The 144,179-nt window shown below is 35.4% G+C and overlaps 1 protein-coding gene and 1 pseudogene across 6 annotated transcripts; one reads left to right on the top strand and one right to left on the bottom strand.

The window, feature by feature from the left end:
* Positions 1–10,857: 10,857 nt before the first annotated feature.
* On the top strand, positions 10,858–11,557 carry LOC119540553 (annotated as a pseudogene).
* Positions 11,558–32,925: 21,368 nt separating this feature from the next.
* HACE1 (HECT domain and ankyrin repeat containing E3 ubiquitin protein ligase 1) lies at positions 32,926–143,863 on the bottom strand. 6 transcript variants are annotated; one of them, XM_037843341.1, is made up of 24 exons: positions 143,557–143,863; positions 138,042–138,096; positions 136,864–136,953; positions 135,544–135,648; positions 131,008–131,083; positions 114,968–115,099; positions 98,047–98,129; positions 90,357–90,453; positions 89,742–89,843; positions 89,055–89,161; positions 83,935–84,094; positions 78,020–78,357; positions 77,512–77,580; positions 77,177–77,264; positions 71,039–71,150; positions 70,845–70,942; positions 70,576–70,663; positions 67,124–67,273; positions 66,435–66,631; positions 52,894–53,025; positions 46,771–46,869; positions 46,421–46,491; positions 35,016–35,129; positions 32,926–34,474 (listed from the first exon to the last, which is right to left on the bottom strand). In XM_037843341.1, the coding sequence occupies exons 1-24, from the start codon at positions 143,630–143,632 to the stop codon at positions 34,372–34,374; spliced, it is 2,742 nt and encodes a 913-aa protein (XP_037699269.1). In that variant the 5' UTR covers positions 143,633–143,863; the 3' UTR covers positions 32,926–34,371. The 6 variants fall into 6 exon arrangements, with proteins under 6 accessions (XP_037699269.1, XP_037699271.1, XP_037699270.1 ...); XM_037843342.1 differs by having other exon boundaries at positions 32,927–34,474; positions 83,944–84,094; positions 143,557–143,632; XM_037843343.1 differs by lacking the exon at positions 114,968–115,099 and having other exon boundaries at positions 143,557–143,632.
* Between the last annotated feature and the right edge of the window lie 316 nt (positions 143,864–144,179).

Genomic DNA, 144,179 nt, shown 5'->3' with positions numbered 1-144,179 from the left:
AAAAATTAGAAATAATGTCTGGAAAAAAAAAAGCTTTTCTCAGTACCAAAGACATAGAAGACCCTCAGTAAACAATAGCTGTTACTGTTATGACCTCCCCTCACCCAAAGAAAGTGGTATAATTGATTTCTTTAAAGTGTTAGTTTTATCCTTAACAAAGTTATGCATACATATATTTTTAAAGGGTCAAATAGGGCTGTCAGTCTTGTAATGAACAACAAACTGTTTCCGAATTGGTTGGATCCATTTACACTCAGAGCACCAGGGCTCTTTGATTTTACAAATGCTTGTTCTTCAATCTTGAGTAATTATTAGAAATTCTTCTTCGATGTACTTCCTGGTTGATTTCTTCAACTCTGTCTTCCTGCCCTTCCACTGAGTTTTCATTTCTTCTCTGATAATTTTAATTTTCAATATCTTGTATTGTTCTCTGAATGTTCCTTCTTCATAGTCACTATTTTTTTTTTGCCAGTGGCTATATCTCCTTTCAACTCCCTGACTATGTTAATGACTTCTTTTGTTCATATGTTCTTCTTCCTATTGCTTCCTTAGTGCCTATTCTCTCTAAGATGCTTTTTTATGTTGTTTTTATCCCTGTCTCCCAAATTAGACGCTCTCCTAAAATGTCTGAGGGTCCTTGGTTGTCAGCTCCTATTTAAAAGTATTGTACTAACAAGTTGATTGGAAGCTCCACATGCACGGCTAAGGCCTGTCAACTTTGTTCTTCAGTATAAGGTCATCTTCCTGTGCAGTTTCACTGGCAAACCCCCAATGCCAGGAGATGAAGTTCTCTTCTCTTGAGCCGATCAGATTTATCAGACAGTATTCTTTCAGTTTCTGCCATGCAGATGAACCCAGCAAAAGGGAAGGGTGGGCGGAGTCACAACTTTCAGTACTGAAACATTCACTCCAATCCCCTGTGTTCAGAATGGTCCTATAAAAATAAACCTCCAGTCTCCTGCCAAGCTGGGCAAGGGGCGGTCACCTAGCTGTGCACAGTGGGAGAGACGCTCTTAAGGTCTGCTTCTATGTTAATTAGGAAGACAGTTTATTTCTCTCATACAAAATAATCCAGAAATAGGCAGACAGTCTTGGGTAATCCCAGGATCCAAGTACATTTTATCTTGTTGCTTTATCTTCTCCTTGGAGCTTGTCTTCATCCACATGGTCAAAGCTAACTCATCACACAATAACCCCATTCCAGTCCATAGGAAGAGAGGAGAGAGAAACTGAAGGACAAGTAAATGCTTTTCTAAGAACCTGACCCATTACATCCCAGTTAGCGTGAATTTAGTCATGTCGCCATACCTCCCTGCAAGAAAGACTGAATCATGCAATTTCTAGCTGGGCACCATGTACTGCAGCTAAAACTGGGTGAGGAAGAAAGGAAGAAATGGAGATTCGATTTGGGGACAGTGGTTTTCTATGCCCCAGCTTCTCAGATTTTCAATCAGTCCCCCTGTTCTTGGCCCCACCTCCATTTCCCCCTTCTAGAAGAGTCTGTGCCACCAATTCCAAAGCTTTCTTCAGGTTTTACAGAATAAATCCATTTTCTTTTCTAACTTTCCCACCACTGGAGTAGGATTCAGGTTTCTCAAATCTGCTTTGCCATTTACAACTCATCCATCTGTACCCTAGCTTCCAGAATTTCATGGTGGTTGTCCTCTCCTGATTCCCTTTTCCTTGAAGGTTTATTCCTTGTTAAATAAAACCTTTTTCTCTTATTTTAGTGGGATTTGGGAAGAGAGTAGTGGTTAAATATGTGTGCTCAGTCAGCCAATTTTAAACAATTCTGATTTCACCAGTTCTGGTTTTTAATCAGGATTAAGGGTGATAAGCATCTACTTTATTTAGTCCTTTCATTGGATGTCTTCTATTTACTAATTCATTCATCCCACAAGTATATATTCATTCTCTGCTATGTGGCAATCGCTATGTTAGACACTGGAGAGACAAAAGCTTTATCAAGCTCACAGCCAAAAGGCAGAAAAAGATAATAAATAGAATTTCTTGATGTGAATATGTAACAAAAATTAAGAAACATGCAATAAAGAAAACAAACATTATGCTGCAACAGAAAATAAAGAAGTAAGAGAAATCCTCTCTGAGGTGGTAACATAAAAGATTTGAAGAATGAGAAGGAGTGAGCCACATAAAGACATGGAAGCTGCACAAAGAAAGCTGCTTTGTTTGAAGAACTTAAGACACTACTTGCTTCTTAACTTTACAACTTCTTACCCTCTGACCCCTAAATAGTCCCACAAAAGTTTTCTTGTTTTTCCTTCTCAACTACAGTACGCTAGTACAATGCTAGTATAATGCAAAGAACATCACACTTTGACTCAAAAGACATTGGTTCAAACCCCAGTTCTGCCACTTACTAAACTGTGTGACTTTGGCCAAATTATTCAACTTCTTGAAACTTGATCTCCCTCACTCAGAAAATGAAATATTATAAAAGACTTATAGTGAGAATCAAATGAGACAATTTGCATGGAAATGCCTGGTATTTAGTAGGTGTTCAAAAATTGTTCAATTGGTTGAAACTAAATCTGAATGTTGAACACATTGTTAGCTAACATTAAACTTGAATTCTCCTTCAAACTGACAAAAGACTCATGAATTAGTCACATTACAAGAAAAACATACTATCTGTGAATGTTGCAAACAAGTATCCTAGATAATAAAATCAGAATTGACTGGGTCAGATTCATGGCTTCCCTGGCTTAGAATTTCATCCAAATGCATGTTTTGGAAGGGACACTGCTTTAAGGTTAAGGATGTAACAAGCTTCAATACTCTACTCTCCTATAGCCTATCACAGAACTACAGGTAATGGAATTATTTAGTGTTTTTGAGTAATTCAGGGTTTTTTTGGCAGGGATGAATTCTTGGAAGCCATAAGCTCCATAAGTTTGGGTATGACATGAAGTACTTCATGTTTATTTTTCCATAACTTAATGTCTTGAGTATCAGGAAATGTCTCCATTGGTATTATTTAGAGTGAAGTGGTTCATCATCCACATTCTAGGCACCCAATACTCTATTAATGTGCTGGACGTACAAAGATGACCCGAATATTTGTGGTCTAAATATAATAAAATTCAGAGAAGTCTAAAGTCTTTTTTCAGTGATTCAGAGAGTTGTTTTAGATCTTACAACATCTCAGAGAAATTATTATGAACATCAATTACTATTCTAGAAGGACACACTTTTTAAGGAAAGACTGAATAAGAATCTATAAAACACAAAATATTGGTAGAAGGGGGTGTTGCTCTCTTCTCTTGCTCCCACAGCACTCTGTTCCATATGGTACTTGAGATTTGTGTTGTAGTAAGCCTCATCAGGAGAGACTGTCCTTCAGATTCTGAAATGTTCCATGGCCAGCTCTATGTCTTTTCCATTTTTGTATTCTCAGCACCTAAAATAAAGTAAGGCATGCAGTGTACACTTAAAGTGGAGAGATGGATGGATGGATGGATGGATGGATGGTTATCTCAGGCTTTCTCTTCCTATTTAATTCTCCTTCAAACTGACAAAAGTCATAAATAGTGATACTAAAGACACTCTAAATAGAACATTGAAGCTTAGCATTAGCATTGCATGTAACAATGCTACTATCTGTACAGCAATATGTGTGAATGTTAACAAAGGGTTAACATCAGCCCCGCTGAGGCAGGCAAGCCTGAGAATGACCTTGGTCTCCCACAGCACGGTTTCCTTGGAAACAGCAGAGTTAAGATAAACGGGAATAGTTGCCTCTCCCTCAGTAATGTGTGGAACAAAACTTGGGTTGGGATACAGACCTCAGGTTTTATGGGAACCCTATACAAGAGTGGTGGGAAAGGGGGCTGCGAGCTTTCGGTAACAAGATGGCCCTCACACACTATGCATGGCTCCCCCACCTTGGACTTGGTCTGGGTGAGGGGGCAAAAGAAGAGGCCACTTGGGTAGCCGCTGGGCCTCTGGATGAGTTGAAGATACTGCATCTCCTGCCTTGTTTCCTTCCAGCAGGTGAAGAAAGCGTAGCAATGAATTAAAGTCTATTTGTGTCCCCTGCATCTGATTTGCCAGTTCCAAACCATTACCGCAGCTGAGAGATTGCAGTAGGTAATCTTGATGCCTGGCTCCCCTACTCTCAAATGCCACCTTAAGCAGAGAAGAGGAAGTTGGAAAAGGAAAACAGAAGAGAAAAAAAATCAATTCTGTGATCCCCAAGGTGAAAAATTAACTAAATATTTTGGGATGCTGTGAACCTCAGGCAGGACCCAGGCCCGGCTCCCGAGAGGGTACCAAGCTCTGGCGCCTCCCCACAGGCACAGGCGCAGGCGCAGGCGCATTCGTCAGCCCGCCCGTTAGCTCGGTGGTCCTGTTGCAGCAAAATCGGGGTTACTCAGAATGGAGGGGATTAAAATTAATCCAAGTGGCAATGTCTGGAGTAGGCACCGCACAATTTAAACTCTATCACCAAAGAAAGGCCATTTGGGAAAGGAAGTGCAAAAGAGAAAAAGCAGGATGGGGGTAATTTCGTGATTAGGGAAATGTCAAAGGGCACATTCGCTGAAGGTCCCTTTGCATCAGTGAAACGAGAGAAGAAAGCTTATGGATGTGAATGGAAATTAAAAACCCTTTTAGGCTGTCCTTTCTGCTCAATTCTGATGGCTGGAAAATAATTTTAAATTCCTGAAAGCAACTCCTTCCCCTCTGAGTGAATGTTCAGCCTCTTTAAAATGCTTTAAGCATGAGTTTGGTATGTGCTTTTAAGCCAGGATAAGAGTTTTAACGAGGTCTAATATGCCCTTCAGGCTTATGTGCTTTTTCAGGCACCAAAATCAACAAACTAATTAACCCTGAAGAGACCACACGAGTGACATCAGACAAAACACCACCCAAAGCACCTGGCTCACAGCCTGCACTCCACACATCCACTAGGCTGACCATCTTCACTATGGTTCCTTCATTGTCATTCATTTTTAAAAATAAATTGCAACCCCACCAGGAGCAAGTCAAATTGACCCTAAATCTTTCTTGCTTCAATTATTCCATAATTTAGTTTAGTTCCAAAGAGAAATTCCCTACTGGTCATTTCTCTCTGTATATTTTTAAACATTTAAACAACCTCCAGTGGATCAATGCCAAGGAATATTGATAGTCATAGCTATATCAACCTAAATTTAAGGTAGATGTCTGTGAAATTATGTATCCTGCTCCAAGAAGATCCTAGATGCAATATATTTAAAATAGTCTATATATACCAATATTACTTAAATAAAATTGCTTATATGCCTATAGCATTTTACACATGCCTATAAATTTTGCATAAATCATCTCATTTGATAGTCTCAATAACCCTGTGATGTTGCCAGGCAGATATTATTATTACTAATCAACTCTCTTGGAAACAGAAATGGTTAAAATATGTCTACAAGAACAAAGAAAGGTATTAACTGGCCTTGAACAGCCCAAACATCCTGACTTCAAGCAAAATATTCTTCCTACTAGTTAATCAAAATTAATGCAAAATAATTTTTTCAGTTCACTTCTACAAAATTCAAAGTCAGCAAAAACAAATAAAAGTTATTAAATATATCTCTTTCCCTCAGTAACAAGGTAACTAAGAAATTCGTTAAGTTTCTAAACTTAAAATTCAAGCTTTTTAAAAACATGCAGCCATTACTGTGAAGTCATTGGGTGAGAAATTGGCTGTTTCTTTATTTTCCTAGGAGGAATTCATTACACAAATACCAAGTTAAAAAATTCATATAACCTAGGTGCAAGTTCAAAATCTTTAATTCCAGCAACAGAATACTTTAATTCACTGATAATCAAAACTCAAAATTTGGACCCACTTCCTCTAGAACACAATCTAACAGTTCACTAAGCTCCATATTTTGTTTCAGAACATTACCTAGTGGGCATTTCAACCCACTGAGGTAATCTTCTAGAAGATTCACACTTTTCTAGTTAGAAAAGAAAAGTAATGGCTTCTGTAAAGGATAGAAAAAATATTTATAATGGGATTTAGGAACAGGAGTTTTCCAATTAAAAGTACCACTTAAACATTTTACTTAAATCCAACCAAACTGGAGTGTCAGCGCAATTCTATTTGTTAATTTTGACATGATTTACTGAATATAATCCCCTTAAGTCAGAAGCTGACCTCCACAGTATTCAAGCTCCCTGTGGGATCAAAAGGAATAATAAGAAACATGTTACTACTGTAAAATAAGCAAGTCTGGTGTTGTGTGCTGGTTTGTTCCTATGTTGTCAAACAGACAAGCATGCAGCAAATACTCAGCAATAACCAAATAAATGTCCAGAGACCTTTTCCCAAGCGACAAGCAGACAACTCAGCAACTTCAAACAGATTTTTTTTCTTTTGGAGTCAATTCACTTGCTGTATAGGCTGATAAAGCAGTATTAATCTCCTGCTTTAAATCAAGTTTCTGTCACTGGGCTCCATTAATCTCCCCCCTGTTATCAAGTGTCTTCATGGCAGGAAATTATATTTCTAAATTGAATTTTGTTCTGTTTCGATGTAGTAAGAAATATTTTCCAGACTACTAATAGGATGCATAAAGACTGTGACTCTGACAATACTGTTAGATAAATAAAAGCTATAAATTAAAGCCACATTCATTCACTAGCCAGCATAATAGCAAAAAAGAAAGCATTGATTCCCTGGAAAGAGTAATCAAATAAAAGATTTTAAATTAAAAGTGAGGTAGCAGATGGTTAACTTTTTAATTTACCTTTTTATAGCAATTGCCCATAAAGGTAAAAAGAAAAAAAAAAAATCAATCCAAAGAGTCTCTTGGTGCTAATAAAACACATATTGATTCTTAGTGCATATGCTTACTCTACAAGATGCTCGAATTTGGTTCCACCACGGGTAATGGAAGCAGATACTGTTTATGGGCATTTCAGTGGAGACAAATTTACAGTAAAGAAATGTCTCTGGGCTCAATTTATTATGAAAGAACAAAAACTTATAACCACAAGCCACAAAGAGATTTCATTTTATGGGCAGAAATCCACTCTCAGTGAGGCCAGGACTATTCAGCCAAATGGCAGTTCCATCTCTGGAAGAGGCTTCAAAAGGACAGTCAGTCTCCTTTTTTGTTGGTGAACAATACAGTGATTTCAATAAAGTTTAGATTTTTTTTCATTGATAAAAATTGTTTTGAACTGCCTCCTTTAATACTGTGCTATGTTCTCTTTGACAGCAGAAATTTGGGGAATGTCTCCTCCAGGTGTTATTGAACACATGGTTCTAAGATGGTTTCTTTACCATATATGAAGAAACATTACATGAAAGAAGATTTTCATTATACACTAATGTAAGGAGCTTTCAGAATACACAATTAATGCTACCAATGTACTAAGATGCTTGAAGGATAATAAGTAGGACTTGACAAATGTACAAAGGAGTGGGGAGAAGTTTTCTAGACAGAAGAGGGATGAACGGACCATAGTGCTCCTTTCCCAGTCTAACATACAGATCTTGGCCTGAAGAGATAAAATATATTGTTCAAATCACTACATCCTCTTTAACTTCATATTCAGAATCTTTCAAACTTGGAATTACTGTGGTAGACTAAAACTACTGTTACTCATACTGTCTTTAACAATTTAAGTATTTTGAAACTCCATTAAACACTTAAAGGATATTTAAAATGGAAAAAGGAGTAATAATTTGAGGTCATAGATCTTAAAGTTTAAAAAAGTAAAACTAAGAATCTAATGGGTAATTATAAAATAATACTTTCAAAATAACCAACAAATATTAACTAGAGCTGGAAAGTTAACTGAAATGGAATAAGTTACTTTCAGAAGAAGAAGAAATGCAACATGTCCTTTGATTTAAATAAAAACAGGTGGTAAAGGGGAAGTCAGGATTTGGAAAACATACATCCTTCTCCTTTGCTCTTTGAGTAGATCTTACCTATATGCACAAGAAAGAAACTGCAGCTTCCCAAAGTAGAGGTCACAAGTCACATTCCTCAAGAGCCACCAACTGGGAATGCTAAGTTTGGAAAACTATGAAGCTTATTTTAGTATTATTTTTAATATAATTTTTACAGGAGAGTGAACCAAAAATACGCTCCTGGGAAGAATGGCAGAAGAAGAGAAGGATGTTTATTTTTCTTTATGCTGCAATTTGACAATGGGTTTTGCATAAACACCACCACCAGATGTCTAGCCTCTGGACTCATTCTTTATTAGAAAAACCAGCCATCTCATCAAGTGTGATGTATGTTTCAAGAATTTTTACTATGCTTAGTTTAATGCCTGAAGGTTTGGTGGAGTTCCACATGGAATTAATTTGTAATTCTAAAAGCCAATTCAGGACAGGCCCAGTTTTAAGCTGAATACAATCTGCCAAAATATTGTTTTACACATGAACTGTATGTGCTTGTGGTGAATTTTCAGAAGCATCTCATAGTCTCCTGCTGATCTATAACATGTATGTCACTATTGCTATTTATTAAGGGAGTTCACAACAGAAGTCACAAACAAGGATGTACAAGCATTTTTTCAGTAAGATTCTTACAGTGTTTTTATTGGAATTCTCCAGCATCAGTCACTCCCCCAGGCTGAATGTTCAAGATTTTCGTTTTCACCATTAACTGGTCCCTTTTCAGGAAGACTGCCTGGCTTAGCAAAACATGTTTATACACCCAGTTGTATTGGTTCAAAAGCTTCTGGTTCTAAAGGTCTATAGACAAAAGAGAGAAGTGTTAGGAGGTGACTTTACCTTTCCTTTTCCTCAGATCTGAAAAAGGCTGCTCTACCTGATGCCAGCATATTAGAATGTGGCCAGAGGCTTCATTCTTCCCCCATGAGAGAAACTTCCCTTAGAAAGGAAATCTTCAGTAAGAAAGGATTAAGAAACTAAGGACTATGCCAGACATCTGTAAGGAGCTCAAAATACTTTGGAGATCAAAATGCTCAACCAAGATCTTTTTGCAAACAGAGAAATCACATCCTGAGGTCAACCAAAGACAAAGACATCGTGAGGGTTATTCTATTTCCATCTCCAAAAATAATGGCATCCTTCTCAATTTTTAAAATGTAAGTATCTTTAGTCACTTCCAAGTATAGCTTTAAATACACTGAGAGCTTTGCTTTGAGTAAGAGTGCTGTTCTCTGTGAGCATATTTCCCAGTCCATTCTCCTTGAATGTCAAATTGTCCAGGATACTTCTCTATGACAGCCTCACTTTCAGAAGATACAAAATCTTAAAACTTGAACTGAATGGGAGAATGAATGCTTGACTTTAAAGTGTCTCCTCAATTTCTGCTGGGTGGAAGGGACAATTCCTACGGCAAACATAAAACGTCTTTGAAGATAAACATTATAAATGACTTGTTAATCAAGTGTAAAAGCATAGATAGAGAAGGAAGAAAGTTCACTGACATGGATTCTTAATACCCATCTGGTTCCAAATAGCCAATTTTTATATTAAAAGGCTGAAGCTAATAACTTCTCTTACTTATGACAGTCTTAAAATGTAGCAAGATCTCCAATCCCCTAGAATTCCTTCAACTAAATTCTTCAGCAACTCTTCAGCAGTATCTATCACCACTCCGCAGCATGCTGAGCACAAAGTAGGATAAAATAAACTAAGAGTAGGGCTCTGCCCTAAACAGAGTTCTAAGAGTTCTGAAGTAATTGCTATCATTTAAAAATCTGGATATTTCCCATAAATATCCAGATTTCTGGCTTTTTTTTCTAACTTGGAAGTTGCAGCAATACCGGACCTTCACTCCTAGCGGGCAACAACTGATCAGCACTGACTGGCTGCTGCTTAGTCACTGGGCCAGATGTTTTCCAAAGTCCTTCCAGGAATAAAATTCTGAATGTCTAAATGTGACTGTGGTGAACTTGTTAGTAAACATTGTATTCAAATAGTATTAATAAAGCAGAATTCCTAAATGTGAAGCTCAGAACACTTCTTAGATGTAAAGTGACTTTCTGAATTGTGATCAAGATGACAGGGCTGGAGTTGCTAGTGCTACATAAAATGGGGCAGACACGCCAAGAAACACACACAAACACTGAAAAGTGCTTCACCAGACCCTATGATTAGATTTTGGAATGTGAGAAAGACGTCGTGCCTTGAAGTACAGAGAAAAGAATGAGCAAAACTGAGGCGCATAAAGGAAAAGAAGAAGCAGTCCTTACAAGCTGGTCAGAGAGAAAAGGATAGTGGCACCTTAGGAGGAACAAGAAATAAGGATAAAATACCTTCAGGTATTTTTGTTGAATCCCTGTAGTTAAACAAGTCTACTCACAGAAGTCCTAAAGATAAAATACCATCGTAACTTTTAGGTAGATTGGCCAAGACAAAAAGAGAGAAGGCTCAAATTACCAAAATCAGAATTAAAGAGGGAACATTACTACTAATCTTACAGAAATAAAAAGGTTATAAAGGAATACTATGAACCATATGCCAATTAATTAGGTAACAGATGAAATGAATAAATTGCTAGAAAAACACAAACTACTGAAACTGATAAGAAAAAATAGAAAATCTGAGTAGATCTGTAACAAGTAAAGAGATTGAATTTGTAATTTTAGAACTTCCCACACACAAAAAAAAGCCCAGGACCAGAGGGCTTCACGAGTGAATTCCACCGAACATTTAAAGAAGAATTAATATTAATCCTCACAAAATCTTCCAAAAAATAGAAGATGGTGGAACACTTCCCAACTCAATCTATGAGACCAGTTTTGCCCAGTTACCGAAACAAGGCAGGGGGTGGCTAGGGGTGGGGGTGATTGGGGGCAGGTATTGCCTCTTGACTCACTGTCCCCTAGCACCACCCAGACATCATACCCGTTGCCAGCACCATGAAGATATGGTCTTCAAAGCATGTCATGACCACCCATGCGAAACTGTTACAGCAGCTGCAATGCAGAAATACCCAAACCTGATGAACCCAGATGTGGTTGAAGTTGATGTGTTGGATAGACATATAGATCCCTCTGGAAAGCTGCATAGCCATAGACTTCTCAACACAGAGTGGGGACTGTCTTCCTTTGTGAAATCTCTTATTGGTGCAGCAAGAACCAAAACATATATGTAGGAACATCTGGTAGTTGATCCTATAGAGAGAACAATGGAATGTAAATCTACTAATATTTCATTTACAAATATGATTACAGTAGATGAGAGACGTATATGAAAACCACATTCATACAGATGCAGAAAAAACTGTTCTGACTCAAGAAAGGAGTCAGCCTCAGTCAGCAGTTACCTGGAAGGACGGACTGCAAGTACAATTTCTTCAAACATTAATAAAGGCCAAGAAGCAATGGGATGGGTGAAACATAAATTAAATGCAAGATTGAAAAATGAGGCTTCAGCAAGAGAAGCATAAGGACACAAATGGCATGGCAGATCTGTAGACCAATGATAACGAAAATCAGTGTACAACTTAGGGTCACCCAGGTCTTTCGAAGCTGGCAATATATTGATTGTTACTTTTTTAAAAATACAACTATATTTCAGGTAGACTTTTTTGTAATAAGCGGGAGAGAGGGTATGTGACTTTTGATGGAAACAAAGAGATGCAGGGTTTCTAAGCAAAAGAGACTTTCTGAAATTTGTGTTATTTGAAATGATCATCTAATATTAAGGGCTCCAGTACTTATGTTAAAATTTTACAATTTTTGAAAAAGTACTTTGAAATTGGGGTTGGCATATTGAATTTCGTTAAGGTAGAATTTTTGAGCTTCCCATGCATTGAACTCTACCTGGCTTTGGACCAACCCCAGAACAAAGCAGAGCCACCTTTTTATATACACACGATTGCCCCACTGCATTAACCTTCAACAGCTTACACGAAGGAACTCACTTTAAAAGGAGAAATTATAACTTTTAAAAGCATGTTAATTTGTATTTAAAAACTCGCTCTGCTCTAAACCACCATTAAAAATCACAGTGTTTTGATCTGGTACATAAGTGATATTTTTGGAGTGAAAATCATCACTAAGGTAATACATGACTCCAACAAAAATACAATTTTATTTTATTAAAAGAGCACTGTACTGATTTGCCAAAGTTCTGTAACTTAGTAAAGGTTACCTTCCTTGGATTTGTACTTTGAAAAATCTTTATGATTTAGTATGGTGTATTATGGGCTGGTTATGTTAACTGAAAAAATAAAGTCATTACCTGAATTTTGCAGCACTCTGAACTTAAACAGAACAGCTGTTCACATCTTTTAGCATTTCACATTTGCCTAACTTATAAATTGCCATGTGTCAAAATCATGGTTCTATAATCGCTAAAGCATGATATGTCAGGTTATTTGAATACAATTTTTTTTAAAGTAATTGTGACCACAAAACATCTTTTTTATATGAAGAGCTGTACGTCAATTGAAATTACTCAAAAGATGTGTTGATCTGAAGCATAAATCCCAGGAACCTAATGTGTTTAATAATATGATACCATTTCAGGGCATGGGGGTGGTGGGGAAGATAAAGGAATAAAAGAAAAAAAAAATGGATTGACCTAACTAATCACTAAGCGAATTTCACTGCAGCTTTTGTTTATGGGAAATCCTTATTTGGGATGCCAGAGGGCAACTGCAATCTGAAAAACAATCCAGTTAATGTATTTTATTTTATATTCTGCAGCACTAAATAATATCTTTAACAATTATTTGTTGCATACAAAGCGTTTTTGTTAAAAAGGGATTAGCTCTTGCCTTTATGCTACAATGCTTTATGTACAAATGATAAAAGAGATCAGTTAATGTATGTACATAAACCACAGAAATAGTATATAAAACTATTTAAAAATTAGTGTTTTTTTCTAGTTAAAATATTATTTGGCTTAAGACTTTTTAGGACATTTGCAAAAGCACATTAAATCCAGTAAGGTTTCTGATTGTATTTCATAACCAGAGATGGGTTTTTTGCAAATGAAATAACATTTCTGCTCAACAATATTGCTAAATTTTGATATTTGGTAAGAATCAAAATTTTGTATAGTTCCTGTAAATTATACTTGTTCTGAGAAAAGTGTAATATCCTAATGATAAAATATTTATAAGCAAAAACAAACAAAACAAGGCAAAATATGACAAGAAAACTATTCAAAAGAAAACTTGTGAATATAAATGCAAAAATCGTAGCAAACTGAATACAGCAGCATATAAAAAGGATTATGCACTATGACCAGGATTTATCCCAGGAATGCAAGGTTGATTTTATATATGAAAATAATATAACACACTATATTACCAGGAAAAAGAACAACAACAAAAAAAAAACAAAAAACAACCACACACACAATCATTTTAATAGACACACAAAAAGCATTTGACAAAATCCAACAGTCCCTTCATGATAAAAATACTCAACAAATTAGGAATAGAAGGGAACTTCCTCAACCTGAAAAAGGGCATCTATGGAAAACCCACAGCTACCATAATATTTAACAGTGAATGACTGAATGCTTTCTCCCTAAGATGAAGAACAGGACAAGCATATCCGCTTTCACCATTTCTATTCAACATCATACAGGAGGTTCTAACCAGTGCAATTAGGCAAGAAAAGGAAATAAAAGATATCCAAATTGGAAAAGAAAAAGTTAAATCATCACTATTTGTAGATGTCATGATCTTGAATATAGAAAACCCTAACAAATCTACTGAAAAACCATTAGAACTAATAAACAAGTTCAGCAAATTTGTAGGATTCAAGATCAATATACAAAAATCCATTGTATTACTATATGCTAGCAATGAAGAATTCAAAAAGTTAATTAAGAAAAAAAATCCATTTAAAAATAACATCAAAAATGCTTAGGAATAAATTTAATTAAAAAAAAACAATATTTGTACACCGCAAACTACCGCAAACTACGAAACATTAAAGAAGTTCTAAATATGTGGAAAGACATCCCATGTTCAAGTATAAGAAGACATTTAAAGATGCCCAACATCATTAGCCATTAGGGAAATGCAAATCAAAACCACAAGAGATACTTCCCACCCACTAGGATGGCTATAATCTAAAAGACAGATAATAGCAAGTGTTGGTGAGAATGTGGAGAAATTGGAATCCTCATACATTTCTTTTGGGAATGTAAAACGGTGCAGCCATTTTGGGAAACAATTTGGCAGTTCCTCAAAAATATAAACATACCATTACCATATAACTCAGAAATTCCACTTCTAGATATATACCCAAGAGAAATGAAAACACATGTCCATGCAAAAACTTGGGCATGAATGTTCAGAGCACCATTATTCACAAGAGTCAAAAGTGGAAATAACAAATTTTCACCAACTGATGAATAAATAAATATGCTTTATCCATGTAATGGGCATATAGTTATTCAGCAATAAAAAGGGATTAAGTACTGACACATATTACAATATGGATAAGCTTTGAAAACATTATGCTAAGTAAAAGAAGCCAGTCAGAAAAAAATCACATATTGTATGATTCTGTTCATATGAAATGTCCAGAATAAGCAAATCTAAAGAGATAAAAGTAGATTAGTGGTTGCCTATGGCTGTTGGGGTGGGGGTGGGGGCGGCAGGGGCGGGCAGGGATGATAATGGTACAGTACATGGGTTTCTTTTGGGTTGATGAAAATTTTTCAAACTTAGATCATCATGATAGCCGCACAACTTATGAAATACTATTTGATGGCCACTGGAACAATGCTTTTTGTTGAGAGGATAATGTACACCAAATTCACAACAATTAAAACTCTGTATAGTCAATGCTTTCTGTAGCCTGGGTCCATGTAAGGACTGAACCCTGGAGAGACTTAACATACCCCTAGGGAAGAAGGAAGACCTCATCAAACCAGACTTCTCATCCCCAGTTTGAACATCCATATTCAAAGAGATCAAGGAGCCTAAATATAAAAGGAAGCTGTGATGGAAGTGAGGGTGTGTATGGGACATCCCTCTTTATCCTACTAGTTTCGAAACTCAATTTATTTGCTGATCAACCACAGATAGGTTGGATGTCAGCTTAATGTCATGTCAGCTTCCATTTTATCTACAGCTCATGCAGGCTAATTTCAGGTTATTAGACTTAAATTTCACTTAAATCAGATGTTTCATTCAAACGGGACTTAAGTTGTAACAAACTGCTGTTTCAGTCCCCTTGACGCTATTGTTTCTAGTCTCAAAATCCTGGGTCCATTCAGAAATGGGGAAGAGAGAAATGCCTATATCCCAAAATGCTTTTTATTGTTCAGCCCAGAAGACAAATCCTTTCTACTCCAGTTATACGGGTGGTCAATGTTGTGTGAACATGGAGCAGCATGGCACCTCAAACACTGTTACAGACTTAGCAGTACATTGGGCACAGATAAAATTACTATTAAGAGCAATGTACTCTTTCCTCCAGCACACATGCCTGAGGCCACTTTTGTTTGGCATTCATGCTCCCTTACGTTATTGCAAAACCATACCCCAGAGTCTTGCTAACTTAGTTTTCTCTTCACTATATTGGATATAATTTTCACGTCAAGTTGTTTCTATAGACTGGACAGAATTACGAGCTCAGCTTCTTCCAGCCAAAGTTTTTAAATTTGACTAGACAGCAGCAATTGCTTTTTAATCTAAGCAAACTGATCTGTCAAAGGCAATCAACTCAGGGAAGTTATTCCAGGAGGATCCTAATAATCCCGATGAATCACACTGCCCTCTGCAAAACTCAGCTGCTGAACTCTTGACACAGTGTGTCAAAAGTACTTAGAGGAATAAGTGCATACAGCTGAACTCTGTGTTGACACACAGACTCAGTCCTTTTGTGCATAAGTTAATGATCGCTGCGTTCAGTCTGATGCAGGAGCACACTGTTCCTTGGTGATGTTAATTCATGTTTAATGATGCTACATCAACAAGGCTTCATGTTGCAAAATGCACATTTATCAACAGTATGCTTGATTCTTGTAGATGTAAAGTTGTGTTTTTTTTAATCACTCATCTTTTTAAACAAGGGTTCTCAATCTCTTAATAATATATGTACCAGTTTAGGGCTTTACTGTTACCAAGGACTTTAAATACTTTATCTTGTTTGATTATCACAACAACACCGATAAGTCGGTAGAGATGGTAGTATCTTTTACATCATGAGTGAGTCATTAGTCAGTGACAGAACTGAGACTCAAACACAGATCTTACAGTTCCAGGTTTTTAGGGTTTCCCTTTGCCCTAAACTTTGCAATTGGAGTTCTTGTTTTAGAGTTAAGATTACTGGGGTGGGTGAGGCAGGTGGGGTAGGGTGGTGTAGCAGTGTGGAGAATCCTGTTCCTGAGAGGGGCAGCACTGCTGGGCTCCCCCTGCTCTCCTTGGAGAACCCTGTCAAATCTTAGATAAGGAAATGTGGAGAACAAACAGGGAGGCAAAATAATGAGAGGGGAATGGCGGGGACTGAAAATGCTCCCTAAAGGGTAGGCCAGGTGTCCTTTGAGAACGACCTGTTCTTATTGACAGTTGGAGGACAGTTTAAAGAGAAAGTAAAGCTTAAAAGAATAATAGCTAATATATACTGAGCCCTTAATATTTTCCACTGTTCTAAGTTCTGTATGTGTATTAATTCATTAAATTCTTATCACAACCCTATGAAGTAGGTACTGTTATTATTGATAAGACAAAGGGAGGCTAATTAACTTACCTCTGACACTGCAGCTAGTACATGGTAAAACCAAGATTCCAACCTAGGCAAACTGATTATCCAACTTGAGCTCTGATTATGGTGTGATGGTAATGATGAATTGGGGAAGGCTTCCTGGATTTATGAGGCATTTCATTAGTCTTCTTACTTAAAAGCAATGATGAATATTTCCATCTCAGGCAGTAGTGTTGCCTAGATACTCTGGCCCTCTCATTGAAAACATCCAAAACTGCTGCATAAAAATAAAGAAAATTACTTGTTAAATGTGTCAATAAGCTGGCAAAAAAGTAAGGAAAACTAAGATGCCAAAAATTACAGGAAAATATAAATCCAGAAAGGCAAGCTGAACAGTGAGTCAGTTTTCATTCTGATGCTATTCACTGATCTTTTATGACCTTGATCTTTGATTTTCTAGGGTCACAGGACATGAGGATACAAGTCCAAGTCTAGGGCCTAACCAAGATGGGAAGTCAAATAGGAAATCAAAATAAATAAAGCTGGGACCTACAGATCTCACTTTTCCACCTGGATTATAACAAGAAAAACCAATTTCTCATACCCTAGTGCTACTGGGGGTGGGGGGAGGGGGAACATCTCCTAAGAATTCATAATCACAAAATAGACCTTTATTTGAATTTTCAATCCAGATTCAAACTTCTAGGATTGTACCAGAAAAACTTCAGGCTAAGAATACGTTTAGCATGGATCTGAGTTGCTAGTGTACTCAGACACCTGGCAGAATCAAAAGCAAACCCAATCTAAAGGAACCTGCCTTAAAGTCAATTCTCAAGGAATTCCCATGAATGGACTCCCAAAGAATAAAAGCTCATAGCAAAATATCACAAAACACACAAAGAAACAAGGCAACACAAACATAGAGCCAGGAGAAACAATAGTCATAAGAATTAGTTCCCAAAAGGCACCAGATATTACAACTATACAATAGAGAACATGGTAGGTTGAATTATGCATCCTGACAAATACATGTTGTTATTATTAATTCATGTCCCTGTGGGTGTGGTCCCATTGTAAATAGGAACTCTTGAAGTTGTTATTTTTAGTTAACGTATGGCCCAACTGATTGAAAGTGGGTCTTAATCCAGATTACTGGAGGCCTTATAAAGAGAATCCAGAAGTCAGGGAAGGGAGAAAGGAGTGGACATCACTGTTCTGGTTTGCTAACGCTGCTGTTATGCAAAATACCAGAAATGGATTGGCTTTTAAAAAGGGGGTTTATTTGGTTACAAAGTAACAGTCTGAAGGCCTTGAAAATGCCCAAATGAAGGCATCAACATGAGTATACCTTTACCAAAGGAAGGCCAATGCATCCGGAAAACCTCTGTCAGCTGGGAAGGCATGTGGCTGGCATCTGTTGATACCAGGTTGTGTTCCAGCTCCACTCTCAGTTCCTGTGCATTCTTCAAAGTGTCTCTCTTGGCTGCAGCACCTCCTTCTGTCTGTGAACACTTTTACAGGACTCCAGTGATTCAACTAAAACCCACCCTGAATGGGTAGGGTAACACCTCCATGGAAATTACCCAATCAAAGTCTCGCCCACAGTTGACTGAGTCACATCTCCATTGAAACAATCAAAGGATTCCAACCTAATCAATACTAATATGTCTTCCCCCACAAGATTGCTTCAAAGAATATGGCATTTGGGGGGGACATAATACATCCAAACCATCACAATCACCATGTGATGAGAAGTGGATAAATAAGCTAAGGAACCCCAAGGATTGTCGGTAGCCAGGACCAGAAAGCTACTATCTCCAGGGAGAAAGGAAGCCTTGCAGATATTTTGATTTTGGACTTCTAGCCTCAAAATCACAAGCCAATAAATGTTTGATGTTTAAGGCAACCCACTGGGTAGTATTTGTCATAGCAGCCTTGCAAACTAAGACAGACTAACAGGTATATTCTTGTAGTGCTTTAGCTAAACTGTACCATTTATTTCTTACTCTCTGGTTATGAGTTTCTCTGACGTCAGTCAAGATGCCTTCCAGAAATCAACTAGGTCCTCATGCATGCACAATCTCAAAGTACAGGGAAGTTGCCAACCCTGGGGTGGTCTATGACCAATGGGGTACGGAGACAAATGGTGCCATCATTCATTACTTAGTTGGAGAGTGCTTAGAGACCAGCTCTTCAAAAGGTCCTGATGGACTTGAGCCTCAGCTGCTCACCATGAAGACCAAGCCATAAGGCACCCTTGTGTTGGCTTTCCCCTCCTTCCTTGTTTCACTTTCTCCAGTCCTGCATTCCTGTTCCCTGGGATCATGTCCCACAATAAACAAATTGCCTGAAATTCAAAATATGAATACAGAACAAAAGACTATAAAACATGACAAAGCATATTTGGAAAAAGAACCAAATAAAATTTCTAGAAATGAAAAAATAAAATAATTTTAATTTAAAACTCAAGGGGTAGTTACACAAAAGAATAAACATAGCATAAGAAAACAGAAGCTAATCAGGATATTTTGCATAATTCAGCAAAAAGACACAAACATATGGAAAACACAAAAAAGATGGCAGAGTGAAAACATACAAAACTCAAACTGGAATTCCTGAAGGACAGAATAGGTAGACTTTGGAGAGGCAATATTCAAAGAAATAAAGACTGAATTTTCCAGATTGAAAAAGTCAAATCTCCAGATTCAAGAAGTCCTAAATTGCAAAAGAGAAAAACACAGAAAAGCTAGACAACACAAAACATAAATGAAGATGTATGTTTAAATAAATAAAAGTATATGAATAATTATATAAATTTAAATGGAAAAATGAATTATTTAAAAATAAATAATATCAGATGGGATAAATACAAATAAAACCTACCTATACAGTATTAAAAATAAAAAAGCCAAAGACATAAGGATACCAAATGATTGAAATTAGAAGGAAGAAAAAAGATATCTAATAACCAAAATAAAGCTGATGTTGCTATATTATGCAGAAAAAACAGACTTTAAGGCAAAAGGCATTGGGACAAACAAAATAATGAAAAAAAGTTAAAGTCACCAGTCAGATATAACATTTCTGAGCTAAATTATAAATAATACACCTTTAAACAAAATAGGAGAAAATAAGTGCAAAACATACATTTGATAAAAAAATAGATATCCAATATATAGAGAGAAATCTTGTAATTCAAAAACAAGACAAAGAATCCAATTTTTAAAAGAGCAAATATTTCAACAGGTACTTCACAAAAGAAGATATACAAATGGCCAATAAACACAAAAAGATGCTCAACATTATTAATCATTAGAGAAAGACATATCAAATCTTCAGTGAGATAACACCACACACCCACTAGAAGAGGTAAAATTTAAAAGGCCAATTATAATGTTGATGACATGTGGAACAAAAGGAACTCTCATGCACTGCTGGTACAAACGTAAAATGGCAGAGCCACGCTGCCATTAATAAAATGGCAGTTTATTATTAAGTTAAAAAAAATATTAACCATGTGAGGCAGAAAATCTGCTCCCAGGAATCTACCCAGGAGAAATAAAAACATACAGTACACCCAGATACCTGTATTCAAGTGTTCATATCAAAGCAGTTATAGTCATAATAGCCAAAAAAAACCCTCAAAATTCCATCAGCAGATGAATGGACAAACAAATGATAGTACATCCATATAATGTAATACAACTCAGCAATAAAAAGTAATGAACAACTAAAACAGGCAACAACATGTATAAATAACAAAAGCAAGGTAGGGAATGGGGAGTTAACATTGTACAGCATATGTTCTTGGTGATGGAAAAGTTTTGGTAATGAATGGTGGTGATGGTAGCATAACATTGTGAATGTAATTAACACCACTGAAATATATATATATTTGAATGTAGTTAAAAGGGAAAATTTTAGGTTGTATATATGTAACTAGAAAAAAAATTTTTAAACCATAGGACTATACAACACAGTGAACCCTAATGTAAACTATGGACTACAGTTAACAGTATAATTATAATAATATTGTTTCATCAATTGTAACAAAGGAACCATATTAATGCATAGTGTTAATAGGGTAAACTGAGTATAAGCAAGGGGATATGGAAACCCTGCATTTTCTGCATGATTTTTCGGTAAAGCAACAACTTCTCTACTAAAAAAAAAAAAAATACATATATGCTAAAAAGAGGCAAGGGACAACATACTACACACTGTATGACAGTCTAGAAAAGGCAAAACTTTTGGAACAGAAATTAGATCAGTTGTTGCCAGGGGTTCAGGGTGGGAGGAGGGGATTAACTGCAAAAGGACACAGAAAACTTTTGGGGTGATGAAAATGTTTTATATTTTGATTGTAGTGTCAGTTACATGGCTGTGTACATTTATGAAAATGCATCAAACTATACTTTTAAAAGGTGAACTTTATGGTATACATACTACACCTTAAGATAAGAAAAAGAAAAACAGAAAACTCTCAGCTCAGTTCAAAGAACAATTTCACAGAAACACCTGGAAGTTCTGGAAGGGTACACACCTAATTATTAAACAGTGATTGGTTTTGAAGAATGGTATAATTACCATCTTGCACTGCTTAACAAGTTTCTCTTAAGAATGCCAAAGTTTCACTTACACCTTCAATTTTATTTTTTTTTTTTAATTGTCTAAAACACATTTACTTCAAGATTAATCAGTTCCAAAGTATAACATTTTATTAACAGCAGTGTGGCACATGCTGTTAATTAGTAATGTAACGAAAGTGACTACTCATGAGGATTACTTTCATTACTCTAAGTAGAAATCACTTCCCCTATTAATATTTGGATTCTTTAGTATATATAACATAATCACAGTACTGATACATTAAAAGAGAGCCTAGCATAGTGAGAACTTTGAAGCCAGACCCTTTGGGTTCAAATCTCAGTTCTGTCCCAACTGTGTGAAATGTGACAAACTGACATTCTCTCTGTGCCTCAGTCTCTCACCTGTAAAATAATAAGATCTTCCTCATGTTTACATTCGAAGATTGTAATAGGTTGAATAGTGATCTCCCCCCCAACCCCTAAAAAAGATACATCCCCATCCAAAAATGGGTCTTTGCAGATGTAATTAAGTTAAGGATCTCGAGATGAGATCATCCGGTGGGCCCTAAATCCAATGCCATGTGCTTAAAAGTGACAGGAGAGAATACAGAGAAAAAGATTATGTGAAGATGAAGGCAGAGATTGGAGTGATGCAGCCACAGGGAATGCCAACTGCCATCAGAGGCTGGAAGAGGCAGGGAAAGATTCTTCCCTAGAGCCTCCAGAGCGAGTGCCGCCCTAACAACACCCTAATTTTGGATTCCTGGCCTCCAGAACTGTGACAGAATAAATGTCTACTGTTTTAAGCCACCAAGTTTGTAGTAACTTGTTATGGCAACCTGTGCCGGTTTGAATGTATTGTGTCCCCCAAATGCCATTATCTTTGTAGCCCTGTGGGGCAGAAGTTTTGGTGCTGGTTAGATTTGCTTGGAATGTGCCCCACCCAGCTGTGGGTAATGATTTTGATAAGATGTTCCCATGGAGGCGTGGCCCCGCCCATTCAGGGTGGGCCTTGATCGGTGGAGCCATATAAATGAGCTGACTCAGAGAGAGGGAACTGACCGAGTGCAGCTGTGGGTGATGTTTTGAAGAGGAGCAAGCTTGCAAGAGAGGAACGTCCTGGGAGAAAGCCGTTTTGAGGCCGGAGCTTTGGAGCAGATGCCGGCTGCCTTCCCAGCTAGCAGAGGTTCTCCGGACGCCATTGGCCATCCTCCAATGAAGGTGCTCGGTTGCTGATGTGTTGCCTTGGACGCTTTGTGGCCTTAAGACTGTAACTGTGTAGTGAAATAAACCCCCGTTTTATAAAAGCCTATCCATCTCTGGTGTTTTGCGTTCTGCAGCATTAGCAAACTAGGACACAACCCAAGGGAACTAATACAAAGAATAAGTGTGTTAAAACACGTAAAGCACTTATAACAATACCTGACATGTAGGAAGTATTTGATAAATACAAGCTCTTTTCATTTGTTCATTTATTCAACAAATGCTATAATAACAAGTATTAAGGATAACGCATTGAACAAGACAAAGTTCTTACCATCATGGAACTTATGTACAAGTGAGAAAATAAGTGAACTAATAAGTAATTCCAAATTGTGCTCATGTTTAATGAAGAAAATAAAGATATTTGAAGCATTTGCAGAGGTAACTTTTGAGCTAGGATCTTAAGGGTGAAATCCAGCCAGCCAAGTGAACACCTGGGGAAAGAATTTAAGGCAGAGGCAACAAGTTCAGAAGTCCGCTTATGGTGACCTTGTACTTATGCTACAATATGTTCAATGGACAAAAATACAAGTCCCTGACCACCCACTTTAGCTTTATGATAACTAACCTCAAGTTGGTCTTCCTTGCTGCACAACACTTCTATTACATTTTCCAAATTCATTCACTCTTAAATATCCAACACCTGCTAGTCCATCTTCACTCTCAGCTGATGGTCTTGCTTTCAGTATCCTGAAAAAACAACATCAATCACAAGAGCACTTCCATTCTCTTTCATCTCCACTAGCACCAATCTAGTTTCTGTACCCATGTACTCTGTCTGCCTTGCTGTTACTATGTTACTGTGGTTTAATCTGTGCTAGAGCCCATTCCCTATCCTCTACCTCCTCAAGGACATCCCTCAAGTAACCATCCTTCTTGCTCTGGCATCAGAATTTTCTACTCAGTCATTACTATCATCATTAAAACATGCTGTAATACTGCCAATCTTTAAAAAAATAAAAAGCCACTCAATCTCATACCTCCCTCCAACCTCTGTTACATTTTTCAGCAATGGTTCTACATAATTTCTCAGCAACATTTGTTTACAATGTTGTCTCCACTTTATATCCTTCCTCTTCTCTCTCATTCTTAGTGTTTTTTTTTTTTTAATCAAAATGGCTTTAATTTTTCAAACTCCAAAAAATTCAGAATATTGGGGGGAAAGGAAATTTTAAGAAAATCACCTATAAGTCTGGCACTTAGAGATAACTAATGAAAATATTTTGGTGCTTTCAAAACTATCATCCATGCAAACATACCCGTATTTGTGAGCATTTTTTTTATATTAGAATCGGAATCATATCATATACGCTGTTTTGTAACCTGCTTTTTCACTAGATATATTCTGGATATTTTTTCACATCAAGAACTATACATCTACTCTATCATCTTTAATAGCTGCATATATTCCATTACATGGATTCATTAAAATTTACTTACTTGGTGAATTTTTACTTATTTGCACTAATAAAGAGAAACAGATTAAGTCACCTAACACTAGGGAAAAAACTATACTCAAATGGTCATTGAATCCAAATTCATAGAAAAAGTATATCTTAATGAAAGCAATTTGAATAGATTATTTGAAATGTATATGTTGTTGGTGCTAATTTGAATACAGCCAAGAACTAAGAAATGTATACAGTAAACTCTATGCTGAGGTCTAGATTTTATCAATGGCTCTTTAAATACTTTTCAATGTGAACACTGTATATGTGAGACCAGTACTACTAATTTATTGCTGGTTTCATGTCTGGATTTTTAACCTTCTCTTGCTACATTCAAAGGGATGCAAGTCCATTGTTGTACAACATGGCATAATCCAAATGTTACACCACATAACAGCTATGCCTGTACTACCCTGGAACAATTATTCCTTGAAGAACACAAGATATCATGAAATTCCATCACTTCATTTTATAAATGACAAAATTTTGACTTCTAGATCTGATTCTTAGAACAGTGCTCTTCTCTCTTTTAGTGGCTTGCAAAACAATGGTAGTGTTTAAAAAAATGTTGATGTCATGAAAGACAAGGAAAGGCTGAGGAACTATTCTAGATTTAAAAGAGGCTAAAGAGATGTGACAACTAAATGCAATGCCTGATCCTGGACTGGATCCTGAGGAGGAGAGTGGAAGACAAATGCCATAGAGGATATTATTGGAACAAATTTGACAACCATCCTGAGGTTATATAAGAAAATGTCTTTGTTCTTAGGAAATCTGTGCAAATTATAATGCACAATACAGAAGAATTCCTGTGGTGCCATATATTCTCCAAAACTTGCTATTATCAGACCTTAATTTTACATTTTCAACTGGGTATAAAATGTATCACTGTAGTCATAATTTGCCCACTCTCTTGAACTCATATCAGATTTTGTTTCAATCACTCCAACTAAACAGCTCTTATTAAGGTCACCAATAACCTCTACATTTCATTCAACCTGTCAGCATCATTTCACACAGTGCATCATCTCCTTTACAACATTTTCTTCACTTGGCTTTCTGGCCATTGCTGTCTCTTGGTTCTCTTTCAACCTCACTGGCCATTCATTACTCACCATTTTTATTAGTTTCTCTTCATGTGACTGACAGTGTCTCATGGCTCAGTCCTCAGACTCATTCCCTTGGTGATTTCACCCAGTCATGTGGCTTTAAATACTGTCTTTATTCCAACCACTACCAACCTCTTATCTACAGCCCAGATAACATACAGGCGCCAGATTCACATATACTGCTGCCCACTCTATATCTCTATTTGGATGTCTAATAAGCATATCAAATTTTACATGTCCAAAACCAACCTCCTGCTTTTCCCTCCCAAACCTTCTCTTCAACTAGCCTTCCCCATATCCACATATGGCAGCTCCATTCTTCCAGTTGTTCAGTCCATAAATCCTGGAAGCATCCTTGATTCTTCTCATACTACACATCAAATCCATCAACAAATCCAGTAGGCTCTATCTGCAAGGTTATTTCTCAACTATGATTTTTCATCTTTTCCCCACTGCCACTGATTCAAGTCACCCTTATTTCTTGCCTCATTTATTTCAACAGTCTAACTTGTCTCCATGTGCTTCTACACTCACTCCGCTATAGTCTATGTTCCCACAGTAGGCAGAGTGATCTTTTCAAAAATAGCTTCAGATCATGCCATTCTTCTGTTCAAATCCCTGCAGTGTTCTTCAATCCATTCAAAGTAAAAGCCAAAGTTCTTACAAGGCCCTGCTGATCTGACTTCATTACTACTCCTCCCCCTTGTCCAGTCAACTCTAGCCACAGTGGCTTCCTCTCTCCCCCACCACAGGGCTTTGGGACTCTGCTCAAATGTGACTTTATCAAATAACCCCCACATCTACAGACGGCACTCCCTAACTTTCTTACACAACTTTACTTCCCTCTACAGCATTTATCACTACCTGCCATTTATTTGCTTACTGTCTTTTCTTCCTCACACCCTTTTCCAGAATACAAACTCCAAAAAATCAAGGCTCTTATCTGCTTTCTTAACTGCTGTATCTCCTACATCTAGAACATTATCTGGCCAATAGAAGGTATCTTAGTTTGCTAGGGCTGCTGTAATAAAGTACCACAAATCAGCTGGCTTGAAACAACAGAAATTTACTGTCTACCAGTCTGGAGGATAGAAGACAGAAACCAAGGTATTGACAGGGTCATGCTTCCTCTGAAGTCTGTTGGGAAGAATCTGTTCTGTATCTTCTCCTGGCTCTGGCAGTGGCCTGCCAACCATCTGTGGTGTCTTCTGTCTCAGTCACATGGTAATCTACCCTCTCTATCTCTCTCCCCATCTGTGTCTTAATTTCCTCTTTTTATAAGGACACCAATCATTTTGGATTAAGACCCACCTTACCATTAATTAATGGCATCTTCAGAGAGACTATTTCCAAACAGGTACATTCATGAAACTGGTGGTTAGGACCTGAACACATCTTTTGGCAGGACACAATTCAGTCCATAATAGAAGGCATTCAATAAAGATTTGCTGAATGAACTAACCAGAGTTTCAGCAGGCGAGATTTTTAAAAAGCTAAAATTTAGTGTGCCCATTATGTGCCCAATATTTCCAGTGATGGGCAGAATAAAGGACCTCCAAAGATGGCCAGGTCCTAATCTGGAGAACCTGTTAGTATGTTATGCTACATGGCAAAGGGGAATTAAGGTTGCAGATGGAATTAAAGTTGCTAATCAACTGACCTTGAGAGCAAAATTATCCAGTGTAATCACAAGGGTCCGTAAATGTAGAAGACGGACTCAGAAGAGTCAGTGTTAAGAGTGACACAATATGACCAGCCATTGCTGGCTTTGAAGACAGAAGGGGGCTAAGAGTCAAAGAATGCAGGCAGCCTCTAGAAGCTGGAAAAGGCAATGAATAGATTTTTCCCCAGAGCTGTTAAGAAGGAACACAGCCCTGTCAAACCTTTGATTTTAGCTCAGTGAGACCCATTTCAAGACTTTTGGTCTACAGAAATTTAAGATAATTTTTTGTTTTAAGCCACTAATTTTGTAATGATTTGTTATAGCAGCAATGGGAAACTAAGACAATAGGTGATTCTCATCAATTTGCATCTCCATTGTAAAAGTTAAAGGACCCAAGGTCACAAACCTAATAACGGAAACTCTGGAATTCAAATCCAGGCAAACTGGCTCCTAAGTGTGTCCTCCTACTCATGATGCTCTATTGTCTTCTGTTGGACTACTGTAGTTCAAAGAACTGATGATGGCAACTTGGACAAAGGGCAACCGAAGTTGACTAAGTTAAAATATATTTAATAGGTAAATTCAACAAGAATTGTGATGTAGCTTAGATATAGACAATGAGAAAAGGAAAGAAAAGATGATTCTTAGCAACTGTAAATGGTGGTGCCCATTTGCACAGATAGGAGATTGGGAAGGGGTGACAGGTGGCAGAGGAAAGTGTCTTAGTTTGCTAAAACTGCCAAATAAAAATGGGTTGGCTTTTACAACGGATATTTATTAACTTACAACTTACAGTTTTGAGACCGTGAAAATGTCCAAATCAAGGCAACATTAAGATGATACCTGGACTCTGAAGACAGGCTGCCAGTGATCCTCAGCTCCTTTGCCACATGGTAAGACACATGGTGGGTCTGCTGGTCTCTCCCTCCTCTCCCAGGTTTCATTGCTTCCAGCTTCTGACTTCTGTTTTCTGTATCCTCTCAACTTCTCCCAGGGCTTTCTTCTGTGTTTTTCTCTCTCTTTTATCCTCCTATTAAGGACTCTACTAAGAGGATTGAGACCCACCCTTAATGAGGTGGGTCACATCTCAAGTTAAGATGCTACTCACCAAAAGATCCTACTTACAACGGGGCCACACCCACGGAAATGGATAAGCTTTAATAACATGCTTTTCTTGGGTACATACAGCTTCAAACCATCACAGACAGGAAAACAGAGCTCCTTTCTGGCCATATTTAAGGTCTGAAGGGCGATAAATATGCAAGTGAAAGTGTCATATAGGCCACTGCATATAGAATCCTAGGTTTGGATGACACTACCAATTTTATTTTCTCTATTCCTACATATTTATTTGGAAAAGAGAAAATACTGTATAAGTGAGCATAGGACAAATACCATTTAAATACTCCTCCCCACCCCTACAATGAGCTTCTTTCAAGTGTCAGATCCTGCCACTCTTGAGAAAAATGCAGACCCGTCTTAAAATGTGGTTGGTCAATATGGACAAGTAACAGTCTCCAAATGGTCTAAACCACCAGATCAGAATTCTCAAGGAATGACCAGAACCTAGAAGTGAGCAAGTATCTATTCACCAAGTAAAAAATTTGACTGTCATACATTACCCTTGTTTTACTGTAAACTTATTTCTTATCCTTTTCAGTTATTTGTTCAATCAACAGGGTGATCAATTTCTTAGTCTCCAAATTTAGAGAGTAATTTAATAATCCAGTAAGGTCTGATACGTGAAGCTGCCTTGGACATTCAGTTTATAGCAAAACCATCTTTCCCTGGCCAATACATTTCTTTGATGGGCATCCCTGGTTTTTATGCTTGATCGTATGATGCACTGCACAGTTTTAAAGCCTGTTTCAAATAAGCCTTCCAATTGCCTGAATGAATTTTATTTCCTTTGAGGGTAGGGACTGGGTCAGAGTCCCTAAACCAGTGTTGAGTACAGAGGAGGCACTCAATGGAATTTGTTGGATTGATTTGAAAAGTTTTCTCCACTAACTGTATATCCAGCGCTCACCTAGGACTATCTTCCCCCCATTTCAGTCACTAGACTCAATTCACTCACACAAATACACAGTAATAATCATTAGATTCTTTCTCAGTTTATGGTTTTAATGGTTTTGCAACATTAGATGCACGACATATTTCCAAGCACCAAGTATGCTTGAAATTGAACATTTTTATAAAGATAATAAAAGTTAATGACTACCCATGATCTATGATCCGACAACACATCTGTTCTTTTTCATTTTGAGATGATAAAATACCCACCCTAGCTTGTGACACAGTGGGAGAGAACAAACATAGTTCTATTAATCACTCTTAACTATCAGCTTATTAAGTTATAGTTTTTCAACAGGCTTGTTGTACATGGTTGTTAATAGGCTGCAGGTGTTTTTTCTAGAGTCTTTTTAATGCAGTTATGGCATAAAGGACAGCACAGTGTAACAGAAAACTTACTGGAGTAAGAATCAGAAAATCTAGGTTCTAAATTCTAGTTCAGTTAAAATGCAAGTTACTGATACTCTAGTCTCGATTTTCTCATCTGTAAACTGACAGGACTGATTATAAATTCAATAAATAAATCTGTGCCAACTTACACTACACCAGTAGATAGGTAACCATAACCCAGAATATAAGAATTTTAACAAATGGCAGGCACTCTTATGCACAATATAGACAACCCTTTTTAGGTTCTAATGAATTGGAATAGCTAGCAGTAAATACCTGAAACTATCAAACTACAACCCAGAACCCTTGAATCTTGATGACTGTATAAAAATGTAGCTTATGAGGGGTGACAATGTGATTGGGAAAGCCATATGGATCACACTCCCCTTTGTCCAGTGTATGGATGGATGAGTAGAAAAACGGGGGCAAAAAAAAAGGCACCCAGTGTTCTTTTTTACTTTGTTCTTTTTCACTTTAATTTCTATTCTTATTATTTGTGTGTGTGTGTGGTAATGAAAATGTTCAAAAATTAATTTTGGTGATGAACACACAACTATATAATGGTACTGTGAACAACTGAATGTACACTTTGTATGACTATATGGTATGTGAATATATCTCAATAAAATTGAATTTAAAAAAAAAAAAGGATTTTTACAAAGATGTCCTAAGAGAAATCTGCCCATGTTAAAATAGCTTAAACCAAACTGTAAAAGTGGGGATCTGTTATTATTGTTGCCTTTAAAAGTGAATTTTGGGGCCCAATAACTGTGGAGGTACAGTGGGACATGGGGGGGCATGTTTCACTCGAAAAAAAATTTTGACTATTGGTTCACATTGATAAGCTTTAAATTGAGGTGGAAATAACCAAAAGTTTAATACTGGCTAAATATCCACTGACAGAGACAGGTTATACACATTCTCCAATTGACCGGGGGGTACTCTCCCAAAGCTTGTAAATCTAATGGAAACCTAAGTAGAGGCCAGGTTTCCAACCTAGCCACAGGACCACAGTGACCAATTATGCAGCTGAGCTGTACAAGATCAACATTAAATGTTCAAGTTCTGGGTCCTGAGAATGGGGCTTGAGACACAGAAGAAACAAGATGAGTTTCCTCCCCCGCTCTTGGGAAAGCCCTGAAAGCAGCAATTATTAAAATAAATTACTTCTGTCACCTTCCCCTACTCCTTTCTAGCCCTTTGACTGGTAGAGCACACAGCCTGAAATGCTGCGGTAGCAATCCCACGCCACGCAGCCCACCTACCAAGGGACTCTGTGCTCAAACACCCCTCACTTGAGCCCTGGAGCAGGAATTCCGCAGCTGTGGAGCAACTGATGGACATTTCAACCAATAACCCAGAGAATGTTAACACTTCTCAAAGAGACTGCTTGTTACTTGTAAAGGCAAAATATTAGAAAGAACCTAAACGTTAAAAATTTTACAGGCATAGTTAAGTAAATAATGATGAGTTCATACAACAGAATATTACACCACCATTAAAAATGTTCACAAGCAAGTTTTAATGACATGGGGAATGCTTAAAATATAATGCTAAATAAATAAAGAAGACACTACATGCCATGTCCTGTATGATCTCAACCGTTAAATTTAAAAAAAAAAAACACAATGAGAAAGACCAAAAAGAAATACAATGTAATTGTTGGGTGCTTTTTACCCTGAGTTTTACACTAATTAATGCTTTCCAGATTTTCCTGTATCAAACAAGTACCACTTTTGTTATTTAAAAAAGAAAAATCAGGAAAAGTGTTAATTCAGATAAACCTCTGGTAGAATTTTATGGAGCTAAAAACTGTTAAATATAAGGTAATGTGGAAATAAAGCTTTATGGGTTAGGAAGAATTCCTTTCTTTGACTTTATTTGCAAACGAGTTTAATTAGGAGATTTGTTTTAAATAAGCCACATTATAAAATTATTAGTTTTGTGATTATGAAAATACTGCTTACCACTACTGCTATGTATAGATTCAGTGTTACAGATTCTGTAACACAAGTTAACTGATACTACTCTGGATTAAGAATGCAGGCGGTTTCTCTAATTATATAGAAATCATACTGAAAATCATGTTGAAAGTACACAGGCATGTGACTTAGAGAAACAATCAGGAAAAAAAAGTTTACATGTAAAAAACTTATCTTAGAACTCTCACCTAGATACAGTAATAAGTCACTTGTACATTTGCCCAGAAAGTTTTCTTGCACATAACCCCGTGTATTTTGTTTTTACATACCAATCATCGTTTGATACACCTCGATTACTTCACTTAACATACCTTGGACATCTTTAAATAGCATGTATAGATCTACCTCATTCTTTGTAAATACTCATGGAGTATTTACTTATATGGAGTAATATGGAGGTAACACAATTTATTTAATCAGCTCCCTACTGATAGCCATTTAAATTGTTTCCAGTTTTTTTCTATCACAAATGAAGTTTCAGGGAACATTCTAGTAGACATATTTTACGCACCATGTACAAGTATATCCATAAGATAAATTTCTAGAAATAGAACTAGAAATTGTTGGGTCAAAGAGAATGTGCACATTTAAAATAACTGAAACTATCAAATTTCCTTCCAATGTTTCTATTAGTTTTCACTCTGGGGGAACATTTCTGATCCACATAGATTCTGTAAAAGAGGATTTGCAAACTCCAATAATTCTGATGCCCAGGCAGGTAACATAAATTAGTGAAGCAGGCTGGGCTAAGAAAATGGTAAAGTGGAGAGCATATGCTCAGTGATCAAGGAAGCAACTTCTACTCAGTTCCAGCCTACTAAATAATGCCTTGTAGGAATATGCATCCAATGTTATCACATTGTCTGATTATTTTTTTCAAAAAAAGCCAAAAATCTGGACTTCTCCATGAAATCTGCAATTTTTCTTTTAATGTTGACAACTGATCAAAATTTTAGAATTGGCATAACAAAACATACATGTGAGTAGGAATCAGCTCTTGGGCCTCTAACTTGTAGCCTGTGCTACAAAGCTTTCATTTACCTCTTCACCCACAAAGACTGCACAGTAGTGTTGGGACTGCTTTCAACAGATTGTTTCAAAGCTGGATTTCCTTACATTATTTTGTTTTAGAATTAATTACAAAATGGATTTTATTAAGTATGTGGTCCCTATTCCCTCAAACTATTTGATTATATCAAACTTAATCTATGTGTGCCCCAGATATTTTTATTTCAATCAGTTGCCTACATGCAATACGCTCCCTTGCCTGATACTTTTATTCCTTTAGATTGCTATAATTCTCTGCTTTCTTCCTTATATGGAACTACCAATAGGCTTTAAGAGTTGACACATTTTCCTATTAGTGTAATCTTCTTTTACCCAAAGGGGAAGAAAATCTTTCCAATCATTTTTCTATACTACCTTGCATTCAACATACACATCTACTTACAGAACAAACTGTGGGAATGGGAATAAATTTAAAAAGACTCACTGCCTCTACTTTAAACATCATTTTTAATCCATATAAAATCTTCTTACAGTAACTTCATTTATTATAATTTTCAAAATAAAGACAATATAAAAGAATAAATCCTGAAATTGCCAAACCTACATTAAAACATTCATGGTTAAAATATGAGATATTTAGATGTTTTATTATCTCATCTATAAAAATATGTGCAAAAAAACCAATTTGAGAAAGTCACTGTATTTTACAATTATAAACATAACAGATGTTTGTAAACATTAAAATTAAGCAATGTAATATTAAAGAAGTCAGTTACCTATTTGAAAACTCAGAAGGCAATGACCTCTTTACAATTAAATTTCAAATAATCATTTTTAAAAAGTATAGCTTAATTTAATGCAAATAAAACATGAACTTTTATTTTAGAGCTAGCAGTATTTTTTTAAAGCATTCCTAATTTTTTATGTAACTGTTGAGATATTTTCATCTTAAAAAAAAAAAAGACAATAGCAAAAAACTATCAAAAACATGTATTAAGGAGGCTTTAGAACTTAGCAAAGCTTTCAATGTATGTGTATTTCTTTCTACTATCACTGACAAATATACTGGCTGTTTGAGAAAATCTGCATGTATGTAATTCAACCAGCAAGGAAGGAATTGGATGGTCTATCTTAGTGTCCAGAGAGCAAGGTTCTAAACTTTACAAATCACTGTTAAACATTTCTGCATGTATGAGTGCTCCAATTTCCCTTTAAAAGGTACACTGTAATTATTCAAAGGTATTTATTTAAAAGAAAACTGATTAGACTGCCCAAAGCTTCAAAACCCCAATGCTTTGTATTAGGCATGTATAACTTCAACTAAACATTCTAACTACAAAAAGCAAATTTAAGAAAATACAAAATTTATATTGAAATTGTAATCTGCACATCAAATTCCTTCTTCAAATGTGTCCTCAGAGCTCACAGATAAAGCAAAAGTAATGAAAAGAACTATGACAAAATATTAGATTTTAATTTTACCTTAAGTATAAATTAAAATAAGGCATAAAAAAAAAACTTTGGGACACTAATACATATATATATATATGAAAACTGACCATTAGAAGATGCAAATAATTCATACAATATAGTGTAAGCTTTAATATATTAATTAAATGTCATTTCATTGGCTGTTAGTCACAACAGTCTAAACTTTACACTATATATTAAAATATTAAAAAGCTAAAAAACATCATTGCAATATAGATACAATGTGGGAAAATACATATTTGTGGCTTTATACACAATCTAAATCAATCCATTCTATACAACAGCTTTCCAAAATATAAACAGTACTTTACATGCAGTAGAACATACTAGGGTGGATGTTCTCATATAGTTTCACATATAGGAAAGTAAAGAGAAAACACCCTTTTAATGAGACAGTTAAATAGCAGAGCTGGAATGCAGAATAAGATTTTGCCATAACACAATCTTGGATAAGATTAAGGGAATATGAAAAAGGAATTTCTACTACTTTCAATTATCATTTTTTAAAAACTGAAGTCTACTGTGATTTTATTTTTTCTAATTGCATCACACACTGAGAAAACATAAAAGGGAAAGGAAAGAGAGAGAAAAACACAGAAAACCTGATCCTTTATGAATTTTAAACATCAGCACTGCCTATGGGCTGCATTTTGGATTGCTTTTCTGTTGACAGTTTCCTAAATTACTTCTGCCACTCTGAATTGCACATCAGTAGTCAGATGAGTTTTCCAGACTTCATTATGCCATTGTGTAACCATAGCTGCCACAATGTAGTGCCACAAGAAGTCTGTCCTTGAGTATTTCTTTACTTGGGTATTCAGGTAACTTAAGCATGTTGATGCTTTAAAAGAAAAATATACCACCATTAGATAGGAAAGCTATGAATTTTCTGATTGTTTTGTCTCACAATGGAAACACTACTCAATAACATAAAACCACCCTCTCAAATTTGCATTCAAATTGTAAAACCCTGAAATTGTACTTAAAAAGAAAAAAAAGTTTCCTTTAGCATGCAAATGTAGTGGAAAAAATGTTACTTTCAGCTTAAAATAAATAATAGGACAATTTAGTTTGATGTGATGGTGTAATTCAGTGATACTTGTGACATACTTGTGACAGTATAACTTTAAGGATACTTAATCTATATTCAATAAAATTGTAGGTAGTTAGGGTTTCCCCAAACATTTTGCCTACCAAAAAAAGGGGGAGCAAGGAACAATGTAGCTTCTTATTTATCTTATTTATCTGTGATTCCAAAATTCCAAGTAGAGATCACAGCTGAGGTTTTCCTCTCAATGTGGCAAAACAGAAGTCAGACCGTTGTTCATTCACAATTAATAACAATAATTCTTAATGCATCTAAATAAACCACTTTAACATACCATGTGCTTGAAGTTGGTAGAAGATTTGGAGTATATGGCACAGCAGCAATTGTAAAGTTTTGTAATCCGCTTCCACCCATGATATTAGCAAACCCACCATGCGGGACCCTGGAACTAAGAGTTCATAGCTTAATAAATTGTAATCATAAAAGGAAACTCAATCTGTTAGATATATTTCATGTTCTACGCTAGGGTAAGAATCTATTCAATTCTGGGACAGTGACAGTATGCAAAACTCAGACACATTAATAAAAGCTGTAAAAGTTGTTTTGTGGCCAGTCAGCAAGCTTCTATTGAGACACCCCGTCATAGTTTCGTAAGTCATACTACGCTTTCAATTGGTCACAACACATACTTCTACTGTATTTATCACGCTTCATTTAAAAGTATTTGCTTTCGTGTTAAAAACACTACTAAACTGGGACCTACTAAACTGGGACCAATTTGAGGGCACAATGATGGTACATTTACATTTGTATCCCTGGGGTTAGTACAATGTCTGCAATCTAACAGACAACCATTAAACATTTCTGGAATGAATGTTTGATTGCTTAATTCAAGCAACACAGACTCTTACACATAATCCAAATGATTTCCCTGTTTGTGAAAAACTTCTAAGGTCAAGGATTTTTGTTTTGCTTTTCACAGTGGGAAAATCGGAAATTCTTTACATTTCTCTTTCTAGGTATTCAGAATATCAAATTTATTTTTTTTTAAATGCCACCTAACATAATGAGATCACAAGAAGACACAACACATAATCTTAGTCTTGGGTATATGGCTGTAGAGGATGCAATGCACCTTCAAAAGTTGGTTTATATTTGAAAAAAAATTAACATTTCAAATTAACGTTTATATTTATCATAATTAAACAAACTGACTCTGGAAAAACTTTGCTCCTTCTTAAATGAGATGCTGTAGTGCTTTCTGGATAAAAAACACTTAATGTATAGATGTTATTATCTATATTATTTTATAGTAAATATAATATTATTTAATGAGTATTAAATACATACCCAAAGACAGAAATCTTTTTAGTATTAAAAATGCTCTCTAAAATATAATTCTTGGTTCAAAGCACATTCAGGTCATTTAAAAAAATTGCTAAAAAGAGTAACAGGATTTTCTATTTGAAAGCAGAGATACATCCACAGGGGAAAAAATTTAACAATCCAAGGAAAAATGGAGCCTTAAAAACAGCAATAATGTGGCCACTACTTAATGCTTACTAATGAAATCCTCAGCTTATTTTAGTAATCCAAGTGAATACTGAAAAAGTATGCCTAAATCCTGCTAAAAAACACTAATACATAAGCAATTACTACTTAAAAGAGAATATCTAAAAAGACCTGAATACATCTGTTTGTAAACAGAAACAGAATTCAACATTAAAATATGTATATTAATCTGTATCTAAAAAATTAACAAAGGTAACAAACAATGAAAAGGGATTTAAAAAACACAGTCCAACCTGTTCCCAATTTCCTATGTAGAATTTAAAAATAAGTACACCACTTCAACAAGGCAAAATGAGAAAACAAGCCTTGATTCTGAATCTTATGCAAATTATAGCCCAGTATTTCAACATCAGGATGATCAGTCTAACACCTTTTTTCACATGACTAAATTTTGAAAAATAAGGTTAAGATATCAGAAGAGCCCTTAATTTTAATATCTAAATTCAAATTATTAAGTAAGCCAATATTCACCAATCATCCATAAAATCTTACTCCTCTTCTAAACTATGGACAAATAAGGCTGAGGTCCATCTTTGAATTATCACTTGATTTAATGCTATGATCATGACTCACCAGGTAAGCATGGATAAGAAAAATATACAAAATGGTCTTTGGTTAAATACCATAGCATTCTTGGATTATGCAGTACAAGACTACAGTTAATAAAAATGACATACTACTATTCTATATGCAAAGAAATCAAGTCTTACTTTCATTATTCTTAAAGGAATAATGAAACAAAAGAGTAAGGCATTTAAGATTTTCCTATAAACCAACAAAATATTAATGTCACCACCATAAAATGTACAAAAATTATTTTATGCTAACTCTGGGTTCTACAGTCGGAACTCATTTTTCAGTAAGGTTGGACTAAATTATAGTATGGGACAAAGAAAGATATTTCAGTATCTAAATATAAATGAATAGACGATCAGATATTTCTAAAAAGTATTAAAGTCACAAAATACATACTTTTGCTTTTAAATGACAAAAACTATACTATACTAATGACCTTAGAAGTGAGACTGGGGTTTAATGTGGAAGGAAAGTTAAGGTATAATGAAACTTGAGTCTTTCTTAGTTTGAACTCAAACCATATGACTGCATTTAGACTAAGTGCTGAAAGGTCGATTCTTCAGCCTGAAGGTAAAGCCTAGCTCTGTGATACTTCCCTTCAGATTCTACTCTTTACCTACATCCTTCACTTCAGTTCAAATGGATTCATGTTCCATACTTCATGACCAATTAAATAATAAACGGTGCAGTTCTTTTCAGCATTGCTACTAATGGCTATAATATTTACACAGGAGAGACACCAAACCAGATAGTTTTTATTCTACAAAACAAGCAATGTAATGGACATACTTAGTACCAGAAAACTTGAGCAATTGTTTTGTGAACCTTAAAGACTACAGCTGAATCACAGGGTGAAATATAATTCATTAAATGCTACGGTGGCATAAACCATTTAGAAAAACAAAGTCCAGGTGGCTTAAAAATTAGAATACAGACGAAGGGACCAAGATGGCAGCATAAGATGCTTCAGGGTGCAATGCCCTCACAGAATCATTGAACAACTAGCAACTAACAAAAATGAGCAAAGCCGTCTTCTTCAAAACTCCAGAAAACAGTTAACGGGTTATAATAACTGGGCAAGTGCAAAGTCAAGAAAATACACCTCTGAAAACAGTGGGAGAAGCTCCTGGCACCATTGCTGGTCCCTCTTCTACCCCCTCCCCAGCACAGTGTAGAGCCAGCCTGAGCTTCCATTGTGGGCCCCTAACCCTGTTGCAGAGGGAGAAGAGTAACCTCTATGTGCATACCTGAGTGCCTATATGCCAGTGCCAATCTATTCAGTGGCAGCTGGAAAGATGAATAAGGAAACTCCTTGCAGGCTTACCCTGCAGAGAGAAGCAGTTTGCATCAAAGAACTTCATCCTGAAACTAAAAAGACAACCTACAAATGGGAGAAAGTATCTGGAAACCACATAAGTGATAAGGTTTTAATATCCAGAATATAAAGAAATCCTACAACTCAACAACAAAAAGACAAACAACCCAATTAAGAAATGGACAAAAGACTTGAATGGACATTTCTCCAAAGAAGATATACAAAAGGCCAAAAAGCACATGAAATGATGTTCAACATTATAAGGCATTAAGGAAATGCAAACCAAAACCACAATGAGATACCATTTCACACCCACTAGAACAGCTACTAATTAAAAAAAAAACAAAACAGAAAATAACAAGTGTTGGAAAGGATGTGGAGAAACAGCAACACTCATACACTGCTGGTGGGAATGTACAATGGTGCAACTACTGTGAAAAACAATCTGGAGGTTCCTTGGAAAGATAAGTATAGAATTATCATATAGCCAGGCAATCCCACTAATAGGATATACCGAAAAGAATTATACAAAGGGATAAATAAATGTGGTATATACATACAATAACTATTATTCTTCCATAAAAAGGAATGAAGTCCTGATACATATGATAACACAGATGAACCAGGAAGACATCATGTTGAGTGAAATAACCCAGACACAAAAGGACAAATATTGTATGATCTCACTGATATGTACCTAGAATAAGCAAATTCAGAATAAAACTAGAATACAGGTTACCAGGGGTTGGGGTGCAGTAAGGAATGGGGAGTTAATGCTTTATTGGTACAGAATTTCCATTTGGGACAATGGAAATGTTTTGGTAATGGAGGGTGGTGATGGTAGCACAATATTGTGAATGAAATTACCACCACTTAATTACATATTTGAATGTGGTTAAAAGGGGAAATTTTAGATTGTATATATGTTACTAGAATAATAATTTTTAACAAACACAAAAAAATCATAAGACACAAAGTGAACCCTAATGTAAACTATGGACTATAATTAACAGTAAATTACAGTAATATTCTTTCATCAATTGTAACAAAAGTACCACACTAATGCAAAGAATTAATAATTGGGGGAGGGGGTAATATGAGAACTCTATTTTTATGCATGATTTTTCCATAACTGTACAATTTCTCTAACTAAAAAAATTCAGAAATTAGAATGTATAAACTGAAAATATAAAAAGTTAACTGAAAAATATGCAGATAAACATACATACAAAATCTTGGGAGTATGGAAAGATTTATGGAAACCATAAAGGAAAATATGGAATCAATTTGGCACAAAATAATTTAAAACACCTATGTTATAAACTTAATTCACTTTTAAATTTGTATATTTAACTTAATAAAGTTAAAAGGCAAATGATAAACTAGGAAAATATTTAGAGTTAATGCTAACTCATTTAAGTTCAGGAATACTTACAACTGAACTTTTAAAATGACTGTAGAATAATGTGCAAATAATAAAGATGCAATTCACACAAAAGAAAATTATATATCTATGAAAATAAAAATGATTATACCTTGCATTGACAGAAAAAGGAAAAGGGACATCTTATAACATACTAATGTGAATACTGATATTTTCTGTAGGGTAAATGAGTAATATGTATCAAGACTGTAAAAATTTGCATACTCCGGGGACCAGGGAAGTTCTGTACAACATCCAGGGAAGTGCAGTATGAAGAGACTGGGAAACCAAGGTCAGAGACTATGAGTAATTCTGTCAGTAAGTAGCTCCTAGCACCCATCCCCCACCCTCGAGGCAAGCAGCTGTGAGCAATCCGATCCTTGGGGGGGTGGGGCTGCTGCAGACTGACACGGCCACAGCAGTCCTCCACCCTAAGCACACAGGAGAACACAGCAAAGTACTGAGCCAGATATTGACCAGCAAAATTAGAAGGCGAGATCCCGCTGTTCCAGTCCATCTCAGTCAGACGCTGCCACGTGCTGTTGTTGTCACATCTGAGGCAGCCCTGGCAAACGGCCATCACACCCGCCCTTCCTAAGGTTGAGGAAAATAGGTAGCTGAAGAGTGCCATCTGCTGGACACCCTGGAAAGTGCAGCCCAAAGACACAGAAGACTCCCCCCCCCCCCAAAAAAAAAAAAAAAAAAAAGGCTCTTTGAAGTTTTTCCTAACTCTCTCCCAGGGCCCTCTGGATCTGGTCTGAGCTCCTTGCATGGAAACTTGGCCGTGCTTTGGCTGGGAAAAACTGACGAACCAACTGTCAAAGATAAGCCTTAATATAAACCCAATCAACAACAAAATGCTAGGCAAGGGAGAGAAACCAATCTTCAAAATAAACCCATCAAGATAATGAGATGACCAGATATCAGCAAAAAAATCACAAGCCATACTAAAACTGAGGAAGATGTGACCCAGTCAAAACAACAAATTAAAAAGTCTGAGGAGAAACATAATCTGGAACTAATCAAAGATGTTCAAACAAATCTCCTAAATCAATTCAAGGGGATAGCTAAAGAGTTAAAGGATATTAAGACAACACTGGGTGAGCATAAAGAAGAATTTGAAAGCATACAAAGAAAAATAACAGCTCTTATGGGAATGAAAGACACAATATATGAAATTATAAATATACTAATGTCACACAAGAACAGACATGAAGAAAGGATCAGCGAGCTGGAAGACAGAGCATCCAAATTTGAACAGAAAAAAGAACGGATGGAGAAGAGAATGGAAATATTTGAGCAGGGGCTCATAAAAATGATTGACAGTACAAAGCACACAAACATATGCTTCATCAGTGTTCCATAAGGAGAAGGGAAAAGGAACAGAAAGAATATTTGAGGAAATAATGGCCAAAAATGGCCCAAAAGACATAAATATGCATATCCAAGAAGCCCAACATACACTCCAAACAGAATAAATCTGAATAGACCCACTCCAAGACACATACTAATCAGACTGTCAAATGCCAAAGATAAAAAGAGAGTCCTGAAAACAGCAAGAGTAAAGTAATTCACCACATACAAGGGAATCAAAATAAGACTAAGTTCTGATTTCTCATCAGAAACCACCAAGGTGAGAAGGCAGTGGTACAACACATTTAAGATCCTAAAAGAGAAACTTGCAGCCAAGAATTCTTTATCTGGCAAAGCTATCCTTCAAAAATGAGGGAGACTTAAAAATACTCATAGATAAATAGAAGCTGAGGGAGTTTGTTAATAAGAGACCTGCCCTGCAAGAAATACTAAAGGGTGTTCAGCAGGCTGAAAAGAAAAGCCAAAAGATAAAATGGTTGAAGTAAGTACTGCATTTATAGCATAACACTGAATGTTAATTGATTAAACTCCCCAATCAAAAGGCATAGATTGGCAGAATAGATTAAAAAAAAAATACAATCCATCTATATGCTGCTTACAAGAGACTCATTTAGACCCAAAGATACAAATAGATTGAAAGTGAAAGGCTGGAAAAAGATTCCACATAAGCAGTAACCAAAAAGAAAAGCTGGGATAGCTATATTAATAGAAAACAAAATAGACTTTAAATTAAAAAATGTTTTTAAGAGACAAAGAAGGACACTATATGTTAATAAAAGGGACAATTCACCAGAAGAACAAACAATCGTAAATATCTATGCAGCTAGCCAAGATACCCTAAGTACATGAGGTAAACATTGGCAAAACTGAAGGGAGTAATAGATGTCTCTACAATAATAGTAGGAGACTCCAACACACCACTTTCATCAATAGAACATCTAAACAGAGAATCAATAAGGACACAGAGAACATAAATAATATGATAAATGAACTAGACCTAACAGACACATATAGAACACTGTACCCCCCCCAAAAAAAGAAAGTATATACATTCTTCTCAAGTGCTCATGGATCATTCTCCAGGATAGACCACATGCTGGCACATAAACCATGTCTTAGTAAATTTAAAAAGATGGAAATTATTCAAAGCACTTTATTTGATCATAATGGAATGAAGCTGGAAATCAGTAGCAGCTGGAGAACTAGAAAATTCACAAATATAAGGAAGTTAAACAAATGCTCTTAAACAATCAGTGGGTTAAAGAAGAAATTGCAAGGAATATCTCAGGACAAATGAAAATGAGACCAAAATATATCAAAACTTATTATACAGCAAAGGCAGTGCTCAGAGGGAAATTTATAGCCCTGAATACCTACATTAAACAGGAAGAGCGAGCTAAAATCAAAGACTGAAGTGAACACCTGTAGAAACCAGAGAAAGAACAGCAAACTAATCCCAAAGCAAGCAGGAAGGAGGAAAGAAATAACAAAGATTAGAGTGGAAATAAATGAAATTGATACAAACACACACACACCCACACACACCAAAAAAAACAAAAACAAAATAGAATCAGTAAAGCCAAAAGCTGGTTCTCTGAGATCAATAAAATTGACAAATCCCTAGTTAGACTGACAAAGACAAAAAGAGAGAAGATACAAATATATAAAATCAGAAATGAGAGAGTGGTCATTACCACTGACTCCACAGAAATAAAAAAGGTCATAAGAGAATACTATGAACTGTATGCCAAGAAATTAGACGGAATAGATGACATGGACAATTTCCTTGAAACACAAACAACCTACACTGACTCCAGAAGAAACAGAAGACCAACCAACCAATCACAAGTAAAGGGAATCAATCAGTCATCAAAAACCTCCCAACAAAGAAAGCCCAGGACCACGTGGCTTCACAGATGAATTCTAACAATCATTCCAAGAAGAATTAATACCAATCCTGCTCAAACTCTTGCAAAAAACTGAAGAGGAGGGAACGCTACCTAACTCATTCTATGAAGCCAACATCACTCTAATACCAAAGCCAGATAAAGACATTACAAGAAAAGAAAACCACAGACCGGTCTCTCTAATGAATATAGATGCAAAACTCCTTCAACAAAATACTTGCAAAATGAGTCCAACAGAACATGAAAAGAATTATACACCACGACCAAGTGGTATTATTCCAGGTAGGCAAGGGTTGTTCAACACAAGAAAATCAATTAATGTAATACACTACATCAATAAATTAAAGAGAAACCACATGATCACCTTGATTGATGCAGAAAAGGCATTTGACAAAATTCAACATCTTTTCTTGATGAAAACACTCAAAAGGATAGGAATAGAAGGGACCCTCTTCAATAAGATAAAGGCAATATATGAAAAACCCACAGCTAACATCATACTCAATGGGGAAAAGACCGAAAGCTTTCCCTCTAAGATCAGGAACAAGACAAAGATGCCCACTGTCACCACAGTTATTCAACATTGTCCTTATAGTTCTAGCTGGAGCAATTAGGCAAGAAAAAGAAATAAAAGGATCCATCCAAATCAGAAAGGAAGAACTATAACTTTTACTATTTGTAGATAACATGATCCTATATTTAGAAGGTCCCAAAAAGTCTACAACAAAGCTACCAGAACCAATAAATGAGTTCAGCAAAGTGGCAGGATACATCAACATGCAAAATCAGTAGGGTTTCTAAACATTAGTAATGAGGAGGAAATCAAGAAAAAATTCCATTTACAATAGCATCTAAAAGAATCAAATATCTAGGAATAAATTTAACCAAGGATGTATAGGACCTATATTCCAAAAACAATACAACATTGCTAAAAGAAATCAAAGAAGACCTAAATAAATAAAAGGACATTCCATGTTCATGCACTGGAACGCTAAATGTTGTTAAGGTGTCAAGTCTACCCAAATTTATCTACAGATTCAACACAATACCAATCAAAAGTCCAACAACCTCCTTTGCAGAGATGGAAAAGCCAATTATCAAACTTATTTGGAAGGGTAAGGGGCCTTGAATAGCCAAAACCATCTTTAAAAAGAAAAATTAAGTTAGAGGTCTCAAGCTTCCTGACTTTAAAGCAAATAACAAAACTACAGTGGTTCAAAACAGTATGGTACTGGCACATAGACAGATATACTGATCAATGGAATCAAATTCAGAGTTCAGAAATAGACCCTCAGATCTATGGTCAATGGATGTTTTACAAGACTCCCAAGTCCACTCAACTGGGCCAGAACAGTCTCTTCTATAAATGGCGCTGGGAGAACTGGATATCCATATCCAAAAGAATGAAAAAGGATGCCCATTTCACACCCTATACAAAAATCAACTTGAAATGGATCAAAGACCTCAGTATAAGAGGCAGCACCATAAAACTCCTAGAAGAAAATGTAGGGAAGCATCTTCAAGATCTACTGATAGGTGGTGGTTTCTTAGACCTTATACATAAAGCACAAAAAAGAAAGAAAAAAATAGATAAATGGCACCTCCTCAAAACTGAATACTTTTGTGCTTCAAAGGATATTGCCAAAAAGATGAAGACAGCCTACTTAATGGGAGAAAATATTTGGAAACCTCCTATCTGATAAGGGTTTGATATCCAGAATATACAAAGAAATCCTACAACTCAACAATAAAAAGAAAACAACCCAATTAAAAAAGGACAAACACATGAAAAGAAATTTTTCCAAAAAGGAAATAGAAATAGTTAAAAAAGCACATGAAAAGATGCTCAACTTCACTAGCTATTACAGAAATGCAAATCAAAACCACAATGAGATATAATTTCACACCTACCAGAAAGGCCTCTATTAAACAAACAGGAAACTTCAAGTGTTGGAGAGGATGTGGAAAAATAGGAATACTTATTCACCACTGGTGGGAATATAAAATGGTACAGCTGCTGTGAAAGATGGTTTAGCAGTTCCTCAGGAAGCTAAGCATAGAAATGCCACATGATTGGGTAATTCTGCTAGCAGGTATATACCCAGAAGAACTGAAAGCAAGGACACGAACAGACATGTGCACACTGCTGTCCACAGCAGCATTATTCACAATTGCCAAAATATGGAAACAACCCAAGTGTCCATCAATCAATGAATGGATCAACAAAACGTGGTATATACATACATTGGAATATTATTCAGGGATAACAGGGAATGAAGTCCTGAAGCATAAGTCGACATGGACGAACTTTGAGGACATTATGTTAAGTGAAATCAGTCAGACATAAAAGGACAAATATTGTATGATCTCACTAATATGAACTAATTATAATATGTAAACTCACAGTTAAAATCTAGAAGGTAGGTTACCAGGAGATAGAATGAGGCTAGAGAATGGGGAGCAGGCACTTAGTGTGGCAGAATTTTTAACTAGGTTGAATTTAAATGTCTGGAAATGGATAGAGGTGATGGTAGCACATTATGGTGAGTGTAATTAACAGCCCTGAATGATGTGTGTGATTGTGGTTGCAAGGGGAAGTTTAGGGTCACGTATGTCACCAGAAGAAAGCTAGACATGAAAACATGAGAATGCATAATACAGTGAGCCCTGTGGTGAACAATGATTGTGATTAATAGTACAGATATAAAAATGTTCTGCATGAACTACAACGAATGTACATCACTATTACAAGGAGATAATGATATGGGGAAAAATGTACCTAATAAAAAATTAAAATAAAAAATACAGAGGAAAAAACAGAAAATACACCAAATTTCTTATAGTGGTTATTGCTGGTAGGGGATTATTTTTCTTATTCCTGCTAATTTTCTGTGTTTCAACTTTCCTAGAACCATGTACATTTATAACAGAAAACAGAATTACATTTTCATAAACAGAAAGTAAACAGAGGAAGTTATCAAGAGTACCAGATATTTTTAACATCTTTCAAAACATAAGTTAAAAAAGGTTTCAATCACATAGTTTTCAAATACCTATTGTATTTAATGGATCCAAAAGTGAATTTTTTCAAGAAGTGTAATAGTACAAATTATTTTTTTAGGACATGAATCTTGAGACTATAAAGTAAAGTTTCATAAAAAGTGGAGAACAATTGCTGTGTATGGGTATATATGTGTATGCACATGCTATCTAAGGCAAAACGAATAACCTTACTATTAAGTCAAACCAGCAACATACAAATATTAAAAATTTAACTACCATTATTGTCTTACCTGAAGAATAAAAAGATTACCAACTCATAAAATAAATACATGTTTGCAGCACTAAGTGGAACTGTTCATTCTTTTATATATTGAATAAACAACTTTGAGCAGTACTATATGTTTTATCTTTAATATCTAAATAAATCTTTGTTTATTACCTAAAAGAGTAGAAATGGAGTAAGATACCAACAATTCACAATAATTCTTCATTTTGGTTGTTTATCCCTAAGCCATTAAGCAATGGGATACATTAAATTCTTTTCACATTATCATAAAAATACTTCTTACCTGCCAGTAACAAACTGCAAAAGAAGAACCCTCTCCTCTTGAGTAATGTCTTCCACAACTTCCCAGAACCACTAACAACAACAACAAAAAACTTAGCTCATAATTCAGAGCAATTGCAGACTTTTTTAATACCAGAGAAATACTCAATATTCATAAAGCATATTTTATTCTATGAAACTCATTTATCAAAAATGATTTCACACAAAGCTTTCATAAGCAATATTCCCATAGGAAAAATTTACGGAAATACTTTATTTTAATTAATGTAGGTTTTCATCCAATAGTGTTGGAAAGCTTACAAAATTAAATGGCGAGATTTAACTTCATTCTATGCTCTAGAGAGATTTTACCTGAATAACTGGATCTTCTCTTTCATAGCCACTTGTGTATTCTGTATTTTTTATCCAATCACTCACATCTATTTCTGGCATGCCAGAAAGCAGTAGCTCCTTTGGGGAAGAAGAAAAATATTTCATTAATCTTTGAGAAAAAAGTTACTAAATTTAAATAGTAAATTTGCCTTAATTAGAACTAATCCCAGGTAAAACTGATTTATTTTTGTGACAGTTTCTGCACGTCATCAATAAAAAGCACTCATAAGACAGTATCCTTAACACTAATGATCTCAAATATTATGAAACAGCTCCATATTGATGCAACATAATTAAAACATGAGAAGAGATACTAGTTTATGTGTAACAGTAGTTCATATGTCCAATAGTTTTAAGAACATTATCATCCTTGGTTTACTTTATGTTTATTTCATGATTCTTTGTAAATTTGTTAAATTCTGTAAGTAAAGAAGACAGTATTCTCAACATGAAATTGACAACAAAGACTTGAATAAATCCTGGGTTAAGCAAAGGAAAGAGCATCAGGAAGTCTTTATCACTAGGGAAAAAAAGAGGGACTATCATAAAATTAGTTACTATTATGAGAAAAAAAAAAAAAAGATTCAAGCCTTTTAGGAACTCCATTCCGGAATCATTTGGATCCTGTTAAGTCAACTCTGCCCAAGGTGAGGAAAACATGCTATTTTCGTAATGACTTTTGGTAGCCTTCTTTTTCCCAAGAAGACCCTAACGGAAACAAAAAACTCCATCAAATAACTAAAAATGAAATTAAGAGTGGCAAAAGTATTTACCATCATGTTTTCCAAGGAAACAAAGAATATAAAAAGGCTTGTTCACATCCCTGAATCAGTCCATATTTCAGTCTGATATGCTTAACGGTCAGTTGAGACAATGACTGCAACTGACTAAATGCTGACAACCCGGAATAACATGGACATAGACACAGAGTGGTCAAAATCGTGTCTCCTACAGTTCAGCAACTACTCATAACATATACTTATGAGTATAGAATAAGCTCTGGATTAATTTAAGGCAGTGTCCAAGAACCCCTGAGATCTTTTCAGGGCACCCACAAGGTTTCTCCCTTCTCTGACTTATCTGTGTGAGGTCGGATTTTCTCCATTTACTTAAAACAACACAACATACCTCAAGAGAAGCAGATATGAGAAACCACTTGCCTTCTACTAAGCTAAACAGTAAAGAGATTTGCAAAAATGTAAAATAATGCTACTCTTTACATTATTTTATTTTGTTAAATGTAGTTATTTTTCCTTTAAAAATTTTACTTATGTTAACATGCAATGGGCTGTTATTTTTATATGAATCACTAAAATGTTTTAAATTTATTTTAATTTCTAATAGAGTAAATATTGATTGATATAACACACATAAACAAAATCTCTTTTGTTGTAAGGGGTCCTAACCAGAAAGTTTGAGAACTGCTGGTACAATGCAGGTTATGGTCTCTCCCCTGCCACTAAAATACTTTTACTGAATTAAGGTGTTCTGGTTAGTCTCTATTTCCACTGTGCCCCAGGAGGTTGAGCTCTGTAGACCGGCTCCCTCCCTACTGACTTCAGCTTCGGTTTGGCCAATGGGAAACACAGACAGAGGCTGGAAGTGATGTTATTCTCTGCTTTCTCCCTCCTTCAGCAACAGCCATGTCTCCTCAACTATAGCTCCCTCCTTCATGTTCAGGCTCTTACTGCGCTCCCAACATTCCACTACCTGTCACTTAAGTTCTGTGGTGCAAAGGCTGCCCACTGCCACTAGTCTCCGGATGCCTCTGGATAATGCTGCCCAGATATCCATAACAGTCACTTTGCTGAAGTTACTTTATTTGAATCACCTGAGAATTCAGTTCCCTGGCAGGACCCTGATACAAATCTGCAAACAGGGAGTGGGGATGAATTTTATACATTTCCTACAATACATGAGTTTAATCTTTCCCCCTTCTAGGCTGAAGATAAGCTTCTAATAATATTAAGGAATCTCCCATTGTTAATAATTATGACTAAAAATGACTGAAACTATATTCTCTCAAAAAAACTGAAGCATTTCATGCACACCATATTACTTGTTAAGACTTTTTATTAAGAGCAAGAAAGATCTTTATCTCATTTAACACCTAGGCAAAAGAGTTATTAAAGTGACTGAAAACAAATAGATGAAATAGGACTTCCACAATAAAAAGTACATATAACGAAAAGGTTTTAGGCCCCAGTCAATAATTTAACTTAAAAATAAGACAAAATAATTGAAATAGTCTGCTGGAATTGTGTGTAGCATATATAACCTATACTAATGGTCAGAAACTGATATGTGCAAGTGGACGTAGTCATTAGCTTACCTAGTTCACATGGCTAAATACTGTAATATTCTGACACTATCATGGATAAATTCATAAGCAACATAATATGGAAGGACAGCCCCCTGACATTTGGTAGGAACCCTTCAACTGTAATTATATAAGTATTAATGACAACATTGTTGTTGGCAGTTCTGAACATGACAATCATTTACTGGCTTAGAACTGCCTCTGTCTACAATGGATAAATCCACTTCCAGTTTAGGACACTAGAGCTACTAGATATCATCTCATTAAAATTCTAGAATCTAACCTGTAGTCTTTAACTGAGGTGCATATCTAGCTTAGACATTTGCCCCAATTTTCCTGTTTAAGTTTTTTCTCCCAGCATAATCCTTTTATAGGAAAGAAACAAATAATAAAAAGTCACATAAAAAATTCTAAAATTAAAGTCTATATTCTTATCCCTGAGAGACTGTTTGTCAAGACTGATGAAGAGACTGGACTCTAGGGTAAGAGAACACAGATCATGGCCTGCGTCTAACATATACTCTACAACCTTGAGAATGTTTCACATCTTCTCTGGCCTAGTTTCCTAACCTGTAAAATGGGGATAATACCTACACCTAAGAGCTTTGTTGTGAAGATGTTAAAAATTAATACATATAAAGCACCTGGCAAATAATAAGTGCTTAATAGTTACTATTACTGCAAAATTCTGGACCTTGCTTACAATGTTACTCTTCCCAAACAAATAATCCCACTATTTGAACCAGTTCAATTTAGTAAGGCCAGAGTCCAAAATAAACTAGGAAACCTGACCTAACTTTTAATATAATAACCACAAAGGAAAACTTACCATTGACAGGTCTGAATGTGAAAGATAACAGAATACATATATATCGGAATATGGTTAAAAGGGGAAATGTTAGATCGTATATATGGTAACAGCATTTAAAAAAAAAAAAATCCATGGAACTGCACTACACAAACAGTGAACTCTAAGTTAAACCATGGATTACAGTTAATAGTACAATTACAAAAATGTGCTTTCTTCAATTGGAATAAATGTTCCACTTCAATGTACAACGTTAAATTGGTAATTGGGTGGTTATGGTAGTTTTAAGCTGTATGTATCCCAGAAAAACATGTCCTTAAATTTAATCCATTCCTGTGGGTGTGAACCCATTGTAAGTAGGACCTTTTGATGGAGTTACTTCAGTTAAGGTGTGACCCACCTCATTCAGGATACGTCTTAAACTTATTACTGGAGTCCTTCATAAACGGAATGAATACAGACAGAGAGAAAGCCACAGGAAGCAAGAGGCTGAAATGGATCCCAGAACAGAAGGAAGAGACAAGGAGATACTGCCATGTGCCTTGCCATGTGGCAGAGGAACCAAGAATCATCAGTAGCCAGTCTTCAGGAAGAAACCATTGCCATGATGATGCCTTGATTTGGACATTTTCACGGCCTCAGAACTGTAAGCTAATAAATTCACACTGTTTAAGCCAACCCATTTCATGGTATTTGCTTAGAACAGCTTAGGAGACTAAAGTAGTGGTATATGGGAATCCTATATTTTATGCCTGATTGTTCTGTAAACCCACAACTTCTCTAATAAAGGAAAAAAAAAAGATATGCTGAAGACCTAAAAAGAACAAAAGAAAAGAAAACATAGGAAAATATCTTCATGACCTTGTGGTAAGATGTGGCTTCTTAAACAGGACACAAAAAGCTCTATCCAGAAGAGAATACAAGTGATAAACTGAACTATGATAAAACTAAAAACATTCATTCACTAAAAGACAACACAGAGTTGAAGAAGATATTTGCAATACATATATCTGACAAAAGACTCATAACAATGATACATAAAGTATAGAAAATAATATATAAAATATACAAATTAGTACCAAAAAAAGAGAAAAAATAATAGAAAAATGGACAAGTAATTTGAACAGATACTATACAAAAGGAAATACCTAAAAGGCCAATAAACACATAAAAGGTGTTCAACTTCACTAGTTATCAGGGAAATGCAAATTGAAATCACAATGAAATAACACTACTGATCCACCAGAATGGCTAAAATGAAAAAGACGGAAAACCTGAAATGCTGATGAGGAGTGAACGCCCAGAACTGTCACACCTGCTGGTGAGAGTAAACTGACACACACTTGGCAAAACAACTGATAGGATCTACTAAAGCAGAACACATACACCCTATCTCCCAGCTGTTCCACTCCAAGGTATACAACCTATAGAATGCAAACATATGTTCTCCTAAAGACATGTCCTAGAATGTTTATCAGCGCTATCTAAAATAGCCCGAAAATGAAAATTACCCATCAAATGTTCACCATGAGTAGAAAAGACACAGACATAAAAAAGGACATTGACACAATGAAATACTATATAGCAACTAAAATGAACAAATTACAGTGGCATGCAACAATGTGTGATACAAACAAAAACGTGAGCTAAAGAAACCAAGTATATGCTCTGTGATTCAATTTACATGAAATTCATAACTAGGCAAACCTATTCCATGCTATTAGAAGTTAGGAGAGTGGTTACCCTTGAAAGCAGACAGTGATTATAACGGGACACAAGAGGGGCATCTGGAATACCACGTTTGCTCTATTTTCTGATATGGGTGCTGATTTCGTGAGTATGTTCAGTTTGTTACAATTCATCAAGCTATAAATATATGATATGTGCACCTTTCTGTATGTATATACACAAAAGTTTTTTAAAACGTATTACTATCAGTAGTTACATAAGCACAGCTCCATTTTTAATGACTGAAAAAAATAAATTTTAAAGCTCTGCCATAGACAAGTCTACACTGAACTAAGCCATTAAACTTAAAGCTAAAAACACAACCAAAAAGAAAAACCTCCAAAAAACTCAAAACAGACATTTAATGAAACTAAGTATAATGAGACTTCAAAATTAATTTGCAAATTTTGTTCACTACTACACGAAGATACGCTATGACTGATAAACTGAAAACACTGAAGTATATATAAAATTAAAGGTACATATCAGTATCCTTTTTCAAGGCATAAGGTAAAATTAATTTTATGTGACAGAATAAAAGCCAAAAGATATCTTTCCAATGATCGAGAAGCTATTACTTCAATTTATTATTTTTTAAATAAAAAAATAGTTATACCCTATTTAAAATACTGGTTTATTAAGAATTTAGACAACTCTGAAATTTATTACAAAATAATTTATTAAAAACAATAAAATGAAAGAAGGAAATGGAAAATGCAGACAAAAATCACAGAAAATTAGAAATCCCACTGATCATAGCAAAAGGAAGGCAAATTAAAGGAGCGAAACAAAACAAATGGAGAATCATAAATTTATATATAAAAAATAAATAGCTAGAAAAGTTAACACAACAAGAAAAACCCTCTTAATTGATGATGATTCTTTGTATAACTATAAGCAGTATCAGCAACCCTTACCTCATGTAGCCAAATTAAAAACTCAGAAATAATGTGAATATTGCCTATGGGAAGACTGTCCTTCAATGTCTCTCATGTTGGGGACATTAGAAATACATTTCATTTTTGTTTACCATCACCTCACCTCATTTTACATTAAGGAACTGCTTATCTGGTTATTACATTTAAGATAAGCAGAACCACAAATTTCCTAATACATCTGTAAACATGAACATTAAATAACAATGTCTTACTATACATTATTCTATTCATCATAGTAGTCCAAAATTATTTCTAAATTACAATGGAATTTTATATGTTGCAACAAAAGAACAGGTATTTTTCCTTACCAATTCATATTCATCAAAAAGTTGTATGAGGGAAGGTGGAATGAACATATGAAAGCCCTGTAAAAAAGCATTGATCTGAGGCTGAATGGCTCTTGTCATTCGAAGTTCAGTAACAAGCTGGACATACTCTGCCTATAAAGAAAAAAAATTGTGATGTCACACAATTCAGACAATGCTGATATAATTTCATTTCTCAGTTAAGAGGTAAAGGTTTACATCTCAGTAAACCAGGAAAATCCAAGGAATCCATCCATGATTTCTCTCACACTCTGTATCAGCGAGTGATATCAGATCTACCTTCAAAAAATTCTCTCAACCTGACCTTGCCGCTTCACCTCCACTTCCAGAACCCTGTTCTAAGCCAACCATCTCTCACCTGGATTATCGCAACACGGTGTCCCTGTTTTCCATTTTTTTACCTCACTACTGCTGCTTCCCCACAGCACAGCCAGAGTGGTTTTTCTTTTTAAATATAACTTAAATCACATAACTTTCCTGCTCAAAAACCCCACAATGGCTTCCCATGACACTGAGAGTAAAATCTAAACTCCTTGCCTAGTCACTTAGGCCCTAAATAATCTGCCTCTCTGACATCATTTCTTTTTACTCTCCCTTGCTCACTCACTCAACTTTCACTGGCCTTCTTGATACTCCCAAGCACAAGCTTGCTCAGGCTTCAGGGTCTTTATACTTCTGGTCTCTCTAACTGAAATGCCTCATAAGAATATAATTATACTGCAGGCAGTGGCCTTGTTCTGTCTACCATTTTTTATCCCGCTCCTAAAAAAATGGCTGCTACTTTAAGAGTATATAAAAAATATGATGAATGAAGCATACATTCATCAAACTCATTCAAATCATACTTAGAACGTGATGAAATGGCTCATTTAAGTATACCTGTTTCAATGCTGAGTTAATGTAAGCTATTTTCACACATTTTACTTTAAAACACATCATCATCATAGAAAATATTCTCTTAAAATTAGCTAGTAATTTAAAAAAAAATGTATTTGGCTCAGACCAGAACGAATTATCATATATATATATATAGAAATAACTTAGAAGCTGTTATTTATATATTTTTAAATTACTTCTGAGTGAAACTTCATGAGTTAAAAGCAAGTATACAGTTCTCAAATACCAAGAATGAATACTGTAAACAGAGGGGACAAAGTCAGTTCTAGTTCCCTTCCTTTATTCCTTCTTGGCACTAATCTGAAGCTGTGCTCCAAAACTAAAAACAAAACAAAAAACTAGGTACTAAGCCAGCAAGTTATGTATGACTACAGGCTATGAATTCTCTGTACTTTCCAGAGTTATCAAAGGGTCATAGTGGAATCCTCGCAGCTTACCACAAACCCTGTGTGGCTGCTTGTACAATGTGGCAAAGAGAAAGCTACCATCTCTGCTACCCAATCTACCTACCCCACCCTGAAATCCCACTCCCTATCACCCTAAGGTTTTGCTCCAGAATATAAGAACTAATGAAAAAAAAAATGAAAATAAGAACTAATGAGTTACTAGAGAGAGGAAGACAGAAATGTACACTAATTGTCAGAGTCCAACTCAAGAAATAATATAGATAACACTCTCAAGACTGATGATTCTGTACTGGATGTACTAAAACTTTTGTCTCACCTATTTACTAACTATATATCTACATATATAAAAATATATATCTGTATGTTTATGAGACCCTATTTTCCCTAAACAAGAATGGTTTTTTCCCTAAGAGGCTCTAGTTTTATAATTTTAAGGTACTATTTAAGAAGTATTTTTAAAGACCCTTACAAATTATGAAGCATGAAAATAAAAGATTTATGAATTGTTCAAGTTCATAACCTATTTTAATGTGCCATTGTATTCCATATCTACCAGAATTGTGCAATCCATTTTTATCAATCAGTTCCTACTATTTCTTCATATATTCTATTTTTAGAAATCAAAGTACACTAGTCTTTCCTCACACTTTCCTTTCTGTTCTATTATTACTCTCCACATTAATTTTAGTAATTCTGATACATTGCTATTGGGTGTCAATTTGTGAAAATCAGCTTGTTCAGTTCCCAATCTCCACACTAATTAAGCAATTTAAATAGGCAAGGCTCTTGGAAATTATTTTTCAGAAGAAAATAAAATCCTAGCCATTACAAACCTTCCTGAGTTGTTTAGTAAAATAGGAGTTTCCCAAATAAGTAAAAGACAACTACGTTCAAGCAGAAGAAAAAGTCAGAATCAAATTGCTTCTAAAATAGAATATACATTTCCTGCCTCCTTAAACAGCACATACTTAAACAGAATAATACAAAGTAACTTCTCCTTTTTTTTTTTTTTAAATAAGAAATTTTATTTTGAGATAAATTCAAACTTACAGGAACAGTTGCAAAAAAAAGTACAAACCCCATACACAGAACTCCAGCGTACCCCGACCCCCCTCCCCCGATACCCCAATCCACCACCTTTAACATCCTGCCACACCACCATTTCTTTTTCTTTCCCTCTCTCCCTCCCTCTCATCCGTCATCTATTGCTCTGTCTTCTGAACATACAAGAGGAAGCTGCACACATCCTTGAAAAAACAATGCAATTCACATATACATTTCCCATGAACAAGAACATTCTTTTATGCAATCCCATTAAACGCAGCTAAGAAGTTCAAGAAATTCAACCTTGATACAAAGCTTACATTCTATATTTCCTTTTTTTTTTTTTTATCCTCTTAAGCCCCATCTGTGTCCCTTTGAGCCTCCTCTCCTCCATCCTCAGATCCCATCCAGGATCATCCTTGGCATTTAACTGTCATCTACTTAGACTTTTTTTTTTTTTTTTTCCAATTGTGGAAACATATATACAGCCTAAATCTTCCCATTCCACCCCCTCCCTAGCATTCCATTCCATTCCTTTCTAGAAGTTTCCCTTCACCCCAAACAGAAACCCTACACTCATTTCTTAACTCCCCATTGCCCCTTCCCCCACTTCTTGGAACCCCTACTCTACTTTTCATCTCTATGGTCATATTCTCTGATGCTTTCTTTGTGTTTACCGTGGGGCTTAAATTTAACCTCTTAAATCTATAACAATCTTGTTTTTCTTTGATACCAAATTAACTTCAATATGACACATAAACTATGTTCCTATACTCCCTCATTCCCCCATTTTTATGTAGTTCTTGTCAAAAATTACATATTTTACATTGAGTCCAAAACCAAGATTTATCATTACAGTTTATGTATTTTAGATCCTGTAGGAAGTAAACAGTGGAGTTACAAATCAAAAATACAGTAGTACTGGTATTTATATTTACCATGTGATCTTTAGTGGTACCTTTTATTTCTTCATGTAGTTTCAGTCAATTGTTTACTGTCCCTTCCTTTCAGCCTGCTCAACTCCCTTCGGCATTTCTTACAGGACTTGTCTACTGGTGGTGAAGTCCCTCAGCTTTTTTCTCTGTCGGTAGGGCTCCCTTTAGTATCTGAAGTAGGGCAGGTCTTTTATTAGCAAAATCTCTCAGCATTTGTTTGTCTGTGAAAAATTTAAGCTCTCCCTCAAATTTGAAGGAGAGTTCTGCTGGATAAAGCATTCTTCATTGGAAATTCTTCTCTCTCTGAGTTTTAAATATGTCATGCCATTGCCTTCTCGCCTCCATGGTGGCCACTGAGTAGTCACTACTTAGTCTTATGTTGTTTCCTTTGTATGTGGTGAATTGCTTTTCTCTTTCTGCTTTCAGAACTTGCTCCTTCTCTTCAGTATTTGACAGTCTGATCAGAATATGTCTTGGAGTGGGTTTATTTGGATTTATTCTATTTGGAGTTCGCTGGGCATTTATGCATTGGGTATTTATATTGTGTAGGAGGTTTGGGAAATTTTCCCCAACAATTTCTGTGAGTACTCTTTGTAGACATTTACCCATCTCTTCCCCTTCTGGGACATCAATGAGTCTTCAATTTGGATGTTTTATTTTATCTATCGTATCCCTGAGATCCATTTCGATTTCGTTCGATTTTTTCCCCATTGTTTCTTCTGTTCTTTCATTTTCTGTTCTGTGTTCCTCGAGGAGGCTGAGTTGTTGTTCAACTTCCTCCACTTGTATCATGAGTACCCAGAGTCTTTTTAATTTGGCCAGCAGTTTCTTTTATTTCCGTAAGTTCTTCTATTTTTTTATTTACTCTTGCAATTTCTTCTTTATGTTCTTCTAGGGTCTTCTTTATGTCCTTTATATCCTGTGCCATGCTTTTCTTCATGTCCCTTATACCCTGAGCCACGCTCTTGCTGCCTGTCTGTAATTCTTTGATTAATTGTGCCAAGTACTGTGTGTCTTCTGATCTTTTGATTTGGGTATTTTGGTTTGGGTTCTCCATATTGTCTGGTTTTATCATATGCTTTAAGATTTTCTGTTGTTTTTGGCCTCTTGGCATTTGCTTTACTTGATCCCTAATTTGACAGAACTTCAGCTTGGTGGCATACACTTTCTCTAACTAACCAGCAGATGGCGTCTGTGAGTCACCTATTCCCCTCAAGTCAGTTCTCCCCCACTGTCTTTGTGGTGTGTGGGGGTTTGACTCTTGTGGGGTCCAATTGGTGCACCAAGTTTGGGTGTGTTGCTGGTGCTGTCCACCCTGAATGTGGGGCGTGTGTCTGGGTGGTTAGGCAGGCAGGGCAGCTTTAATAATCAAACCTCCCAGGTATTCCCAGAGATTTAAGGCTGTTCCAGGAGCCTAAGCCTTCATTTCAGTCTTTCCACCGATTGTCTCTGCCGCTGACCCACAAGTCCTTGGTATTTGCGTAGGGTCCCTGGGATTTGCGAGCGGTTCCCCTTCCCAGCTGTGGTTCTTCCAGGACCTCTGCTGAGGGAGGGCCACGCCACGTCACTAGTGCACACCGGCCCACCAGGGAAGCCCTGGGTCGTTGGGCTGTGCAGGGGCGCTCCCAGCCCGCTTCAAAGATGGTTGAATGGGACACGTTAACTTCTCCATTTTCACACAGCTCTGCCCTCCCAGCTCCGGGAGAATCAGCTGTGGGTGTATTAAAGGCCACTGTCCAAGGCAGATATTGTGGCTTGTGTGTAGTGCTGCGGGAAAGATTCCCTGTCACACTGGGTTTCTTGGCGTGGCTCTGGGCTGTGGGTCTGGCCCCAGGCAAGAGCGTCCCCCGCCTGCTGGGAAGATGGCTGTAAGGAATGCGGTTTGTTTTCTCCTTTTGGCTCCCTCTGCTCCTCTGGTCTCGAGACAATCAGCAGCAGGTGTGGGAAGGGGTATCCTCCACGCCAGACACCGAGGCATTAGCCCAGCCCACTCCCAGCCGTGCTTCACTGCGCAGCTCTCCCTGTTGTATCTGCAGCCACTCCCAGGCTTTTTTTTTTAAAGAACCAGTCCGTCTCCAAACGCCAGCCCACCATTTCCCCACACCACAGCGCAGCTGACTCACTCACTCATTTCAGAATGCAGGCTCCTGGTTTCACCAAATGCATGTTCCCTGTGGATTTAGCAGACCTTGTCCGGCTGGTGCATCGCTGGCAGTGGTGTTCTGGGTCACTTTCTGGTTTTTATCTAGTATTTTTCACAGAGGTGTTTTTTTGCCCTGTCTCACCTAGCTGCCATCTTAGGTTCTCCAGTAACCTTTTCTTAATGCTATAATTATTACTATGAATGTCCACTATTATTACGGGCTAAAGTTTCAATTGATCATATTTTGCAGAACTACACTGGCTGCATTTCCACTGCCTACAGAGATACTCAAGTGACTCATCCTCACCCTTTATGCCCTTATTAACCACATCAAATACGTTAAACACTTCAGGGAAACAGTGTAGACACTTAGATGACAATTAGTCCACGAAACACTAGCATACAGAGTTGCATAATTAAACATTAAATATAAACCAAATCTAAAATCTCACTCTCTCCAAAGGTATTTAAAAAGCTGTTCTAACTTTGGAGGATGGGCCTCTTTTATCCCCAACAGATGACATATCCTAAGAGAGGCATATCTGCTTTCACCTGAGTTTTGCTGTCAGTTCTTTGGGGGCATAAAATTATCCTAGGTGATATAGAATTAAAATGGAGAATTAATCATATAAAAGAACCTGAGTTAGTACTTGTACTGATGAAACAGTTATGTAATATACAGAAAGTTTTCAACCAAGAGAGCCTCAGCACAGAGACAAGAACACCACAAAGAGCATTAGTAAGTTTTCTCCAGCTCAACTTCTGGGTCTGATGACTGATAGAAGATAGGTAAGCAAAAAGAAACTGCAAAAGAAAACATAAAAACACTTTAATAAGACTCAACTTTCAAACACTATATTCCAGTTAAATTACATATCAAATTACAGCAATACTTATTTCAATAATCTCTTAATCTTCTGAACGTAAGGAATGGATAACTTAAGAAGTGGATAACTTCAATCCTCGGAGATCTTCCTTTAAATGTTAATCTCTTTTCAGGCTTTGAACCTAAACTATGTCTTCTTAGGGGGAGTAGGGAATATTGAAAACTGACCCATTTCATAGAGTTATTTTATTCTTGAAAATCTTTTTCCCTATTTTCTAAAATTTATCCACTAAGAACTCAAAAGAACACCATTCTTTTGTGGGAATAAGTAGATAAAAACAAAAGGAGAGGCACATTTTACAGTACAACTTATCTCAACAATGAATTCTTTACCAATAAACCCTTATTTTTAAGGTCACGAATTAGTTACAGGGATTGATAGTATGGTAAAAATTCTGTTACTTCAGTTTCCTTTGAACAAATTCAATCATTGAAAATAGTGAACCTTCATGTTACTATTTCACAGATTTAGTGATTTTTAAAGTGAATTTTTAAGATATACTAACAAAACGCAAGGAAAATTATGTTCTCCTTATTTACAGGAAGATATGCAGATAATTAAAATCTTACCTAAGACGCTTACATACTGTTGTTTATGGAGGCAGTATGCATGATTTGCAATGGGTGGAGGTGGCCTGAAGGTACATCAACTGAGGAACAGAATGGTGAATTCTGGTGTGTGCATATAATGGAATATTGAGCAACTGCAAGGAGGAGTGAAGCTGTGAGACAGGCAACCCAAAGAGGTGAATGGATTCTGTAGACAGCGTTTTGAGTGAACTACGCCAGAAACAAAGGCAAACACTATAATGCCTCACCAATATGGACTAACTACAATGTGTAAACCCAGAATTGAATCTTAGAGAACAGCCTATCAGGGGAACGATTATTGAAATGGTCCCTAGATTGTAAGCTCTCACAGCAGTCAAATCTATTCCTGAACTGTAATGGCTATCTCCAAACTCTTGAGATGCTGATCCCTTTGTGTATAATCTGATTGGTCTCTGGAACACTGGGTATCTGTGCAACACCCGAAACTCAGAGCTAGAGCTCAGCAGATATGAATGTCAGTATTAGTGCATACAGCAACTGTTAAAACAAGCTGAAAGAGTCCAGGCTTCAATTAGAGATATGAATGAAGCAGATTTAGTTAGGACAAGGCCAAAGGGTAAAGGACAATACTGACTGTGTTTTAAAACTTCAACTTCCATGTGAGACCAAGGGAAGAGCAGGATCTTATGTCTCCTAAACAATGTAACTGTTTAAGGACTGGTAGTTTGGTATACCAAGACCTCTATCTTGGCGCTTGCCTTAATAGAGCTCATTACTGCAAAGGACAGGCTAAACCTACTTATAATTGTGCCTAAGAGTCTCCCCAAGTACCTCTCTGTTGCTCAGATGTGGCTCTCTCCCTCCAGCTAACCCAACTCAGCAAGTGAACTCACTGCCCTCTCCTCTATGTGGGACCTGACTCTCAGGGGTGTAAATCTCCCTGGCAAAGCACAATATGACTCCCGAGGATGAATCTGTACCCTACATCATGGGATTGAGAGTATCTTCTTGACCAGAAGAGGGATGCAAAATCAAACAAAATAAAGTTTCAGTGGCTGAGAGATTTCAAATGGAATAGAAAGGTCACTCTGGTGGACATTCTTACGCACTATATACATAACCCTTTTCAGGTTTTAATGTACTGGAATAGCTGGAAGTAAATACCTGAAACTATCAAACTCCAACCCAGTAGCCTCGACTCTTGAAGATGATTGTATAACAATGTAGCTTACACGCAGTGACAGTGTGATTGTGAAAGCCTTGTGGATCACACTCCCTTTATCCAGTGTATGGATGGATGAATAGAAAAATGGGGACAAAAACTAAATGAACTTTGTATGACTGCATGGTATGTGAATGTATCTCAATAAAATTGAATTATTTACCAAAAAAAAAAAAAAAAACTAAATGAAAATAGGGTGGGATGGCAGGATGATTTGGGTGTTCTTTTTCACTTTTATTTTTTATTCTTATTTTTACTTTTTCTGGTATAAGGAAAATGTTAAAAAAAAAATAGAGTGGAGTGATGAATGCACAACTGTATTACGGTACTGTGAACAGTTGATTGTACACCATGGATGACTGTATGGTACATGAATATATCTGAATAAAACTGAATAGAAATAAATAAATGATTATAAAAATTTTTAAAAAATGAACTAAAAAAAAAAAACTTACCCAAGAATGCACATGTACACTCAATATGGCTTAGACTTGACCTGTTTCAAAAGTATTCATAGTAAAAATAACTCTCAGAGTATACTTTTCTGAAATTGCAAATAAGGAAACCACTTTAAAACAATAATCTATATATACAAGCCTAAATTTTGTGCTTGTGAGTCAAATATTTTTGTGCGAAACAAATTAAACTAGCAATAAACCAAAGGTATTAATCATACATAAATGAAAACATACGAAATTTGTGTATTCTACCTTGCTCACATTCACTGCCTTAGTAATGAGAGGCCTATCAGTTATGCAGTCATACAGATCTTGACGGTCTGAGGGTCCACCAACTACTAGCTTTGAGCTCCTAGGAAGTTATTTACCTTCTAAAAATATATAATATTGTCATTAAGAGCTCAAGCCTTGTAATGTATAGACTCCCAGGGTTCAAATCTCAGCTCCACCACCTATTAACCATGTGATTTTGGAAGAAGTTACTTAACTGCTCTATGCCTCAGTTTCACCTGTAGAAAGGAGTATCTACACCACACTGGGTCATTTAAGAATAAGTTAATACATGTAAAGCATCATGAAGAGTTCCTATCACATTATAAACACCTGTCAGATTTTTTAATGACTGTTTCCACATCTAATAAAGACAAATAACTATCTGTTATGTTAAATGAGAAATGAATAAAAAGCATATCTTGAATACATGAAACATAGCAACTGTTCAATAGGTGGCAAGCCAGTTTGAAACTGTTTGGACCCCAGAAGAGCCATGATCTTTTAATTCAATCTTTTTGGTTGGAACTCTGTTTCCATGGAGATGCGACTCACCCAACTGTGGGTGAGACCCTCGATTAAATTATTTCCATTGAGATGTGACCTCACCCATTCCAAGTGGGTCCTAATTAGATAACTGGAGTCTTTTAAGAGAGTTCACGAAAACAAGGAGGGCAGAGAAGCTGAAAGATAATCAATTTTAGAAGCACTGTATGTGTCGTATTTTGAGAATTACTGAAAGCTACAAATCTTTAATCATATTTAGGACAGAGACGGTGTTTTTAAAATAAAAAGTCTCAAATAAACAGATGAATTTTATTGCATCTTTAAAATATCTAATAGGTCTGGCATCACGTTACTTCAATAGGTGGACAACTCTTAGATCTTATTTATCAGCTTGATGAACTGTTTGTTTTTTTCAGAGACTTAGATATCATCTAAAATTTTTCTGATTCCTTGATTTTAACTGTTACAGCTTACTGAATCAAAACAGCTAAATTTGATACAAGTTCAATGGCATTTCCTACAAGAATTCACTCATCTTTCTGGGCTTGAGATAACCAACAAGCAATATCTGGCCTCATTCGAACCCTAAGAATATATTTTCACCCAAGAAATTTCAGATTTCAACAAGACCCACTCTCCTAAATAACAATATTGATAGGGAAGTGAGCAGAGACCTCATCTTGTAGCAAAACCCCTGATCATGTTCTGTACATGACTACAGATAGTGTGAATGGCAGCCAGTTCCTTCTACTTCCCAACCACTTGTCAAGCCAAATCATCATCTTTTTTTTTCCAAGGAGTCTGAGTTCTGCTTTCATGTGACTGAAGTCCCCTCCACAGGTTTCCCCTGGGCCCTCCACAATTACCATGAGCCCCTTCAGCTTGATGTCAACATTTTTGGAATGTTGACAAGTTTGGTTACTAAGAATGGTCTTCATTCCCACAGTAGATGCAGCAAAGAGCATCATTCTTCTCTCTAACATCTGTGATCATCCCCACAATCCTCAGAAATTTTTTCAAATTCCTAATTGTAGATGCAAAGTCTTTCAGGACTTGCCCTGTCTACCTCCCCCATCTCATCTTTTTCCACTCACTTACTTTGCAATATAAAGTAGGCTCCACAAATCCACTTGTGGTCCCCAAACCCATCACACTGTGTCGTTTTTCTGCTTTCCTATAAGCCTAGAACATTGTACTAACCTTCCTTACTCCAGCCTACTTAATGTTTCTCCTCTATAGTTCAACTTCTAGGCAAACTACCCCATTCCCTAATATCCCGTTCAATCTCACCCTCATTTTTTCCCTCCCAGCCTAGATGAAGTTTATGATTACCATTATGAAAAGTGATAACCCACCAAGTTTGCAACATGGGATGTATCAACATGGGCAAAAGAAAGACAACACTGGATATTAGCAGCCACATCTAGTTTCCTCTTTGCTTCTAAGATCTGAGCAAAAAAGAAATGGAGATCTAAGCAAAAAAAGCCACTTCTAACTCAAGATTTTAAGGTTCTATGATTTCAGCTTTAGGTCAAGAATAAAATAGTGAAAGGAGAAGATGAGATTCAAAATGATAAGAGAACTCAGCTCCTGATATTCAGCCATTTTCAAAAGTAAAACCATGGGTATTTTTCTAGGTTGTAAAACAAATCACTGACAGATAACAAAACTAAATTTAAAAGAGTACTACATTTCAAATATGAAACTAATATATATCCTTTTGCCTTCATTACTTGAATTTATTTAACGCACTGATTTTTAAACAAAGGTTATTTTTATCTATTTGGTTTCCTGCTACAATTACCAAAGCCTTCTAAGAAAATTTAGGAATAAATGACTCCCCCATGTGGAGATCAGCTTACACAGACACTCTCTTATTAATAAGCTTGGCAAGTTATTTAAACCTCAATATGGCTAACAAATTATAAAGTTGAACTCCAAAGATGACAATTATAATTTTAAAACTAATAAATTAAGTAAAAAGTTGATTTTAAACTAATGAACTAATGACAAATAATTTTAAAAATAACAATAAAGTCTTTAAGGAACAGGGTTTGAAAAATTTAAATTAACATTTTGTAAATTGAATGCTTGTAAAATTGAACAATTTTAAGGCAAGGTGATCATTTTAACATGTAAGCATATTCTAAAGATTTTTTAAATTTGTAAATGAATCAGGCAGGATGTTTACTGAATAAGCATTAAATGTTTAAACATCAACAATGTGATACATAATTATAGCAGACTCTTACTGGTAATATTGGAAAATGAAGAGGCTCAATTTATTGTAAAACATATCCGAAAAAGGAAAACCAGAATTATCCTGAATAAGATCCTGCATTAGCAAAGCTAATCACTGAAGAAAGATCAAGTTAGTGTAATCAGCCACGCAATTAGTTAATATGGTTAAATTAAAATGTCTTAAACTTAGAAACAAAAGTTTCAAGCTCTTTAATATTACAATAGTATTCCAGTCTCAGACTAGATTCATGATGAAGGGTACACCAGCAATGTAATTATATTTTTATTTACTATTTATTCAGTATACTACTTCTTTCTAGGTTCAACAAAAGGCACAAATGCAAAAGAACTAGGAAAAGTATTTTAAAACATCAAAACAAACAAACAAACAAAAATCAATGTGATAATGGTTGGGGAGCTACTAGGAGATGCAAGTATAAATATACTAAATATCATACAACTTTTAATGGGTCTTTCCACGTGGTCATATCAAATATATCTAAGAAGTGACAAATCCATTTTTGTTAAAAAAGAGAGTCCATGACTTCATTACCATTATTTAGAAGTAATTCTCCAGTGTAAAAAAAAAAAATAAATGCACTACAATTAGAAGATTTTTAAAGTATTTTCATTCACTGGCTAGCTCATATAGATTAAAAAAATCAATCCAAGCATTTATACAATTTTAATCTTCTATACCTAACATGATTCATATTAAAGTCATCTAAATTCTTCCTCAACATGGTTAATTTTGCATACAGTATGAAGAACATAAGACTTGAAACTAGGGGTCCCGAGTTTTGGCCTCAGCTTTGCCATTAATTCTTTAGAATTCAATTTGCCCTCATGTAAAGAGAGATGTTAGACTAAAAGAAATTGTAAATATAAATGTTTAAAAATCCAACTCCTGATTTTATATTCAACAACTAAATTTCATGTTTTTATGGTATCTAAATTTCAAAAAGTAAAATTATGTAGCTTAATACAGGTTTCCACCTTCCTTTTTATCTGTGAAACTAATAGCCTACCTTTATAGACTACAATTCAAAAATAACCAACTTACAAAATGCCAATACAATTCTCTATGGGAAGTATTATTATCACAATTTTACAGAATGGAAAATCATTGCCCAAAGACTTTAAAATGTGCCCAAGTCTTCGGCCCTTTTAAAATACATACACATTTTACTAAATCTATAATCTACAAAACAGTTTACTGAGCTATTTTTAAATAGTTGATTTTGAAGTTCCCTTGGAATTGTAATCTAACAGAAGAAAAGGAAAAAGATTTTAGTCTTGTTTAAACAAAAATTGCTACTGGTAAATGACAAAACTGGGCTTCATTTACAGATCTTCTGACTCCAAATCCCCTATTTATCAAAACATATAAGAAAACTGTATTATATATAAAATGATATTATGATTTTCAACAATGAAATTTTAAAATATGCCATGATTTTAAAATAATAATAAATACAAACAGGAAAGAAATAAATAACATTAAAGTTATAAAGTTTAAAAATAAAGTGAAGAGGTCTGACAGATTTACTAGATCACAAAAGCATTTACAAAGTGTAAACATGGTGATTTCTTCTTTTCTCTACTGGAACTTGTAATATCGTACTTTTTAAACATGAAATAGTGATTATTACAAACATGATCCTGATCTGAGCTTTTATTCCTAATCAAAATTTTTAAATGTCCAATTATGCAATGATGGCACTGGTGGAATTATGCTCTAGGCTGTTTCAGGAACCACCTCAGCATAGCTAGCACAATACTGAAATATCTACTTTAACTCAAAGTTTGAGAAATCAACCTTTTTTGATGTTTCAGTTAATACAAATGTTTTATCTGCCATAAAACTGTAATACTAAATCTTTTTCTAACGAGTGCCAGGAGACTTTAGAGTAATTAGCAAACTACCAAGGAATGGCTAAAATAAAAACTCGAATACTCACTTTGTTATTTTGTGTCACAAGAATACTTCCACCCCCAGGTTTCAAAGGCACCTCTTCCATTGCTCCAAATACATCAGTCTCAACAGAAAAAGTTAGTTCTAGACCCAGATCACTAATATCATTATCTAAAATCCACTGTAAATTTTTGGCATATTCTGGATCAATGGATGCTACATCTTGATAATTTACAGGAATACCTAAAAAAGCAAACATACAACAGTTATATTCTAAATGTTTTTGTTTTTCCTTATCCATTTAATGGTAAAACACTGCCCTCTACAGATAATCTGTAAAATTGAAAAATAGAATCCAATTCATGGCATGATTTAAACGGATGCTAACTCCCGAATCTGGAAGTCCATTAAATTAAATATATGTGTCTTCCACATTCTTACAATGCTATCTTTCTCTGAAACAGCTATTCATAAAATTATTATAAATTCCTCAAGTGGCAATTCTCTCAAGTTTATTCATATTAACAGATATTCACACTTAAAATGGAAAGGGAAAAAAACAACTTTCAGCAAAGGGTCTCCTTCAGGCCCAGAAATACCTTACATACACAGATGGTCTCCAAGCAAAATAAAAATTATCTCATCCAAAATGCTACCTCTTCACTACTTAGTTTTCCTGAAAACTGCAAGAAAAACACTTTAAGTAGATGTTAATAGAAACAATAACAGCCATACCAAGAATGTGCTTGTAGAATGATCTTGTGAAGTAAATATTGACCAGCTGCCTATGGTTCAAAGCCAATCCCAAGATCTGTCCAGCAAACCGAAAATAGTTCAAGTGATCAGGATTTACATAGGAATTGCTATTAGGTTGAAAAGTTGTACCTATTAAAATAAATACACAAAGTAATTCATTCTTAATAATCTACATGCAGGAGAGAGAGAATTTTAATGCAGATAAATTAATTCACATACAAGCTCAGCAAAGCTAAGACTACATTATGTATAAACTTCCACAGGAATGCTCTTTGTGGAATATGTGAACTGGCAGTGGAAATGGGAGTACAGAAGATAATCATTAATTCACATATATGCATCAAGGTAAAGTCTTTATGCAGAGGAAATTTTAGAATGCTTTTGACTGAAAATAGTTAGAAAATCTGTCAGAGAAAGCCTGGAAATAATATATAAAAGGATCATACAGACACACACACGTTATTCTAGGCAGTACAGCAGTAACTACTAGGCTGTGAATTAAGGCAGACATTGTTCATTCATGCCTAGTGCAGTTGGTATTCACTAGTTTTTGCTTATTAAGGAATAGAGAAATAAAAGAGAATAACTAAAAATTTTAAATGTACAACTGCTAGATAACAGACCTAGTCAAATAAATTGTTACCAGTTAATAATTATCAGAAAATCACCCAATTCCACAAGTCAATACATTCTTCCCCATAACAAATAATTATCACTGAGGTAAAATAAAAATGACAAGGGCAATAGATACCTACTGTCAAAATCTAATGCAATGGAAAAGACCAAATGCCAAGACCTCAACTTTAAATATAACTCTTCTTCCCTATTTTTCTATACAAATAACTGAGAATACAAATTCACTCATTTATTCAACAAATATTTATTGAGCTCATATTATATACTATTCTAGGCCCCTGGGCTACGAGAAAGAGTAACTGATAAATCTTTCTAATGAAATAGCATCAAAGAAAAAGAACGGAAAAATGGAAAAGCATTGGGAAGTGAAATATTTGGTCAATCAGTATACATACTTTGACAACAATCCACTTTATACTTTGTTGAACTTTGATTTATCACTGTTGGTACTGGATTAAATTGCCAAGATCAGTTTATTTATACGTAAGGTAAAAATTATGCAAGCTTATGGTTCAATGATTTAAATGGAACACATGAAGCTAGTCATTTACTTCTAAGTATCTTTTGAGAATCATTCCCGGTCATGAGGCAAGACTGGAAATTAAATGAGTCAAAGCAAGGTTTTGTGAGATGACAAAAGACGTCAAAGACAAAAATACCTACAATTTCAAAAATATAATATTCTGAGAATATTCACAAATATTTTTTCCTGTTAAAATAGTGAATGCTTGGGGTTACTGAAGAACAAAGCAAAAATTTTTGATTACTCTATTTTCCTCCCCTAGCTTTGTGTATAATTCCTTCTCTATCTAAATACTTTCTGAGAAATCTGGGTTACTAAAAGGCTAAGAATAAATTAAAAGAAAAAAAAACAAGGAAACAAAAAAATCTTCAGGAAAGGAAAACCCATTTTTAATTTGAAAACTAGTTAGAATATATGGTTTATGTTACATTTCAAGTTAAAAATCCTCCCAGCTATTTTCATGACTTCAGAAAAATCCTACTGCACAAGAAAATAACATTTTCATAGTAGAATAACAACATATAATATTTATTTCATGCTTTCTATGTGCCAGGAATGGAACTAAGCATTTGCATATATCAGCTAATAGAATTCTCCATATGCCATAAAATATAAGCTATCCCTATTTTCCAATGAGGAAACTGAGCCTCAAAAAGGTTGAGTTTATTGGCACAAGATCATAACAAAAATGTGGCAAAGCGAGGTTTCAAACCCACTGTAAAGATAAAAGCCAAACTTTTAACCACAATACTACACTGATTATCTGTATTATGAATCTTAATTTGATTACAAAACCATTTTTTAAAAAATTATTATAGATATTAGGTCTATCCAAGTGTTTTCCGTATTTAGAAATTTGTAATTTCTAAATATAATTCTCTTCATGTCTACTAAATATAAGAACAAGGAAATATTTCACCTAGATTTATCCCAAAGAGATCTATATGACTTAGAAAAAGGACCAAGCACAATCTTTATAGTCTATGTGCTTCAACATATGCTGTGCTACAAACTGGTACTATGAGAAAGTACCTCTACTAATGATTCCATATCAGTTTGTTTTTCAGCTATGAAACCAAATAGATGGACTCAGAATAAGGGACTATAAAGAAAAGAAATAAGCTTAAAATACAGTGTCCTAATACTAAATCTACCTTCAAAGATTAGGTCTTGTAATTAAACCTGGTGCCTCATGCAATTTGTTGCAAAATCATAAAGACACTAAATTCACCTCAGAACAAACAATCAAAGGTTACTACTGAGTTCAAGCACGCAATCCCAGATTCCAAAGTCATTTCAATAAACAAAGTGTGTCCGAGGAGCCCATCATACAGGTGATGTCCTCCAACTCCCGGCACCATCCTTCTTACTAAGTGATGATTTGCTACTGGTTTGGTTGAAAGCAATCAGAAGCTACAATTATTGAGTATTCTCCTTATAAAAGAATTTAAATGCTGGGGGAAAAAAAAGGATTTTGGGGGGGGGGGGGGACAGTGCAAAGCATTTAAAAACTGAAACACATTTTCACTTGGAATATAAATCTTCATTAAGTTAGCTCTCAAATATACCTTGCACAAACGAGGTGGCAATCATTTCTATTTAGTCTACAATATCATATCACCCTCCTGGTCACAAGCACCATCTCAAGAGAGTTATTGTATTATACCATTTTGAAGTTGCCAGATCTTAATCTTTTACATGAACTGAAAATAAAGTTACTACACATAAAGATTATTAGTTAAAACAACATTGTGATTTCGACTTTGGTTGTCATGACAAAATTTCAAATTTTAAGACTTGGAGACTCAAATAGGGTTAGCGAATTTTATTTTTTCCAAATAAAGACTTTCACTGTTTTAATTTTTTTTATCTTCTAGCACCATTATTTCACAAAAGAAAATTTTAACTAAAAAAAAGAGAGAGAGAAAGAGAGAGAGACTAAAAAACAACTCTTAAATTGAATAAATTCAGTCTTATTTTACAAAAGACTGATGAAAATTTCCCTAGGTCGGCACCAGTCTCTGCGACAAGTATTAGGGAACCAGCTGTTCAGAGGAAAGCATGCTAGACCGAGTCAGGTTCCACTCACGATTCTACCAATTACTAACTGTGAATATAGACAAAAACTCTAAATTTCAGTTTTTATTTCTACGTAACAGGAATACTCTGTGTAGTTCACTGGCTACTGTGGGATACAAAGGATAAAATGTATTAAAGTAGTTTGAAAAATGTGACATGTCACAGAAAAAGTCATCTAGACCATACAACTTACCGTCAGCTGACTGGGTAAACAATGCATAATCAGGATTGACTATCTCATTAGACAGAATATCAAACCACTCACGCACAACACCTTGACCCTGAGTTCAAGAAAATAAAATTAAGCATCAACAGAAATATATTATATGGGGAATTTTTGTGTAAATAATAATAAAATTAAACTCATTAAGTTTCTTCCGTATCAGTTAAATATTAAACTGTATTCAAGTATATCTCGACTTTTATACACAGTGATCTCTACATCACTTATTTTATACCTACCATGCCTTCTTCTCCATGGAATCGTACAGCAATCCCTTGCTTTAGCTTTGCACAATTTGCTTTTGACACAACTTCACAGCTACTCCTAAAAATAGAATCTAAATATGTAGCATTGATTAATTTTGCATATTAAAATTTGCAATAACAAACTACTTTGCACCTCACACATGTATCAGTTTCTTTGTTAAACATACCTCTGTGAACCAACAGGATATCGTTTTCATTCACTGGCCTGTGTACCATGTCTGTATCTGGTTGTCCTGAATGCAAATGTTCATAGAACCATTCACAGCGATCTTTAAATGGCTATCCCAAAAAATAACAGAAAAATATGTGAGCAATATTTCAGTTATATAATTATCAGATTCACTTAACCAGCATTCTACATGTCCTTTCTACAAATTATCATTCTTAGACTTTCATTTATAATAAACAATTACCAGATAATGTTCTAAAATTTCAACAACTATTCACAAAGAGGCAAATCTTCGCTGAAATACTTTGAATACCTACAGAATTTATTTTCTAAATTTTCTATGTTTTAACAGAAAAGTCTTGATAAATTAGGTTTAATCTAAGAACTTAATGATATACAATTGAACATATTTTCTCTCAATTTCTTTTTAAAGACAAGGTTTGTAAGAATGAACTTTCATTAGCAGAAAAAATTATCCTGCATGTTCCATTTACCTTTTCATCAAAATAGTCTTTTATACCTAAATTTATTCTTATTTCTCTTTTGGAATATATGCAGCAAGCAGAGAGGAATTTGTTACCCTATTTTTTTTTCCCTTCCTCCACCCTGAAAAATTGAAGAATAAGATCTTTTGAACACTGAAGAAAGTCTCTACCTTTTGTTTTATCTGTCAGGTTAGCAAACTGCAAGTGATTTGTAATTATTATTGAGTACCTAGTATGTGCTTGACACTGCTAAGAGCAGCTGAGGAGACTAACATTTTAAAAAATGTATAAAATATCAAATTCTAAAACAGTGAAGTGCAGAGTCTAGCTGAACTAAGAATTTAGAGACTGTGCAGATAAGTGGAGTGCAAAGGCTTTGTGGGGTCATGGTTTGAACTTAAAGCTGGGTAGGACTTGCTGAAGCAGGGAGGAAAGAGGGCATACCAAGCTTAGGGAAACATAGAAAACGGCACAGAAGGAGAAGTTGTGTCTCACTGCAAGATGCAGTGAAACAACTGTCTTAACAGTAGTCCTACCTCCACACATATTGAAGGAAATGAGTTTGTAAACATAAATTGAGGAAATAATCATGGATCCTGAAAATAAGAAGATACAGGGGCCATTGTGGATATCTGGTCAGAGGAATAACATGACAAATGCAGCAATTAAAGGGAGTCTAGCACCAGAATAAAGGAAAGAGGCAGCAGTAGCAGTAATAGCTATTGGATGATATGGGCCCTGGTCATGGCAGGAAAAAGAATGATAAAACAAATCTGACAGACACCACACCTTTGAATACAGATGAAATTTACTGTAGAACTTATTAATAGAAACAGCCTGGGGGGGGTCTATATATAACTCATCCTTCCCAAATAGCACTGGTAAAAGACAATGAAGAAGGTTTTGGGTACTCTGAATTTAAGGTTACTGTGGAACATACAAACATATTAGGGGCTTTGAAATACTGCAGTGTGCTAGAGCTATGACTGGAAACAGAGCCATGCACAAACGTGAAGCTGGAAAATTAAAGTTCCCTGTTCCAGAGATTAAAGATACAGGGAAATACACATCAACAATGGTGACGTTTATGAATACAGGTCAGGACTGCATACATGCTTAGCAAATTATATAAATAGCTAGAAAAACCAAAGGAGAAACATGGGCATACAATATACCACAAAAGCCAAGAATTTCAAAAGATAAAGATAATCAATACTATCCAATAACACAAAGAGTTATCTTTCAGGCATTTTTTAGGACACTATCAATTTCTTCATCTAAGCTGAACGAAATATTAGTTTTTCTTTAAAAGACATAAAGACTTTTTTTAATTCTTAATAAAAACACTATTGATTAAGATAAGTGGTGAGAGCTTAATGTGTGCTTTTAAATATCTGCTCTTTCAGTAAAAGAGCAAATGTTTCCTTTTAAAAAATTAAATGTGTAATTTTGGCTATCTTTCTAATAGTCTCCCACATTTTAAATAAAGTACTACTGTTATTTACTGCATATAAATATTTTGTTATGCATAAAAACAAGCTGAAATGTAAAGTTTTCAAAATTTTAATGCTGATTATTTCTAAGACTTTGCTAAAAGAAGGGAGAAAAAAAGCATTATGCAAAAGTAATGAATTTAAGTATGGGCTCTGAAGTCAGATAAACATGGGTTAAAATCCTGGCTCTGTCAGGAATGGGAAATTACAAAATTACTAATCCTCTCAGAACTTCAGCTTCCTCATCTGTAAAACAGGGATATGTATACCTACTTCAAGGGCTAATTGTGAGAATTAAATGAAATAATGAAAATAACATAATAATCATAATTCGAATCATAATCATAATAAAGCTAATGCTTATTAAACACTTATAAGCCGGGTACTCTTTTATGTACTTTACATGCATCATCACATGTAATTCTTGCCACACTATTAGCAAAAGGACACTTATCATCCCCCAGTTTAAAGAATAAAAAAGGGCAGCACCAAGAGGTTAAGTAACTTGTGGAACACTCAACACCCAAAAGGGCTCAATAAATGTGTTATTCTTATCACTTACAAGTATGTTAAAGGTATTCTGAATAGCTACTTAAAATAACAGTAAACTAACTTGCCAATACAAGATATTAAATATTAAACGATGCCCTTTACCTAGAAAATATGAACCAAGAAATAAAAGCAAATGGTAATTGTTTTAAGTAAAATAGCTGAAATGGAACATCAAAAAGTTGAAAATGCTACCTTCAAAAGCTAATACCTGCAAGATCAAAATATACACACACATACAACCAAAGGGCACATTTTTGTACATAAACTTTCTAAGTACCTGGGTTTCCATAAAAAAATTCACAAAACAGGACTGAATACAGATGTTCCTCTTAATAGCATTTGTATAGCAATATAAAATGTCTCTACCTTTAACTAGGGGTGACCTGAAAACCACCAACAGAACAAGAAATCAATTTCTTAGCAAAGGTAGTATTTTTTAAAACTTTTTTTAAATGCTCTCCAGGTTGCAAAAAATTTTGAAGTACAATACAGTAGAAAGTAACTTATTTCCCCCTGACATGAAAGTATGTTACCAACATGATGCCCCAACACCTCTAAATACTTAAGTGTGTATTTCCTACAGACAAGGGACTTCTATGTAACACATAACACCACCATCAAAATTAAGAAATTAACACTGATATATTGCTATATTTAATCCTTGGACCCCATTTCAAGTTTGTCAACTGTCCCAATAATACCTTTTATAGCAAAAGTTCTCGTGTCTCTTTCAGTCTCCTTCCCTCTGGTACAATTCTTCAGTGCTTTCTTAATTTTCACGACCTTGTTATTACTTTTAAAGATTGCAGATAAGTTATTTTATAGATTGCCCCTCAAATGGAGTTAGTCTGTTGTTTCCTCATGATAAGATCCATGTTATACTTTGGCAGGAATATCACAGAGGTGAGGCTGTGTTCTCAGTGTCTCATACCAAGTGACACACTGGTAGGTTAGCTTCAATCACTGCCAAGCTTCTCCAACATAAAGTTACTTTTTTTCTCTCTCTTTGTAATTACTAATATTCTGTGGGGAGATACTCTAAGACTGTTTCAATATCTCACCCCTCATCAAATTTTCCCACTCATGGATTCCTATTTATTCATAGTCTTTTGCCAACATTATTTATTTTGATGCTCAAATTGTTCCAGAATTGAACAGCCAGAGTCCATTGAAGCTGACTTCTGCATTCTTTTGCCATTAACTCATCATTCTTTGAACACTTCCTTACTTTCTGGCATAACAAGATATTCCAGGCTCATCTTGCATTTTCCCTGACCCAGCCCCGGAACCAGCCATTTCACGAAGGAACCTGGTTCCTTTTAATGGAGAACAGTATTTAGCCACCAAGAGCTGAGCACTAGGATCACTATATATATATATATATACGTTGAAAAATCTGTACGCTCACACTGATACCACCAATTCCAATCCAGCAACTCATAGTTTGTTCTCCTTGTAACTCCCTTCTCTGACCAGTGAGAAACCAGGCTCCCATTAACATTACAATACTCATTTACTTGATCAACCCCTCCACCTGAAACCAATCTCCATTCGTTGCCATGACCTCTTCACTGCATGGGCATCCTCCACCCACTCAGGCTCAGTCACATCATGCCAAGTGGCTGTCACCTCTGCATGGACATCCTTCTCACCCCGCTCCAGTTCACATACCCTACACTGTGGATCTTCTTCGACACATCCTCCTTCCTCATCTCACCCAAGCCCCCAAACCCCACTTGGGCCACCACATCCACATGTGACCACCCTCCTCATTCTGCTCAGGGCCACCAAGATGGGTACCAAACACAGATGCCTTTGGCCCCAACTAGTGGCTTTTTGACTGAATTGTTCAGCAAGGGAAAAGGGAAAAGGAAGCGGAAAGCAGAGATAGAATTAAAAATAGCAAACTACCCCTCTTTCAAAAACTACAAGCTTTTTTCACCTTTTATCTCCTTTGTCCTTGAATAATCATACGGTATAGGTTAAAAAAATGAATTTAGGAATGAAACTTGGGTTTAAATTCTGGTTCTCCCACTTAGTATCTGAATGACTTAAGTTACTTAACCCCTACACCTTCAGTAAGAGTACCCATCCCACACAACTGTTATGAAAATTAAATAATTCATGTAAAACAGATGTACAGAACCTGGCCTAAAGTTAGCAATCAATAAATTTATTAGTACTATCTTCTCTTATTACAATAATACAATTAATAAACAGGTTTCAAAGGATCTGTATATAGATGCTTCAGGGTACAAAAATCCCTCAATTTTTTTTGCAAACTCTTATTTTTATATTTATATTATTTATAAAAATTAGTTCTTAACCTTCTTTAACTTCTGAAACGGTCAATGTCCCTAAAAATATTGAAAACTACCTACGACATTTACTATCTTATGACTACTAAGCAAACTTTAACCTCTGGTCTATCTAAATTTCTGACAAATTATTTTCTTAAAACTTTACTGGGATCACACCATTCTTCTAAAGTCAAGTTATCAGTGGCTCCTGATAGCCTAGCAAACAAAGAAGATTCTTCAAACTGCCAGTCAAAGCTCAATACAATATGACTGCAAACTACCTTTCCAAAATTCTCTCTCACTCCTCACCTACACAAAACTTCTGCTTCACCACTGTAGTTTCATACACTTTTCCACCCACATGCCCTGGCCCATGGCTTGGCTATACATTCACCTTCCCTATTTACCCCCAACAAAATTTTGTACATTTTTCAAGGTCCACCTTAAAATCTACCTCCTCTTTGGAATTTTCCTTGAAGACAACAGCAAGAAGTGAGCACTTCCATCCTTAAACTCCAAAAGAACCAGCTAGTACTGTAATTACTATTTTATAGGTACATTTATTATAACCCCTGCTAGATTTAATTAAGATCTTCTTGGAGAAAGGAAACATGTGTCCTTTCTACAAAACAGCTACTATTTATTGAGCAGTAACTATATATCAGTCACTCTTTACAGTTTATTCTTCACAATAGCTCTATGAGGTTGGTGTCATTAATTCTATGTCATAGAAGAAGAAATCAAGTTTCAAGGATGCTAAGAAATGTGCCCAATGTCACAATGCTGACAAGTAGCAAAACAAGCTTTTCCATAGCATGTTTCATGAAACACAAGATACGCAGAATGAACAGGTACAACACTGGGAGGAGGGAGGTGAGGTTCCTGGGTCAAATATGTTTGGAAGAATAACAAAATTAAATCAGCATTTTTACCACCAAAGTGCATCTCAAAGCTTTTAATGTGCTGAAGGTGTGCTCCATAAATCTCACCAGGACATATGTTAGATTTTCCAAATGTATTTGGTGGTAAAATCCTTTTATCAAAGACTACCTGTTTTACAGAACTAGTGTTCCATGAAACTCATTTCAGGAAATGTGACAATGTGTTCTGCTCTTTGTACAGGCCTTTGCACATAGTAGGCACTCAATAAACATTTCTTAAAGAAAAAAATTTACTGCTCATACAAAAGTAACATGTAATCTCATTCCTTTTACAGAGGAGGTCTCAAGCATAATAATTACTCCACTAAAGTGTGCAAATTTTTAAAAATCAAATTTATTTTCATTAGATTACGAGAAATTTCTACCTGTGCTTTTATGATATGCATGAACCTTGACATCAACTCAGGGCACTCAAGGAGGAAGTGAAAGTGGTCAAATATAATTTTGGGATTTCTAAAAGAAAAAGATAATTTGTTTAAATATACATGAAGGATGAACAACATTAAGTGAGATGCAAGTTCAGAAATATAGATACTAAAACAGAGGAAAAACACTTATTAACCCACACCTACTATACTTATACTTCTTATTGAGCATGCTTTGAATAGTAACAAAAGTAACATTTTTTCCCTGTTGAGATGAAACTGTTCATGAAGAGAGGAAAGGCTACAAGGAAGTCCATGAATCTCAAAAGCTTTACCTGTTAACAAAGCATTTTAGAACTTCATCATGTTTGCAGACAAATTCAATGAAACGGGGTGAAGTCATTCTGTGGGGGATAAAATACAATCAGAATACCAAGACAAAAACTTGTGATAAAATAGAGCAAATGTGATAAATATGCATTAAATTGGAATTAGCATGCCCAGCCAATTTGTAAAATGAAACATGTAACTTTTCAACAGACGGTATAAACAAGTAACTTTTTTAAAATGCTGGAATTGTAAGCAGCTCTGCTCTATACATTTCAAGCACACAAGAGATTTTATACAAGGTGACATTCACCATTTTTACATGGTAATAACATATCATTTCCTTAAAAATTGAAATATTTTTAGGGAGGCCTCTGTATTTAGTATTAATATCCTAAAACAAGATAAGAATAGAACAAAAAATCAACAAATTTATTTATCATTACTGAAATAAAAATATCATAGCTTTTTTTTTCACATATCAAAGAAGAAAGTAATAAACAGAAACCTTCTCACCCTGGAGGCATCTGACAAGAACAGCACATGTAAAAAGCTTGAATGACAGCACTTAGCCGGTTGGCTGTCATAGAAATAACATCCTGACAATCTGCATTGGCTTCCTGTTTCCCTGCAAGAGCATCTGGTTTAGATTCCCCTGTGTCAGTAGATAGATTTTCACAGCTCCCAGGTCCGGGAGGTTCAAATGGAGGAATGGAAGTAGCATCTTGATGATCTTGGCCTTTTTGTTTCAGTAAAATAGAAGTGATATTCATTGAGTCCTTTTTGTTTTTCATCAATTCTGTAGCTATTAAAACCAGCCATTCATCTAACGAGTGCCAAAGCAATTCCAGAGGCTAAAAGAAAAAAAAAGGTTTTTTTTTGTTTTTTTTTTTTTGTTTTTTTAATAACATCATTACTTAACCTTCAGGATAAATAATCCACACAGCTAAACAAATATTTTCAAAGAACAAATTTACTTTAAGTATTTCTATTTTCTTAGTTAACATAACAGTAATGCCTAAAGGTAAGTAGCAAAAAATATATCAATGTCACAAGTGATGTAAATGACAGTTTATTTATAACAAGAATTAATTTGCATTTACTTAGTCCTTGAAATAAAAAGGGGAAATACTAAATCTAAGAAAAATGGAAGATTTATAAGCAACCTCACTTCTAATTTTCAAATATTTAGTTTTAAAGGTATATACTCCTTTTATATATGCAATCCCCCTAACCTTTATTACAGTAATATGGCTAATCCCAACAATTTTTAATTAGATTAAAAAAGTCTTTTCTCAATTAAAAAGTGAAAATTACCAAAGAGTTTAATAAACAGCTTAGTATGCTGTGCTATGTCCCTTACATGTAATTCCTAGAATTTTGACAATTTATGACAAGAAATTTTTAAATACAACATAATATATGTGTATATATCAACATGTACACATAATATACACATACACACACAACCCAACTCTAATAACTAGCAATTTTTAAAACAAGAAGTACAATTACCAAACTTCTATTAAAATATTGGCTAGAAAATTCTTAATTCCAAATGAATATTAACAATTTAAAAAAGAAAAAGGCAGGGGAGGGGGAAGTAAACTGCTTTACTCTCACACTATTTAAAATATTCCTTTTAAGAATAATAAAATGTCATCTACAAATTAACAGAAAATGAAACTGCTTTTTAAAATCTTAATTACAGATGCTACAATAGGGTCAAATACTATAGCAGATGATATATATCATCTCTATTAATTAGTAGTTTTTAAAACAAGAATAAATGTAAATGCAAAATTGCTATTAAAAGTTCTACTAGAACATTTTTAATTTCAAATAAAAATTAACAGTTTAAAAAAAGAGGAAGATTAAGCGATCCTTCATTTCAAAACTATTTCAAATATTCCTACTGAGAATGACAAACTATCTTTCTGCAAAGGAATGAAAAAGGAAATTTTACTTTTTGAATTTTATATGATCATAAAGTGCTACAAATGAGGCCATGAGCTTCAGAAAGACCCAGTCATAACAATGTTCCAACAAAATGAAACAATCTCATTTTTAAAGACCACTATGGAAAGATTTTATACAACCCACACTTTGGACTTTAGAAAATGTTTAAATAACCCATTCTGCCGAGAAATTTTTCCTTATTATCTAACAAATCTCTCTGCTGCATCTTCAGCCCATGTTTACTTTTTTCAGGTTTCTAGAACATTCTCTTTCTGAGAATCTTTCAGTTATTGAATTTTGCAAAAATTAAATCATTTCTAGGTCTTCATTTAAACATTAAACCAAGAAGGGGGAAAGCAAATCAAAAAACCCATCACCATCCACAAAAACCTAGGTCATTCATTTAACAAATATTTAACAAGTACATACTTGCTAGCAAGATAAGCACAGTATTTCCCTTTTTTAAGGACAATTAAATATACCCCTTCTGGGGTTAAAATGAACACTTCTCCTCCCCATAAAAGGGCTTTTGCTGTGATCAGCTTAGTAGCTGGATGATTCAGAGTCCCTGAGCTGATTAAATGAAGGGCAAGAAGCACCAGCTGCCATAAACACTGAAAAGATACCTTCACTGAAAATGTCTTAAAATCTAATTATTATCCAAGTTTGAGCCTATAGTTTCTTTTCATGAGCAAAACATTAAACCCACTGTAGAAGATAAAAATATACTTTCAATGTCAGCAAAACCATTTAGCTTTACACTAGAAAATGAACCTTCAAAATGGAATGAAGAGGTAGTAATGTAAAACTGCTTGAAATGAGAGGAGAAAGGAATAGTTGGCCTCTAAATAAGAAGAGAAAAAACCTAGAAAATCAATACATGAGATGGAAATGAATGAAGTCTAAGGCAGGAAATGATACTTGCTGATCTTGAAGAGAAGAGCACCCAGCCTGAATTTGTAACAATCGTATTTTCAAATACTGACAATGCGCAAAAAATTAAAGGCAAATTTTTGACTAATCCAGAAACGATACAGGAGGAATGAAAAAGTGGATCTGTGTAAAAATGACAGTGACAATAAGGATACTATAAAGCTTGAGTTTTCAATAAAGAAACAGAGCAAAGATTCTGATGAGACAAATAAAAAAATAAAAGCTGTAACCACCTTGGGCCTTTATTTTTCTCTTCTTCCCACCTTTTCTTTTTTCAATCATATATGCACTAAAACTAATCCCAACCTTGAGGTGTTTTTCCCTTGGGAATTATACTTTTTCGGAAAATTCATTACTCAACCATAAAAACAAATACTGTGGAAATAACTTTAATTTCTAACTATGATAACAGTCTACAGACAAAAAGAATTAAAATAAATTTTAAAAATAAAAAATAAGTCATTGCATGTCTGATACTTTTTATATTCATAAATAAATAATGACAAAATAAATTAGATATAATATGAAACACCATACATAGCAACTGTTAGCATATAGTGAGTCCATTATTACAGCAAAATTCAACAGGCTTCTTGGCCCTGTGAAAATACTGCTTCATTTCATATCACTAAGTAATACTTACCACTGAATTATATTCTACATATAGTAACAATGATATGAGAATCACACATGATTTACAAACCATGTTTAAATTCTACTTCAAAAGTATAATATAATCCCAAAACTTGTTGGGCAATTAAAAATAATTTCAAGATCTCTGTGCCAAAAGTGTGGTACAATTTGATAGGAAAGCATTACTAAGTTCATTACTAATATCTTGAAATCCTGTGTTAGTCTGATTATTCTCAACTTGATGCCACGAAGTAAAAAATAAGATCTTAAAGTTAAAAGAAGTTTCTCAATTTCTCATTACTTCCAAATTTTCCAAATTATAATTTTATGAAACTTAGTCACAGCTTACCAGTCACAAAAAAAAAAAAAAAAAAACACATCATCTGGGATTCAGGAAGCCAAAATTCTTGCCCCATGTTCACTCTGCGTGAATAACGAATTACCTTCTCTTTCACAAGCGCCAAAATTCTTAGGCACTACATAAAAGTCTCCTAACACTAAAAGAATGGTTAGGTATTAAGACTAACTTAAAGGACTTCTAAAATAAATCAGAAAATTAACAACAGGATGTTGAACAAGTTCGCCTACTAAAAACACATGGCCTATAAACCTGCTCATTCTTAATGGAAAACCCATTAGTTAATTCTAACAATAAAGTAACATGTTAGAGCACCCAGTTAATAAAACATAAAGTAGGTATTCACCGCTACCTTAGCCAAATGTGGTAAAGATTAAAATGGTATTTCCAGCCTAACATTACAACAACTCAGCAAAGGGCGAAGACGTTTATAACTTGAATCATCCTACAATGAAATGGGGGTCTTATATACACGGATGACAAAGTAGAGCCTCTATTTTTATCTTTACAAGTGGGAAGACAGATCATTTCACCATCCCCTGAAGATTCCTCATATAATTCATAAAATGAGAGGGAAAGAGACTCATATAAATCCCTTAAGAGTAACGTCGTTCATGTTTTTAAAAATTAACTGAATTTTGGAATAAAAATATTTTACCTAAATGGAAGGTAAAAATTTAAGAGCAAATAGTGGTCAGATACAAAAGGAATTGTCAACGAGGCAGAAAATAATAGAAGGAAAGAACATATATGTGAAACACACATATATATGTATCTCACAGATATATAATAATCAAAACACAAATTCTGGATTCCATAAAATAAAAGCTAAAACGGAAAAACTGTGATACACTTTTTTACCGTTATGTCTGCACTGACTACCAAGGCAGAAAAATAACATTTAAATTAAGCATTAAATGCTTATGCAGAAGCTACTTAGCACACACTTATTTTCTGATATCATTAACAAGTAGGTGACAGATTCAAATTTTAACAATAAATCCAGATAATAATGACCATAATCTATATCAAATTTGGATAATAGTGACCATAATCTACACCTGACTTGGTATCCTATTTGTCATTATAGATGAGTAGAAGAATTAGCAGAAAATCAAACCAAGGGTAGATTCAGTCAGTAACAAAGTGAGCCAAGTAAGGCACATCAAGAACAAATTTGTGATATGAATGTTGGAGCAGTAAAATTCACAAGTTTTCACTTACAGCATCAAAAAAAGCAATGGATGAATAATTTAGTTTCGAATTTTATGAAGACAGTAAATTTTCACTAAGCAGTGTTCAAGGAAGTACTGTGTGAAAATGCAAAATGTGAATTATAAGATGTATAACTTCCTTCTTCCAGGAGGTGGCACAATAGGGCAAAAAAAAAAAATGAAAAGAAAAATATACACACAGTGATTAATGAAAGAGAAAATGATCTAAAAAAGAGAAATGATTAAAGAAAGAGAAATGATTATAAAATGTCGAAAATGACAAACACTCATATATACCATTATAAAAGGCTATTTTTAATACTTTTAATTCCAGGTATTAAAGAAGCTTTCTACTATTGTCAAAATACAAAACCATTTATTTTTAAGTGTCTGCCAAAAATAGAGTAGTACATATCATAGATTATTAATTTAGCTTCAAATTTTAAAGAGAGTAGTAAAGCTGACACTTGTAACTAGTTTTCAAGGATATGGCACATGCAAACATTTTTATCACTTTTTGGACCGATAACCTATATTTAGACTCAGAAAACTATGTAAGGAAATACAGGTCTTCATCAACCCAAAAGCAAATTTTACACTATGAAAATCTCTTAAGAGAATTGCCTTTAAAAAAAAACATGAAAATAGTTAATAAATTACACATTTTTCCAAAATAAGTAATTTAAAAATATAGTATCACAAAAAAGTATCACCGATAGTAATTACAGCCATATTCATTCTGTTTACTGCCTTTAATTTTACATGGAATTCTTCTTCCAAGGATTTCACCCCAACAAGTGCTTATATATAGAAGAGAAAACTGAAGCAATACAAACATTTTAAGAAAATAGTTTAATGATTCTTCCTTGAAGTGATCCCAGGAACTAATGTTAAGTAAATCCAGTAAATGAAAGTATCTTACTCTAAGAACACATGCACAGACATACACACATATACACTCACACATGCAATAATAAAATCTAAAAAAAAAATGAATATTTCTTCTAATGAGAAATAATTTTTTTAAAAAGCATGAACAACGGTGGCTTGGCTTTACCACATAAAAAACCTGCAATCCAATAAAATTAGATTTGAACACTAAACATCTTTACCCTAATGGAATTAAAATTTATTTGTAAGAAAGATATAGAAAGCTCACCAATTAAGACTTGCTGTTCATTAAACAGAGATGAAAGGAGAAAGGTGTGCTCAATGTAAAAAGAGATATAGGTATGAACCAAACTTACGTCCTGTTCATAAGGTTTCTGATTAATGAATGCATGCTTTGTCAAATTCACCTCTTTTATGTCTATCTTCCTAACAACGTCACATACTTTTCTGACCTTGAACACCTGGCTTCTTGGCGTTTTATTCCCATTGTAGCCCATATCGATTCCATTACTGGGGGAGGATGGACCAATTCGAAACACGTGACAAAATATCCTCACAATCCTTAAAAGACTTTTCATTTGTGCATCATAATTGCTAGACAGGCTGATAATAAAGATTAAAAAAATAAAAATACAAACAGATTAGATGGAGTAAACCAGATTACATCTTAAAATACTTATTCTAAAACATTTTCATTCCATTGACCACCTGTCTCATAATATAACCAGAATAAAATTCCTTTCCTAACATAACAAGGGACAGAATAGTCTATTTATTAGAAAGTTACCATAGACACATTATTTGGATTTCATACAAATGAATTTCTAATTTTTATGCAACCAGAGAATAACCAATGATTAAAGTATAAAGTATGAAGAAAATCACCCCTTAGAATAATAGTTGGTTTCTTGAGATACCAACTTCAAGGTAATCCCCAACTTTCACTTCTAAAAGGGTATTTGTAAATTAAATTGTTTAGAACTGAGCACATTTTTAGAGAGCCAATGGTACAAATGTTCACTGTTCTTAAGCCAACCCACAACCCAACTGTTTCAACTAAGAGTCTGAACTTTTCACCATTCCACCTATAATCCCATTTCCCCTCCCTTCCTTACAATAGTATAACCAATTGTTGACATGCAAAAAATTTACAAACTCAATAATCTTAAATTATTGACTACCTGCATCAAGGTAAAAGGTTCTCTGTATAACATAAATGTAGGAAATACAATGCACCATGGAAAAAAAGATGACTCAAATTCAATTAACGCTAAATTATACTGACGAAAACATAAAATTTCTTTGCTAAATCAAAAGGTCTTCAGAACCCCCTCTGGAAAGTTCATTGTCATGAATATCAATCATTAATTTTCCACAGAGAAATTGTAGGAGTCATGCTAAAATTGTATGGAATCTAATGATTTACCTTAAAAATTTTTTTTGCTGTTGTTCTGGGGATAATTTTATTTTGATATCTCTAACACCAGTTACCTTGTATTACAACTGTTGTACAAAAGCAGAGTAAAGAGTTGCATAAACTTTTGGGCAATATGGCATGGTTATCTTTGTTTAAATTTAATTTATCAAAAGCTTACCCTATCTTTCCCTAAGTGAATTTTACCCAATTCATTAAAATCTCCCTATATGATATTTTTAGGTATCCTTTAACATTAAAAAATAAGGTTGAATAATGTGGGAAATATCAAATGCCTACTTCTAAATATTCCAGTTTGATGGATGGCAAGTAACAGGGCATTTTCTATCTTGGTAACATTTGAACCAACATTTCCTGACATTTTCACTTCAATATTCATGTTGTTTCCTCATTTTAAGAATTATTAAATTGTTTTAAAATAATAAATGAAAATCAGCTGTCATCTACCAGTGTGGGTAAAATATAATAGCTATTGTCATCTGTACCATATCTGACCAGTGCAGCTATAGCACATTAGGAAAACTTTTTCTTTAGGTAATTTTAAATCAAATGTATACAGACTCATTAATTTAGCATGCATTCATTTTTACCCATTCTTCATTACAAAGTCTATTTTGCTATCACATGACTGCTAATATAATACTAACAAAACAGAAATGAACTTTGGCTAGAACTATTTCCTTCTTCTAATTTTCTACAGCTCTTGGAAAAGTTAACTACAATGACTTTCAAATTCTTCTATGAGAAAGGTATTAATTTGAGTTTGCTCTACTAAATTACCACATATACAAATATCTGTTTTAAATATCTGATCTAAGGAACACTGCAAGAGATATATTATTCTAAGGTTTAAGTATTTTCTTAAATAATGGAATCTGAATATCACCATCATTTATTAATATAGTCTAATAATTTCATATTACTTTGCCCAGTTGAAATTTCTTCCAAGGTGAGTCAGTTGTCCAAAATGTTATTTTCTCACTTTCAAACCAATGATATATCTTTTTCTATTATGTAATAAGATCATGAAATCTAAACTTCACCACTTTCCTCCAGTCAATCATAAAATGATAAATTCTCCCCAAACTACCATGTCCCAATGTAAAAGTTTAACAGTTTCCTAATTCAAAGTCCTTTCAATGTACTTACCCTTCATTATATAAGAGTATACTCTTATTCTGTGTCTTACTTAGCATATATTTGTGATTTCTCTGTTCATCTGCATGTTGGTAACTAACTTTACCTTTCATCATAACTACACAGATAGCAAGATAACTCAATCATTTCAATGCCAACACATTACACATAAAAGATTTTAGCAAATGCTTATCATCTTTATCAAATATTCCTAGAATCAGGTGACAATCCATTTTTCCAAAAGTGTGCCAAATAACATCTCAATTGTCACTAATATATATCTGAATCAGTTATTTTCTTAATTAAAATTTCTATAAAATCAGTGGCCAAAACTACTTCACTTTGTGGGTTAAGAAATAGAAAATGATACACATAAATGAATAAAAGGCAAATGATCTGCAAAAATATCACTGAACGTAAACTGAAGGGGAGAATGATTTGTATTTCTACCTCATTACAATAAATTCTAACATGATACTAATAACCAATACTCACCGTCAATCCCCACAAAGAGGTATTTACTGACCAAAAATGGTCAAACTATTAACACATTCATAAAACACTTGAAGCCTAGTGCCGTAAGTGGTGAAACAGTATGATTTACAATAGTAGTTTGAAAACTTGTTTAGGCCATGGATCCCTTCTTCCTACTGTTTCTCCCATTGCACTCACCTCCCTGCCTATTTAAAGACCTAGATCTGAACCCAAGATCCACACTTTATACTTAGTAGGGATGTGAATCCTAGCTTTTCTATTTATCAGCTTAGCAAGTTATTTAACTTCATTTTTTTTAAATATGTAAAATGGAGGTAACAATAGCTAAAATCACAAGGTTACTATGAGGTTTAAATGAAATAATGTATTTGATTGTTCCTTAGCTTGGTACCTGTCTATGGTTGGCATTTAATAACTGTTAATGGTGAACTTAAAATAAAAACACAGATACATAAAAACATAAATGCTTTTTTATTACTGTGGAAGAGCAGATGATAAGACAAGATGTGAAAACAGAAATCAAGTAAGTTTTCACATTTTTTTTTAACTAGGGTCTAACGTAGGAAAACAGGTTAGTATTATGGGAGTAATAAAATAATAACCATCTCTACTATTTTTCATGTGCATAACAACAAGAACAACAACAATAATAATAATCTCTACTGTGTGATTCTGGTCTAAAGTATATGAAAGGAAGGAAGGCTAGAAAAAGGACCAACTTAAGGGATTTGGCAATGCAACTGATTTATGAAAGAGGAATGGTGTTAGGAGGAAGAACGTCCAGTTGCAACCTAAGAGGTGGAAGAAGACTGTGACCTATTTTAACACTGTCAACATAGGAAAAGAGTAGAAGTAACCAGTTAAAATAGAGTTACACAAACATACACTCACACTCACAACAACTACAAAGGGGAAAGCACAGAAATCTAGGGGTGGGTCAAATTTTTAAAGAAATAGTAACACATTAACCATCTTCAATGGCTGCTTATTCCTAAGAATGGTGATTGTGGTGATTAACATAAAAAAATTATAGCTGCAGGAAAATGCTATCATATAAATACAAGTAATAGAAATGCGCTAACTCTAGGACTTAGTGATAAGCCACTGAAGCCACAGAATCTTTTCGAAGGAATTAAGAACTGAACTGAGGTGGACAATTCCGGGAGAAAATTTTGTAAGGAATCTTAAAGGTATAATGAAAGTTAAACGGCAGCCTGTACCAGTTTTATAAATTAGTGATAAAGATTCCTGAATGACTTTCTTGATTTTTCTTCATGTCCATTTTACTTACATCTAGTCTAAGCAATAATTTTATAAAATTCTAGACACATATGCCCAAATACACTTAAGTAATGTCTCTATAAAAAAAATTAAGCTCTTTATTAAATAGTTGATTGCTCTAATACTTTTACACAAAACAAATGACAGTAAGTCAGCAAATTTTTATAACATCTTACCACTGACAAAAGGTACCCAACAAATGGATTGAAAATGCCTACTTGACCAAAAGGGGGAAAAAGAAAGGTAATAAGCTGAGGTTACAGTGGCTGAGAAATCCCATACAGAGTTGACAGTCTATCCTGGAGGTTTCTCTTATGCAAGCTCCAGCTAGACATCCGGAATGGCCACAGCATGCCATGCCCTTAGCAAAAGTAGTCCCCAAATACCTAGGTCCCTACCTGGGATTCTACAAAAGATTCACTCACTTAGTTTTATGTCTCAGAAACTTAAGACCACCAGAGCGTTCCTATGCCAGACAAGTCCTAAAACCCAGAGGCAACAGCCTCTTTAAGAACAACAACCAGATGCAGCCCCCTTCCCCATACTGTTGACACCCCCTTTCAATATGAATAAGTTAGGGTGCTCACTGCCTAGATACCCTTGAAGATAGAGAAAGAGATTGAGAGGAAGGAGTAGCAACAAACAAGATTTAACAAAGGTGTATGAATACTGAAACTTTATATAAACATATATATATATATTTTAGAAGCTGGGGTGTTAAGAATAGCTGGAAGGAGGTAAATGACATGGTGGAACTGTAACCTACAATATCCTTTGAAATTTGCTCCATAGGTAATCGTTGAATCATGCTTTGAAAGTCTTCACCTTTCTGTATAAACCCTATATATACTTCATAATCAGGAAAGAACTGAAACTGCGGAACTGTAACCCATAACAATTTTTGAAATTACCTATCTTACCTGCTTGTTGAGCTGTACATCTAAAGTTACCACCTTTCTGTATGTATGTTATATTTTGCAATAATGGAAATAGCTGAAGTTGTGGAACCGTGACCCATGACATTCTTTGAAGTTAGCTAACTACTTGTTAAATCGTACTTTGAAGTTATCACTGTTATGTATATATATCAAATGGATTTAAAAAAAAAAAAAAAAGGTACCCAACAGAATACACCCATTCCCAGAAAAACCTACAAGGAGATGAAGCCAACAGACACTAACAGATGCTATCATTCTTATATTTTGAAATACGTACCTAAGCAGTTTATGACCATTTGTTGTAGCAACTTCAGCAAGACTTGTTAGAATCTTTAAGTATTGGCTTTCACTTTGCTGAGACAAATGCTCCAGAACTTGCCGTAACTAAATTTTTGCAAATTAAAAAAAGGTCATTATAAGATAATCCATTAAATTCATCAAAAAATTAAGTAATTTTACTTTAATAAGTAACCTAAAGCCAATTAGCTTAAATCAAGTCTTCTATAGTTATTTTACCTTGCATAAATTCAAAAGCTAACACAGAGATAAGTCTTTGTTCCAAATCACCCAGTAAAAACCAATAAAATACATAAATAGAACAGAACTTACCAAGTGTATTTAATGGAAATTTAATTCCAAACATCTAAAATTTAAGAGAATTTTAAACCAGCTGTTATCAATCAGAGCAAGATATTCTTCCCCACATTTTTTCCTCTACCCATTGGGAATTTTCTAATTATTTTAAGAAGTGATCAAAGACGCCAGAGGAAAGAATATTCATAGGGCCAAATATTCACACAGTTTATTAACTATCATATAATTCAAACTTATCCTATAATGTAGATAACCAAATTCAAAATATTAAACATCTAACGATAAATAAAATTACTAAACACATTTATAAATTGTCGTATATGCTAAGCATGAATAAAGTTTGTTCATTCATAAGCTACCAGGACATTACCATGTTTTCTCGAAGATCTTCACTCTGTGTCATCTGAATAATCGTCTGGAAAAGCCTAGGGTGATACTGAATTAATACTTCACAAGTCTCTCCATACCCACCCTAAAAACAAGATTTAAAATTATCTAGGTTTAAAAACAAAGTTCCTTTTAAAGATCGTGTTCTTCACAGGCTAAAAATATTCACATCTAGCCTCTCATTTAAGAAAAAAGTGATTTTACCAGTCTCAGTTTCTATCATAAAGTTAGGAGATTAAAAATAAACCTCAAAAACATTCTTGTTAATAAAGGGGTGCTATATGGGAAAAAATACAATTAATGCAAATTAACGTCTAAGGTGAACAGTAACATTGTAATATTCTTTCACTGATCGTAACAAAAACTCTATACCAGGACTAAATGTCAGTAATAGAGAAATATAAGGAAGGGGTATGAAATTCTTTGCTTTTTTCTTTTCTGAAGAAATGGGAATGTTCTCGTATGGATTGTGATGGTGAATGCATAACTATGTGATTATACCAGGAGCCACTGATTGTACACTTAGGATGAGTTGCATGGTGTGTGGATAAAACTGTTAAAAAATAAATAAAAACTAAAAATAATTTTAAAAACATACCTGTACACATAAATCCAGAGGGGTTACTCCATTTTTATCTGGCAGATATTTGGCTCCTCGTAATAGAAGAATCTGTGCTGTGTCTCTCTGACCATGACTATACAGAGACAGAACCAAGTTAAAAACATAATCTTTTTAACTTAAAATCTTTCTCTATGAATTATAAACGGCTAAAAAGAATCAACAGAAGATTAACAGCAAAAAAATAAATCAAGAGAAAACAATCAATTATATCCTCAGAGCTACTGGGAAAAAAGTTTCCCAAATATTAGGTCATAATTTCATCATTAGACAAGAACAGCAAGACCTTTTTTTCCTTCCACTCACTTTGTGATCCCTTTCTCAACTCTAGCCTTTATCACACACATCCAAACCTCCAGAAGTCTTAGCCCAAAAGAAGCCCAATACTCAAAACAAGAGAAGATTTTAACTTTAATACTTTGTTTAAAAAAAAAAAAAGGAAGGAGAAATGATAAGTCTCAAAGTAAGAAAATTCTGTCTTCTGCTTGCTTGGTAAACATTTATGTTTGTTTTAAAATGTGATAATTTAGCTCCTTTATTGGTTCATCCATAAACCCAAGGAGTGGGCGGGCATAATCAACCAAAAATACTATCTCACTTCCAACCTTCACTTTATCAACATGCTTGAGCAACACCCACTCAATTTGGCTTCTGCTGGCAGCTATTCAGTCTGGTCTAGAAAGAACAATTCTCTTTTCCATCTGCCTCATTCTCTCTGGTTTTCTTTTTCCAGAAGAAGTGAAATTAGATAATGACTATCACTCTTTCAGCTACGCTAAGCTACTTTCAGGATAGCAACTACTAGACTTTAGGTTTGGTCATTCAATGAGCTAATATGACCCTAGATACAGGCAATAAAAAATAAATTCCTAACCCAGGGACCATGAAGTTTAAGGCTGATTTTAAGAAATACCCAAGAAGTCATATAGTCTGGAACACAATCTAATCCAAAAATTTTATTTTGTAGAAGAGAAAAACTACTAATCCAAGCAGAGGTGGAACCAGAACTCAGATCTCTGGGATTTTAGATCAAAATTCTTTCCACAACAGCATTACCAAAAAAGATATGTAATTAAACACAGAGGAAGGCTATACAAACTGTTCAGAAATTTATTTTAAAAAAATTCTCTTTCACAAAATGTCACAATCTGAAGTATGATTTATAATCAATTGAAATAAAACAATTTTAAAAATAGTACCCTACTATAAATCTGATGCCAAATTAATTATGTAGAAGACACCATAGGTACATCATTCTCTTGAGACTTCACAGCTATTTAATGTCCATGTGTCCATTCTTTCCAATAAAACTGTAAACTTCTTGAGAATAGACTTCTTCCAAAGCACCAAGCATGGTAAGTTTGCTCATAGCACGCATTCAATATATTTGTTGGATTCTGTTATAGGCTTTAACTTTAGATACCATTCATTTGAAAAATAAGTAAACAAAAAGGTGAAGAGACCTAAAATACAATTTATTTGAGACTCACTAGGTGACACACATTACGCTCAGTCCTTTGTCCAGAGAGTCTCACTTAATTTTGATATTGTTATAAAATAGGTATTCACGCAATTTTTCAGTTGAGAAATCCACAGCTGAAGAGGAAAATGAAGTACCTCAAGATCAACTATTAGAAGGGAAAGCAGTATTTGAAGACAGACTGGTCTGATTCCAAAATCCTTCTTCTATATTATGCTACACCACCAAGATGAATAAACACCGAGTTACCCCCCCAAAGAATAAGCTGTTTAGTACTCAACAGAGGTCTGACAGTAATCACTATGGCACAAGGCACAGGGGATAAGTGCTATGAGAACAATAAAATGGGAATCACACAGAACGAACAGATAAGATCACCATGTAAAAGTGGGACACTGCTCAATATACGTGGTTAAAACAAAAAAAAAAAAAACCCTTGAAATACTAATTTTGTGCTATTACAAGCAAAAAGGCAATTAGCATGAAGAAAAAGAAATGCCACTATAAATGACATTTTTAGAAAGCTGGCATAATTTCTAAAACTACATGAGAATTCTATTTATTATCAGGTGACATTTCATTTCAAAAAATAGATTAAAAGTAAGAAACCACAGCTATCTCACTTATTGGGTACAGAAATGGGGTAATGAAAAATTCTTGGCATTGGACTGTTTTTGATGGCAGCACAACATTGTGACTATAATACCAATGAAGTGTACACTTAAAAAATGGCTAAAATGGAAATTTTGTTTTATATTTATGTATCACAATTTTAAAAATAAATATAAATGAAAAGGAATAATAATTTTTAAAAAAAGAAAGAAACTACAGCTAATACACAAAATTCACATAACCCCATTAGGGATTCAAGTGCCTCCACTGTAATACTAAAATGGATTAGTATTACCCTATGCCAATTGCTCAGAGTTGCATAAAGATTTTTCAGTTCAAATAACTGCAAAATGGTTAATCTACTCAGTGAATAGATTAAGTTCTTTTTTTTAGATTGAAATAACACTCTCTTCAAGGACATGCCAATGCATTTTACAGAAACTAAGATGTTGCCAAAGATTTAACTCCTAAGGAACCTGTAGCGGTTCCTAAAGCACTAAGAACTGATTTCCCAAGCACTTTCAGTCTCTTAACTTAAGCCTCTTTCAGCCTTATGAATTTGAGAACTTGGCTGAAGTATATATACTACATATAATTGCAATATTTTTTTAGAACTGCTTATAAAGCAAAAATAACTTATTTTCTAAAGGTCTTTTCCTGTTCTAAAAGTGTATGATTTTGAGTCTAGGAGTTGTTTTATGTTGCTACTTTGATTCTCATTTTCTACTCCAAAGGAGCTACACCTCTATGTTCAGAGTATTACCCCTTTATGACTCTATTAGAGACCTCTAAAACTCCCACAAAAACTTGCTTTTCCTAATATTAAATAAAAGTCATCAGCAGATACAGAATATACTTGAAAATCATTATACATTCAAAACTTTACTTGAAGAACTCAGACAAGGGAATGGGGGGCATTAAAACTGAATGTAAAACCAATGTAATCATTTAAGGACCTAAAGTATTTGTAAAGAAGCCATATAAAAGACCTAAAAAACAGAGGTGCCTAAATATGGCAGGGGGCAAAAAAAAATCAATGTGTACCTGGATTTTACATGAAAGAAAGCTATTGAGTTATAATGTCTTGTGCACTTAAAACAGTGGATAATATCAAAAGATTTATCAGCAGACTAGGCAACAGCCCAAATGGATTCTATCAAACTATTCTAATCTTCTAGAAAAGAAGCAGTAAACAGAGGGACAAATGTAATTCACCAAGATTTTTGATGCTATCCAAGACAGCATATTAATGTGGAATTAGAAAATATGACCTGGACCAGAAAACAAAATCTGGGAGAGTTTCATTCCTTGTCAGTGGAACAGCTCCATTTCAAGAAACATATGTGACACTTCGCTCAACTTTTCACTGAACAAAGCAATCGGAATTTTAAAAACTGGTTCAAATATACTGTCATTTAGAAAGTTTGCCTTAGTGCCCCCCCCCATCAATATGTTTAGATAGCTAATAGTTTATTGAGCACTGTGGAGGTTTTGAAATATGCTGTATTTCTTTGATACTTTTTCCTTCAGAAGATAGAGCCTAGTTCCCTACCCCTTGAATGTAGGGCAGACTTTGTGCCTTGCTTTTAATACACAGAACGTTGTAGAAGTGATACTGTGTGGTTTCTGAGGCCAGTCATAAAGAAGATAGCTTTTACTTGGGTCTCTTTCTCTCTCTTTCTGGTCATTTGCTTTGGAAGAAGCCAGCCATCATTTCATGAGAACACTCCAGCAGTCCTGTGGAGAGAGGCCTCCCACCAAAAAACCACCATTAACTTGCCAGCCATGAGCCACTTGGAAATAAACCTTCAGATGACTGCAGCCCTTGCTGACATCTTGATCTCAGTCCTCATGAGAGACCCTGGATCAGGACAGCAGGCGTGGGTGTGGCATTCAAGAACTTCTCTCCCTTGCAAGCATGAGCGTGTGCATGTACATCACAGACCCAGTATATAAGTCAGTGTGTGATTCTTTAGAAAGAAGAGCTGACATCATCACTGTTAAGAAACAAAGCAATACAGACTATACTTTTATCAAACAAGTCATGTGATTCATTGCCTGCACAGGTGTGCTGAATTTGTTGTACACCAAATCAGTTCAATTGAAATACACCCACACATTGTATATACTTTTCCCTAGGAGAAAAGATCTGGAATATTCCTGCTACAAGTTTTTTTTTTTTTTTCTGTGTATTCTTAAAAGTACATTTTTTTGCTCAAACAAAAATGTATATTTCACTATTAAAAAAAACTGGTTCAAAATAATTCAGTGTACAAATGTGGCAAAATGTTAAAAGTTGGTGGATTTGGGTATCTGGGTTGGGGGTATATTGGAGTTCACTGTGTGGTGTTTGTATTTTTGCAGCAGCTGTCCTCTAAGTTTGAAATTAGTTTAAAATAAAACATTAAAAAAAGAAAGTATCCAGAGTACCTAGAGAAGAAATCTGGTTGGGAAACCCTTTCAGTCATAATTTTAGTTTAAAATCAGGCTGCAAATGACTCACTCACAGAGGCACTGCCTTATTAAACAGGATTAGAACAAAAATACAAAGGAAAAAAGAAAAGATCTGCATGGTAAGAGAAGAATCATATTTCATAAAAAGAAAACCCTGACTAGCAATGAAACTGACTGAAAACAATATAATAACTTTGTGATCACTGGAGAGTGGAGGAGTATGCTAGGATTTTGTGAGTACTTATCAACTACTAAGTGCCAATACTCTACAGGACACTTAATATAAGCCATCTCATTTAATCTGCACGATAGCCCCATGAGGCAGATATCAGCATCTCCATTTCACAAACAAAGATATAAAGGTTCAAAAGTCAAAAATCATGACTGGGATTTGAACCTAGGCTCTTTCCCTGATATCTCAGTACCTTCTGAATTAAATTGCAAGATTCAAGATAAAAAGAAAATATTTTGAGTAGCTGACTCTTAAATACGACTTACGAAGATCTATCTAGTAATATGCTTCCAAATTACTTCTCAACAAATAATAACTTATATAGAGCTAAGCTTGTTATCTTTGAGTCCTATAATTTGTCTGCAGGTTTAACTTGTTCTATTTCCCACATTCTTTTCCCTTTCATTTATCAGAGACAATACATTTGAAGTAATTTATATTCTTAGCATGTATCTATATCTAGATACCACAAGAATTAAAAGACTGCCTGCAAATGAAACCATGTTCCCTTTCTACCATCCTTTTACAGTGATGAATTTATTTTCTGATTTCAATTCTAATCACAGATTTGCTTGACCATCTTTGTTCAAAGAGATCTAATGTTAGCTAGATTAAAACCTGATGGGAATATAACACTAGCAGAAAGTACTTCAAAAAAAAATCCTTTTACCATATCCCTATGCTAAGAATAACTACTGGAATATCCCAGTTCTGCACAACTCTAACATGCCTATATTTTATTAACTATTTTTTAAATGGCATTATTTTGTATAAGATTTTTTAAACATATAATTAGAGCAATTGATTCATTCAAAAACATTTACTAAGCATATAAGTACAAAGCACTATACTATGCATTGTATGTAAAGTGATGACTGAAATAAACGTAACTCCTGCTTTCACTGAGTTATCAGCCCAATAGGGGAGACAGACTAACATGTAATTACAAATCTAAAGTGTTATAAAAGAAATAATCATGATGGTGTGATTGAGGATTTGGGGAGAGGCCTACTTAGGTGAGTCAGGAAAAGCCTTCCTAAAAAAGCAACAGTTAGGTTGAGTCTTAAGAATGAGAAGTAGTCAGCCACATAAAAAGTGGGGAAGAACATTTCAGGTAAAGCAAACAGCAAGCATACAGCCTGCTGGAAAGAACCAGATGCATTTAGAGAAAACAAAGAGAACCAGTGTGGCTAAAGCACAGGGAGCTAAGCAGGGGTCAGACCATGCAGGTCTCACAGGCCATGCCAGAATTTGGATTTTACCTGAAGTGCAACAATGAGGCACTTTAAAGCTGTAAACACAGAATTTAAACACAAAGTGTCAAGAACCAATTTACTTTTTTTAAAAAATCACTTTGGCTGCTGAGGAAAGGAGAAATTTGCGGGAAACAATAGAGGAATCAGGGGGATCATTTAAGGGAGTACTGCAGTACTCAGTAGACTCAGGTGGTTCAGTGAGTTGGAGAGAAGCAGACAGATTCAGAATATATTCTGAAGGACGAATTTATAGAATTTACCAACAAATTCCAAGTTGAGGGTCAAGGACAGAGAGAGGAAAAAAAAAATCCCCCGGTTTCTGGTTTTAACAACTGGGAGGACTGACTGAGATGAGAAAAACTAGAGGAAAAGTTTGAAGAGGAAAATCAGGAGTTGTATTTTGGACATGTTAACAGTGAGATTATTCTATGAGACTTTCAAATGATGATGGAAATCAGGCAGGTGGATATTTAAATCCAAAGTTTCAAAGAAAGGTCTGATCCAGAGACAACCCCTCAAAATAGGATATGATTATGGAAAATCAAACAATGATATTATTCATAACTGTGGAAGGAATTGATTTCCTAGCCAAACAGCCAAATCATAAGTATAATGTAGGAAAATGGCTGGATTCAGATACGATCTAGGAAGTCTAGAGATTCAAAAGCCCTTGTACTCTTATACAAGGTCACTCAATAGATGTCTGAATCAGTCTGATGAAAGTTAACATCAAAGAATCCAAAAAGAAACTATATAAGAAGAAAAACAGGTCTTTCAGTATAAAACACACCTTTTGGTAAAATGATATAAAACAAGAAAAAGGATCAGTAAAGAGGTGCTTTCTGGAGAGCTCTACATCTGAATTTAAGGGCCTAAATAAATAATAAATAGAATAAAAACCAAAGAGAAGAATCACGATAATGTACTGTGAATTGCTAATTACAAACTATATGTACACAGTAATACAACTATATACTACACACATACGTGTGTATACGCATGTATAATTATTATATATTGTTACCTCCTTGAGGTCTGGGGTTTGTTTATTTCTGTATCATTAATGCCTATAAAAGTGTACGGCACACACTCAGTGATTTAACTAAATGTTTGCTAATCACATGAATGAATAAATGAACAAAATATATACTTGAAGGAAATTAACCAAGACAGAAGTGCAAAAATAACTTGATACACAACTTCATACCTAACAAAAGAGATTTGAGATTTTTTTTTTTAAGTTATAGATCTAGAAAAAGCAAAAACATGGGTCTGGACCAAGACATACTTCAATAGCTTACCCCACTGGATCTAACCCGATTACTTAATAGAGTAAACTATGGGGATTACTGAATTGCCTTTTTATAACAAGTACTCTAAAATTAGGATAAGCAAGTAAATCAAAGGCTCCTACCTATAGGAAAAAAAAAAAAAAAACACTGACAATTAAATACAATAGAAAATACTTTTCCACACATTAAATACCACAACGCTGCACTTTACCTTAAAAAAAAGCACATTATTTGCCAGGAAACAAGAGAGCTTTAAAAAATATACAGAAATGTATGTGTTTAGAAATACAGTACATATTCACCACTCTTTAATGGGAGCATCTTGAAATATAAAATATCATACCTGCAAGCAAAGTACAATGGAGTGGCTCCTGATACATTTGGCCTATTAATATCAGCACCACTGTCTAGCAAGCATTGCACTGTCTGAAAGAAAAAGAAAAAATTGAAAGTAAAGCCAGGGATGTCAAAAAAAAAAAAGACACAATTATCTCAATTTTAATCCATATAGCTATATAGAACAGATACAAGCAATGAGTTATTAATACCTCAATATCTCTTTTCTAAGGAAAGTTGTTCCCACAACTTGAAGCTTTAAAGGGGAATTGAGTGGGCATGTGACAATTACAAATGACCAAATAAATTCAACTTTTTAGTAAATTCTCCAAGCCTTTCCTGCACCATACAGCGTGTATGAATTATCAATGCAATATAAACTGTGTACTTGAGAAGGCCGCAAAGCAGTGCCGTAATACAGTAGTCATTAGTCACATGTGGCTACTGAACACTTAAAATTTGGTTACTACAACTAAGTAACTGAATTTTTAATTTTATTTAATTTTAATTAATTTAAATGTAAATAGCCACATATGGCTAGTGGCTAACGCACTGGACAGTACTACGCTAGATGTTTGAATTTAAAAATCAAGAAATTTTTACCTCTAAAAACACAACATAGGCACGAACTCCAACTTTCCTGGAGTCAAAGAGCGTAAGTACAAAATGTTAAAAAACTGAGAAGTTATTTTGCTATTAACAATAGCCAATGCTATTCTCTGATAGTCATTCACATATATGCATTGCCCCCTAAGCTCTGTAATCATTTAACTAATAGGAGAAAGCAAGCTAATAAAAATCTTAAGAATACATATCTGATGACCAGAGATAGTACAGGGCCCATCTGAAAACCTTTCAAAATTTTTTTTTCTAGTTTTATACCTATGATCATCATTTGAGTTTTTCTTGCAAAAGGAGAAAAACAGATAAACATAAACAGTTCTGTGGAATTACACTGTTTAATACTATTTCTGGAATGAATATGTGTTCATCTGTATTGCTGCTCTTAAACCTAGTACAACGGCAGTAAGGTAATAGGAAATAAAATGTATAAGGAAGAACAGGAAAGAATACAACAGCATACTAGAGAAGTCAGTAAGTTTTTGGAAGATGAGAAGGAAATGGAGGAACAGTAACTGATTTAGCAGATCAAAAAAAGATGATGCGTAAGTGCCTGCAAGGGGATATTCTAACAAGCAACCAAATTCTCAATCAGAACACAAACACAAAAAAACACAGGAATTGGAAGTACCAAGTAGCTTGGACGTAGGGATGGTTATGTGGAGATGAAAACAAGAGGAAGAGTTGACAGCCTGTAAAATAAACAACTGGACCTCCCCCAGAACACTTCCCCCTAAACCATACAGCTGGCCACTATCCCTCCGTGAACAGTCTCAAAGACAGAAGATTTATTCTCTGGACAAAGTGACTAGGTGGCTCTGGATTAGTAGACAAGCAGACAGGAAATACAGTTAAAGGCAGGGATGAGGAGACATGCTGAAAACAAAAAAAAAAATAGGTAAAAATTTTCAGTCCCAACATTCCACTAAGCTCCCAGAAATCCAGCAAACAGGATGAAAACCTCAAGTAGGAGGATACTGAAGGTTTCCTCTCTGGAAACTTGTACCAGAGAAGACTCCTACCATTACAGGCATTTCAGAGTCAACAAAGAAACAGCCCAGTTCAAATCAATCAGTCTAAAGTAGTGTTTCTCAACTGGGGTGATTTTGCCCCCTAGGGAACATATGGCAATATCGGGAGACATTTTTTGATGTTCATGACTGGGGAGGGAGAATGCTATTGGTATCTAGCAGAAAGAGGCCAGGGATGCTGCTAACCATCCTACAATGCACTGGATATTTTTATCCAGCTACAAATACCAGTACTGCCAAGACTGAAAAACTACAGCCTACAATGACACCAACAAGTCAATAAATCCAGCCCATGTATATAACACAAGGATTCCCGTCGACATTTAGTGCCACACCACTATACATGAATGGACAGGCAATATTTAAGAGACAGCTGAGGCAGGTCTCTAACCTGAATGACAAAAATTAAACCAAACAGACAAAAGGAACTCAGAAAACTAAAGACAAAACAGGGATCCAAAGAAAACAACAACAAAAATTAGAAAAGTAATCGATATACTTACAGGGAAAACAAGGATATTATACCCATGGAACAAGAACAAAATACTGGGGGGAAAACATTTGGAGAATAAGAAATATAAAATCTGATAGTAGAAATAAAACTTCAAGGACGTTTAGAAAAACAATGTTAACAAACTCCCATTGTTCCTCAAAGTAGAAAGTAAAAAGCAGGAAATACAAGAAAACTAGTGGCTCAATCATCCAGGGAGACATAACTTCAGAAATTAAGAATAAAGAAAATGAAGGGCGTGGAGCAGTAAAGAGAAATGATCAAAAAAAAATTTCAAATAATACCAAAAAGTACCCAGAACTAAAAGACATAGTTGCCAGATTGAAAGGCCCACTAAGTGCCCAATAAAATAATTAAAAGACCTTTGACAAGGCACAGAGTGGAATTTCTGGAGAATATGTGCAATACTGGAGACAAAAAACAAAAACAAAAAACAAAAACAAGAGCTTGGAGAGATAAACAGAATTCAGATTGCCATTAAACCTCTTAATAGGAACACTGGCACCCAAAAGGTGAAATGCCTTCAAAATTGTAAGGTAAATGACTTCCAATATAGAATTCTATGGCCAGCAACACTATCATTCAAATATATAAATATATGGGTATAAATAAAAAACACATTTAGCTAAGTAAGATTTCAAAAACAGAAAAACAGCTTCCAATGCACCTTTTCTAAAGAAACTACTAAAAGGTATCCTCCTCCAAAGCAAGGGAACAAGCCAAAATAGAAGATATGGAATACAGAAAATTGACGATCCAATGCAGGAAAAACACAAAGAAAAACCGGAGTTGTTTTTTCATTTTGTTTTGCTTTTTTAAAGATGAAAACTGAGATTATTTGTTTTTGTGGAAAATAACACTGGGAGTAGTCTACAGGAACATATAGAAAGAATTACTGATTCATAGAAAGAAAACTAAGCAAAGCCAATTATTAACTTGAAGAAAAATAGTCATCCTGGAAGGAAAATGTTATAAAGAAACAACATCACACTCTAAGATCAGGAACAAGACAAGGATGGCTGCTGTCACCACTGTTATTCAACATTGTGCTAGAAGTGCTAGCCAGGGCAATCCGGCAAGACAAAGAAATATGAGGCATCCAAATTGTAAAGGAAGAAATGAAACTGTCCTTATTTGCAGATGATATGATCTTATATCTGGAAAACCCTGAGAAATAGACAATACAGCTACCAGAGCTAATAAACAAATTTAGCAAGATAGCGGGATACAAGACTAATGCACATAAGTCAGTAATTTTCTATATGCTAGAAATGAACAAACTGAAGAGACACTCAAGAAAAAGATACCATTTTCAATAGCAACTAAAAAATCAAGTACCTAGGAATAAACTTAACCAAAGATGTAAAAGATGTATACAAAGAAAACATAACTCTACTAAAAGAAATAGAAAGGGACCTTAAAAGATGGAAAAATATTCCATGTTCATGGATAGGAAGGCTAAATGTCATTAAGATGTCAATTCTATCCAAACTCATCTACAGATTCAACACAATCCCAATCAAAATTCCAACAACCTACTTTGCAGACTTGGAAAACTAGTTATCAAATTTATTTGGAAAGGGAAGATGCCTTGAATTGCTAAAAACACTCTAAAAAAGAAAAATGACGTGGGAGGACTTACACTCCCTGACTTTGAAGCTTATTATAAAGCCACAGTAGTCAAAACAGCATGGTATTGGCACAAAGATAGACATATTGATCAATGGAATCAAATTGAGAATTCGGAGATAGATCCCCAGATCTTTGACCAACTGATCTTTGATAAGGCCCCAAAAGCCACTGAACTGGGACATAACAGCCTTTTCAACAAATGGGGCTGGAAGAGTTGGATATCCATATCCAAAAGAATGAAAGAGGACCCCTACCTCATACCCTACACAAAAATTAACTCAAAGTGGATCAAAGATCTCAATATAAAGGACAATACCATAAAACTACTAGAAGATAATGTAGGGAAACATATTCAAGACCTTGTATTAGGCAGCTACTTCCTAGACCTTACCACCCAAAGCACAAGCAACAAAGGAAAAATAGATAAATGGGAACTCCTCAAGCTTAGAAGTTTCTGTACTCAAAGGAATTTGTCAAAAAGCTGAAGAGGCAGCCAACTCAATGAGAAAAAAATTTTGGAAACCATGTATCTGACAAGACTGATATCTTGCATAGATAAAGAAATCCTACAACTCAATGACAATAGTACAGACAGCTCAATTATAAAATGGGCAAAAGATATGAACAGACAGTTCTCTGAAGAGGAAATACAAATGGCCAAGAAACACATGAAAAAATGTTCAGCTTCACTAGCTATTAGAGAGATACAAATTAAGAGCACAATGAGATACCATTTCACACCAATTAGAATGGCTGCCATTAAACAAACAAAAAACTACAAACGCTGGAGGATGTGGAGATATTAGAACTCTTACTCATTGTTGGATAACTAGATACAGAAGATCTGAAAGCAGTGACACGAACAGATATCTGCATGCCAATGTTCACAGCAGCATATACAGAAGCATACAGAAGATCTGAAAGCAGTGACACGAACAGATATCTGCATGCCAATGTTCACAGCAGCATTATTCACAATTGCCAAGAGATGGAAACAACCCAAATGTCCTTCAACAGATGAATGGATAAATAAAATGTAGTATATACACACAATGGAATACTACATGGCAGAAAGAAGGACTGATGTCGTGAAACATACGACAACATGGATAAACCCTGAAGACATATGCTGAGTGAAATAAGCCAGGCACAAAAAGAGAAATATTATATGCTACCACTAATGTGAACATTGAAAAATGTAAAATAAATGGTTTATAATATAGGATGTAGGGGAACTAGCAATAGAGAGCAATTAATGAAGGGGGAACGATAACCCAATAAGAACAGATAAGCTATTGTGGGTAAATTTAACATTCCGGGAAAGCCTAGGAATGACTATGGTTTGTTAATCTCTGGTGGGTATGGTGGGAACAAGTTCACAGAAATGCTGCTATATTAGTTTATTTTCTTGGGGTAGAGTAGGAACATGTTGGAAGTAAAGTAGTTATTTTAGATTAGTTGTCTTTTTCTTACTCCCTTGTTATGGTTTGTTTGAAATGTCTTTTTATTCTATGTTTTTTTTTATTTTTTTTTACATAGTTAATAGTTAATTTTTTTTAAAAAGTTAATTAAAAAAAAAATGAAAAAAATATGCAGAGCCCCTCTGAGGAGCTGGTGGAGAATTCAGGGGTGTTGGGCTTCCCCTCCTTGAAGGCTGCTGATGTGCTCACACTTAGGGGACTGGTGGTTTGATGGGCTGAGCCCTCTACCACAGGACTTGCCCTTGGAAAGACTGTTGCTGCAAAGAAGAGGCTAGGCCTGCTTATAATTGTGCCTAAGTGTCGCCTCCTGAATGCCTCTACTGCTCAGATGTGGCCCTCTCTCTCTAGCTAAGCCAACTTGGCAGGTGAAATCACTGCCCTCCCCCCTATGTGGGATCTGACACCCAGGGGAGTAAATCTCCCTGGCAACGTGGAATATGACTCCCAGGGAGGAATGCAGACCCGGCATTGTGGGATGGAGAACATCTTCTTGACCAAAAGGGGGATGTGAAAGGAAATGAAATAAGCTTCAGTGGCAGAGAGATTCCAAAAGGAGCCAAGAGGTCACTCTGGTGGGCACTCTTACACACAGTATAGATAACCCTTTTTAGGTTCTAAAGAATTGGAATAGCTAGCAGAAAATACCTGAAACTATCAAACCACTACCCAGAACCCCTGAATCTCGAAGATGACTGTATAAAAATGTAGCTTACGAGGGGTGACAATGTAACTGGGGAAGCCATGTGGCTCACACTCCCCTTTATCCAGTATATGGATGGACGAGTAGAAAAACGGGGCGGGGGAGGGCAAAAAAAATTAGAAAAGTAATTGATCTCAGAGAAAAAAAAACAGAAGATATTATATCCATGAACAAAAGAACAGGATGCCAGGGAAAAAATCATGTTCCTTCCAAGTCCCTGACCATCCAGCCAAACCACTGGCCACAGCCCATGAATCAGTATACAAATGCACCTCCAGTCATTTCTCCTATCAAGCAAAATAAACAATCAGGTGCACTGTTTGAAATTCTGACCACTGAGATGATTCCCCTTCACCGCTGTCCTTCAGGAATGTCCCAGAAACGGGCTGTAGTGCTTCAGCTGTCCACTTTCAGGTAATACCTGAATATCACCCAGAACCACCTGTAAACCAGGCCCAAGTTTTCTCTTCTTCAGCTAATAAAGAACTCTCCAAGAGGCCATAGCTGTAAGAAGGAAAAGAGAAGGTAATGTAGCAGAAGTGTGGACCATGGTCATTTGGGCCATTTCCACATGTAACTTACTTGTGCCTTCAAGACCTGCTCAAGCATGACTGCCTATATACCACTTTCATTTGACTATTAGAGTGCTGCTGTGCATGTTCAACTTTATGGCTTGGTGAGCAACTCCAGTCTTATGGTAACTTGGTGGCCCATGATTAAGCATTCAGTCTCTACTAAGGCCAACAGCAGGCCAAAAGTATTTCTCCAAAGAAGAGTAGTTATATGCAAAAGATGGTAGGCCTTTGCTCCAACATCTAAGGGTCTGTGCTGTAATTCTCCTGCAGAGGCCTCAAAGACAGCAAACAGCACCTCTATTAACCACCAAATGGACCAAGTGGCAAAGCAGCTTGCAAGGCAGCACAGACCCATGACAGAACCTCCTCCTGCTCCAGTACCCACTTGAAACTACAGCTTTTGAGGTCACTCAGTAAATGGGCCAGAGTAGCACACCCAAATGAGGCATATGTTGCCTCCCAAATCCAAATAGGCCAACCAGGCACTGTGCCCCTTTTTTTGGTTGTAGGAGGGACCAATGCAACAGCTTACCCTTCACCTTAGAAGGGATATCTTGACATGTCCCACACCACTGGATACCTAGAAATTTAACTGAGGTGGGAGGCCCCTGAAGTTTTGTTGAATTTCTCTCCCATCCTCTGACATGCAAATACCTTACCAGTAAATCTAGAGTAGTTGCTATTCTTGCTTTCCAGGGCCAATCAGCATAATATCATCAATATAGTGGAACAGTCTGATGTCCTGTGGAAGGGACAGATGATCAAGGTCCCTACAGACTAGATTACCATATAGGGCTGGAGAAGGGGTATACCCTTGAGGTAGAATAGTGAAGGTGTATTGCTGGCCTTGCCAACTGAAAGCAAACTGCCTGGTGGTCTTTACTAATAGGTATCAAGAAAAAAGCACTTGTCAGATCAACAGCTACATACCAGGGGATGGGTTGATTTGCTGAAGCAAAGATACCACATCTGGAACGGCAACTGCAATTATAGTCACCACCTGGTTAAGTTTATGTTCATCTGCTGTCATCTTCTAAGATCCGTCTATTTTCTGCACAGGCCAAATAGGAGCGTTGAATGGGGATGTGGGAGGAATCACCACCCCTGCATCCTTCAAGTCCTTGATGGTGGCATTAAACTCTGCAATCCCTCCAGGAATGTGGTATTGCTCTTGATTTACCATTCTGCCATATAAGGGCAGTTCTACAGGCATCCACTTGTCCTTTCCTACCACGACAGCCCTCACTACACAAGTCAGAGAACCAATGTGGGGTTTCTGTCAGTTGCCAAGTATGTCTATTCCAAATATGCATTCTGGAACCAAGGAAATAACCACAGAATGGGTTCAGGGATCCTGGACCCACTGTGAGATGGGCATGAGCTAAAACTCCATTGATAACCTGACCTCCATAAACCCCTATTATGAATGGTGGACCACAGTAACATTTTGGGTCTGCTGGAATTAATGTTGATTCCAAGCTGGTGTCTAACAATCTCTAAAATGTGCAATCATTTCCTTTTCCCCAAGGCAGTCACCCTGGTAAAAGGCCATAGGTTCCTTTGGGGAAGGCTGAGAGGAAGATATGCAGCATAAATTTTTGGCAGTATAGGAGGGTCCTGCCCTAAGAGAACCCAGCCTTCCATTCATTCCAAGTGTTCTGGACCTGTAAACTGTCTCAAGTCTGAGTATTGATTAAGGAGCCACGACTCCCTGTTTTTGTGATTCAAGTTAGACTTTTATTCACTTAACCTAGAACTCTTCTGCCTATACAGATTAAATAAGAATTTACTAGGCTGCCCATCTATTTCACTTCTAGGTACCACATAATCAACTAGCCAATGCCATAGATCTCTGCGAGTCAAATCTGATTACTGCTTTGACTCTACTGTCCATTACAGTACCCACACCACCTCATCCTGCATTTTGATTTCAGGTAACATAGGCCACCTTTTGTTCCATGTTTCAGCCAACCATCCAAACTGTTAGTGCCTTTCTAACCCCTCAAGCTACAACACTGTATTCAAAATCTCTGCTTAGTGGATCTGTATCAGTAAATTCAGCCTCATTCAACTTTATGTACCTTCCAACATTATCACACACCCTTAATATCCATTCCCAAACATATTTCCCTGATTTTTGTCCATATAAATTGGAAAAATCTTGCAGTTCTTTTGCAGCATAGCTCACCTCCTCATGGGTCATACTTTGTACCCCATCTTTTGGTGCCTGTTGAGTCTTCAGTCTAATTATAGGTCTGAAGAAAAGAGGGGTGGTAGGGGTGGGTCATGAGAGGAATTGGCAGTGCCCTGCATGCCACCTCAGGATATTCCATTAGTTTCATCTGGTGAAATAGGATTAATCTCTTCAAACAGAGGTATAAGGTTTGTTTCCTCAGGAGAGGCAAAAGTTTACCAGGCATAACAGAGTTAATCTCTTCAGGTAGATGTGAAATGGCTTTTTTCTCAGGGCAGACAGGAGGTCAGGTAGCTGATTTCTCAGGACAGACCCTTACAGGTTTATCTGGCAAAGATAGGGAGAATCTAGGGTTTCAACATTCCCATCATCATTATCAACCCATATGTCCCCATTCTAATTTTCAGGGATCCCATTCCTTTCCCGTCAATGCCCTCATTTTTAACAGCAGACTCCTACAAAGCTAAGAATTCAATTCACTTTGTAATTCAATCACTTACACAATGAGATTCCAGGCATGGTTTTCAGAAATCTCAAGTCTGTGGCTACAACAAATAAAGAGTTTCTTCAGGACACACAAATTTTTGTGTCCTTCAGGTGGCACTTCAGCTGGGAAATCGAAGCCTTGAGCTCATCCCTTTCTTTAACAACTATATCCAATATACTCAGGAAGAACCAGCCAATATCATTATACAATTTAACTCCACAAAACTCCATTAAGGTTTCAAACACACTGTCACTGAGAACCTTGCCTCTTAAAAGCATTTGAGTAGCCATGTCCTATGGTGACACTTTATCTCTATCACCAATTCACGCCACGGACTTTCAGTGCCACCTGGATCATTGGAAATAATGTCATTAGCGGCTTTTAATCTAATCACATTAGAGAACCAATTCCAAAAACCCCAGAATCAATTCAGAAATCTCATCCTTAAGATTATGTTTCTCAAGAACCATGCCTGTTACCAAAATCTGTATTAGGGTTCTCTAGAGATACAGAACTGACACGGTAAACGTACACACACACACACACATATATGTAAATATTATGGTATTTGTTATAGGAATTGAGACAGTGGGGATTTGCAAGAACAAGTTCTGTAGGGCAGGTCACAAGTTGGGAACGAACACCAATGAAGGTTTCAATTAATTCCCCAGGCGAAACTGGCTGGCTAAAGTACAGATAGAAATTCTTCCTGACTTCTTAAATCACCAGTTCTCCTTTTAAGGGCTTCAACTGATTGGATAAGACTTCTCTCATTGCTGAAGGCAATATCCTTTATTAACTATAGATGTAATCAGCCATAGATGCAGTGAACTAACGATTCAAATCCTTGAAATATCTTCAAATAACAATCAGGCCAGGGTTTCGTTGACCAAACAACTGACCACCACAACCTAGCCAAGCTGGCACATGAAATTAACAATCACAATGATTAACATGCAATGAAAATGTGGCAATCCAGAAGGAAGCTAAAAGTAATTATTAATAATACATAATTTGCATTAATATAAATTATATAACTATTAGAATTATATTATGATACAGTAACATGAGTATCCTTAATATGTATCAGACAATGTGCTAAAAAGCATTTTACAAGTATCATCTCATTTAATGCATCCTGTGAAGAAGCTGCTATTACTTCTACCTTTATAAGGAGGAAAATGAGTCTCAAAGAGACCTACCCCAACACACAAACAGTGGAGTAGAAATTAAAACCTAAGCCCATGTCCACAACCACTATGCTATTTACCAAAAAGGAGGAATTCCAATTTTATTGATTACTAAATATAATATTATAGCTAAATTGTCATATCTTCATAAGTTACATCAATCATAGATTCTCTACTAAATAACTATTTTGAGAGTCAAGTCCAAATGCCTAGTCATTTGTGTGTAGTTTTAAAAGAATGCCATTCCTAAAAACCATTTACTTTTATGCTTTTATACTTTTATTTTATACTTTAGAACTTATGGTAGAAAAACAATTCAGTCATTTGACTGACATATTACTCCTCAACAAAGTGGTGAGGCAAACTTCAGGCAAATCATAGTAAGAAAATATAGGAACTTCCATATGTTCCTAAAATATCCTTGTATATAGGAATATCCCAAAAGACATTAAAAACCCTTTCTATTCTTAAAAGAGGAAAACGCTTGATTAAGAAGTGGAAATAATATGCTCTACATTTTCTTTTCCATTCAGAAATCTTTCTGCTTTTCTGTTTTAAGAAAATTATCCCAGTTAAGATCCTCAAAATAAGCACAATTAAAAGAAACAGTTATATAATAAAAAAAGAAAGAAAAACTTTCAGTAGCTTCAACTGCAAATAAAATGTTGCTTGAAGACCAAGGAAGGAGGTGGGGGAGACCCACTTCCCTTAGAGTAACAATAAAAATGTGTAAAGGAATTTGAATGTGATGAATAAAAAGTGGCCTTGTAGCACAGAAACAAACGAAAAGTCACTGGTCTTTATTATTTAAAAAAAAAAAAAAAAAAAAAAAGACGCTTGTTTGCTGATTTTTGTAAAAAGCTATGAACCAAGAAAGGAAGGGATAATGCAGAATCTAGTCAATTATTGGTTAAATGGCATAATACAAGAAGCAGCATGAATGTCACAGATAACCTAAATCACAGTTTAAAAAAACAAACCCTTTAGTTAGTTTTCTGGATGGGGGAAGTAAAGAGAATTCGAATACAGCAGGGACCTAAAATGGACTCACCTAGATAATTAGCAGCCTGCAGCGCAGCAGGTGGTAAGGGAAGGAAGCAGATCTACTGGTGGTGTAGTGGGGGCACAAAGCCACTACCATTTATCCAACCTGCCCAATTACTACTATGGCAGTTCCTACTGGGCTCTGTTGGGAAGGTGAGCCCTCCCGGGTCCCTTACTAGACCTTAATTGGATCTAGGGTAGTGCTTAAATTGGATTCTCATTCCTAGATAATACAGAGTGACAATATTCCAATAGTAAAGCAAAAAGTCTAACCACAATAACAAAGTACTTTCTTGTTAACAATACACACATATATTAGCATGAAAGATCGTGACAGACAAAAAGCTACAGAAAACTGCAATGAGATATTTGCTGTCTGTCCTTAATAACCTGAGAGTTTCATGAATCTGTATACACTCTTCAAAAGTATTATAAAATAGCAAATGTTTTAGATTATTTAAAAGCTATTTATGTGTGTACAAATGGTAAAATAACATTGAAATTAGTAAAACTCAGGAGGAGGAATAATGGTCTCTGAACATTTACTAAATAAATACACAAAACTCTTGAAGAAATACTACTACTTGAGGATTTTAAATTATACAGAAGCAGAAGGTAAAATTGAAGAGAATGAACATAATTGGAGAGAACAAATTCTGGATTTAACTACTGAATTCCCTAAAGATTCTCAAAAGCAGATTTTTAGCAATAGACACAAATAAATCAGATTCGACCTTCTGTAAGAATCAGCACCATTAAAAGTTACACCACATAAAATACAAAAGGAAAAAAGTGATAAACATTCAGAAATAGAAAGAAAATGGCAGAAAATAATGGTTGAAATGATACTGCTTTTGACTAGCTGTTTCAATTTTTCAAAAAAGATTTCAATATCTACTATGTGTCAGGGATTACTCTAGATGCTGGAGTTACAACAATGAACAAAACAGACAAAAATCCTTGCCCACGTGAAGCTTATATTCCAGTGGAAAGGAAAGATCAACAAACAAAATAAACAAAGTATGTAGTGTGCTAGATGGTGATTATCAGTGCTATCCAGAAAAATAAACCAGGATTCTCTATGACAGATTTGGATTCAGTTTCTTTTTAGCAAGTTTCTCATCCTTTAACCCCTATAACCAAACTGTGCATTGTGTCTGCTTAACAGACTGTATGCCATGAAGTTCAAGAAACACAACTGTGATTTACAATTATGGTTATAATTTCTTCTGTTTTCAAGACTTTATGGCTTCCTATTTATTTGAAAGATTAAGTTCAGCAGTTTACAATTTATTAATTATGAACACGTAAAAGTGCTGTATAACAATGAAAATATTCATGACCGATAGCTGTTCACCTACATTTTTCAATATAGAATTTTATGAACTATGTTGCATCTAAATCATTTTGTATGCCTAAAATTAGATCAGCAAAATATTCTTTTTTTAAAAACCCACAATTTCAAGTTCCCTCCAAAACCACCCCTCAAAAAAAACTATTCTACTCCCAAATAATCTAGAATGGGGGGTCTTCCTCCTTTTTACATAAGAGAAACTGTGGGAGAGAAATCTAGAAAGAAAAACAAAGAAAGAGGATTTCATATGGCTATCAAGAGATCCCTAAGAAGAAACAATACACTTTCAACAGACTTCATAAACTCTCAAGTGATAAAACAGTATCTTGAGTGGAAAACTAATGCACAAAGCTCATGTTTCAGACAATTGCAAAAAGTCATTTAATTGAAGGCAGTGACTAACCAAGACCACCTGTGCCCAATACACTGCTGACAAATTACAAAGCAGGAAATCCAAGGCAGCTCTACTTTATCAATGTCAACTCTCAAAACAACACCGTTCCAAATAAAAAGGAATAGATATTCAATATTAAAACTACAAGTAAAATCTGAGTTGCAGTGTTAAAACAACAACAAAAAGTATCCTTATTTTATATATTAAAAACAATTCTGATGGCATGACATATGGCAATGCACAAATAAAATGCACTAAGAAAAATGGCCAACTCACTAATCAGTAACTGGTTTATACAGGTCTTCTTTAGAAGTCTGTCCATGTAAACCTATCAAGAACTTTAGCCCTTATGTAATATCCAACAAGAACTGATACTATCTACTTGTGCGGGGAAAAATAACAGAAATAAGAGAACTTTCTATTTGCTTGATTAAAAGAGAATTTCTATCATTAGAATGAATAAAATTACTCTGAACCTGAAATACATTCTGAAATGTCAGCGTACCTACTTTTGTACCTGAAGGCTGAATCCAACTAACGTTTTGCAAAAGCTTTCAATTAAGTTTACATGGCTATCCTGCAACTCTCTGGATGAAAAGCTTGGAGGCTGGCTAAAGATAACCAAGATGACTGACTGAATGTAGGTGAGCACCACTCCTTAAGAAAGCTACAATTTCAACAAGAAAAGCAGTCGTTCTATCACAAATACTTTATAATACAAGTGGCAAACAACTGCTTCTCAGTTTCAGGATGTTAAATACGCACTAACAAGGGTTCAACTGTCATTTCATATTGTTTGTGAAGCTTCACCTTCAGCTATATAAATTTAGGAAAATAAAGCTTATTCTGGTAAAACCAAAATTTTTAAGTGAATTATAGATTAGTCACTAATCTTAATGTATATCCTAAATTTCATATATTTAGTTTAGAACATTTGACATTCATAGCTTCTTCTCTAAGGTTTCTAGATCCAAATTACCATAAGACAGTAACCAACTATTTGTGGCAATTCAACACATCTGTAAATCTTATAGAAATTAAAGTCAAAGAAAAAAGTTACTAAGAAGTAAGTTGAGTTGACAGCCAAAGCAAAATTAAATATAGTATACCTAGGTAGAATATAAGGTTTTATTACATTTTCTAAAAATGAAATTAAAAGTCAGACATCACACTGAGCCTAACTTGTTGCACAAGTGAAATGAATAAGGGTCTGGATATAACTCTGTACTTTTCTTACAAAATCATATCATCCACATTAGTAATAATAGCAATAATTATTATTACTCTTAAGTGTCTTTCAAAGCATTTATATTGCTCTCCTTAATTATGTTATCAGTAGACAGAACATACCAAATGAGGTAGATAAGGGCAGAGAAAGAGAAAAGTTGCCAAAGATTATATAAGACAGCTGAAAACCATCCTCTGAAACTAATTTTTTAAATCAATATCCAAAGAAGCACCATAATTCTCAATCCTGTAATAACTTATTGTATTTCATAGCCCAGTAAATCACATCCAACTCAAGATAAAAAGAAATGGTCATTCACTAATGTATGGACATGAACTAGAAATGTATGAACAATCCTGAGACCTAGCCAATATTAGCACTATTATCAATACAGATTTTTAATGGTATAATTTGGCCTTGAGGCAAGGAGAAAGACTAATTTTTCAAGATTCTTTCTTGCCCTAATTGAAGAAGGATCACAGACACATACAATTATTAAGAAAACAGTTACCATTAAACATTCTCTTTATCTGTATGTGATCCTCACAGATGACAATAAGTGACCAAATGTGACAGAATGGGATCGCACTCATCAACATAATCAACTGCAAGTCAAAATGGTGTTTTGTGCCCTTCCTCCTCTACTGTATCTGCCAAGTCTCACCCTGTGAAACCCTTCAGCACAGTGAAGGCAGGCTTCTATAATCTTCTGAGAATACAAGTCTTTTCAAAGGCAGTATATCATGACTATAAGGAATCCTCCATTACTTTACCACACCTGCTTTAGGTTGTAAACCATATGGAGTATATTATTCTTCTGCTAACTAATCTTCAATAACTTCAGAAGGCAATTCCAAATTATTTTTAATGCAGCCTGTATTGCACATGTTTTGAACCAAGGTTTTTTTTCTAGTAACTGTTACATCTACACTGCCTCAAAGCCAGGTAAAATTAGCTTTTGCAGCATTATTTCTGGTCTGAATTCCAGTTTCTTTCCTATACAAGTTCCTAGGCAACAAGATAGGGTTCACAAGTCTCAATAAATGACACTCAGCTCATCTGTTATAGCAGAGAGAGTATGTTTAAAGTAGGTGCTTTGCTGTCCTCTGAGTGGGACTCATTCTCTTAATAAGCAATAGCTGTTTTTAAAACCTGGGTCATTCAAGAGCAGGACATTTCAGATAATTTATTTTTCCCACCAAGAAAACTTTTTAAATTTCATAGTGTTGACTCTGAGAACACAATAACTAACGAGAAGGACTACTCCTTGAAAATACTGGGTTATTTTCCAAATGGTAAGACAAAAAATAAAAACAAACATTGGTGTTCAGATGAAATTCCAGCAAAAAGAAAAACCCCTATTAAACATAAGACAACAGACAACATCAACCTTTGCCTCACTACCTTGAAGAAGTCCAATATTCTATACATTGAGGTCATATATAAAGACAGCATCTAAATGTCTAGGACCCTGCATCCTGAACTCACATTAGGAAAAAAGCATTTGCAGAGGAGGAAATCCATATTTCACCAAGAATTCTCCAAATGAAAGGGTAAAACTCAGGGAGCATATGTTCCGGCGGGGGGGGGGGGGGGGGGGGGGGGGAGTGGAGAAAGAAAAAGAAAACCCTCTTGTATCGATATAGTTGATGGTGGTGATTTTTTCTGTCATCAGTTGGGTTTTGATGTCATTATTGTGATTTGTCAGTAAATAAGTAACATCTTATCATCAATAAACATTTATTTAGCACATTGTGGGCATAACATTATAGATTGTTAAATATAAAAAAATCCTAAATGTAACACAAAAAAGAAATAATAAGGCAGAAACTCAATTTAAAATTATAAGCTAACAATCTTTATATAAGGCAGACAGTCTTCTAATGACAAAGAAAACAGATTTCAAAAGCCAAATATTTGTACACAGGGATAACAGGAAAATATCACCATAAGACAAGTGTATGATTTCAGAAAGCTAAAGTAAGAAAAAGAACAACTGTTACTCTTGTACTTGCATCATATATACCAAGAAGGTAGGAAAATACAATAATCTAAGTTGAACTATTTAAGCAATGTCAGTGTTCATTTTCTTCACTATGTATTACCAATAATTCAGGCTTAATGGTGAAAAAACAAAATATGAAAAAGTTACTTGCTAAGACACAATAAACATAATTGTTAAAACTGTATGTGAACATACTAAATATAAAAATTTGGTATATTCAACTATTAAAATCTATGAATCAGAAACAAAATAAAACTGAAATCCTATTTAGAAATATTTTAAATAGATTTAAAAGCACTAATTTCTATCCCCTCTCTCCAAACTGAATATATTCATCAGAAATCAATATAATACAGAAAATAGAAAGTTTCGCTATAATGTTTCAGGTTCCAAAATACGTGCAGTGAAAAACTTCAGGAATTCAGAGGTTTCAAAACCAAACACATGTAACTTAATTTAAAGTCCTCAGGGGTGAATTTACCGTCTTGTGACCGTTCTGGCAAGCCACATGTAGCGCTGTCTGCCCCATGGAATCCTCGACATCGACGTCACTAACATGCTGCACGAGGTCATGGAGTAGTTCTGTCCGTCCATTCACAGCCAGCCAGTGTATCTGTGCAGCCATTTAGTTACTTAACATTTGTGCAACAGTGTTTCATATGCAAACAGCAGAACAATAATGCTATTATTTCTCAACTGTAAACATGATACACAAATAAAGATATTTTAAGCCCATATACTTTTTTTCCTATGTGTTTGTATGGGGGAAAAGTATGCATCAAGATGTAGGTTACAACACCATATACTTTTAAGTATCCTAAGCTTAGAATCAACCAAATATTCTGCTTCTTAGATGACCCTGAACTTTATGCATAGCTTGTCTCTAGAAAAAAAGGTGCTAGATAATTTTCCTTCCCCAGAAGCAAACTTGAGTTAAAAAGTACTTAACACAGCAGGTGCTACGTTCTTTACTTCCTTTATTTTAAAAGTAATGCATGTATCTTACATATATTAAAAAATAAATAGGGAGGTTAAAATAAACATAAAACACCTGTAATTATACCACTCAAAGATAACAACATTAAAACTTTGGACTCTGCATTTTTCACTGATTTTTTTCATTACAAAATACATCATGAGATTTCTGTTTTAAAATGGCAGATTGAACATCAGCTTCTACTTCTTCCTCAAACTCCACTGAGAAGATAGTAAAGGGTACTTTTTCTTAAAGGACAAACCCACTAAGACAAAGAAAAGGAGAGAAGACAATAACAACAAATTTTGGAGGCCAGGAAGTAATAACCAACTCGCCAGAACAAAAGCTGAATCCTAAACCAGAATTAGAGAAAGCCAAGACGGGAGGTGATTCAGGTAACAGGACTCTCAAAATGCTCAAGAACTGATAGTACCATGCACCTCTTGAAGGGTGAAGTGGGGAGGGTTGGTTCAAAGTGTATTTTATAAGACTTAGACCTCAGATCCTCATCCCTTCCCAACTCTGCTCGGCCAGTGACTGCCCCTCTCCAACTCCGACAAAAAACAAGAGTCTTACAAAGCAAAGGGTCTTAGATAGGAGACACCAGGAACACTGAAGCAAGAGTCCCAGATTGAAAAAGGGAGATTAAGTACCAGTTTACAAACTGAATACTGACATCCCAAAACTGTCTCCTCTACTCAGATCCAGAATGCTAACATCTTCCCAGCTTTTGGAAGAGCTTTCTCTAGGAATGTGACCAGCTCAAGAGTAAATGCAAGAAACTAACAGCAGGAAGGGCCCTAAAGGAAACTGTCCAGGCAAATTACCCTACACTGAAGCCCCTAGTAAATAAATCTCACTCATGCAGACAGCTTTCAAATTATTTTTCAATGTTCTACCTGACATATGACAAATGCATCTAATTTGAAAGACAAAACAAACAAAAAGCAAGGATTACAGGGCAAAAAACAAAATGAATATTCAAGAAAAAAGTTCAAAAGAATACACTATATTTAGTACTCTCAGAGAGGTAAGATACTGCTTGCATTCTTGAACAAGAACAGTATGCCATTAGAAAAAAAAGACAGTGGGAAAACAGAGCTCTCAGAAACTAATATTGTGATAGACATAAAAAAATGAAAAGAAAATTCAGAAGATAATGTTGAGGGATCTCCCAGAGAGCATAAAAAGGCAAAGAAATGGCAAAACAAAAGAAAGAAGTGGGAAAATTAAAGGCCTGGTCCAAGCAGTCCATTATTTAAATATTAAGAGTTCCAGAAGGAGAGAAGGGGGGGAAAAAAAAAAGGATTGGAAATGATTAAAGAAATAATTTGTGAAAATTTCTCATGAGTTTCCAAGTTGATAATGCCCCACTATCATCCAGGAAAAAAATGGATAAAATAAACCCAAACCAAGACACATGTTCATGAAATTTTACACCTCTAAGGACAAAGTAGCCTTCTACAAGTTTTTAGAGAGAAAAATCCAAACAGGTTCCATAAAAAGAATCAAGAATCAAAATGGCACCAAACTTCAAAAGTAAAAGCTAGAAGACAATGAAGCAATGCTTTCCAAATTCTAAGGAAATGATTTCCAACCTAGAATGTTACTGTCAGTTAAATTATCAATTAAGTTTGCACAGACTCAAGTCATATTCAGACATGCAAAATGTCAACAAATTTACCTCCCATGCACCCTTTCTCAGGAAACTACTGGAAGATGTGTTCCAGCAAAGTGACAGAAAAGCTATCAGTAAAGACAGACATGGAACCCATATAACAGAGAACACAAAACAAGAGAAAGGCAAAAGGGATCCCCAGGATGGTGGTGAAGAGACACTCCAAACACTTTGCAGCAGGCCTAGAAATCAACCAATCCAGTCTAGAGAAGACAGAAGGATCCAGAAAAAACTTCTTCAAGACATAATCAAGAAGATGAAAGGTACTGAATACCTATTAAGAGAATATTTACAAAGCTGAGGGAGCGTTTGAAAATGAATTAACGAGAAGTACTTGGAAACCTAAACAAATAAAAGAATAAAGCTATAGGAGGCGGGGCAAGATGGCAGACTGGTGAGCTGTATGTTTTAGTTACTCCTCCAGGAAAGTAGGTAGAAAGCCAGGAACTGCGTGGACTGGACACCACAGAGCAATCTGTCTTTGGGCATACTTCATACAACACTCACCCCACCCCCCCCGCCAGGCTCAGTCCCGTGGGAGGAGGGGCTGTCAGCTCCGGGAAGGAGAAGGGAGAACTGCAGTGGCAGCCCTTATCGGAAACTCATTCTACTGATCCAGACTCCAACCATAGACAGACTGAGACCAGACACCACAGAATCTGAGAGCTGCCAGCCCAGCAGAGAGGAGACAGGCATAGAAAAAAAAAAACAACACGAAAAACTCCAAAATAAAAGCAGAGGATTTTTGGAGTTCTGGTGAACACAGAAAGGGGAAGGGCGGAGCTCAGGCCTTGAGGCGCATATGCAAATCCCGAAGAAAAGCTGATCTCTCTGCCCTGTGGACCTTTCCTTAATGGCCCTGGTTGCTTTGTCTATTAGCATTTCAATAACCCATTAGATCTCTGAGGAGGGCCCTTTTTTTTTTTTTTTAATCCTTTTTTCTTTTTCTAAAACAATTACTCTAAGAAGCCCAATACAGAAAGCTTCAAAGACTTGCAATTTGGGCACGTCAAGTCAAGAGCAGAACTAAGAGAGCTCTGAGTCAAAAGGCAATAATCCAGTGGCTGAGAAAATTCACTAAACACCACAACTTCCCAAGAAAAGGGGGGTGTCCGCTCACAGCCACCATCCTGGTGGACAGGAAACACTCCTGCCCATCGCCAGCCCCATAGCCCAGAGCTGCCCCAGACAACCCAGTGTGACGGAAGTGCTTCAAATAACAGGCACACACCACAAAACTGGGCCTTCCCTGCAACCTCAGCTGATTGTCCCAGAGTTGGGAAGGTGGAGCAGTGTGAATTAACAAAGCCCCATTCAGCCATCATTTGAGCAGACTGGGAGCCTCCCTACACAGCCCAGCAGCCCAGAACTGCCCTGGGGGGACGGCACTCACCTGTGACATAGCACAGTCATCCCTCAACAGAGGACCCGGGGTGCACGGCCTGGAAGAGGGGCCCACTTGCAAGTCTCAGGAGCCATACGCCAATACCAAGGACTTGTGGGTCAGTGGCAGAGACAAACTGTGGCAGGACTGAACTGAAGGATTAGACTATTGCAGCAGCTTTAAAACTCTAGGATCACCAGGGAGATTTGATTGTTAGGGCCACCCCCCCTCCCCGACTGCCCAGAAACACGCCCCACATACAGGGCAGGCAACACCAACTACACACGCAAGCTTGGTACACCAATTGGACCCCACAAGACTCACTCCCCCACTCACGAAAAAGGCTAAGCAGGGGAGAACTGGCTTGTGGAGGACAGGTGGCTCGTGGGCGCCACCTGCTGGTTAGTTAGAGAAAGTGTACTCCACGAAGCTGTAGATCTGATAAATTAGAGATAAGGACTTCAATAGGTCTACAAACCCTAAAAGAACCCTATCAAGTTCAGCAAATGCCACGAGGCCAAAAACAACAGAAAATTATAAAGCATATGAAAAAACCAGACGATATGGATAACCCAAGCCCAAGCACCCAAATCAAAAGACCAGAAGAGACACAGCACCTAGAGCAGCTACTCAAAGAACTAAAGATGAACAATGAGACCATAGTACGGGATATAAAGGAAATCAAGAAGACTCTAGAAGAGCATAAAGAAGACATTGCAAGACTAAATAAAAAAATGGATGATCTTATGGAAATTAAAGAAACTGTTGACCAAATTAAAAAGACTCTGGACACTCATAGTACAAGACTAGAGGAAGTTGAACAACGAATCAGTGACCTCGAGGATGACAGAATGGAAAATGAAAGCATAAAAGAAAGAATGGGGAAAAAAATTGAAAAAATCGAAATGGACCTCAGGGATATGATAGATAATATGAAACGTCCAAATATAAGACTCATTGGTGTCCCAGAAGGGGAAGAAAAGGGTAAAGGTCTAGGAAGAGTATTCAAAGAAATTGTTGGGGAAAACTTCCCAAATCTTCTAAACAACATAATTACACAAATCATAAATGCTCAGCGAACTCCAAATAGAATAAATCCAAATAAACCCACTCCAAGACATATACTGATCACACTGTCAAACACAGAAGAGAAGGAGCAAGTTCTGAAAGCAGCAAGAGAAAAGCAATTCACCACATACAAAGGAAACAGCATAAGACTAAGTAGTGACTACTCAGCAGCCACCATGGAGGCGAGAAGGCAGTGGCACGATATATTTAAAATTCTGAGTGAGAAAAATTTCCGGCCAAGAATACTTTATCCAGCAAAGCTCTCCTTCAAATTTGAGGGAGAGCTTAAATTTTTCACAGACAAACAAATGCTGAGAGAATTTGCTAACAAGAGACCTGCCCTACTGGAGATACTAAAGGGAGCCCAACAGACAGAGAAACAAAGACAGGACAGAGAGACTTGGAGAAAGGTTCAGTACTAAAGAGATTCGGTATGGGTACAATAAAGGATATTAATAGAGAGAGGGAAAAATATGGCAAACATAATCCAAAGGATAAGATGGCCGATTCAAGAAATGCCTTCACGGTTATAACGTTGAATGTAAATGGATTAAACTCCCCAATTAAAAAATATAGATTCGCAGAATGGATCAAAAAAAATGAACCATCAATATGTTGCATACAAGAGACTCATCTTAGACACAGGGACACAAAGAAACTGAAAGTGAAAGGATGGAAAAAAATATTTCATGCAAGCTACAGCCAAAAGAAAGCAGGTGTAGCAATATTAATCTCAGATAAAACAGACTTCAAATGCAGGGATGTTTTGAGAGACAAAGAAGGCCACTACATACTAATAAAAGGGGCAATTCAGCAAGAAGAAATAACAATCGTAAATGTCTATGCACCCAATCAAGGTGCCACAAAATACATGAGAGAAACACTGGCAAAACTAAAGGAAGCAATTGATGTTTCCACAATAATTGTGGGAGACTTCAACACATCACTCTCTCCTATAGATAGATCAACCAGACAGAAGACCAATAAGGAAATTGAAAACCTAAACAATCTGATAAATGAATTAGATTTAACAGACATATACAGGACATTACATCCCAAATCACCAGGATACACATACTTTTCTAGTGCTCACGGAACTTTCTCCAGAATAGATCATATGCTGGGACATAAAACAAGCCTCAATAAATTTAAAAAGATTGAAATTATTCAAAGCACATTCTCTGACCACAATGGAATACAATTAGAAGTCAATAACCATCAGAGACTTAGAAAATTCACAAATACCTGGAGGTTAAACAACACACTCCTAAACAATCAGTGGGTTAAAGAAGAAATAGCAAGAGAAATTGCTAAATATATAGAGACGAATGAAAATGAGAACACAACATACCAAAACCTATGGGATGCAGCAAAAGCAGTGCTAAGGGGGAAATTTATAGCCCTAAACGCATATATTAAAAAGGAAGAAAGAGCCAAAATCAAAGAACTAATGGAACAACTGAAGAAGCTAGAAAATGAACAGCAAACCAATCCTAAACCAAGTACAAGAAAAGAAATAACAAGGATTAAAGCAGAAATAAATGACATAGAGAACAAAAAAACAATAGAGAGGATAAATATCACCAAAAGTTGGTTCTTTGAGAAGATCAACAAGATTGACAAGCCCCTAGCTAGACTGACAAAATCAAAAAGAGAGAAGACCCATATAAACAAAATAATGAATGAAAAAGGTGACATAACTGCAGATACTGAAGAAATTAAAAAAATTATAAGAGGATATTATGAACAACTGTATGGCAACAAACTGGACAATGTAGAAGAAATGGACAATTTCCTGGAAACATATGAACAACCTAGACTGACCAGAGAAGAAATAGAAAACCTCAACCAACCCATCACAAGCAAAGAGATCCAATCAGTCATCAAAAATCTTCCCACAAATAAATGCCCAGGGCCAGATGGCTTCACAGGGGAATTCTACCAAACTTTCCAGAAAGAACTGACACCAATCTTACTCAAACTCTTTCAAAACATTGAAGAAAATGGAACACTACCTAACTCATTTTATGAAGCCAACATCAATCTAATACCAAAACCAGGCAAAGATGCTACAACAAAGGAAAACTACTGGCCAATCTCCCTAATGAATATAGATGCAAAAATCCTCAACAAAATACTTGCAAATCGAATCCAAAGACACATTAAAAAAATCATACACCATGACCAAGTGGGGTTCATTCCAGGCATGCAAGGATGGTTCAACATAAGAAAAACAATCAGTGTATTACAACACATTAAAAACTCGAAAGGGAAAAATCAATTGATCATCTCAATAGATGCTGAAAAAGCATTTGACAAAATCCAACATCCCTTTTTGATAAAAACACATCAAAAGGTAGGAATTGAAGGAAACTTCCTCAACATGATAAAGAGCATATATGAAAAACCCACAGCCAGCATAGTACTCAATGGTGAGAGACTGAAAGCCTTCCCTCTATGATCAGGAACAAGACAAGGATGCCCGCTGTCACCACTGTTATTCAACATCGTACTGGAAGTGCTAGCCAGGGCAATCCTGAAGACAAAGAAATAAAAGGCATCCAAATTGGAAAAGAAGAAGTAAAACTGTCATTGTTTGCAGATGATATGATCTTATATCTAGAAAACCCTGAGAAATCGACGATACAGCTACTAGAGCTAATAAACAAATTTAGCAAAGTAGCGGGATACAAGATTAATGCACATAAGTCAGTAATGTTTCTATATGCTAGAAATGAACAAACTGAAGAGACACTCAAGAAAAAGATACCATTTTCAATAGCAACTAAAAAAATCAAGTAACTAGGAGTAAACTTAACCAAAGATGTAAAAGACCTATACAAAGAAAACTACATAACTCTACTAAAAGAAATAGAAGGGGACCTTAAAAGATGGAAAAATATTCCATGTTCATGGGTAGGAAGGCTAAATGTCATTAAGATGTCAATTCTACCCAAACTCATCTACAGATTCAATGCAATCCCAATCAAAATTCCAACAACCTACTTTGCAGACTTGGAAAAGCTAGTTATCAAATTTATTTGGAAAGGGAAGATGCCTCGAATTGCTAAAGACACTCTAAAAAAGAAAAACAAAGTGGGAGGACTTACACTCCCTGACTTTGAAGCTTATTATAAAGCCACAGTTGCCAAAACAGCATGGTACTGGCACAAAGACAGACATATAGATCAATGGAATCGAATTGAGAATTCAGAGATAGACCCTCAGATCTATGGCCGACTGATCTTTGATAAGGCCCCCAAAGACACTGAACTGAGCCATAATGATCTTTTCAACAAATGGGGCTGGGAGAGTTGGATATCCATATCCAAAAGAATGAAAGAGGACCCCTACCTCACTCCCTACAGAAAAATTAACTCAAAATGGACCAAAGATCTCAATATAAAAGAAAGTACCATAAAACTCCTAGAAGATAATGTAGGAAAACATCTTCAAGAGCTTGTATTAGGTGGCCACTTCCTAGACTTTACACCCAAAGCACAAGCAACAAAAGAGAAAATAGATAAATGGGAACTCCCCAAGCTTAGAAGTTTCTGCACCTCAAAGGAATTTCTCAAAAAGGTAAAGAGGCAGCCAACTCAATGGGAAAAAATTTTTGGAAACCATGTATCTGACAAAAGACTGATATCTTGCATATACAAAGAAATCCTACAACTCAATGACAATAGTACAGACAGCCCAATTATAAAATGGGCAAAAGATATGAAAAGACAGTTCTCTGAAGAGGAAATACAAATGGCCAAGAAACACATGAAAAAATGTTCAGCTTCACTAGCTATTAGAGAGATGCAAATTAAAACCACAATGAGATACCATCTAACACCGGTTAGAATGGCTGCCATTAAAGAAACAGGAAACTACAAATGCTGGAGGGGATGTGGAGAAATTGGAACTCTTAATCATTGTTGGTGGGACTGTATAATGGTTCAGCCACTCTCGAAGTCAGTCTGGCAGTTCCTTAGAAAACTAGATATAGAGCTACCATTCGATCCAGCGATTGCAGTTCTCGGTATATACCCGGAAGATCGGAAAGCAGTGACACGAACAGATATCTGCACGCCAATGTTCATAGCAGCATTATTCACAATTGCCAAGAGATGGAAACAACCCAAATGTCCTTCAACAGATGAGTGGATAAATAAAATGTGGTATATACACACGATGGAATACTACACGGCAGTAAGAAGGAACGATCTTGTGAAACATATGACAACATGGATGAACCTTGAAGACATAATGCTGAGCGAAATAAGCCAGGCACAAAAAGAGAAATATTATATGCTACCGCTAATGTGAACTTTGAAAAATGTAAAACAAATGGTTTATAATGTAGAATGTAGGGGAACTAGCAGTAGAGAGCAATTAAGGAAGGGGGAACAATAATCCAAGAAGAACAGATAAGCTATTTAACGTTCTGGGGATGCCCAGGAATGACTATGGTCTGTTAATTTCTGATGGATATAGTAGGAACAAGTTCACAGAAATGTTGCTATATTAGGTAACTTTCTTGGGGTAAAGTAGGAACAGGTTGGAAGTAAAGCAGTTATCTTAGGTTAGTTGTCTTTTTCTTACTCCCTTGTTATGGTCTCTTTGAAATGTTCTTTTATTGTATGTTTGTTTTCTTTTTAACTTTTTTTTTCATACAGTTGATTTAAAAAAGAAGGGAAAGTTAAAAAAAAAAAAAAAAGAAAGAAAGAAAAACAAGGAAAAAAAAAAAGATGTAGTGCCCCCTTGAGGAGCCTGCGGAGAATGCAGGGGTATTCGCCTACCCCACCTCCATGGTTGCTAACATGACCACAGACATAGGGGACTGGTGGTTTGATGGGTTGAGCCCTCTACCATAAGTTTTACCCTTGGGAAGACAGTTGCTGCAAAGGAGAGGCTAGGCCTCCCTATATTTGTGCCTAAGAGTCTCCTCCTGAATGCCTCTTTGTTGCTCAGATGTGGCCCTCTCTCTCTACCTAAGCCAACTTGAAAGGTGAAATCACTGCCCTCCCCCCTACGTGGGATCAGACACCCAGGGGAGTGAATCTCCCTGGCAACGTGGAATATGACTCCCGGGGAGGAATGTAGACCCGGCATCGTGGGACGGAGAACATCTTCTTGACCAAAAGGGGGATGTGAAGGGAAATGAAGTAAGCTTCAGTGGCAGAGAGATTCCAAAGCGAGCCGAGAGGTCACTCTGGTGGGCACTCTTACGCACACTTTAGACAACCCTTTTTAGGTTCTAAAGAATTGGGGTAGCTGGTGGTGGATACCTGAAACTATCAAACTACAACCCAGAACCCATGAATCTCGAAGACGGTTGTATAAAAATGTAGCTTATGAGGGGTGACAGTGGGATTGGGAAAGCCATAAGGACCACACTCCACTTTGTCTAGTTTATGGATGGATGAGTAGAAAAATAGGGGAAGGAAACAAACAGACAAAGGTACCCAGTGTTCTTTTTTACTTCAATTGCTCTTTTTCACTCTAATTATTATTCTTGTTATTTTTGTGTGTGTGCTAATGAAGGTGTCAGGGATTGATTTAGGTGATGAATGTACAACTATGTAATGGTACTGTAAACAATCGAAAGTACGATTTGTTTTGTATGACTGTGTGGTATGTGAATATATCTCAATAAAATGATGATAAAAAAACAAAAAAACAAAACAACAAGTGTTCAAATAAGGAATCTCAATTATCTAAACCTATTTTTGACCATCTTCCTGAATTTCTTGTTAAATCTCTTTGAAATGCCACAGTTGCACTCCTGGAAAACTTGTCTTCCTGGTTTTCAAATTTCTGTTTATTATTACAGCTTTTCAGCCAGAATGCCAGGTCTTTGTGCTGTACCGTTTCTTAAAACTGGAGACCAGCACATTTCCCCCAATTCAAGTACTTGCCTTTCCATTTGAGAAATAAAGCCATGCCAATTTAAAAAAAAAAAAAAGAATAAAGCTATAATAAGGCAGGAAACAGAAACAAAAGGTATAGAGTTTGGAAAGAAAGAAAGAAAACTGTATTTGCAGATGATATCACTGTCTACACAGAAAATTCCAAGGAATCTACTTAAAAATATCTTCTAGAATACATTAGTTTGGCAGGTCACAGTACACAGAACCAACACACAAAACACCAATCACAGTTCTATATATTAAAAATAAACAGAAACAAATTAAAAATACAATACTATTTACAATTGCTCCAAAAATGGACCACAAACTAAAATGTAAAATGTGGAACTATAAAACTTTCAGAAAAGAAGCTAGGAGAAATCTTCAGGATCTAGGGCTAGGCAATTGAGTTCTTAAACTTCATCAAACTTACATAAAAGGAATATTTAGACACATGCTTAACAAAACATGTACAAGATCTATACGTTGAAAATTAAAAAAACACTGATGAAAGAAATCAATGACCTAAATAAAAGGAGAAACATACAGTGTTATGGATTGGAAGTCTCAAGACAACATAGGGAGGTCAATTTTCCTTAAAATGATCTATAGGTTTAAGGCAATTCCAATCAAAATTCCAGGCAAGGTGTTTTGTAGACACAAACAAGCTTTTTCAAAAATTTATATGGAAAGGCAAAGGAATAAGAATAGCTAAAACAATCCTGACAAAAAAGAATAAAGTGGGAGGAATTACTCCACTTGGCATCAAGGCTTACTATACAGCTATAGTAATGAACAGAGTATGGTATTTGCGGAAGGACAGATAGATAAACCAATGGAACAGAACAGGAGACCAAGAAATAAGCCCACACAAATATGCCCAACTGATTTTTGAGAAAGGTGCAATATCAATTCAATGCAGAAAGGACAGCCTTTTCAACAAACAGTGCTGAAGTAACTGAACGTCCATAGGTAAAAAAAAGATAAACCTCAACCTAAATCTCACATCTGATACAACTATCAACTCAAAATGAACCATAGATTAAAATGTAAAATAGAGAGCTATAAAACTTTTAGAAAAGAAGCTAAGGGAAATCTTCAGGATCTAGGGCCAAGCAATGAGTTCTTAAACTTCACCAAAGTTACATAAAAGGAAAAACTGATAAACTGGACTGCACCAAAATTAAAAATGTTTACTCTGAGAAAGACCCTGTTAATAGGATGAAAAGACAAGCCACAGACGGGGAGAAAATACTTGCAAAACACAAATTTAACAAAGGACTAGTATCTAGAATATATAAAGAACTCTCACAACCCAAAAGTAAAAAAAAAAAAACCATTTAGAAAATGGGCAAAGACATGGATAGGCATTTTAACAAAGAGGATATACAGATGGCAAATAAGCACATGGGAAGATGTACAACATCACTGGCCATTACAAAACGCAAATCAGAACCACAATGAGATATGATACCACAACATACCTATCGTAATGGCTAAGACATAAAATAGTGGCAACACCAAATCCAGGTGAGGATACTGAAAAACTGGATCACTCATATATTGCTGGTAGGAATGTAATATGGTACAGTCACTCTTGAAACAGGGAGTTTATTATAAAACTCAATATGAAACTACCATACAACCAGAACTGCACTCCTGGGCATTTGTCCCAGAGAAGTCAAAACTTATATTCACACAATAACCTGCATAAACTAGTGCTTATGTTTATAGGAGCTCTATTCATAATAGCAAAAAAACTAAAAATGACTTAAATGTCCTTCAGCAGGTGAATGGTTAAAGAAACAGTAGCACATCCACACCATGGAATACTATTCAGCAATAAAAAGGAACCAACTATCACTACAACCTAGATGAACCTCCAGGCAATATGCCAATCAAAAAAGCCAATCACAAAAGGTTAGGTGCAATATGATGCTGTTTAAATAACATTTTTTAAATGACAAAATTTTAGAAATGGAGAACAGATTAGTAGTTCCCAGGAGATAGCCATGGGGTAAGGGGAGACGGTGAGTATAAAAGCAACATGAGAGATCTTTGTGGGGCTAGAACGGTTCAGAATACTGACCATGGGGGTAGATACATGAACCTACACAAGTAATAAAACTGTACAGAACTAAATACATACACAAAAAAACTGAGTACAAGGAAAACTGAGTATAAGTGAAACTGGAGAAACCTTAGTAAAATGGGTGGATTGCATGAAATATGAATATCCTGATTGTGATATTACACTATAGTTTTGTAAAATGTTACCACTGGGGGAACTAGGCAATGTACAAGGATTGCCCTTGTATAATTTCTTACAATTGCATGTGAATCTACAATCCTCAATTTTTTTTTAAGTTAATTGTTGAACACAGGAAAACAAAATGTGCATGAAAGGAAAAGTAATCCTAACTATTTAACTTAGCTATGGGTAATTTTTATATATTTAAAAAAAATAATGAAAAAATGAAACATTAACTAAAACTACAGACTATACCGGAAGGTTGGGTGGGAAATGTGCTTGTATGTGGTGGGATAAGGGTGAGAAGGACTGAAGAAGAGTAATAACCTCCTCTTCCAAGTCACAGATGATGCAAAAAAATCAAAAAGGAGCGATATTAGTGTGTTACTTGAATACAGGGAAATAAAATCTTAAAATCCATTAAAATAATTGAGAGGGATTGCCTCAAGAGTGGGAAGTTTTGGGAGTAGTGGAGGAAGGTAAGGGACTGTTTTCTACAAAAAGCCTTGTAGAATCATTTGACTCTTTAAACTAGATGTATGAATAATTTTGTTAAATAAAAGTTTTGTTTTTAAAACATACCCCACTACCCTTAAAGTTCAGAAGTGAAGCAGCACAATTATCAGATGAAAATTTATGTGTTTAAACCTATTATGTTAACATTGGACAACTTATCTTCCCTAAACTAGATAGTATCTTAAGGATAAAGATCTACATCATTTCCATGGTTTTATAAACCCTGTAGAGCCTATCACATCAGTAAGTATCCTGTGCATATTCAGAATATAGTTCTTCCTCACAGAGTAGATGGGGTGTTATACTGTTAACTAGTAATAATATCTGAATTTTCTCATGAACTGTGGATTCTGCATAATTATTACCTAATGTCCTGGGCTCACAGAACAAGGAGAGGCAATAAACTTCATTTTACATGATCGAGCTTATTCTTTAATAAGCCTTTCCCCTCTCTCTCTACCTAAGCCAACTTGAAAAGTGAAATCACTGCCCTCCCCTGTACGCGGGATCAGACACCCAGGGAAGTGAATCTCCCTGGCAATGTGGAATATGACTCCCGGGGAGGAATGTAGACCCGGCATCGTGGGATGGAGAACATCTTCTTGACCAAAAGGGGGATGTGAAAGGAAATGAAATAAGCTTCAGAGGCAGAGAGATTCCAAAAGGAGCCAAGAGGTCACTCTGGTGGGCACCCTTACGCACAATTTAGACAACCTTTTTAGGTTCTAAAGAATTGGGGTAGGTGGTGGTGGATACCTGAAACTATCAAACTACAACCCAGAACCCATGAATCTCAAAGACAATTGTATAAAAATGTAGCATATGAGGGGTGACCATGGGATTGGGAAAGCCATAAGGACCACACTCCCCTTTGTCTAGTTTATGGATGGATGAGTAGAAAAATAGGGGAAGGAAACAAACAAACAAACAAACAGACAAAGGCACCCAGTGTTCTTTTTTACTTTAATTGCTCTTTTTCACTTTAATTATTATTCTTGTTATTTTTGTGTGTGTGCTAATGAAGGTGTCAGGGATTGATTTAGGTGATGAATGTACAACTATGTAATGGTACTGTGAACAATCAAATATACAATTTGTTTTGTATGACTGCATGGTATGTGAATATATCTCAATAAAATGAAGATTTAAAAAAAAAAAAAAAGCCTTTCATAGAACAGTTCAAATCTTAGGGGTGTGTTTTGTTTAACGCCACTTTCCAAGCCCCAACATTTTTTAATCAAAAAGACCTTAAAGTCTTACTGCTTGAGGGGTCAGAAGATGGCGGGTGGGCTGCCCAAATGGCTGAAAAAACAAATGGAGATATGACAAACAGGAATGAGACAGAGGGAAGAGCGCTAAATTTTGTGTATAAATTCTACCCAGATCTTTGGCTGACCTCTGAACTACATATGCATAAAGAGACTCCAGAGAGCTGGGAAAAAAGAACAGCTGGAATGCTGAGGGGACAGACCATAAAATAAGATACAATGCATTTCAAAAAATAAAACAATGCATTCAAGAAACTAAAATCTTGTGGTCTCTGACCACACTGGAATTAAACTAGAAATCAATAGCTAAACCTGAAAACCCTCAAAAAGCTATAAAGGTCATTTTTTATTGGGACAATTTAGGAAGTTTGAATAAGGACTAAGGATTAGATAATAACATTGTACCACTGTTAAATTTCCCTATGTTAATATTATACTGCGGATATGGAAAAGACTGAACTTACTCTACCTACGAAATATTTAGAGGTGAAGTGGAAAAGAGAGAAACGATGAAGCAAAAGAGATAAAATGTAAACAATTGGTGAATCTGGGTAGAGAGTATATGGGAGTTCCTTATACTATTTTTGCAACTTTTCTCTGAAAATATGAAATTATATCAAAATAAAACTTTTTACAAAACCTAAAAAAAAGGCCTCAAAAATTGGCGCAAGAAGTAAATAGTCAATACTCTTCATTCACAAATTATAGGAGTCAAAATGTACAAATATCATCAAAGGAAGGTAAATTTTAATAAGTAAAACTTAACCTCTTCTGCCATGATTTCAAAACAATTTTCAATAGTCACATAATTTTATTTTATCTCTATCTCTAAAATAAATAATGCTCTATCAAATAATGACAATTGTAGAATTTGGGATTTCAACAATCTTTTCAGCAATATCCCACCACACCTTTCTACAGTATCTATGTGAATTAAAGCAACACAGCAAAATGGATTAAAACGCTAGTTTAAGCAAGACATAACTTGTCCAAAAGGAAATAGGCCAAAATGTTAACAGTGATTCTCTCAGAGTGCAGAGAATACAGGTAAGCATTACCTTTGTAACCTCTTTTTTTTGTACTTTTTGTCTAGCCATATTTCCAATTTTCCTGCAATGAATATATTAAAAGTATTTAAAAAGACAGAATGAAAAACAGCTCCCCTATAATAAGCTCACAATACAGCTCAGTAGATATGCTCCTAAGAAGTCTCTTTTAAAATCAGGGACAAAAGCTAGGGAATAAGACTAAAATAGAAATAAAGAGTCATAAACTTAAGGAGGAAAAGAGAGAAACATAGTGAATGATAACTTCTCCTAAAAAGCAAAACTGAAAACAGGGTCTCAAATCATTCAGCAACTTCTTCAATAAACTCCAAAGAAGTAACTTATGGAAACACTTGGTCTATACATTACCATCACCATCAATATAATTTTCTATAAAGCATTTTAAAATCTCAGGCAAAATTCTTTGCACTTACTGCTGTAAGGCCTTCATTATTACAAATGTTGACATCAGCACCGTATTCTAATAATTTACTCATACATTTCTTCTGCCTGAAAAGAAAAAGAGACAGTCACAAATACCTTAACTGGTGCTAGAAAATATCCAAATGACAATCATTTTCCTGAAATACTAACTACACCCAGCATTTGTTGATGGCATATATTCAATCTACAATTGCAGTATTTAAATAGACTTTAACTTTTGAAATAAAAAACAAAATGACTCAATCAGGTAAAGAAATGGCACAATCAAGTTTTCATGTCATTAGGGACAAATTAGTCATTCAAAATGAAGAGAAATTTCTAATGTTGACTTAATATTTGGAAAAGTAATTTTCATTCAAAATATAAGACAATATAATTTTAATGGAAGAGGAATGGATAAAACAAAATCATGTCCCAATTTTGTATCCTATAGATATGGTTGCAAAATATTTAACAGTAATATGAGTTATAAAATCCTAACCACAAAATTAATATCATGCATTCCATTAAACTTCATTTTGCTCAAGTACCACTACCCATTTCATTTTGCTCACTTTTCCTCTTAGCCTGATCCACTACTAGTTATTATTAACATACATTTCAAATTCCTCTCATTCATGAAAACTATGGTGATTCCTCTTAACTACTTGAAGCCTCACACTCATCTGAAGATTCACTTTTGGTTGGTATCAAACATGTGGCAATCAGCTGTGAACTCTCCTGTACTGTGACTTTATTTTTCAGGTTTCATATTCTTACACTTCACTTTTGTTATGAGGATTAAATAATGAAACAAATTTCATGTTTTGGAAACAATATATATATACACACACACAAACATACATGCTTGCCCATGCTCTGTAATGGATTAGGGAAATATGATATAATCTCAATGGCATGAAGTTTATGATCTATATGGTGGTTTAGAGCTATGTACCCCTGAAAAACATGCTCTTTAACTTAACCCATTCCTGTGGGTGTGAACCCTTGTAAATTGGATCTTATGATGAAGTTACTTCACATAAGGCAGACGAGTCTTAATCCTATTACTGAAGGGCTAACAGGGAAGGTCATAAAGACAGAAAGAAGCCCCAGAGAGTAGCCAGAAGTTAAAAGTCAATGGAAGAAGAAGAGAAGAAAGGTTAGGAGAAGCTGCCATATGCACTACCATATGATGGAAGAACCAAGGACCAAGGATCACCAGCACCAGCCCCAAAACACCAGTCTTCAGAAAGAAAGCATCACCTTGATAATACCTTGATTTGGACTTCTCCAAGCTTCAAAACTGTGAGCTAATAAATTCCCACTGTTTAAGACAAATCATTGCATGGTATTTGCTTTAGCAATGAGGAAACTAAAACAATCTAGTTGAGCAGGTTTTAAAATATATATATATTTTATATCATGGTATATATGTATAATAGTGCAATATATATAGTACTTAGCATATATAGTATTATGTCTAATACATTAATAGTATATTATATATAGCATATGGTGGGGGTGTATATATACTATGTAATATAAAACATATATAATATTTTATATATATAACTACCTACTCACTAGATCCAAAACTTTTCAAGCTATAGATTATATCATATTTCTTTAAGCAATTCAATACTAAGCATAGTCAGGCACATAGTAATTCTCAAAACTTTATTAATTAGTGATTAAATAGTCAATTTCATAAATCAATAGCTAGAATTCTTATTGATTCAATAAGCTTTTCAAAAAGTGAACAAACTACCTTCTTGCTTTGATTTTTGCATCTAAAACAAAATTAAATGTCATTTAAAAGCAGCACTTTAATCAAAGGAACGGAAGAAAATAAAAGCTCTGAGCAAAACTGTAAGTCCAAATATTTATAAAATTCCCTCATTTAACACACTGGTATGAAAACCTTAAAAAAATAAATCTTTAGTAATTATGAGAAAACAGACCAAATAGTCCTATTAAAATACATTGTTTAAAATACATGTGTGTATTTTTGTATCTGCATCCATACAGCTGAGTTTCTAAAACCTATTCAGAAGTCTGACACAGACCCTTGGCCTAGTGCCAAAATAAAGTTAGGGTTGGACTGGGGGACAGAATCAGGAAAATAAGCCCAAAAGAGTGTTTAGGGTAGGGGTTGCTGAAGAAAAGCAGCAATCCCAGAGGTACAGAGCAGGTGTAGGAAATAAGTATATCCTATTTCTCTTACTTAACAACTACTATGCTACTTTCCAGAATCGGGGTAAGTTAAATAACCAGTGAGTACCTATTTTGCTAAGGACTGGGGCTACAATATTAACATTGTAGCACATGGAGGCTCTGCTTTTTATGAGCTCACATGAGCTCTGCCTTTTATGAGCCCCACCCCACCAAAAAAAAATTAAAAAAACCCTCATATTTCAAATATAACTAATATGCAGCCTAAGCATACACAATAATTTTGGAGGCTTCCCTTTTAACATGCTCATGCAATCATGGGCAATGCTAGATCCCTGTGTAAAAGGAAGCACCTATTTTCCTGCCCAGATACTGCAGCAATTATAGAATGCTACAGTAACCCAAATGACACAGGGACCAGTCATACAAGTGTTCTGTGGCAGATTGATGGGACTTCAGCAGGAAAGGATGGCAACCCAGTGCTGCACTAATGGGTGAGGAGAGAAATACAAATTCAAGTCGAGAGATTTTCTACCCATTCGACAAGGACAACTGCAGGGACAAAGACAAAAAGCTAACCCCCAAAAAACAGATGGACAGGTAAAGAGGGCACAATTCCCCTATGACTTCTATTTCTGTCCGGACAAATCTGGAAGCATTAAGAAATTATAGTAAAACACTATTTCTGAAAACATCAGAAGATACAGGAAGCACCAAGCCATTTAACAAACATTTATTGAGCACTTCTAAGTTATACCAGACACCCATTCAATAAAAAATAAAAACCAAAATATTAAAGCACTGAATGTCAAAAGCAATCTTTATAGAAATAGAAAAACATCCAAATTAAAGGAAGGGTCATGAACTTTTATTCCTTTTCTCCTCATTGACTTGCCATGTGAATATGTGTCATATGTAATATCTGTCATACTTCTTCACCTGTAAAACGTAATGGCCTCCTTCAATTACTGTTGACAAAACAGTGATTAAAATTATTTCTTTTCTATGTGCTATTTAAAAAGACTTTGTTTCTGAAGAAAAATAAACAGTACTGAAAAGTCTTAGCAGACCAAGAACATCCTGTCTTTCAAGTCTAAAACCTGTTTCTTGGTTCTCATGCTGAACCCATCTGACTAAGTCACCTGGTACAATGACAGATTTGTTTTTATCCCTGCTGTGACCAATCTGTCCTTTTCTTTACAGTTGTTGAGAGAGAGTACTGAGATATTTACCACTAAGTAACTATTTTCAAAGAGCTTTGTTGCTATCCTACTAGCACTTGGGATAATGTAACACTGGACCTGAGATCAATTCAGTCAGGGAATGATTGATTTATTCTTGACCTTCTGTATGACATCCTACAACATACCTAATGTAGCTAATAATTATGAACACAATTGTGTAATCAGTATGCTGTTAACTATTAGAAAAGCAGACAATTAAACTGGCTCATGCTAAATTAGGAAATAGAACAGACTTAAGATTAGGGTCAAAGAATGATGCCTTTTCCCTTTCCAAACTAGACATCACTATGGCTCTTGTATTTTTGGCTCTACTTTAATTTATGGATGCAAAATTTTGACCTCAGATTAATGCAATGGACAATTTTAGCCCCATATCCATCTTACTTATACAGCCATCTCACCTATCTAGAATCCCAGTTCAGAATATGAATCAAAAATATCTTCAAGAGAAACCAAAAGAAAAGACAACATAGTGAGGAATGTACTTTCACAGAAAAGTCTTATAGTGTTTATAAAAAGTTGGTAAATATTAAGTTCCTCAAGTCCTGAATCAAAACCTACTTATTTTCACTGCAGACATAATTCAAACCATTTTGACCTGTCTTCTCAGTTCACCAGAAGTTTAAGAACTGAAGAATAATGGTTGTGACACCTGAAATCCCCAACAGAAAAGAAGTCCAAAAACCCATAAAAAGTACAGCAGGATTTAAAGCAGCATACAATGACATAATGATGTTCATAATGATGACCAGAGCTATCAGGAAATGGAAAAAATATATTAAATGTGTCATGTGTAAATGTTTCATTTTGTGGAAATGCTACTTTTATTTATAATGGGAAAAATTTTTATTTAATAAAGAAAGTTTAAAGTTATCCATACTGTTTAAAAAGGCTAGTAAGTACATTATTTATTTAGAAAGCTTCTCATCAAACAAATTAAAGTGAAAAATAGTTTTGGCACTGAAAGGAGTAAGCTACTCTTATCTATAAACTTACTCAGGTATAGCTTATCCTCAAATAATTATACAGGTACAAAGATATTCACTCTGTATTTAATTCCACTAAATACAAAAATTAAAATTAACTAAATAAGCAACTTTAAGTTACCAAAGGAAACAAAATATTTACCCATTTCTAGCTGCCAAATGAAGAGGTGTACAACCTGAAATATCTTGATAGTTAGGATTTGCTCCTTTCTTTAACAGCAGAACCAAGCATTCCACCGATCCACAACTAAAACAGTATTAAAAGATAGTTCAGATACGTCCAATAACCAGCCATAGAACACACAGCTTAATTTTTTTTAAAAAGTTGTATTTAAAACATTATTTCTAAGGTCCATATTTACCTACAATTTGACTTAACTTCTGTCACAAACAGTAACTATCTTCTACTTTCATGATGGTACATTCTACTATGAAAGCTATAAAGTATTTGAGAAATTCAGAAAAAGTAAAGTGTTAGTTTATAAAAGAAACAATAGAGTATTCTCAATTTTTTTTTAATCTTCCATAACTCAAATTCATTGTGAACAATTAATTTCAACACACCTACCTAAAATCCTGGAAAGGGGCTAGATATAAATTGGTTAATTGACTGAGTACACAGTGGAAGATTGTAGATAAAAATCAATCTCCCACTGGAAATTTTAGATCGTAGATATGTTATTAGAATAAAAATTAAAAGATAAAACATAGGACTGGATAACACAGTAAACCCTAAACGATGGACTATAGTTAACAGTGCAAGTTTTAAAATGTTTTTTCATGAGTTATAACAAATGTACCACATTAATGCAAGGTGTTAATAACACTGGTACATAGGAAAAAATACATCTAATGTAAACTATGGACTATAGCTAACAGTACAATTTTAATACTTTTTCATCTATTGTAACAAAGGTATCACACTAACGCAAAGTGTCCTCAATAAGAGGCATATGGGAATGCTGCATTTTTTACATGATTTTTCTGTAAACCCACAACTTCTCAAATTAAAAAAATATAATTAAAAAAATCAATCTCCCACCTAGGTAAAAAATATAAAGCCAGTGATTCCACATGCAGTTAGCAAATCATAATATTACAGCCAACTAGAATTACTCTTCCTGTACTGTTTAAAATCCTATATTGGTGGGATAAAAGAAAAATTTTGAATATACTCTCTTATCTATATCCAGGAAAGATGATCCCCATGCCTAACCTACCCGGATCTGATCCAGAATAAGCTAAGACAATAGTGGATATGAGACTTTTTTTTTATCAGTCCAATCTCAAAGTCAACAATTTACTTAGAGAATGTAAGCATAGCACATTATTCCACAAGGAGATAAAGAACCACTTAGCTACTTGTTCACATCTCTCTCCATAACTGTGGAACAATGCTGATTTAAAACTTATTGATCCTTCCTCTAGACCAGAGTTTAATCCAAAATATATTTAGTCTTACTTTGCTGCAATGTGAAGCAAGCTTCTTTTCACACGGCCAAAAGCATAATTGACATCAAACTTGGAATTTGACAGTAGTTCAGAAACAGACCTACACCAAAAGAAAATTAGGAGTAAATAATAAGATAGTTTTTAAAATCATAAGTTTTTAAAACCATAAGAGTAAATACATAAGATAGTTTTTAAAACCATAAGTTTCTATTAACAGCCCCTTAGGTATTCTTACTAACTATTCAAAAGGTTCTGTCCCACATCAACCAAAAAACAAGGCACTACTGTCAAACTATAGCACTGTAGCCAGCAGAGTATCATCCAAAAAGGCAAACACCTTGACAATAAACTGGTGCTGAACGTTCCCACCTTTGCCTCTTTTGCAGTGCTATGTATGCTACCTGTTCTGAGGACACCTAATAAAGTTGGCTCAGCTTTCCCTAGATTCTTGAGAAACAGTGGAACAGAGTGGCTGCTCCCCATGCAGAAAGCTAAGCCTCCCTATAAGAATTTTGGTGAAATAAAGAAAATCAGGCCAAAGAAAAAAAAAATTCTGAATTATACCAAACAGGAAATTTAAAGCAAAAAATAATTTATATTTTCAACTTTTGCAAAATATAGTTTCTCCTCACTCTCTTCTCATTATATTCAACTACTCAATGACTAACCAGAGCAAAGCTGTCTGCTCCAAGCATAAACATCCATCACACACCTAAATAAATACAACTCATATATGCCTCTCTGTAAAAGAGTATACATAAACAAAAAGACCATCAAAGCAGTAGCACATTAGGGAAATAAGTTGTCCCTTTGTCCTAATCTGTTGTTATTAAGATCAGTAATGACCTCTAATGGAAACCATCACAACATTTTTTTGTCAGGTGATCAACCAAATACTTGACTTAATATCCGATAATTCATTTTTTAAATCCCTTTACCATAGAATTTTACAGCTGAAATGGATCTTGGAAAATGTTTTTTTTTTTTCACAGACTAAAAATTCTAACAGGTTAAATAACTTGCTCCAGGAAATATCCAAAAAAAAATACCAAAATTAGGAAAGATCCTGAGTATTTAAAATAATACAGGAACTAAATCTATGTCCAAATCATGCGCGCGTGTGGGTGTGTAACATTTAAGTACATTCATACTTCTCAAAAAGTATAAATGTGTGAAAGAGGCACTCACCTGTGTTGATCAGCCATAACCATTGGCATTAAGGTATAAACAGCAGTTTCATTATCTGGGTAATAAAAAATAATAATAATTAATCTATCTCCTCCAGAGCTATGTCAAATCACCTATGACTACTTTTTCCAAGGAGTGGTAAGATTACTTTAGAGTTTTCCTAACTCTATATAAAAGGCAAGAAGGGGACGTGGAAGGGATAAAGGTAGTGCAGAATACCTGAAGCATTACAAAATTTACAGAAGTGCCAACTTTCTTATCCCCTGTATATCTTAAACCCTCTATATCATCGCAAAAGTGCTCTTATATTTCTATATAAGAGAGGAAATTGGAGATCTGATCTTCTGCAGCTTTAACAACTTAAATTTCTTTCACTTCTAAAGAGACGTTTCTAGACTTCACATTTTAGCATATTTATATGTAGTATGGGGGAATTTTAAGCATATATGAGTATTAAAGATATATGTGCTAAAATAATTTTAAAACCTTAAATATACATGGGTCTTTCTTCTGGCCAATGTTATAACAAAAGAATTTATTTTAGAAGCTTTTATAAAACAGTTTTAAAGTCTTACATTGACACATTGCTTTACACTAGTCACATTTTTATTTGTATCTTTTTTAGAATAAATTTATGAAAAAATCCAAATAAAAGGTTAAAAATCAAGATCATTCATGATGCCATATTACACTTAAATTTTTACTAGTGTTTTGAAATTATGATATATATTACTAATTATCATGTCTCAATTCAAGCATTTTAGAAGTTTGTTTTTTAATAATAGTTACTTACAGAGAAGTAATACTGATAGCCCCCACTTAGCCCTTAAAAATTTACTGATATGAAAATTAACGGATGAAAGCTTGAGGAGAAACAGGATATTTGCATAGTATCAAAGTATCTCCCCTAAATACTAATTACAAAGGAAAAAAGAGTAAATTTACAATGGAAAACCCAGCAGACACCACCTTAATCAAGTGATCAAGGATAGCATCACCAGAAATAATACATAAGGACATCATGTAGTCCCTGATATAATCAATGTATCATACAGTATGTGGCACATCGATTTTATAATAGTCTTAACAAAAATGTTTAACTTCACTACAATCTTGAGAAAACACCAGACAAACCCCAGTAAGGGGGGGCATTCTACAAAATAACTGACCAGTCCTCTTATAAAGTCTCAAAACCATGAACAAAGAAAGACTGAGGGGCTATCACAGTTTGGAGGAGACTAAGGAGACATAAATGCAATGTGGGTTCCTAGATTAGATGCCAAAACAGAAAAAGGACATTAGTGAGAAAACTGGTAAAGTCTATAATTTAGTTAATAATATTACACCAATATTAATTTCTTAGTTTTGATAACTCTACTATGATGTACAAGATGTTAATATTAGGGGAAGCAGTGGGAAGGGTGTAAAAGAAATCTATGCTATTTATGCAACTTTTCTGTAAGTCTAGAATTATTGAAAAATAAAAAGGTTTTTTTAAAAATGGAAGAATAAATGTTAAGAAGAGTCTTAAGACATGAACCAACCAAATGTAATATTTGGACTTTGGATTCTGGTTCAAAAAGCCAACTACATGAGGAAATTTTTGAGAGGGGGAAGAAAACTGAACACACACTGGGTATTTGACAATAATTAAAAAATTGCTGTTAATTTTTTGGCTATGATAAAATGGTGGTGTGATTATGTTTCTGAAACATAATTTATATATTTAGAAATATATATTGAAGTATCTACAGGAGAAATGAAAAAAAGTTACTGCCATTTCTTCAAATTTTTATTATTTTATTAATTGTGAGTAAATAACACTCACTAGGACTAGCACCATTCTTTAGTCCTAGTCATCATTCACAAGATCACAGTGTGCAGATGCAACAACTCTCTCACTACAAAAATGAAATAATAATAATCTCATTAATAACAGCATGTCATAAGCCATCATCTTAAAGGCAGTATTCTAAAGGCTCCATATGCATTATTTCTTCTATCCTTATAACCTTAGGAGGTAAGTACTATCATCATCCCCATTTTACAAATGAGAAAACTGAAGCACTAAGGAGTTAATTAAGTTAACAAGCTTTGTGACTGTGGCATATAAGTGGCTGAGCTGGAATTCAAACCTGGCTAATCCCAGAGCCTCCACAATAAGAAATACATCTCGTATTGCAATCCAGCATACACTGTATACAATAAAAAAAAAAAATTCACATAATACTTATCCTTAATATGTGCAATACATTCTAATTTGTTTTGTTCTATTTCATTTTTTAATGCTAATTACAATCCACTAAATTGTTTTCAGTAACTACCAATGAGTCATCACCAGCAGCTGAAAAACACTGCACCAAACCTCCCTTGGCATAGCAACATTCTTTCTCTCATAAAAAACCCAAATCAAAATATGAACTTCTAAACCATGACAGTTTCAATCAGTTAATTCCATGAAAAGCAAAGCCATTAACAGGAAATACCCTTATTTATGAATTCAGACTTACAAATCAAGATAGTGAATAATTCTAAATGGGCATGAGAACTACATTACATCATAAGGCTTACACTAGTTTTATTTAGGTGTTTATTTCTATTTTTAATAAAATTTACATACAGTTTTTACACATCAATCTATTGAGCACCTTATAAAAACACAGCTCGCATACACTAAAAGGTAAGTATGAAGAAATAAATATCATCACAATTATGGCACTAGGTGGCAATTACCCAAGAAATACAATATTGAAATATAAAACAAAGTTTGTTGTCAGATGCTTCCCTCTCTCCACATTCAAGAAGACACCCTGAGGACAGGTATATAATTAAAGTTTTCAAAGTGATAAGAAAAGTTTAACCTCTCAGTTTACCAAATACATTGCCATCTTTGTTAACTGGTAAAGTTTCACAACTCAACAACTAAAAGGAAACCCTTAAAGAACACGGAGCTCCCATTCATTACCTTATACACAATTTCTCCTCAAACCATCAGATGAGAGCAACCATCATTCAAACATATGCTAAAAAAGGCTCAAGTCCTATTATTTTATTAAACAAACTGCATTAACTGTAAATGCAATAGTTAAAGACTATTTTCTCCACATAGGTGAATATAAACCAATCTTCTAAAGTCCACTGAAAATTTATATCCCTAAAGTAATCTTCCCTCTTTGCACTTTTTTCTCTTTCACAATGATATTCCAATGTTAGCCCTGCCTAGGATGACTCAACAACTGCACTCCATTACTTTGTGTAATACTCAGGCTTTCAACAGCCCAAGGAAGCATAAATTTGTCCGCCCAGTAGCCAATTCAGTACATCAACTATCAGTAGTGTCATCCTAGGCATTAAGCTAACATTACAGGGAAAGATGATTAACACCTTTCCAATCTTAATAATCTGTTCCAATTAGAAACTTATTAATTACTAAACTCAAACAAGGCAAAATAAACATTTGATCAATACAACAATCTGAATTTTTATAATTAGAATGTACTATATATGAAATACTTGAAAGACTCAAGTTCAGAGAATTCAAAACGATTCATCAGAATTTAGGAGAGACGAATTCAGGGAATGAAATGAGCAACCATACTGTAAGAGAAACAAACATAAACAAGATGCCATTTTTTTCCTAGCAAAATGGAAAAAAATTTACTTTCAATTTTAATATCTAGTTCACAGGCACACTCAGATTGCTGGTGGAACTTTCCAAAAAGTTTGTAAGACTGACATCCAAAGCCTTAAAAATGTTCATATAATTGACCCTGTAATTCTTCTAGGAATTAAACCTAAGGAAATATTTAGGGAGGCAAACTAAGTCTTAAGTACAAAGATTTTCTTCAAAAATGATCAGTTATAAAAACAAAAATTAGATTCAAGATGTTACATGCATCCTATGAAATCCTACAAAGTAATCAAGCATATTTAAGCATATTAAAAATGTTTGTGACACAGTATTTTCCAAAAGCAAAATAAAAGACTGTATGCAATATGATATTCAGTTGGCAAATGGAGAAGAAATAAAAATGGAAAGAAATAAAATGTTAGTATTGGGGCAATACACATTTTTTAAATTGCATTATTCTTTCTTTTCCAATTTTCTACAACGAAAATATATTACTTTTAAAATCAGAAAACAATACAGTATAAAGCCTTCTAAATTATATTTAAGTAAAAAAATCAGAATTAAAACTAGGCAATATAAATTGCAATTATCAGTGAAACTATGCATGAGGTCTTTTTTATCAACCTATAGCAAAAATTTAACTATGGAAAATAAGCGTGAGAGCAGCATTTAAGAAATGGACTCAAAGCTGAAAGTTGAAAAGAAAAGGGGGAGAGAGAAAAAGTTGAATCAGGAAGTCTGGTCACTAAAATCAAGATTATTTTAAGTCAACTAGCTTCATAGTAGCAAAGTACCAAATACAAAATTATTTTTGACAAGTCAATACAAATCATCCCTATTCTGAATCTTAAATATAATGAGGAAAATTTTTTCAAGAAAATCATCCCCAAAGTCTTCAATCGCACATTAAGAAATGATGATTCTCTTCCAAAGCCTCCTTCCCTAACTTACAAATCACCTCACCAGCAGTAACACAAAGAAAGTTTCGAAAAAATGAAGATAAAAGACTACAATGAAGGAAAAAAAATTCACCAGCCATAACCACCTTCTAATCGTTCTCTAACTTAGTCATAAAGAGCCAAAAGCCTTTTTGAGGCAACACTGCCATCTCCCATTGACAATAAAACGTATGAATTTATTAAGCAGCAAACAAAACGGCTTTCTCAACTCTCTTATTACAAGTGTTTTGCCTGCCTGAAGGAAACCCAGCGCACGGACTAAAATCCCTGAAAGACAGGGACCAAACCTGGATCTTCTTTCTAGATGCGCCCCCACCCCCACCTGACCCACTCTGTTTAAGTCTGATGAATAAAATAAGGATAGCATGCATATTTTAAAAAAGTGCATTATGTGAATATACACACAAGCACTTTATAAGTTTGGTGTGTCACACTCGTTTGTTTATTGTCAAAATACAGTAGTGCCCTACATTTTCAAAAAAGCCTGCCCCAGCCTACCCATCCTACGCAGCTTAAAGTAATACTATCTTTGGAGCATCTTTCTCTCCCCAGCGAGCACTAACTGTAAAAGAGCCCGCAATTCTAACGTTTTCTGAATCCGGGTCCCCACTATACGACTGATATTTTTGCCCCTTCGCCAAAAACCCTTAATCTATAGTCGGAAAGACCTTTATACCGCTTCTCCCAAGCATTAATGACTCTCACTAACCCCTCCCTTCCCTCAAACTCCCACGCGCCAGAGCGCCGGCAGCCGAAGACTGGTCGCCCGGGGTTTCAGGCCCCTTCGAGCTCCAGAAAGTAAAAGTGGGCGTTTTCTCAGCTTTCGGTTTGTTTTCGCGGCGGACCTCGCCTCGGCCCCGACCCGAACCCCGCCCCCGCCCACCTCCTGTTGTCCCCGGGGCCTCTGCCCCGCGACCCCGCTCACCCTCCGGCAGCTCCACGGTGCGGGCGCGGCGCAGCGAGCGCGTCAGGCGGTTGAGCTGCTCCATCGCTCTCTCCATCCTCCGCGCGTCCACCGCGCACACCTCGCCGCGCCGGCGGCCTCCGCACCCAACGCCCTACATCCCGCCCCCCGGCCCGTCCGGTGGGCGGAGACGCAAGCTCGCCCAGACCAGCGCTGGGGGCTGCAAGGGCGGCTCCGGGCAGCTTCTTTCGTTCGGGCTAGGGGAGGCTGCCGGATAGACCACCGAAAAGGAACCCGCCGCCACCACTTGCGCCCTTCCTGCCGCCGCCTTCGCTTTCCTCCGGGGTTCGCACGGCCTTCTGGGAGCGGTAGTTCCGAGCCAGTCGAGCCGCGCTCCCGGGGCGGAGCGACGCTGGGTGCGCCCGCGGTTCCACACTCAGCCCCGCCGACGCCCCGGTAGGTGTGTGTGTGTGTGTGTGTGTGTGTGTGTGCGGGAAGCCCCTCCCAGGCTGGGAATCCCCGAGATTCCTGGAGAGACTTATTGGGTGTTCCCACGCCCAACTCCTCCTACCAGAGAAACTTGAACCAGAGCAGTTTACTTCAATTTTATCACTGCCCCATATAGCAGACTGGGGATTTGCGCG

Source organism: Choloepus didactylus, chromosome 7 (assembly GCF_015220235.1).
Source record: "Choloepus didactylus isolate mChoDid1 chromosome 7, mChoDid1.pri, whole genome shotgun sequence".
Classification (NCBI taxonomy): Eukaryota; Metazoa; Chordata; class Mammalia; order Pilosa; family Megalonychidae; genus Choloepus; species Choloepus didactylus.
Note: the sequence above shows the minus strand (reverse complement) of the source record. Positions and strands in the feature narration are given on the sequence as shown.

Coding starts and splice junctions, on each gene's coding strand:
- HACE1 (XM_037843341.1), bottom strand. CDS start 143,632: ATGGAGAGAGCGATGGAGCAGCTCAACCGCCTGACGCGCTCGCTGCGC. Junction 89,844..90,356: donor CTCTGGATTTATGTGTACAG/GTATGTTTTTAA, acceptor TCTTGTTTTTAG/GGTGGGTATGGAGAGACTTG. Junction 70,943..71,038: donor TATCCTGTTGGTTCACAGAG/GTATGTTTAACA, acceptor CTACATATTTAG/ATTCTATTTTTAGGAGTAGC.